At 45.4% G+C, this 144,179-nt stretch overlaps 3 protein-coding genes and 1 long non-coding RNA gene across 7 annotated transcripts; 2 read left to right on the forward strand and 2 right to left on the reverse strand.

Annotated features, from left to right (window-relative positions):
- Positions 1 to 2,199: 2,199 nt before the first annotated feature.
- On the reverse strand, positions 2,200 to 8,691 carry MRPS2 (mitochondrial ribosomal protein S2). 2 transcript variants are annotated; one of them, XM_030206029.1, is made up of 4 exons: positions 8,569 to 8,691; positions 8,129 to 8,245; positions 6,566 to 6,695; positions 2,200 to 2,852 (listed from the first exon to the last, which is right to left on the reverse strand). In XM_030206029.1, exons 1-4 carry the CDS (start codon positions 8,645 to 8,647, stop codon positions 2,321 to 2,323), a joined length of 858 nt encoding a protein of 285 aa, XP_030061889.1. In that variant the 5' UTR covers positions 8,648 to 8,691; the 3' UTR covers positions 2,200 to 2,320. The 2 variants fall into 2 exon arrangements, with proteins under 2 accessions (XP_030061889.1, XP_030061890.1); XM_030206030.1 differs by lacking the exon at positions 8,569 to 8,691 and adding an exon at positions 8,483 to 8,551.
- Positions 8,692 to 9,433: 742 nt separating this feature from the next.
- Positions 9,434 to 30,558, forward strand: C6H9orf116 (chromosome 6 C9orf116 homolog). The gene is made up of 3 exons (XM_030206174.1): positions 9,434 to 9,654; positions 19,386 to 19,464; positions 30,226 to 30,558. The coding sequence occupies exons 1-3, from the start codon at positions 9,515 to 9,517 to the stop codon at positions 30,412 to 30,414; spliced, it is 408 nt and encodes a 135-aa protein (XP_030062034.1). The 5' UTR covers positions 9,434 to 9,514; the 3' UTR covers positions 30,415 to 30,558.
- Positions 30,559 to 33,713: 3,155 nt separating this feature from the next.
- PPP1R26 (protein phosphatase 1 regulatory subunit 26) lies at positions 33,714 to 70,236 on the reverse strand. 3 transcript variants are annotated; one of them, XM_030207654.1, is made up of 4 exons: positions 70,149 to 70,236; positions 65,127 to 68,788; positions 36,395 to 36,515; positions 33,714 to 33,955 (listed from the first exon to the last, which is right to left on the reverse strand). In XM_030207654.1, the coding sequence occupies exons 2-4, from the start codon at positions 68,735 to 68,737 to the stop codon at positions 33,929 to 33,931; spliced, it is 3,759 nt and encodes a 1,252-aa protein (XP_030063514.1). In that variant the 5' UTR covers positions 68,738 to 68,788; positions 70,149 to 70,236; the 3' UTR covers positions 33,714 to 33,928. The 3 variants fall into 3 exon arrangements, with proteins under 3 accessions (XP_030063514.1, XP_030063513.1, XP_030063515.1); XM_030207653.1 differs by lacking the exon at positions 70,149 to 70,236 and adding an exon at positions 69,829 to 70,142; XM_030207655.1 differs by lacking the exons at positions 33,714 to 33,955; positions 36,395 to 36,515; positions 70,149 to 70,236 and adding exons at positions 62,524 to 63,000; positions 69,829 to 70,142.
- Positions 70,237 to 70,399: 163 nt separating this feature from the next.
- LOC115472176 lies at positions 70,400 to 118,797 on the forward strand. Its single transcript, XR_003942474.1, has 2 exons — positions 70,400 to 70,520; positions 117,893 to 118,797. It is a non-coding gene; the product is annotated as an uncharacterized LOC115472176 (long non-coding RNA).
- The last annotated feature ends 25,382 nt before the right edge of the window (positions 118,798 to 144,179 follow it).

Here is a 144,179-nt window from a genome sequence, read left to right on the forward strand (position 1 = left end):
GCTGTCTCAAGACCTCTTTTTCATAGTCCGTTCTGTCCTGTATGACCACTGACCCTCCTTTGTCTGCTCTCCTTATCACAATTTCATCATTGTTCTTCAGAGATTCAATGGCCATTCTTTCCTCTCGTGCAATTAAGGTGTTTCCTTTGTACATTATCTTCCATCTGTTCCAACTCTTTAATTACTAGTTGCCTAAAAATCATTATCGCAGGTTCTGGGGGAGTAGGGGCACCCATTTAGATTTTAATTTTACTCTAGAAACATCCTCTCTCCTTTCAATATTGTTGGAGAAGTATGATTTCATGTGAATAGTTCTTAAAAATCTCTCTAAATCTACCCTACTCTGGAATGCATTGTGCGTCACTGTGGGTATAAATGTTAATCCTTTGGCTAACACCTCGTGTTCCACTGCTGACAAGGGATGTCTTGACAAATTTTGAATCTTTGAAATGCGTGGTATTACAACAACTAAAGTGGAGCATCAGAGGTGGTGATAGAAAACTCCTCTTACTGCAGCAAGAACAAAGGTGGATTTATCATCTGCGGACGATTCAGCCAAACGGGCTTAATACCAAGATTGAATGGAATCAATTCTTTTGAAAATATCTTTTTGAAAATCCGGTTGTTTTTCCTCCGGTTTTTTTTGTAAGTCTCCACAAAAAGAGAGAGGAGGGGTGGGCTTCTAGTAGATTGAATTTGCTTACAACCAATGGGAGCGGCTGTGTTAAAGGCGTGTGACGTCAAGGGTTTATAAGGCATAAGCCATATTGACTGTAACGCTACAAGAAAGAAAAGATCCAGCAATGAAAGTGAGATGTTTGTGTGAGCAGGGGGACAGGTTGTGTGTAAAGAACTGTGTTATGTAATGAATATGCTCTCTTGCAGATATGTCGGTAGACACCACGGATCCTGATGCAGGAGTCGAAACCTTGGCCAAAGTCGGCCGTGGACAGTGGAAAGAGACTGAGCAGCTGGAGAGATGTTTTTTGATTATAGCATAAGCTGAATTAAGCGTTACTAGAAAGAATTGCTTTAAAATAAAAAACAGGTTTTTCAGCCGGTGATGAATGAACAGGGCTCCCTAAGGTAGATTAACTGATCGACAAAGGAGTACCTTATCATTGTTTGAGGCTTTTCCTCCTTCAGTAGTGATATCATCATAACACAAATGGATAAGCAGAGATCAATATAATTTGATGACACATTTTCTATTGCCATTGGGTGGGAACAAGGAGGTTTTATTACAGGAGATGGCATGATGTCAAAAAGTTGAAGCCATCTCCATTGCATAGCTGCCATATTGAAAACAATAGCAAACTTGTGAGGTTTATGACTGCTAATGTGTTCGTGTTTTTTTTTTTTTTTTAACTTGACAGCTTTTTTATTTGAAAGCCTCCCATATGTAACCTGAGGTTTTTTTTTAAACTTGGGTGGGGGGGGGGGGGGGTCCCCACAACTCAACTCCAAGGCTCAGGCAGAGCTGGAGCCTTTCGTAAAGCTACCCCGTACAAAAATCGAGCCTCCCGCAGCTCCAAAAACAAGTCTGCCGCTCTGGAGCGCTTGCACCCGTGGCTCATTCCCCAAGACCCCCCCCCCCCCCCCCAGGTTAAAAAGACAAAAAAACTTTTGGTTACATATGGGAAGCTTTCAAATTAAAAAAACAAACCCACACATAGGCAGTCAAACTTCACAAGTTTGGTATTGTTTTCAGTAGTGTCTGCGAATGTTTGGGGTCACACAATATGGCAGCAATCTCCGCCCACTGCCTTGAGCCCATAGAATGGGTGAGATAGGAGAAGGAATAAGCTGGTCATAAAAGCTCCTTGGGTAGGACCCAACAGAAACTTACAGAACACTTTGGTGCTAAGGCTCAAGGCACCCCACTCTTCTCTCTTTACTGTTGGCACTAGCATGGCATGACATGGATAGTGGTTTGAGTGAAGGTGGGTGGATCACTGGGGTGGGGGGTGACTTTGGAATGTAGTATAAAGGCAAGGTTCCTGGTCATGTACCCATGAGGATCTGCTGGCAAATTGCTATCATGCTTTCCAGCATAGTTAAAGGGATATGTGGGGGAGATGACTTTAAAAAATGGTCAAAATCTGGAAACATGGACAAAACAAAGGAAAGCAAGCAAGCACAGTTGCTAACATTCATACTTGAATGTAGGGTTAGATTACAAGAACAGCACACCTCCAGTTAAAGAAAAACATTTTGTTTTTTATTAGGAGTAAAGAATCTTTGCAAGAGCTACCTAAATGACTATATAATTTCCAAGTCATGCAAGCTGATCTGAATAATGTACAAGACTACTGTTCATTCATTTTACTTTCAGTCCATACAGGATCTCCATCTGCCGCCTCTTGTCCTTCGCTCTGTTGATAGTCATTTTAAAGAGTCTGCAATAGAGTTCCATTGAGGATGGTGTGTCATCGTTGGCAGGGACAGGGTATGAAATCAAGCTGGGGTTGCAGTTTGTATCCACTATTCCCACTGTGGGAATGTTCATCTTGGCAGCATCCCGAATGGCGATGTGCTGTTCAAATACGTTGTTGAGAGTGCTGAGGAAGATGATCAGGTCGGGCAGTCGAACTCCTGTGCCATAAAGGATGTTTGCGTTGGTGAGCAGGCCCCCCTGCCAGTAACGGGTATGGGCATATTCCCCAGAGTCTTTGGCAGTGTTCTCAACCAAGTGTACAAACTGACGATTTCGACTCATGAAAAGGATCACCCCTTTGCGATAGGCAATGTGGGCTGTGATGTTTAATGCCAGGTGTAGATGTTCTACTGTTTGGTTCAAATCTAAAATATCTTGCTCAAGACGGCACCCAAAAATGTATGGCTCCATCAGTCTGAAAAACAAGACGTTTGCAGAAGGACAATGAGTTTGCTTGTTTTGTCAAGCAAATTATTGCAGGCACAATGATAAAAAGCCAACAGAGGTACAGAATAAAGAAATATAAGATGAACCCCCCCTCCCCCCAACACACAGAAAGGGCCTAAAAATGAATGTTTTACTTTTAAGTGGAATAATCAGGCTTTGGATTCTGTTTCCAGAAGATGTGGTCAAGGATGCAAATCTCTCTCATGAATATTCATTGTGGGTATCCTGAAAACCTGACTGGCTGGGATGCCTCCAGGACCAAGTTTGGGAACCACTGATCTAGAATAACTGTGTTCAAGGGGTTTGGACAAGTTCTCAAAAGACAAGTCTATAAAACTATTACTAGTCATGCAGACTGAGGACAGCCACTGGCAGTGGGCAATAAGGAAAGCAGGAAGAAATGGATCAACTTTGGGATCTGCCAGGTACTTTATAGTAATCCAGACTGGGCACTGTCAAATATCTTTGGTCTGACCAAGATTGGCACATCATACATTCATCATAGCTTCTCCTTAAATGTTGTAATCTATGATGTACGGTAACAATACTTTATCATTCAATTTACAACAAATATTACTACTACAAAAAAATTGAATTATCAGAAGGGGACAGTTTATGAGTTATGAGCAATGCTGAAATCAATTTTGAAGACCACAGCTATGGCCCAGGATGAATATACAAGATATCACCTGATTTCTACACTGCCATTATTGGGAAAGTTAATTGAGCAATCTGTTCGGGTTCAACTAGACAAATATATTTTGGAAAACAGGGTAGTAGATGACTGGTAACATGGATTTTGTCAAGGACATGGTACTGAATCCTCGATGGTTTCATTACTGATACTGATGCTTGAAATACTGATGCTTGGAATAAAACTATGGTTTTATTTTTGTTTCTTTTTATTGATTACAGCTGCATTTGATATAGCTGATTATCAAATATCAACATGTTTCACCGATATTGGAACTGGAGATACGGCTTTAAATTTGCTTATGTTCCATAAGAAAGGATACAAACTGTCTACACACATTTTAACATTCACATGATTCCAAGAGAGAGAGAGAGAGAGAGAGAGAAGGATAGGGATGAAAGATAGATAATGGACAGAGAGAAGAAGAAATATCAAAATGATTGTATACTCTGGAAAGATTTGAGAAAAAAAAACCAAAACAAAAAAAAGAAAAATGTAGAAGAAAATGTATTAATTGTAATATGTCAACTTTAAGAAATGTGATACCTTGGCATTTCAGTTTCTATTACTGACAGGTTTTCTATATAGGTCTGGAATGGGTTTGCTTTTTGCAGGGTTTGTTTACTGGCGCTTTGAAGGGGTTTCTCCTCCTCCACTCTATCTCCCCCCACCCAACCTGGTTCCCACTATCTTGGGAGACATTACTTTTTTGGGAGGGAGAGGAAGAAAAGTTTTCTACCCAGTGCCCATTCAGTCCTAGCTATGCCACTGTATAGGGGCTTGCCAGTTTTATTGGCAAAATCTTTGCAGTTTGTGCAAAATGCAGCAGCCCTTATAGTAAGTGGAAATCAACATACAGATCATATTTCACCATTGTTGATAAAGTTTCATTGGTTGCCTATTTAATTTCTTGTGATATTTGACTATTTGTGGTTCATATTTAAAATTTATGTAAAACTGTCCATTTCTGATATCAATTTAGTTGTCAGGTACTATTCCAATGGGCCATTTTGATTGGCTCAAAAGAATCATCAGTAAGATTGAGCATGCATGAGTTGTTGCATTAGCAGCTAGAGGCACTACACCGACCTCCGAGTTACTGCAGCAGCACCAAGAAGGGAGTGGATTGGCAGGGAACATCTTTGGCTGGCGGGGTTTTGGCATCTCCACTAGCCATTTAACAGGTGCAGTGCAGGTTTGGATGGAGCCTAGGCCCAAATTGGGGGGAGGGGGGGGGGGGGAGCATGTGTGCTCTAGTCCGTGGACTATTTCCAGAGTAGCCACCATTAATTTACTGTGCACATTGTTTTTTTTGTTGTTTTTATGTATTTTATTATGTACTAGTAAAAAAGGCCCGTTTCTCACACAAATGAAATGGGTGCTAGCAAGGTTATCATGTAATAGCGATTATGTTTTTAAGGGAACCGTTAGGAGAAATGTTCTGTCATGATAAGTAATAATTGGGAAGGGTGTATAATGAGTAATATGCTCCAGGGGTATGAGATACGGATTGTTTTATCTATGTTTTTTTTTTTTTGTTTTAATTTTTCTTTTTTTGTGATTTTTATTTATAGTATTTTTTTTTTTTAAAGATAAAGAGTACGCAGACTCCATGTCCAGCATTTCTCCTCTCTTCCCTCCCCTCCATCCATGTGCATCTCCTTTCTGACTTCCCTCTTCTCCATCCATCCATGTCCAGCAACTCTCCATTCTCCCCTGCCCTCTCCTCCATCCACCCATATCCAGCAAATTTCCTTCTCTTCTCTGCCCCCTCCATTCATCCATCCAATTTCAGCAATTCTCCTCTCCCCTGCCCTCCCCTCCATCCATGTCCAGGAACTCTCCATTCTTCCCTGCCCTCTCTTCCATCCACCCAAATCCAGCAAATTTCCTCTCTCCCCTGCCCCATTCATCCATCCATGTCCAGCAATTCTCCTCTCTCCCCTGCCCTCCCCTCCATCCATCCATGTCCAGCAACTCTCCATTCTCCACTGCCCTCTCCTCCATCCATCCATGTCCAGCAATTCTCCTCTCTCCCCTGAACTCCCCTCCTGTCCAGCGATCCCTTCTCTCCTGTCCAGCGATCTCTTCTCCAATTCCAGCCATCTCTTCTCTCCCCCTGCCCTCCCATCCATGTCCAGCGATTCTCCCTGCCCTCCATCAGCTCCCTGACAGCACTCCTCTCCTCTCCGTTCCTTCCTCCCCCCCCCGCGCGTTTAACCCTTTTACTTTCAGGCGCAGCGATGGCAGTGAAGAGGACAACACAGCTTCTCCCTTCCCTCACACAGTGTCCCATCCTTGCGGAAACAGGAAATGTATCATCGCAGAAGGCGGGACACTGTGTGAGGGAAGGGAGCAGCGGGAGGCGAGCCCGCTGTGTTGTCCTCTTCACTGCTGTCACTGCACCTGAAAGTAAAAGGGTTAAACATGCGCGCGCGGGGGGGGGGGGGGGGGGAGAGGAGCAACAGAGAGGTGGGCTGTCGATCGGGGAGCTGAGGGCGGGAAGGAGCGGAGGGGCCGTCCAAGAGCTGCTTGGCTGCAGTGCTGCTGCACCAGGCAGCCCTATGTTTGGGGGGGGGGGGGGCAGCAGCCAGAGGAAGGTCACGGTTGGGCTGGGGAGGCTTAGCCTCCCCAAGCCTCTTATACGGGGCGCCTAACACTGTCCTCCCATCCCATCCATGACCATCAATTCTCCTCTGCACTGCCCTCCCCTTCCTCCCCTCGATGCCCGCGATTCTCTCTTCCTGACATCATCTCGCCTCCAGCATTCCCTTTCCCCTCATTGTTCTGCCCTCTGACGTCATTACGTTTTGACGCAAGGGCGGGTCAATGAGTGGGAATGGATGTTACGAACCCAGGCATCCAGACATAGAATGTTGGAGGTGCAAATTATTATATAGGATGTTGCTTTGTAAACAGCCCAGGAGAGCAATATATGGGCGGGCATAAATTTAAGAAATAATAATAAATAATTATAAACAACATACCTGTGGCGACAACCTTTTTTGTGTCCCAAGTGCACTTTGGCATCAAACAGATCTTTGAGAGAGAACAGCTCTTTCAAATTGAAAAAGTCTGGGTATTTAAGAGGTTCAGTTATAATCTTATCAGACAGACCTGGAAGGAAAACAAAAATCAAAGCAAGTTCTGCAAAAACATAACACCCGATAAACAAAGGCTTTAGACATTGCTTACAAAATGAAATGTATTACACAAATAGCAGTAGTATAATAAATTTGGAAACTTAATGGAGTACTACAACATAGCTGACTCACACAGTTGAATAGTTATGCCCTGCATTTTTTTTACACCCCCCCCCCCCCCCCCCCATCAGTATTCATTCAAGGCAGGTTACAATATAAAAATATATACAACTATCAGGTAGAACAGATAAAATTAAAACAAAACAAAAAACCCTAGAGAAACCTCTTACGATACCAAATTAAATTGAATCCCACTACATACACATAACTAAAAGGGAGATGCACTGATTTTTGTTTAGCAACAAATCCTCAACACTAACAGCATGCAAATTATATGCACACTGTTAGTGTTGAGCATTGGTTGGTAAAGAGCTCAGAACTTCCTGGTGCATGCCCACAAGTGCTGTGTGGTAGACACATATCCAGTAAACCGAAGAGGGGGAAGCAAAAAAACTTTTTGGCGGTTGCTGGAAATAGGAAGCGACAGGGTAAGTGTGCAGAGGAGAGAAAAGGCTGCTGCTGCTATCTGAGAAATTAGGAAGCAAGCATGACTGTTAAGAGTCACCTGCCCTAATAACTGAAACCTACCGACAGCTCAGGAACCATCAGAAGGTTTTAGTCATTAGGGTAAGGAGTTTTGTTCGCCTTGTTCTGAGCATTGCACAGAATTGCTAATGAGCTTATTTTAATAAAAGGAAGCTCATTAGCATAAGACTTTCAGTCACTGCTTCTGTGCACACAGCAGTAGCGGAAAGCTTCTGTGCATTAGCAAAAAAACTTTTCATTTAAACAGGCTAAAACCAGTCTAAATTAAATGGTGCAAAGCTCAATTTTCTTTGAGCATCGGGCCCTAAAGCTATACTTCTAGGCCCAAGCACCAAACGTTCAAAAAGATGGTTTTTACTTTCTTTCTGAAGATAAGTTACCTTCAAACATAAAGAAATAGAATTTCAAGTCTAAGCCTACTAAAATACAGCAGCCAAAATAATTTAAAAGGTGGTTATTTTTTCAGAAATCTTGGGACTTTTTTCTTTTTTAATATATAAAAAAATGCTATAGTATATACAAATGCTATAGTAGAGCTGCCTGTCAGACCCCATTTTTCCACTTTTTGAGCTAGCCACAGAACACAGCTCTGCAGGGCTTTGGGAGGGGGCTGAAATGGTAACAAGCCCCCAGTTGCCCAGACTACGGGTAGGGATGACTGACTTTATTTACAAAATACCCCTGCCTCTGATAGGTTGCGTGTAGTCCCACCCAATTCCGCTACCTATGGTAAACATTGCTCCATAAATTGGAAATAATAAAATGTTACCGGGTAGTCATAAGAAAACAAGTCGTTCTTACCGCTCGGGTCTGTCTGCTGGTTTTCTTGCATCGAAACAGCAATAGAGCCATAAAGCCTTGGGTTGGGCTTGGAAGAGGCGCCCCTCAGGAAAAGAGTGCAGCCGAGCCTGGGCATTACTGCAATGAGGAAAAAGAGAGAAGGGCCACAGTCTCATTATTTTTCTCGATCACTATTAGTTTTTATCTTTTATTTCCAAGCATTATAAAGCTACTACTACTATAAATCACTTCTATAGCGCTACCAGTCGTAGGCAGCGCTTTACAATTGAACATGAATGGAGTGCACTGTTCTGCGAAAACAGCAAAAACTTTCTAAGTTACACTGATGCCGACAAACACTTCCCCGTTACTAACTGCGAAAGCAACGGCTCCCAAAGACGTTCAGATCCACCTTAAGGCGACTCCCTCACGACGCATGCAAACCAGACGTGTAAACTCACCGGCCCGTGCTAGTGTTGGGGCTGCAGCCATCATAGCCATGCCCACTACTGTCTCCGGAACTTCCGGAAGGTGAATCATCGCCGTCGCGCGACTTAGCGCAGTGCAGAAAACAAGAGAGGGGTGCTCCTACCGGGGCGGTCGGTTCCCCTTACACCATAGTGCCATCTGCTGCAGCTCCAACTTCATTGCAGCTCGCTTTCTTTCATTTCTTTCTTTTTTTTTTGGGGGGGGGGGGGGGGGTGCGTTTTGCCATACACTGTGTAGCAAAACGGAAAGTGTGAGGGCTAACTAGCAGTACACATTCATTCCAGAACCACGCCAACTGTACTGCCCTAAACTCCAAATCCTGAATAAGTTAAATAGACAAGTAAAACAAATAGTAGTCCCGCATTGCTAGCAAGACTTGTTTACACCAACAGTTTAGCCCTGTTAGTAACGCATCTAAGGAAAAACTTCTTATGCCGCTTTTATGTCAGCAGCTGCTTTAGGAGACATTAGCAATTCACACTAATCGGCAGCGTGAGGACGTAGTGTTCGGGTCCACAAGTGCCCGGTGTTTAATGACACTCATATCATCAGAAACTACAGCTGGTGCCTGCAAGCAAGCAGATCGGCTGCAAACATATAGAAGAAACACTAAAACCTGGCCCAGTGTTTGCCAGCTGCTTCACAGAACCGTTTTTTGCAAAAGAACGGCTCGTTTCTAATTCTATTAGCGCAAAAGAAGTGCTGGAAGCACGGGGACCCTTGATAGGGGGAAAGCTGGTGATTTGTCGGTTGCTTAGAAACGATACTGGTCTTTAAGTCGCACTAATACTTTGTAGCCGTTCTGCTGTCGCCTAGCAACAGTTGCCGCGTTTCTCTCTTTGTGTGCCGGTGCACCGTGTGCAACAAGCTGCTGTCGGCAAGGGACAAAGATCCGACAGTTCTCTCATCTACAGAAAGATGGCTCAAACTCCCTCTCAGGAGCCTCAGTCTAACTCAGAGCCAGATCCTCAGCGTCAAAAGACAAGCGACTACTACCGAGTGAAAGACGACTTGCCCCCCAAGTTCAATGACCCTGAATCCTGGTATGGTGGTTACAGGTGATGTGAACAGACCTTGCTGCCCTGTTTCAGATCACTTTGTTTATTTATTTATTTAATTTGTTACATTTGTATCCCGCATTTCCCCACCTATTTGCAGGCTCAATGTGACTTGCATAGTTTATGTATGGATCATGATATAATAGCAATTCCATTTGATATACTGATTTATTTATTGGGATTTATTAACCGCCTTTATGAAGAGATGCACCCAAAGCGATGTACAGCAGGTATGGTTTAATATAAAACTTACAATTTTGTTAACAGCATAACAGTAGTAAAAATAGCCAAATATAAACTTGAATACAATAAATGAGGTCAGCCTGTACACATTTAATATCACTGAAATTCAAATAACAGAGATATAATATGATGTCAGCATAATACTAATAAAACACCTAATAAGCATACATTAGAGCATTCAAATAACATCGTATGTTAATACTTTTCTACAACACAGCTTACCATGCATAGGAGCCAACTTTTCAAAATGATTGGGGGTGCATTCCCCCCTCCCCTCCTCTCCCCCTCCCTCTCCGAGTTTCTGCCCCCTCTCCTCCGAGTTTCTGCCCCCCCTCCTACGAGTGCCAGTCCGATCCCAGCCTGACCTTTTCTCCCCCAACAGTCCTTCGCCCTCACCTTCCTGCGTGCTGCCCAGAATTTAAAAGTCATCTTACCTCGGGGTCCCGGCGGCAGCAGTGAAAGGTGAGCAGGCTCAGCGCTTCAGCCTTCCCTTCTCTCTCAGCTCTGGTCCCACCCTCATTTCCTGTTTCTGCAAGGGCAGGACCAGAGCTGAGAGAGAAGAGAAGGCTGAAGTGTCGAGCCTACTCGCCTTTCAATGCTGCCGCCGGGACCCCGAAGTAAGATGAGTTTTAAAATTCTGGGTGGCACGCAGGAAGGCGAGGGCGGAGAACTGTTGAGGGAGAAGAGGGCAGGCACCGGGCAGCTCGGGAAGGGAACTTCCGACTTCCGGTGGGTAAAAATATTGGGGGTGCTCGAGCACCCACAGCGTTGGCGCCTATGTTACCATGTAGCCAAGGGGCCAAGTGCAGATATATAGGACAGGATGGGAGATATAGAGGGGCATTTTTGACCGGGGACGCCCATCTCTAAGGGTGCCCATCTCTGAGGACGGCGCCACGAAGTGGCAGGGCTGACCGTATTATCGAACGAGATGGGCGTCCATCTTTCATTTCGATAATATGGTTGGGGGCTCCCAAATCTCAACATTTAGGTCAACATTAAAGATGGTCACCTAACTGCTGAGATCGCCGGATTTAGAGATGGGTGCCCTCGGTTTTCGCCGATAATGGAAACCGATGGCGCCCATCTTAAAAACAAACAAATCTAAGGCATTTGGTCATGGGAGGGGCCAGGATTCGTAGTGCACTGGTCCCCCTCACATGTCAGGGCACCAACCGGGCACCCTAGGGGGCACTACAGTGGACCGCAAATTGGTCCCAGGCGCATAGCTCCCTTACCTTAGGTGCTGAGCCCCCCAAAATCCACTCCCCACAACTATACACCACTACCATAGCCCTAAGGGGTGAAGGGGGGCACCTACATGTGGGAACAGTGGGTTTCAGGTGGGTTTTGAAGGGCTCCCATTTTCCACCACAAGTGTAACAGGTAGTGGGGGATGCCTACCTGAAGTCCACTGCACCCACTAAAACTGCTCCAGGGACCTGTATACTGCTGTGATGGACCTGAGTATGACATTTGAGGCTGGCATAGAGGCTGGCAAAAAAAGTTTTTAAATTTTTTTTTTGAGGGTGGGAGGGGGTTGGTGACCACTGGGGGAGTCAGGGGAGGTGATCCCCGATTCCCTCCGGTGGTCATCTGGTCAGTTCGGGCACTTTTTTGGGACTTGGACCTGAAAAAAAGGGACCAAGTAAAGTCGGCCAAATGCTTGTCAGGGCCGGCTTTCTTTTTTCCATTATCGGGCGAAGCCAGCCATCTCTTAAGCACGCCCCCGTCCCACCTTCTGTACCCTGCCGACACACCACCTTGAAGTTTGGCCAGCTCCGCAATGGACTGCAGTTGAGGCCGGCCAAAATCGGCTTTCGATTATGCCGATTTTGCCGGCCTTGAGAGATGGCCAGCCATCTCCCGATTTGTGTCGGAAGATGGCTGGCCTTCTCTTTTGAAAGTAAGCTGGATAGAATCCCAGTTGGGATAAGTAGATATGTGGCTAAACAAGAGGTAAATTCTTTGTACAGTTAAGCAAGATATAAGGGGCTGGTCTAAGTTATAGGTATGTAGCAAGCTAGTCCAGGTGCAGAGTGGTGTATAATCAGTCACCCTATGTATTAAAAGCTTGGGAGACGAGCCAGGCTTTCACCTGCTTCCTGAAGTAGAGGTAGTCTTGAGTTAGACATAGCCTCTCTTGGGAATAAGTTCCAGAGCTTGGGGGCTACTTCTGAGAAGGATTATAAGAACATAAGAATAGCCTTACTGGGTCAGACCAGTAGGTCATCTAGCCCAGTATCCTGCTTGCGAAAGTGGCCAATCCAGGTCAAACGTACCTGGCAGAATCCCAATTAGTAGCAACATTCTATGCTACCAATCCCAGGGCAAGCAGTGGCTTCCTCAATGTCCATCTCAATAACAGATTATGGACTTTTCTTCCAGGAACTTGTCCAAACGTTTTTAAAACACAGATATGCTAACCACTGTTACCACATCCTCTGGTAGTGAGTTCCAGAGCTTAACTATTCTTTAAATGAAAAAATATTTCCTCCTATTTGTTTTAAAAGTATGTTATTGTAATTTCATCAAGTGACTCCTGGTCTTTGTACTTTTTGAAAGCGTGAAAAAATCGATTCACTTCTACCCATTCTACACCACTTCAATCATATCCCTCCCTCAGCCATCTCTTTTCCAAGCTGAAGTGCCCTAAGTTCTTCCTGCAATTTTTCACAATCCGCATGTTTTTTTGACAACTCTGAATAGTTTTGTGTCATATGCAGATTTAGCCACCTCACTCATTCCATTTTCCAGATCATTTATAAATATGTTAAATAGCACCGGTCCCAATACAGATCCCTACTATTCACCCTCCTCCACTAAGAAAAATAGCCCATTTAACCCTACTCTCTTGTTTTCTGTTCAATAACCAATTCTTAATCCACAGAAGGGCATTGCCTCCTATCCCATGACTTTTTAATTTTTCTCAGGAGTCTCTCATGAGGAACTTTGTCAAAAGCTTTCTGAAAATCCAAATACACTACATCAACCGGCTCTTCTTTATCCACATGTTTATTTATACCTTCAAAGAAATTAAGCAAATTTACTGAACCCATGCTGATTCTGTCCCATTAAACCATGTTTGTCTATGTGTTCTGTAATTTTATTCTATATAATAGTTTCCACTATTTTCCCTGGCACTAAACTTAGACTTACTGGTCTGTAATATCCCGGATCACCCCTGGAACCCTTTTAAAAAATTGACATTACTTTGGCCACCCTTGAATCTTCAGGTAATACGAATGATTTTAACAACAGGTTACAGATCACTAATAACAGATCAGCAATTTCATGTTTAAGTTCTTTCAGTACCCTGGGGTGTATACTATCCAGTCCAGGTGATTTATCACTCTTTAACTTGTCAATTTGGCTCAGTACATCTTCCAGATTCACCAAGATTTCTTTCAGTTCCTCCGCATCATCGTCCTTGAAAACCTTGAAGCAATAAGATTCAAAAGCATGCCAATTGATTTCTTACTCATTACTACATCCAAATATAGCACATATAATAGGCACAAAATATAACAGCTCCAATATACAGTGCATTCTTGCTATTCTCGTGTTCTTTCTTCGCAATTTCACTTATCCACAGCGACCACTATGCTATTCACACTGTGTTGTTCACATATTTGCAGATAAACAGCCTTCTTTGCTTTCACTTTTGTTTTTCTCATTTTGGCATTTGCTTCTGGGAATGGCCACTAAGCGTCCAGGGAGTGAGTTGCAAGCTACCAATCCTATATGGTTTTCCAGAGCAGGAACCTAACCCCTAACTCCCATACAGTCTATTATTGCTATCTGCAGTTTTTATTTAGAAACATAGGTAAACCTGGAATCAAACCCCTATTTTCCCATAGGGGCAATCGTTCAGTATTCTTAGCTTTGCGGTTCGTGAAGTTCTCCAAGAACCATATCATTGTGAATAGCGAGAACTGCTACTACTTATCATTCTATATCGCTATTAGATGTACACAGCACTGTACACTGGATATAAAGAGACAGTCTCTGCTCAACAAAGCTTACAATCTAATTAGGACAGACAAACATGATAAAACATGGGTATTGAACAAGTGAGTAAGGGTTAAGAGTTAAAAGCAGCATCAAAAAGGTGGGCTGTTAGCCTAGATTTGAAGACAACCTGAGATGGAACTTGACGTACTGGCTCAGGAAGTCTATTCCAGGCATATGGTGCAGCAAGATAAAAAGGAATGGAGTCTGGAGTTAGCGGTGGAGGAGAAGGGTGCAGATAAGAGAGATTTACCCAGTGAACTGAGTTCCCAGGGAGGAGTTTAGGGAGAGATAAGAGTGGAGAGGTACTGAGGAGCTGCAGAGTCAATGCACTTGTAAGTCAATAAGAGGAGTTTGAACTGTATTCGGAAACGGATAGGGAGCCAGTGAACTGTATATTAAAATCTTAACCCAATTTAAAAGCAGTGAGGATGTTTGTGAAAAACTCCACTGGCTCCTTATCAAGGAACAAATATACTTCAAAGCCCACACAATGATCCACAAGATCCTCCATGGTGAATCTCCAAGCTACATGACCAACTTGATAGATCTTCCAGCCAGAAACGGTTCCAAATCTTCTCGAACATATCTCAATCTTCATCTTCCTAATTGCAAAGGCCTCAAATACAAAACCTACTACGCATCCAACTTCTCCGTTATAGGCAGCCAACTTTGGAACGCCATACCTCGACACATCTGAACAACCAGTGAACACCTACCCTTCTGAAAACTGCTGAAAACTTACCTCTTCAAACAAGCCTACCCAAATGACCCAAATTAATTCTCGAACCTAATCCATACCACTAGCACTACCCATACTCCAATCCTGTCCCCCACATCTCTTCCTACTGTCCTACTCTATATAACTGTGTTATCTCTGTGATACTTTGTACCATATTTTGTATTACCTCTGTGATACTTTGTACCATACTTTGTAAGCCGTACTGAACCTGCTATCGAGTGGGAAAGAGCGGGGTATAAATGCTATAAAAAATAATAATAATAATTGTGGGGACTAAGCCAACTGCTCACATTGCCCCATTTATATTCAGGTTGCATTGGCTACCAGAGAATGGAGGGTCTGATTCTGTATAGTGGTTTTCACTGAAGTTCGCCACAGGCGCATCACCACTACAAAGGTCTTTTTAAAGACTAGTTTTATAATCATAGAAGCAATTCCCTAGTGTTATATTCAGACACTGCTTTGGATACATCAGCAATTCATGACCCCTGAGCCAAGCACTTCATGCCGAAACACGGTGCCATGTTGGGCTTTGCATGTTTTTGCAAATACAAGAAATAAAGTGTTTTTGTCATTTGATGATCATCTTGTGTCCCTGGTTTTTCTGAAGCCTTCTCCACCTTCCCATTGTTGTTTGCTGACTATGCTGTACGTGGGATTCTTTTGATTTTTTTTTTCATTTCCTTTAATTCTTGTTTTCAAGGGTCTTCATCAGTGGCGCTCCGACCCTAGCTGACACCCGGGGCGGATCGCTGATGCGCCACCCCCCCGGGAGCAGCGCGACCCCCCCCCCCCCCGGCGAAATGACACCTCTTCCCCCCCCTGGTGAAATGACACCACCCCGGGTGCACGCTGCTGGGGGGGGGGGGGGTGCCGCGGTGCGTGGCTGTTGCCCTGTTTCAGTCCGATTTCGCAATTCGCATGTGTGAAATCGGACTGAAACAGGGCAACAGGCGCACGCTGCGGCACCCCCCAGTGATGTGCACCTGGGGCGGACCGCCCCCCCTTGGTACGCCACTGGTCTTAATCAGTTGGCGCCATCATACTTATGCAGCGTGGTCCAGGGCACATATTGGGTTCCTCATGACTGACTGTTAGAACTACCAATAGCTGTCTCTGTTAGATTAGTGTCTACCTCTACTACTTCTGCTCTGTGGAAGGCGTCCTGTGGGGTTCCACAGGGCTCCCCCCTTTCACCTACCTTATTTAATATTATGATGATGCCTTTAGCCTCAGCTCTTGCAAAATTGGACCTCAACCCTTTCTTCTATGCTGATGATATTACAGTCTACATCCCCTTTCGCACCACCGTATCAGAAATTGCTAACCTTATTGATGCCTGCTTCTCCGCCATAGAGCATTGGGCTAAGGTATTCCGTTTCAAACTAAACAAGGATAAAACGCAGTGTCTCGTACTCTCATCCAACCACACCCAAGTACTTGACACCATGCTTCCAGTAAGGGGTTTTGCTCTTCTGATTGCCAACAGCCTGTGGCTTTTAGGAGTGCACCTGGACACACACCTCTAGTTGGTCAATCAAGTGCACTTGGTCTCCAAAAAATGTTTCACGCCATGTGGAGGCTCCGGCGCATACGATACTTCCTCACTAGAGATTTGCTCTGTACTCTTGTCCACTGGCTTGTCCTCTCCCACTTGGATTATTGTAGCGGAATTTATGTGGGCTGCCAGGTCTCGCTGATGAAAACGTTCCAAACAGTTCAGAACACTGCTGCGAGACTCATCCTAGGAGAACGACGCTTTGTGCATGCTGAACCCTTGCTCTTCAAACTTCATTGGCTGCCTGTACAGGAGCGCATTGCCTTTAAGCTCTGCTCCTTAACCCATAAAATCATCTATGGGGTTGCTCCGGATTACATGCGCCCCTTGATCGACCTCCCGCCCAGGAATGCCAATCCCTCTGCCCGATCCTATCTCCAACTGCACTTTCCGAACTGTAAGGGAGTCCAGTACAAGAAGATTTTTGCCTTGTCCTTCCGCTACTGTAGTCCTAAACATTGGAATGCTCTCCCGCAACACCTTAAAACTCAAGCGGATCACACCCTCTTCAAGAAGTTGTTGAAGACCTACTTCTTTGCCAGGACTTACTCCCCACTTGTCACTGCTGATTGATACACCCTCCTGACCCTTGCCCTATTTAGTTTCAAACTGTTAGATCCTGTTGCCCTGCCTCCTCCTTGTATACTTCTCTAAGTTGCCTACTTTGTAATTTTACTTAACTTTCTGTAAGCCACATTGTGCCTGCATGAGTGGGAAAATGTGGGATATAAGCGTACAATAAATAAATAAATAAATATATGGTTCTGACCCTTTGGAATATGCTGCCTCACCATTTGCAGGGAGAAACAGATTTTTTTTTCCGCAAGCATCTTAAGATCCGGATGTTCATTCAGGCATTTCCAAGGATGTTTTAAAACTGAATATGCATATCAGTTTTTATTTACAGTTTTGAGAGCGGCGGGAGTGGCGGGGGGGGGGGGGAGTTGGGTGGGAGGACAGCGGCACCGAGCGAAGGAGAAGGAGGAGGCGGGGGACAGACAGAGAGAGAGAGAGAGAGAGGGAGGGAGGGAGGGAGGGAGGGAGGGAGAAGTGGTGGCGGCATGGCCGAGAGCATGGTGAGCAGCGCGGGGCCCGGTGGGGGTGGGGATGAGACAGCACTTTTTTTTCACCGGTGACAGCTCGGTTCGCGCTGCCTCCGGCCCTGTCCTGGAGCAGATGAATGGGTCGGTGAAATTGGGGAGGGGGGAGGGAAGAGGGAGGACTGGCCTGGGAAGGGACTGCCGGCTCGCCCCACCTCATCCTGACAGGCAGATCCCGGGCTTGGCCCGCTGAATGCAGAGATTTGTAGTTCTGTTTGTTTGGGGACATGGAGGCAGTTAATTAACAGCGGTCCTCACTTTGCAATAGGAAGGCTACATCTTTCTGTCTGTTTGCATTCTTTTTTCTTTATGTTTCCTGTCACATTAATTGTATTTTCTACCCTGGAATGGCTATGCTATAACAGGTCTTTGTAAGCCACATTGAGCCTGCAAACAGGTGGGAAAATGTGGGATACAAGTGCAATAAATAATACGGCTTTTATCTTTTGCTTTGTTTTTATTATTTTTTTTATCACCCTACACTGTCAATTAAAATGTTCTATTACGTATTGTGTTGACATTGTAAGTAGTATACTATGCCATACTTTGAGGCATATTTTCAAAGCACTTAGCTTCCCAAAGTTCCATAGAAACCTATGGAACTTAGCCTCCCAAAGTGCTTTGAAAATATGCCTCTTTGTATTGTTATTTGAATATTTTTACTGTTGGAATTTGATTTTTGCTCATGACTGATTTATTCTTACTGTACACCACCTTGAGTGAATTCCTTTTAAAAGGTGTTTTTAAAGTACTAGTCTTTGTATCATCTCCCCAAATTAGTACTCACCAACCACCTGCAATTTAGAGAGATAAAAGACTAGGAAGGCCATGTTTTATGAGAAAAGCAATTCTTTAATTTCTTACCAAGAGAAATTTACAATTACAAATGCTAGTTTCTCATGTGTAGAGCAGGGGACACAAACATGTGGTCTGCCTCTCCAACGTAATGCTCTGATTCAATTGTTTATATACCTTTTGTGTTAAGCAAGGCTTCACATTACTTCAGCACTTATCTTCCTGAGAGATCATTCTGTTCTCTGTTCTCACAATATATTTTTCCCTTGTTGCTAAATCACATTCTTCTGTCCATCCATAATTGCACCTTTCCCAGGCCAGCCAGCGTGCCCGTAAATAGATCATAAATTCCTGAGTTTACACAGGTTCATGTTCTTTAATAAATTACAGGCTTCTCAATCTCTAATAGATTCCAGAGTTGCACTGGCTTGTCAGCCTCTGCCCTTTTTGACCTGTGCTGGGGTGCTGACCTGTGCTCATGATTCTACAAAGGCGCTAAATAAATCCTAATAAATAAAATATGCATGATACACACCATGCTAATGCAGTTTAGTATGCTGATCCTCTAGCACAGGTGGGAGAAAAAGAAGCAGAGGAAAACAAAGGGCAAACTGGAGCACTGCGCAATAACATAAAAATAGTTAAGCTCTAGAAAGTTGGAAGAAACAAAGAGGAAAGATAAGCAGAGATGGTTGCCAACCCTTATATAAAATATATCACCTTCATGATGTAAACAATTCGTTTAGCATTTATTGGGCTACAAAGTCCAGAAGCATAGAGGTTTTGATGTCAGGGGGAGCAGACCTTTTGTAAAATAGGTGCCAGTGCGAAGCTGCAGGCCCAATTCACTTAAGTGCCATTTCATTCAAAATCAATTTAAGGGAGCAGTTGCTCCCCTTGTACCCCACTAATGCCTCTGCTACAAACCTTAGGGGCTCTCTTTGAAAGAGTTTTGCTCTTTGCACAGAATTTCAGAAACAAGTTTGCAAATAGAGAAGCTGCTGAATTCATTAGAACTTGATAGCACAAAGCAAGCCAATCCAGTGCTTTTGGGGGGGGGGGGGGGGGGGGGGGGGGGGGGGAATTATCAACATGGTCTACTACTAAGAATTGTTATTTTATTGTTAACCTCAGTTTTTGGAACTAGGTTTTGTTGCAATAAAATAAAATTGAATGGGTTAGTGCTAAAATAGTACACCTTAACAGTAGACCACATTGACAACTACACCTTTTAGTCTTTTATTCTCTTCATTGACTCATTCCTTGTTTTCAATAATTCCAGATATGTAAAAACTAACCCATTGTTCCGGACAACTAACCAGACCTATGGAAGCAGAATGCCTACAGTCCATGAAATGCCCGTAAGTATGTACATCATAGCTTGAATAGTTTGTGCGGGAATGGCATCTCACTTCTTCAGTTTATTAGGCTAGCACTATTCTCTGCCTTTTCTTAGGGGAGCTCTGTGTGCAATTCCCCTCCCCCTGCCCCCATTATCACCTTCCACTCAGAAGTTGGTTCATTGGGGGGGGGGGGGGGGGGGGGGGAGGGGAAGGTGCCATATGCTACATTTTGGGTACAAGAGCTCTTCTACATTGTGTTTCTCCAGTCAGCTGGGGCAAAAAAAAAACAACAACCCAAAACATTAAAGAGATGTGGGATTCTAGGTATTTCCTTGTATTCCAATTTATCTAGCCTGGGAGCTGTAATTTCTGCATAAATGCTCCTTCATTTAGAGCTTAACTTTCCTATTCTATGAAGAGGTAAACAGAACCAATAATCTCCTATGTTGCATGTCTTCATAGCAGCATTTAATATTAGTTTTCCGTTTGTCTTCTGCAGCAAATAGCTATCTGTAGAAAACTTCTACTATGACAGGTTCTTGTCACACTTCAGCTAGTAACAGAAAGTTCCTGTTTTTTTTCAGACTAGAGACATTTAGTTAATTGTTTCTCAGCTACTACTGTCTCCCCCACCCTCATTTCTTTTTTGATGGGAAGAGCTTCCTATCTCATTTAGGAGCCCTTTCACAAAGGTACATCAAATTGGCACTACCACCCAGCTACCACATGCCCAAAACACACAGCAGAAAATATTTTCTCCCGCGGGGCCCTTACCCGGTGGTAATTGGCAGTATGCATGCCCGATTAGCACATGAGATCTTACCATTAAGTCAATGGATGGCGTTAAGGTCTCAGGCTGAAAATGGACGCGCACTGGTTTTCATTTTGCTGCACGTCCATTTTCTGGCACATTAAAAAATCCCTTTTCCAGGCGTGCTCAGGAAATGGACCAGTGTGCATCCAAAACACGCATGTACACCAGTGCAGCTACTTTTGGATAAGCCTTAGTAAAAGGGCCCCAAAGAAAATCCTGGGCTGTCCAGCTGTTCCTAGAAGGTTCTTGCCACTCAGGTTATTACTAGTAAAGTATCTTGCATTCTCTTTCTGTTCATTTGCTCCCATGAAATGTTGACATTTTGTTCTTATAGTCCATCTTCCTCACCTTAATAGTGTGATTCCATTCTCTTTTCCTCAGTCTCAGGTCAGGTAAACAAGGCTTTATTCCCTTGAGTACATTCACAGTTCCTTCCCTTACAGTAGAAGCTCCTGCCATGGGAGGTTATGGAGTTATTTTGGGATTGAAGTGGCATGAGAAGGTGCAATCCCCAGTCACTCCTACACATGCCATTTCCAATCTCAAAAGGGCGACTGCAAGACTGCCATGGGAAGTTTCAGCTGCCATTTTTACAATGCAGCCAGTAGACCTGCCTACGTCCACATTTTATCTTTTTATCGATCTTCAGATGTTCTTCTGTGCCAATTTTTTCTATACTGGTGATTGTTAGGGTCTTAGAGCTCTAAGGATTTGAAAGTCTTAAGTCATCTTCATATTCCTTTCTTGGGAAAAACTTCTCCGGAGATTCTGTTTGCGCAGTTTATTCTCCCTTTTGAAAGCTGTTTTGGCACATACTTCTGGTGTTGCCCAAAACAAGGCCAACAGGCAGTTTCTATTGGGCTTATTTTGGGCAACGGTAGATGTAGTTTGCCATTTCCCGACCTCAATTTCCTAGTTAGATAATAGTTTTGATTGCCTCTTTTTTCTTCTGGTCAGGTTTCCAAGCAGGTTCTGCCCTGTTAGCCTAGTAGGGCTAGTGCTCTGTTAGAATTTTCTGTCCTAACGTTCCATTTTGCCTTTCCTACTGCCTAGACTTAGAAACACTCTCCCCTGGATTCTTTAAAGGGTGCCCAAAATTGGGCACGAATCCCTGATTGGTGCGCAAAATAGTTAATGGGAGTCAATGATTTACTTATTGGAGTTAACAAGCACTTAATTGGCACTAATTATGATTTGGGCATCAATCTGGATGTGCACTATCCTGTAACAATGGATGCCTACATTGGATGGGAAAATTAGGTTCTTACCTTGGTAATTTTCTTTCCTTTAGTCATAGCAAATGAATCCATTACGAATGGGTTGTGTCCATCAACCAGCAGGGGGAGATAGAGAGCACTGAAAAACCATAGTGCCTCATGGCCAGCTAGCTCCATCTGCTTCTTCAGTATTTGAAGCTTCCAAAGCAGTGTTACACCGCAATGTAGAATAACATGAACTTTCCTCACAGCGAACGAAAGCCCCAGAACAGGAGCAGTAATTCAAAGGAGGGACGAACAGAACAGAAATCCTGAAGACTGTTTTCCAACTTCTCCCACTGAGGGAACATATCTACAAGAAAAACTGAACATAAAACAACATCAATCACACAATGAATCACTGAGGGAGGGCTCATGGATTCATCTGCTATGACTAAAGGAAAGAAAATTACCAAGGTAAGAACCTAATTTTCCCTTCCTTGTCATCAAGCAGATGAATCCATTATGAATGGGATGTATCAAAGCAATCCCTAGATAGGGTGGGAACAGGCCACACCACGTGCCAGCACTTGTGCTCCAAAATGCGCGTCTCTTCTGGCAGCCACATCCAGCCTGTAATGTCGGGCAAATGAGAGCTTAGAAGCCCATGTCGCTGCACTGCATATCTCATGAAGAGAGAGTGCTCCAGTTTCAGCCCAAGAAGAGGAAATCACTCTTGTGGAATGTACCTTAAAGGCTTCAGGCGGAGGCCAGCCAGACAGCACATGTGCTGAAAAAATAGCTTCTTTCAGACAACGAGCCAGAGTAGCTTTAGACGCTGGAGACCCTCTGCGAGGACCGGACAACAAAACAAAAAGGTGATCAGAGGTCCTGAACACATTTGACATGCGCAGATACTGCAACAGAGCCCTTCGCACATCTAGGAGGTGCAATTGCCCAAAGGCTTCCAGAAACTCCTCTCTGGAAAAGGAAGGCAGGTTTAGGTGAAATGCTGAAACCACCTTAGGCAGGAAGGAAGGCACCGTACGTACCATAACTCCGGACTCTGAGAATTGCAGAAAAGGGTCTCAACAGGACAGCGCCTGACACCCATCTCGCCGAAGTAATGGCCACCAAAAAGACCGTCTTTAGGGTCACATCCTTCTCTGAAGCTCGCCTTAGCGGCTCGAAGGGTGAATACTGAAGGGCCTTTAAAACTAACCCCAGGTTCCAGGCCGGACCCGGAGCCCGCACGGGAGGACGGAGCCGAAGCACCTCTCTAAGAAACCGTGCCACATCCGGATAAGCAGCCAGAGAGAGGCTAGCGACCTTCCCTAGAAAACATGCTAAGGCTGCCACTTGAAACGCAGGGAATTATAGGCAAGGCCTTTTTGTAAACCATCCTGCAAAAAGTCAAGTATCGGCGAGAGAGAAGCCCGCATGGGTGTGATCACTTGCGGGCCTGTAGGAGAGTGGAAATGACTTTACTGGAATAACCCTTTCTCTCAAATGCGCCCTCTCAATAGCCATGCCATAAGATCAAAGCGGCAGGCATCCTCCATGGTCACATGGTCTGTGACAGAGAAAAACCACACGGAGTGTGGAGGTGCACTTGATCCCCACAGGACAAAAAAGCGAAAAACAAAAAAAGGGGTGGGGAAAATAGGCTCTATTCAAACAATGGGGCAGACGTATAAATTAGTTAAAACAATGATTTTTATTGTGAATAGGTGACTCAACACAGCCGTGTTTCGGCGCCGTAGTGCCTTCCTCAGGAGTATATTTCTCTCGTCCCTTCAATAAAATTTTGTATTTTTGCAAGCGCTGTGAAACCACAGTTTTCAGTCGTACAAAACCTCACACCTCATCACTGAAGCAGATATTCCTGCAGGTTGTTTAATGGCTAGATCTGGGCTTGGAGCTGTAGACCTTCGCTTGTGCACTGTGTCTGCAAGCAGTTTCAGAGTCTCGGCTAGTTCTGTGGTATCGGAGGATCGCTTTCTATCAACTGCATTCAAAACAATCACTGGTTGTCTTGAGGGGAGCATCGTCTTCCTCGTGATTGGCTAGGCAGGTGCCTACCTGCAGGAATATCTGCTTCAGTGATGAGGTGTGAGGTTTTGTACGACTGAAAACTGTGGTTTCACAGTGCTTGCAAAAATACAAAGTTTTATTGAAGGGACGAGAGAAATATACTCCTGAGGAGGAGGTTAGCTTGACGGAGTTTAAAAAGGGGTTAGATAGATTCCTAAAGGACAAGTCCATAGACCGCTATTAAATGGACTGGAAAAATTCCTCATTTTTAGGTATAACTTGTCTGGAATGTTTTTACGTTTGGGGAGCGTGCCAGGTGCCCTTGACCTGGATTGGCCACTGTCGGTGACAGGATGCTGGGCTAGATGGACCTTTGGTCTTTCCCAGTATGGCACTACTTATGTACTTATGTACTTATGTACTTATGTACTTATGACGAGAGAAATATACTCCTGAGGAAGGCGCTACGGCGCCGAAACACGGCTGTGTTGAGTCACCTATTCACAATAAAAATCATCGTTTTAACTAATTTATATGTCTGCCCCATTGTTTGAATAGAGCCTATTTTGCCCACCCCTTTTTTTGTTTTTCACATGGTCTATGACAACAGATTCGGTACCAGAGGCAAAGGAAGGGGAGCCTCTACCAGCATCCGCCGGAGGTCCGCATACCACGTCCTCCTGGGCCAATCCGGGGCAATGAGAACCACCTCTCCTTGATGTAACCGAATCCGCAGGAGTACTCGCCCTATCAAGGGCAACGGAGGGAACACATACAGGAGGTCCTGAGGCCAGGGTTGAGCCAAGGCATCCAACCCCGCCGAGCGAGGATCTCTCCGTCTGCTGTAAAAGCACGGGACTTTGGCATTTGTGCTTGAGGCCATAAGATCCGCTATGGGCGTCCCCCACTTGGCACAGATCTGAAGAAACACTTCGTCTGCCAGTTCCCACTCCACTGGGTCGATTTGATACCTGCTTAGATAATCGGCTTGCACGTTGCTCTGACCTGCAATGTGAGCTCCTGACAGAAACTGCAGATGTAGCTCAGCCTAGTGGCAAATCTGCGCGGCCAGAGCTCTGCACTGAGTGCCGCCTTGTCGATTTATGTAGGCCACTGCTGCCGTGTTGTCCGACAGAACTCTGACAGCCAATCCTTCCAGGGTCGAGTGAAAAGCCAGAAGAGCCTGGAAAATCGCTTTCAACTCCAAGCGATTGATGGACCACTCCGACTCCTCAGGTGTCCAGAGACCCTTGGCATGCCTTCCCCGGCAATGTGCACCCCAGCCCTTCAGGCTGGCATCTGTTACCACCAGGCACCAATCGGGGAGTGCTAGCGGCATTCCTCGCCGCAGCATGCTGTCTGAGAGCCACCACTCCATACTGAGCCGGACCGCAGGGAGCCACGTGAGTCTGCACTGATAATCCTGAGAAATTGGAGACCATCGTTGAAGCAGGGAGCATTGCAGAGGTCTCAGGTGCACTCTCGCCCAGGGCACCACTTCCAAGGTGGCCGTCATCGACCCTAACAGCTGGCCAATGTCCCAAGCATGGGGGCGAGGCATCCTCAGGAGCAGACGGACCTGGTTCTGAAGCTTGCACTGCCTTTGCTCGGGTAGAAAGACAAACCCCGAGGCTGTGTCGAACCGGACCCCCCAAATATTCTAGAGATTGAGAAGGGGTCAGGTGACCTTTGGGTATATTGACGACCCAGCCCAGAGATTGAAGTACTGAGACCACTCTGGCTGTTACCTGATGACTCTCCTCTGTCGAGTCCGCTCTGATGAGCCAATCATCTAGGTACGGGTGAACCCGAATACCTTCTCGCCTGAGAAAAGCAGCTACTACCACCATTACCTTGGAAAAGGTTCGGGGAGCTGTGGCGAGGCCAAAAGGCAAGGCCCGAAACTGGAAATGTTTTCCCATCACCGCAAACAGCAGAAACCTTTGGAACGGGGGTAAAATAGGAATGTGCAAGTAAGCTTCTTTCAGGTCCAGAGATGTGAGAAACTCTCCTGGCTGTACCGCCGCAACGACGGAGTGCAGGGTTTCCATGTGAAAATGCTGCATTCTTAGAGACTTGTTGAATTCTTTTAAGTCGAGGATGGGCCGAAAAGACCCGCCTTTTCGTGGCACTACAAAGTAAATGTAGTAACGGCCGGAGTCGTGTTCGGCGGAAGGCACCGGGGACACCGCCCCTAGGTGAATCAAGCCTTGCAAGATCTCCTCTACTGCCGCCCGTTTGACAGCAGAACCGCATCGGGACTCCACAAACACGTCTCTCACCGGGGCATTGAATTCTATTCTGTAGCCATCTCTGATCAGGTCCAAAACCCACTGATCTGAGGAAATCTTGACCCACTCCTCGAGAAAGAGGGAAAGCCGTCCTCCTATTGCAGGAATCGAGGAGAGGGCCGGTGCACCATCATTGAGAGGGTCACCCATGCACTCCAGGCATTGAGCCGGCCGCTGCGGAACGTTTGTCCGAGCGAAAGGAGTTCCTCTGCTGAAAGCGGGCATGAGAAGTGAACCCAGCAGAACGCCCCAGGCGGTACCTTCTAGCTTCACGGAAGCAAGGTCTGTAAGAGGAGGGAACCGCCTGACCCTTGGAGAGAGGCCTCGGCCTATCCTCGGGTAAGCGCTGGGGTTTAGCATCCCCCAGGCCTCTAAGAATTTTCTCCAACTCCTCACCAAATAGGAGAAGGCCTTGGAAGGGCAACTTCACCAACATTTGCTTAGAGGCCATGTCAGCCGCCCAATACCATAGCCATAGAAGGCGGCGAGCCGCCACTGCCACAGCCATCTGTTTAGCCGAAGCTCTGACCAGATCATAAAGGGCATCAGCCAAGAAAGACAAGGCCGACTCCATCCGCTGTGCCACCTCAGTAAGGGGCTCCGCTCCATCCCCTGGCTGTTCCACTGCCTGATGCAACCAAGCGAGGCAGGCTCTGGCAGCATAGCAGCTGCATGCAGACACCCGTAAGGATAGGCCTGAAATTTCAAAGGACCATTTCATAGCTGATTCCAGGTGTCGGTCCTGCATGTCCTTCAGGGCGACTCCTCCTTCAACTGGGAGGGTAGTTCTCTTTGTCACGGCCGTGACTAGGGCATCCACTTTAGGCATTGCTAGGCGCGTCAAATGCACCTCACTTAGAGGGTATAATTGCCCCATAGTCCTGGCGACTTTCAAAGGCCCCTCAGGGTCAGCCCATTGAGCCGAAATAAGCTCTTGGATGGAGTCATGCAAAGGAAAGGCTAGAGCACGCTTCTTTGTACTTGCCATCCTCGGATTACCAGAGGAGGTTTTGCCACACCCAGGATCTTCAATAGAGAGGACCTGCAAGGCATCAGAAATAAGCGCTGGCAGCTCGTCGTGGTGGAAAATCCTCACCGTGGAAGGATCATCTGGATCCAGTGGCAATCCTGCACCTTCCTCTGGCTCTTCAGACCACGAGGGCCTGCCAGACCCCTCAGAATCCTCACATCCTGACCATGGGGGGGGGGGGGGGGGGAGAAGGGGGGTGCGCCACTCTCTGAAGGGGAATTAACCCTTCTGCGCTTGTCTTGCAGCCAGCTGTCAGGGGAAAACGTGCCTGACGGCAATCCGAGGCCGGGCTCCACTGGAGGGGGAACAGTTAGCAGGGCCGAATGAGACCCCTGCGGGAAAGCTCTTTTTAACATGAATGCTTTATGCAGCAGCAACACAAACTCAGGGGAGAAGGGCTCACCCTGGCCTCCCGGTTCCAGTCCGGGGATAGAAGCTCCCCTGTTAACCTCCACACGAGACTCTCCTCCAGGTTCAAACCCCTCCACTTCTGCAGGGGTCGCGCCATGCGGCGCGTCCAAAATGGCGCCCGCTGCCAGCTCCACTGAGCGGGAAGAAACATCGCTCGCCATGCTCATGCTGGCCCTGACGTCTGAAGAGCACGATTTACAGAGCCGTGCTGATTTGCACTTGCCACAACGGGAACAGCGCTTAACAACCTCCGCAGCCATTGCCAAAAAAATGGTGGAAAATTCAAAATGACGGATTCGCGCCAAAAACGTCCCGATAGCGGGCCCTCCCTGGAGGATCTACAAAACGCTTTTACCTCACCAGACCAAGTCCCAGAGCTCCGGTCACGCTGCACAATCGGAAGAAAATTCTGGAATCGCAGCGCCAAAGCGCGACGTGACTTTTTTTTTTTTTTTTCTTATGCTGTGAGGAACGTTAGAGGCAACAGCAATAGAGGCAAATTTCCAACTCCTGAGGCTCAGTAGAGTGGGAAAGGCAGGGAAAGGACAAACCAATGTGCCTGCATCCACAAAGGAGAGTGTGGGAAAAGACAGGGACAGGGCAAACCTATGTGTCTACATCCACATCGGGGGCCGGGTAAGGCAGGGAAAGGGCGAACCTATGTGCCTTTAAAGTGGGCACCACCAGCCACAACACCCCTGCTACAACTGACCAAAGCACAGGAGCCACCCCAGGCAGATTTTTGAAGGAGCTGAATAAGCTGCGTCCACCCTGCTGGGGAAATACAGAATATTGAAGAGGCAGATGGAGCTAGCTGGCCATGAGGCACTATGGTTTTCCAGTGCTCTCTATCTCCCCCTGCTGTTTGATGGACACAACCCATTCGTAATGGATTCATCTGCTTGATGACAAGGAACATGCGCATAAATTGTGGGAACGTTTTGATCCACCCATGGCCACGTTCTGCTTTTGAACAAGTGTAAAATTTATGTGCATAAATTTTAATTAAATCCAGTTAGCACCAATTGCTTAAGAAGCCAATTATCAGTGCTAACTGGCTTGTTATTCGTTTAAATTGCAAATGTAAATTGGGCACATGCTCAAATTTGCACACACAATTTTTAGTGACTTTTATAGAATTTGAGGGTTTACATGTGCAGAAATAGGTGCTTATAAGATTGCCCAAGGAGATATATATATATATATATATATATATATATATATATATATTGCTAATGCATAGCATATACTTTTATACAGTATCCTCCTAATTCAAAAAAGTTGCATTCACAAATTAAGGAATAAGGTCAGTTATGTAACTTAATTTAATAACTAGTGGAACCATGCCCATTTCCTCAACAATGAAATGGGCCCTAGGAAGGCTGTCATGTAAGCTTTTTTTTTTTCTCTCCCCCCTGCCCTCCCCTCAATGTCCAGCAATTCTTCCCTCCCCTCCATGTCCAGTGATTCTCCTCTTCCCTGCCTCCCATCCGTGTCCCTGATTCTCTCCTCTACTGTCCTCCCATCCATGTCCATCAATTCTCCTCTGCCCTGCCCTCCCATTCCTCTCCTCCTTGTCCAGCGATTCTCTCCTCCCCTCGATTTGTACCTGAACGTTTTCTGGCTGGCTGGCGCTGGTTTCTGTTCCGTTTGTAACATTGCTCCTGACGTCAGCTCGCCTCCAGCGTTCCCTTCCCTCTCACTGCTCTGGCCTCTGACGTCATTACGTCTTGTCACGAGGGCGGGACAGTGAGGGGGAATGGAACACAGGAAGCTGGCTGATGTCAGGAGATGATACGAACCCAGGCAGCCAGACATGGAACGTCTGAGGTGCAAATTATTATATAGGATTAGATGCTAATTGGCCTTAACTACCAATTATCGGTTATAATTGTAATTGGTGGTTAATTGACACTAATTCCAGAGCAAACAACTCCAAGTTGGGTGTGGATCTGGGAGGGGCATGGGCATTTATCCACACAAGTTAAAGAATACTAGTGTTTATGCACCTGCCTATAGTTAGGTGCAAGAATTTATGCCAGCGATTGAGCTTTTGTTAGTGGGTTAGGGGCAGAGAAAAAGGGTGAATGTGCCATGGGAGGGTTTTCCTTCTTGCTAAGCATGATAATGGAAGGGCAGTGACATTCTGGGTGCGCCCAGAATTTTTTTTTTTTTTTTAGAGAGCCTGTTGTTAAACATTTACCAGCACATCACTGCATATAGGTTTTGTAAAAGTGCTCATTTTTGGCAGCGCTGAACAGAAGGGATTAAGGGAGTTCTACCCCTTAATCACTCACTGTAGTTTGGCTTCTAAACTTAATTAGGGGTATTTAGATGAGTAGGTTTCTAAAATGGCAGACATAGTAACATGGTGAGGCAGATTAAGACCTATTTGGTCCATCTAGTCTTCTCAACAATTTGGCCACTGCATAGCTTAATCATACATATAAAAAAATGTGCCACTATATCCATCCCTATAGTATGCCTAAATACAAGGTGGGCTAGCCTCAATCACACATTTACAGTACCTGGAAGTTGCTAACTTTCAGATTATTTTCCAGAATTCAGTTCTAAATTTCAGACACGGACTAACCCTTCAGGAAACTGGGCAGTGCCTGAGGGCCCAGAGGCTCTGCGTGGTTGCCCGCTGCCACCAAAGCACATTGCAGACCTCCCCGGTCCTACCTTGAAGAACTTGGTGGTCTAGTGGCCTCTGAGAGGGCAGGAAATAATCCCACTCTTTCCTGCCTGTCTACCAAGGGTGTTCAACACAAAACCTTTTATAGCCACAATATTATTAATGTAAAATCAAGGAAAAAGTAAAATCAAAAACTTTCATTTGATTCTTCAATCACATTTGAAGTTATATATATATATATATATATATATATATATATATATATATATATATATATATAAAGGTACACATAAGTTTAATATCAAGCTAAGAGTAAAGAAACATGGCCTAAGCTCTCTTTTTGCTTTTGTCTTTTTTTTTTACAGACATGTTTCAATGCTGTATGCAACAAATTTTCCACCCATCTGCGGAATACTGGAATGTACAGGAACCATGGCTTTAACACCTCCACGGAGAAAAGTTATGTGACTGGCCCTGACAACTTTATCACCTTCTATGACCGACTCAACTTTCACAGAAGTTATAATAGAAAGGGCCCTTCATTTTCAGACTAGTGCAAGAGGGTCTTGTACACATAGGAAACTAATCATTATCATGAAAACTGTTCGTAGAAAATAATACACGGATTAGGAGATATTTCCATCTTGAGATGAATGTAAAGCATTATAGCTACAGCTGTACATTTCATTTAAAAAAAAGCTATTAATTTAAATATTGGATAAACAAAGAAGGGAAACGTCTAGCTTAGTTAGAAAAGTGCACATTTGTTTTAGCAATTTGGGCCATCTATTAGCTCCCGTGAAATAGCTGCAAATGAATAGGAAGTGTTCATATATAAACTGACTGAAATAAGAACTACACATTTAAGGAACAGTGGTCAAAATAAAAACCTGATTCGCATGCTTTGCAGTAGACTGGCAGTTATGAGCTAATTAATACCCACTTGGTGGGGTGTAAGTCATGATCATCACACTCCAAATTGAATGGTACTTCCTGCTCATCATGCACTGTCCAATGCTATCCTCCATAAAGCACCCTAACACAGGATTATACACTTCTTGTCTACTGTTCCTGCACACGTATGTCTTAAAGAGTTCCAAATAAACTGCTGGGGTATTATTTTCTTTGTCTGTGACTGGATCTGTACAGGTGATAAATTATGCAACAAAAGTAAATTCAATCCAAGTTAACGAACTTTATTGAAATACAACATAACTTGTAATTTAATGTACCAGTTCCCAAATATACTTCATTTCAGCATCTCTTTAAGTGTAACACAGCCAAGTATCACAGTGTATAGTGTAGGTAATTTGTTCCCATTGTCACAAGTGACATAATTTGGACCCACATGTTATAATACTAAAGAATGAATATGTTTCTGAAGATAACAGAAAACACTTCTGTCTTCTTCCTGTGGATCCTTGTATCATAGACCGTGATGCATAGTGAAGGATACTTTGAAGTGCTCTTACATAAGAGCATTCTAAAGAAAAGAGAAATATAAAACAAATTGTTCCTGCCACCTAAGAGCCCAAATAAGTTACTCAAGTCAGTAAACAGTACATGCTACAAAAATAACATTATAAACCTAGCCCTATTGTCATTTTCTCTGCATTTATGTGCATAACAACAATATTTCCATAGTCCTTTCATTAGACTGTGTCCGTGAGTTACATTTGCAACAGTACCTCATACACTGAGTAATATAATTGAGTGCATAAATGATAGCTCAGGTCAGAATTGATCATGCCCACTGCCATCACTTTTAATCTGAACACTCCATAATGCTGCAGCTTCAGCTGTTCTTATTTATATACCTTCCACAGTGTGTTTCTATCAAGCTACTCTGACAACTGCAGCCCCTGGGATTCCGTCTTGCTGAGTTACAAAGCAGTGATCAAGGGAGAAAGCCCAGCCATAGCAGGGTGCATATAGGCACCTCTCAGTAATAAGAAGGGACCATAAACAATATCAGAAAAATAAACAATGATTTAATCGGTGGAAAATGGGCACAGCCTGTATATAAATGCCCACTGCTCCAGCCAAAGACATGGAAATAACAGTTTAGCAATATATATTGCTCCCTTAATTTTAGAATTTTTAAAATCTAAAATCACACTTTAAAACAGCAGGAGCTATATATCACAGTCTCACAATAAGCCCAATGCTGTTAACAATGAAATAACTAGAGCGGTAACTACTTCTACTAAATGATCCAAACCTCAGCGGCGACTTATTTCACACAAACACCATAGGCTCATGACTCACCTGAATCGTCACTGGTTTGGCAATCATTACTGTCCACTATTTATTTACTCAAAATATAATATTTATACAAAAAATGTGTGTTGTGAACTTTTTTTCTTTTCTTTGTTGTATATGTAACATTCTTAAAACTTTAAAAATTTGAAACTGGTATAAATGCACTTATCTTGACTCAGTAGTTAATGGATATACAGGGGACCCTGCAGCTGACATAGGCCATGTTTCTCAACGAGCTGTGTCAAGGCAGGTCCTGCACGCATAATGATGTTACTCTTCCATTCATTGCATATTCACTGAGGTTTGGATCACTTAGTAAAAGTAGTTACTGTTCTACTTATTTGACTGTTATCAGCGTTGGGCTTATTATGAGATCTACAGATTAGAACAGTGCATACATTGTGATGATAATGTGTACTAGTTTGTAAACAAGGCCATCAAACTCTAAAAACAATAATACTAATTAAGGAAACATTATCCTTAGCGGTAGTTTTATTACACTACCACGAAAAGTGCCACTTTGTTTGAAGGTGCCAGCAAGAGCAGGAGTGACCGGGGACTGCTCCTGTCTAGGGACCTTGTGGTAGGATTATGGAGGTCATTGAGTAGGTGGAGGAGGGATAGCATTGCAGCCTAGGAGCATCAGGCCACGCTCTGAGGCCTGATACTCCCAGGATGGTGAAATAATCTTAGCTCTTAGCTGGGGTTATTTTTCCAGCTATAGCATGACTTGCAGTGTTCACTGCAAGTTATGTTATACAATTTGCATAGCAATGAGCTGCTTTATATGCATTTATATGTTTTGCATCTCATTACTATGTACCCTGCGGTGACTTACATTCTCATATTGCAGGGATAATTACATCGTGTTAATGCCCTTTAACACATTAAGGGGCATATAATGTGACTTATAGGCAGATGATCAAAAGCCCTGCACTGTTCCAAACAGCGCTCTAAAAATAGCGTTGGAACAGTGCAGGGCTTTTCCAGACCTATGATCGGTGATAATTGCATGCAAATTTAAGCACGCAATTCTCTCTGATAATGGGGTAGAAGTGCGGGAGGATTTGCTCAGGTACAATCGTCCCGCACTTATGGGACAACCAGACCCCAACTACCCCCACCCGAGCCAAGCGAAACGGGGGCTGGAGGTCCGGTGGACCTACGGTCCCTCCGACCCGACCCCCACCCGACACAGGTTCAGCAGCCCTAGCAGGAATCCTGAGCTGACCCTCCCCCCAGCAACAGGGGGCTAGAGGTCCGGCGGACCTCCGGTCCCCCTGACCCAGGTTCAGGGAGGGCTGGAGATTCAGGGGGCCAAAGATTGGCTCACTGGCCGCAGCAAACCCTAAGCTAGCTCGCAGCTGGCGTTAGGGTTTGCAGGTCACTGGGGAGGAATGGTGAGACCTGTCCAGCATGCATTTTTATGCTAACAAGTCCCCATTCCCCCCAATGCAGCTGCCCCCACAGGAACCCCCTCCCCCAGGGGACTGCAGGTCCAGCGGCCCTCCGGTCCCCTGACCCCTCTCCCGACACAGGTTTAGGGAGGGCTGGAGATCCAGGGGGTCTCCAGCCCCCCTAACCCCCCCAAGCGATCTAGTGAGAATTACCCCCTATGCATTTAGTATGGGAACAGGAATCAAAATGGAGAGGTCAAACATGCCGAATTATGACTTCAAACTATATTAGCAAAATTCAAATCCAGAGAAACCAATTTTTGAAAAAATTTTAAACAGGTTTGTAACAGGAACAGAATGTTCTTTTTTTGTTTGTAAATGAAGCTGCTCTCCTTCCCTTTACTCCAGTTCACATCTTCGTTTTGCCTTCTTCTTGCTGATATGTAAAAAAAAAAAAAACAAAAAATCATCCACAACTGCTACAATGGCAAACCTTCAAAATTTTCTATTTATCATCCCTGTGATGTGCAAGGACGGTCACTCAAGTATTAAATAAATTTTAAATACATGACAAGGAATGACTGTCAGTGACTGTTAAGGGTTTTGTTTTACTCTGTGATATGTTTTCCTGCACCTCTAGGATAATCATGGATGGAGAAGTCAGAAATGGCATCACACACGGCTCCCACTGGCTCACAAATCATTTTACACACTGTGAAACAGATACCTAAAGGACAAGTCCATAGACCGCTATTAAATGGACTTGGAAAAATTCCGCATTTTTAGGTATAACTTGTCTGGAATGTTTTTACGTTTGGGGAGCGTGCCAGGTGCCCTTGACCTGGATTGGCCACTGTCGGTGACAGGATGCTGGGCTAGATGGACCTTTGGTCTTTCCCAGTATGGCACTACTTATGTACTTATGTACCTGTATTCACCATCTGATCTGTGACATTTTTCCAAGCAAGGGGAAAATTGTAACAGACTGCCCTTTACAACACAACAATGCAGAGCTGACAATTACGATCATCTAAAAATTCAGAACACTGGTTAAAAAATTAATATATATATATATATCCCCTGTACAACACACAATACATTTTCTCTTTTCTAAAAATGTGAATTTTCTCTAAAATAAGAAAAAAAGATAAGTCAGAGTTTAATGTAAAAATATTTAAAAGTTTAAATGAAAAACCTGTGCTCAGATCTTCCATTATGCTACTGGTTTATTAGAAATTTAAAGACAGGAGTAGCTCTTGGTGCTTAGCTTCCACAGGACATGCCAGTGGTCTCCTGTGCATCATGTGGTCAGAGGGAAGATCCTCAAGTACCATGAAATGCAGTCAGAGACCAGGAAAATGTGGTAGAAAGATACAGAGTATTCTCCATTGTGCTGGGTGCCACAGGTTTGATTAAGAACAATTTCCAAGCACATCCTGGTAAGTTGCCTATACATATTACATCCTATGAAATTCAGAGGAAGTTCTCTGGCATACAGTGCAAGTATTACAATAATCATTGGCAGTTTATTTTTAAGGGATTGCGATCATAGTTCACATACCCTGATTTAGAAGTGAGGTACATTACTGTCATGTGCAAATCTAACCCATTTGGAGGTACTGCCCCTATAAAAGGCATATGTCACTAAGCCTATATTTGATTCCATGGGCAAATTAATAGATGCACATGCCTGGATTCTATTTAAGTTCTTTTATCTTCACTGCCGTTCTAGAAACATATTGCACAATACACAACTTGAGACATGGCAGAACAGCAAACACTATAGCTATGCAGAAAAAAAAATGTTGCATACAAACCTAGGGGCTGCACTAAAACTCAGTCACTATATTACCATATACTAATAACCAATTTTAATACTGTTTATATTACTAAACTATATTACCACAGTTTATTAAATCAGACCTTTAAAGTAGCAGATAAACCTGTAACTAAAATGATAATTTAATTCTCAAGTATAATTTCCTTCAATTCCAACCCCCACCCACAAAAACCCCTTTCTATAAATGTATACTAAGATCAGAAATTGAATCAATTTATTGGTTGGGCTTTGAAGAAAATTTATAGAATCACGCTCATCACTAAGCTGCACCTAAGCACATGTGGTTGCAATTCGGCTTGCTATAAACAGACAAATACTATCACCTAGTTAGATGCACTTAAGCATGTTTCTGTATCAACATGCATACGAATGCCCCTAATCACACTCCTAAATTGTTAAGCGTGATAGGATTTAGGCGCATTCCGTTACACAATTGGATAGGTATGTAAATCCTAATTATTGCCAACTAGTGCTGATAACTGATTAATTGCCAATTATTAGCACCAAATGGCTTGTTCAATTAAGTTATGCATACAATTTGGTCAAGCAGCCAAGTTAGCACGCACAAATTTAGGATCCATATATAAGTAGAGAGGTGTGGTAGCCGTGTTAGTCCACTCTTATTTCTGATCTGACGAAGAAGGGCAACCTTCGAAAGCTAATCAAGAAATGTATTAAGTTATGTCCAATAAAAAAGGTATCATCTTATTTTCTTTTCCATGTTTTATTTTGTTTGATTTCTATTGGACCCATATATAGAATTTGGGGCAGTTGTCTGCAGTACTACTACTATTTACTACTACTATTTAGCATTTCTATAGCGCTACAAGGCGTACGCAGCGCTGCACAAACATAGTCTGTAGTCTTCTATGATATCCACAGAAATGGCTTTTTAATTAAAAGACATAACTGTAAATAAAACAGGTTATTCTTTAAAGTACAAAACATTTATAGGCAATAGCTTTTTTTTTTCGGGAACATGTATGCTTTCTTCCTGATAAAGATGCAGGTAAAATATTTTAGCTGATACATTACCTGATGCAGGTTTATGCTATTCTGAGTTCTGAAGCCAAACTTTCTACACAGTTGTTCAGGAGACAGAACAACATAAGGATGGATCACCAATCCAGGATCAATGACGGAACTAAATGTAAAGCTGCAAAATCCAGAGAAGAACCATCAGTAGGTAAGGCAAAAATACAAACACACAAAAACACCCCTCTGAAAACAGATGCAAAGGAAAACGCAATCAATCTTCCTGTCAAAAGTCTTTATGTGTGTGGTTTGACACAGTTATTAATGAGGGAAAAACACACATCTTTTATATTATTAAACTTATAGTCTGCTGTATCCAATGATCCAGGCAGATTACAATTTAGCATATATAGGGGCTCATTTTCAAAGCACTTAGACTTACAAAGTTCCATAGGTTACTATGGGGCTTATTTTCAAAAGACCATTTGGATGGATTTCTTCTCAAAACTTCCAAATTGGTATTTTCAAAACCTGTTTTACAGACGTCTATCTATGCATTACAAGGGGGCACGTTGGAGGTGTTTCGAAGGCGGGATTAGGGCAGGCTTAGGGTGTCCCTAACACTTGGAAGTTTTACAGCCATAATGGAACAAAACAAAAACATCTAGGGCAAAAACTGTCACGTCTGTGGCCGAGACCACCCTCTCAGACTTACCTCATTTCTGGGGGCCAGCGGCTGTGCTGGCTTCTCTCTGTGTTTGTGTTAGTCTTGTCTCTGTCCTGGTGTGCTGGCTGCTTCCAGCATGAACCTGATTGCTTCACTAGACCTCACCTGTGTGGGCTTTGCCTCTCTAGGGAGCCAGCATCTAAGATGGCTGCCACCAGCTCTGTGCCAGCTTCCAAGATGGCTCCTGCTTGTCTCCTGTGGGCTCACTTCCTATGTGTGTCAAGCCTCTCTTTGGGGTCAGTGTATTTCCTGCTTCTATCCTGTTGCTGGTGACTCATCAGCGAGAGCCTTCATAAGGAAGTGCTGTGCTTCCAGTCAGGGCCTTTGCATAAGTGTTATGCTCTTAGGCCAGGTCAGGTTAGTAAGTGTCTGCTGCACTACTGCTTAGCCTCTCTCTGGGTTCCTGCCCAGCTTCGCTCTGTGTCTGTTGTCTTCCTGTGGGGGTTTCTTCCCTGCCACTGTCTGTCTGTGGACTGCGGGTCCTTCCTGGCTTACCCTGTGGTTGGGGTGAAGCCTCTGTTCCTGGCTTACCCTGTGTTTGGGATGAAGCCTCTGTTCCGGGCTTACCCTGTGTTTGGGGGTGAAGCTTCTGTTCCTGGCTTACCCTGTGTTTGGGGGTGAAGCCTCTGTTCCTGGCTTACCCTGTGTTTGGGGTGAAGCCTCTGTCCGTGTTTGTTCTCTGTCTGCACTTGAAGCCTCAGCCTTTGTGAGTTCCCCAGTCAGTGTGAGGAACGGCTGTGGCTTCAGACCCTTGGCCTGTATTCCTGGGTTACTCTGTTGCCTGCCCAAGACCCTTGGCCTGTTCCTCCTGGTTACTCTGTTTGCTGTGCTGCCTGCCCAAGACCCTTGGCCTGTTATTCCTGGTTTGCTCTCTTTACCCTGAATCCTGCCTTGCCTAGTCTGTGTGCCTACCCTGCTTGTATATCCTGAATCCTGTCTCTGTCTAGCTAGTGTGTATTTCCAGGGCGTGGTCCCTGTTTCCTGCTGCTACCTAGCTAGTGGGTTTACCTGCTGGGTATTCCTGGATCCCCAGTCTGCCTTGCTTGCATGTTGCCCTAGTCTTTGCTCCTGCTAGCTTTCGTATGTCTTGTCTCCTTGGTCTGTCTTCTGGTTCTTGCTAGTGGCGGTGCAGCAGCTCCCTGTCTGAGTTAGTTCCTAGTCTTGTCTCCCTTGTGTATCCCAGACCCGGGGTGGGTCCTCAGGATCTTCAGTTCCTGTGTATCCTGCAAGTCCTGCCGGCCACCTGCACTTCGGAGCTCAACTCCGGAGGAACGGTGGCTAAGTGCAGGTGAAGCTGTTCCTGTTTCGTCTGTTCCAGTTGCCTGCCTTGTACTACTCCAGTTCAGAGTTCCAGTACTGCTCTTCCGTGTATCCCGTCCCGGGGTGGTCTTGCCAAGGTCCTCGAGAACGCGACAAAAACTTTGTTTTGGTACAGACCTCTTTTCAGAATGAAGGCACAAACAGGTGCCCTAAATGACCAATGACCACTGGAGGGAATGAGGGATGCCCTCCCCCTCACTCCCCCAAGTGGTCACTGACCCCCTCCCACCCCTCAAAAATGTGAATACAAATAATACCAGCATCTATGACAGCCTCAGATGTTATAGCCAGGTCCATTAGAGAGGCATGCACATCCCTGGAGTAGTGTAGTGCTGGGTGTAGTGCACTGTAGACAGGTGGACCCAGGCCCATACATCCCACTACCTATTACGCTTGTGGTAGAAACTGTGAGCCCTCGGAAACTCACCCATAAGGACTACTGTAGTGGTGTACAGTTGGGGTAGCGGGTTTTGGAGGGCTCAGCAGAAAAGGGAGCAACGCTGAGATGTGTACCTGGGAGCATTTATATTAAATCAACAGTAGTGTCTCCTAGGGTGCCCCATTGCTCTCTTGAGATGGCTGGGGGAACCAGCCTGCTAAAAATGCTAGCCCCTCCTACATCCCAATGGCTTGGTTTTCTACAGTTTTAACTTGTATGGTTTTTTTGTTACAAACTGTATTTCTGGAAAAAAAAAGATGTTTTGCAGTGAAAATGTTTTCCATTTGGATTTTGGACATTTAGCGTAAAAAGTCCAAAGTCAACTTTGATGGCATAACTTTGTAAGTCTAAGTGCTTTGAAAATACGCTTCATAAATCTATTAAAAGAAAATATCGCAAAACTAATGAATACAACATTTAACAAAAATCAAATAGCAACAATAAAAATGACAAGTTTAATAAATTCATCAGAACGCATCACTGCTTCTTATCACTATTCATTTTGTTGCTAATTCAGTGGCCATAATTTTCATAAGCAATTCGAAATAAATGTCTTAAGACACTTTCTAAACTCTGACAACTTGGTACTTTTTCATGAATTCATTTGGCAATGCATGCAACAATTTAAGAGCTGCTATCGAAAATGTCTGGTCCCAACTTTTGGACAATTGTGCATGATGATAGTTTGGAATATCCAACAAACACTGTTTTTCAGATCTAAGAGCTTTAGGTGGTCCATAGATCCTTAATAACATGGCCACAACTTCAGCAATTAATGATTTCAACCTTTATGTACTAACAACAGAATTTTAAATTTAACACAGAAAACAACAGGTAACCCATGTAAATTAAAGTGTTGTTACAGGCTCTGATCCATTGTCCCCCCCCCCCCCCCCCCAACAGAACTCTAGCTGCAGGTTTTTTCTGGGCAACTTAGTTGTACAAAATGTGAAGGAGCAGTCACTCTAAGGTCTTCGAACTATGTACAGGAAGAACAGTTTACTGCCTAAGAACACAACATATATTCTTGTAACCAGGGCCGTCAAGCGACTGAGCCGCCCCCCCCCCCCCCCCCCAGGCTCGTCGCTGCCACTGCCAACCCCACTCAAGGATTGTCGCTGCGCCCCGTCCACTGCAACTGTAATTCCTTGGCTGGTGGGGATTCCGAGGCCCACCAGCAGAAGAATCTTCCTCCAACGCTGTTCTTCTTCTCTCAGGTCGAGCATGCTAGGTTTTGAAACTGAGCATGCGTGGCCTGAGGGGTAATCAGCTGCTTGGAAGGCAATGCAGCAGACTGTGAAGAAGAGCAGTGCTGGAGGAAGATCTCTTCTGCTGGCAGCCCCCCCCCCCCCCCCACCATCCTGTTGTGTCTGCTCTTCTGAGTCCTCCCCAGCCTCCAGGGGGGCCTGGCGCTGGAGTTTTCTCTTTCGTACTCCTGTCGGGACAAGATCACCCGGGTCCCATCAGGGGCAGGAGAGACAGACCCTGGTGCAGGACCCCCTTTGGAGGCCCAGGCTCGGAGAATTTTGCCCCCCCCCCTGCACTTCCCCCGGTAACAGAGATCTCAGTCCAAGTAGTGTTCCTTTCTACTCTTCTGTTATTGTAATCTCACCACTTTTTTTAAACATAGTCTTTCTACTGAGTTTCTGAGGAGATAAGACTCTGAGAGGTCCTTGTAGTAGGCTGTGGGAAAAAAGGGCCCTGCGGGAGCCATTTTCCCCACATACCAGGGCCCATTTTCACGCAGCCAGTAAAAACCCCCAAAAAGAAAAATGGCCATGCGGTGAGATAACTCTCAGCATGTGGCCATGCGGTGGGGAGCCCTTACCACCACCCACTAAGGTGGTAAGGGCTCCAGCGCTAACCCGGCAGTAAGCAGCTGTCCTGTTTCGGTTATTGGTGAGCCCTTAGGTTCCCGGAGGCCCGCAAGATCTCCGAGGACCGCCGTGCACCCCGAATCTTCACCCGCGGCGACCGCCGTTCACCGAGGGTTGAGCCCCCAGCTGCAGGCGGCCAGCAGGACTGCTGGAACCGCGGGGTGACGGCCGGCCTGGCGGGTAGTCAGCAACACAGTCTCGGAAGGGCAGCTAGCAAGGACGGCTAGCACAGAAAAGGAATGCAGTCACTGAGGATGGCTAGCAAGGACGGCTAGCGGGAAGTGAAACGCAGTCTCTGAGGGTGGCTAGCAAGGACGGCTAGCTGGAAGAGGAACACAGTCTCTGAAGGGGACTAGCAAGGACGGCTAGCTTGAAGAGGAACACAGTCTCTGAAGGTGGCTAGCAGGGACGGCTAGCGGGAAGTGGAACACAGTCTCTGAAGGTGGCTAGCAAGGACGGCTAGCTGGAAGAGGAACACAGTCTCTGAAGGTGGCTAGCAAGGACGGCTAGCTTGAAGAGGAACACCGTCTCTGAAGGTGGCTAGCAAGGACGGCTAGCTGGAAGAGGAACACAGTCTCTGAAGGTGGCTAGCAAGGACGGCTAGCTGGAAGAAGAACACAGTCTCTGAAGGTGGCTAGCAAGGACGGCTAGCTGGAAGAAGAACACAGTCTCTGAAGGGCAACGCTCCGCACTCCACTGTGTCGGCTCCTGACAATAGAAACGGAAGCGCTGGGCCCTTCTTGTTCCGAGGTTTAAATCCCCCGCCAGTCCATCCCCTCCCTGGAGAGGAGCCAATTCCTCCAGCCCTGACAGGCAAGGAGGGCCCGGATTGGCGGACCTGCCTCGCAGGCGGAGTCTCTCCTTCCAGGCGCCAATCCGGCGCGAGTGGGCGGGACTTGCTCGCTGGTTAGCTCTGGCCGAGGAGACGACGCCGGCGCCGCCATCTTGGCCGGCGCCTTCCCTTCCCTGAGGCCGGCGTTTGCTCCCGCGGGTCGCCAGCCTCTGGCCGACCCGCGGAAGCGCTGGCCCCGTTGGCGGCTTGTCTCTGCCGCACTGGAGCCCGCGGCTCCCGTCGGTCATCGCTCCCCGCCGCGGGAGCACAGGTGAGGACCCGGGACGGGACAGTAGCGATGCCCGATTACCGCTGAGTTAGTGCCGGACTAGCCATTTCCTGAGGTTTTATTTTTCCCTGGAAATGGTGCGTGTTTGGGACGGGACGCCGGTGGCCACTCTGGGCCGGCAGTAGTCCTGAAAGAGTGAACGATAAGCCCGTGTTCGGCTTACTGCCATTCTGTAAAAGGGCCCCTAAATTTGTAAAACATTAATAGTATCAATGTCAACAATATCAGAAACAAAGTATGTTTTACCCTTCAGGGCTAACAATTGTATAACAATGTTTTTTTTTTTTCCCTTCTTGCAAGCCTTACCACAATCCACCAAATTCTACAGATGGTTTCCAAACTTAGGTGCACAGTAAATAGAATACAGCCAGTTACATATGGCATAATTAATTGGCAAATAGTTGGTGATAAACACCAATAATTCATGTTAACCAGCACTAATTGAGGGAAAGGGGATGAGACTTGGTTATAATCAAAGTATTTTAATATAAGTTTTGAACACTTAAAGGCTTTGAGAAATCAAGTGGTTAACACAATTGGGCTGGTACATAGGTAATCATGTTATACTCTAACCCTTCCTTTTATACTTGTAGGACTAACGCTATGGAATTAAACCGACTCACTATGGCTCATCTTAAAGCCACACATGTGAAATGAAAGGACAGCACCCTGGGAAATTGTCTTCTGCTGGATTCCTTAGGAGCGGCTTCCTGGATCAGAATGTATTGGTCTTCCTTGAATGGCATCTTCCTGAGCTGACATTTAAAGTATTAGGGAAGAATCCAGAATGATCCCTATCTTTTGAATTCAATAACCTATATGTTTTTACAGATTGGAAAATTAGGTTCTTACCTTGGTCATTTTCTTTCCTTTAGTCACAGCAGATGAATCCATTACGAATGGGTTGTGTCCACCTACCAGCAGGGGGAGATAGAGAACACTGAAAACCATAGTGCCTCCTGGATGGCCAGCTCCATCTGCCTCTCAGTATTTGAAGCTTCCAAAGCAGTGTTAAACTGCAAAGTAGCATAACATGAACTTTCCTCACAGCGAACTAACGCCCCAGAACAGGAGCAATAACACAAGGGAGGGACAAACTCAACCTCCTGTAGTAGAACAGAAATCCTGAAGACTGTTTTCCAACTTCTCCCAATGAGGGAACGTCAGAGTCAATCAGGGAGGGATCATGGATTCATCTGCTGTGACTAAAGGAAAGAAAATTACCAAGGTAAGAACCTAATTTTTCCTTCCTTGTCATCAACAGCAGATGAATCCATTACGAATGGGATGTATCAAAGCAATCCCTAGATAGGGCGGGAACAAGCCACACCACGCGCAAGCACTTGTGCTCCAAAAAGCGCGTCCCTCCTGGCAGTCACATCCAGCCTGTAATGACGGGCAAAACAGAGCTCAGAAGCCCAAGTAGCTGCAGTACATATCTCCTGTCTCAGCCCAAGAGGAAGAAATCGCTCTTGTGGAATGTGCCTTAAAGGCGTCAAGCGGAGGCCGGCCAGATAGCAGAGATGCAGAAAAAATGGCTTCCTTAAGCCAACGGGCTATAGTGGCTTTAGACGCCGGAGACCCTCTGCGAGGACCTGACAACAATACAAAAAGGTGATCAGAGGTCCTGAAAACATTAGTCATTCGCAGGTACTGCAACAGAGTCCTGCGCACATCCAAAAGGTGCAACTGCCCAAAGGATTCTGGAAACTCCTCCCTAGAAAAGGAGGGCAGAAAAATAGGCAGGTTTAGGTGAAACGCTGAAACCACCTTAGGCAGGAAGGAAGGCACAGTAAGTACTGTTACTCTGGACTCCGAAAATTGCAGAAATGGGTCTCGACAGGACAGCGCCTGGAGCTCAAACACCCATCTCGCTGTATGATGGCCACCAAGAAGACTGCCTTTAAAGTCATATCCTTCTCCGAAGCTCGCCACAGCGGCTCGAAGGGCGAACCCTGCCTTCAATACCATCTCCAGGTTCCAAGCCGGAAAAGGTGCCCGCACGGGAGGACAGATGTCACGTCTGTGGCCGTGACCCCTCTCAGACTCACCTTATTTCCTGTGGTAAGCTTCTGAGCTGGCTTCTGTCTGTTCTTTGTGAGTTAGTTCTGTCTCTGTGTGCTGGCTGTATTAGATTGTCGGTGTGCTGTCACCCGTTCCAGATTTCAGCTCAGTCCAGTCCGGATCTTCCAGGCTGCCCGACCCTTAGTTGCCTGGTGATTGTTGCACCTGAGTCTCAGCTGCCTGCTGGGCTTATTAGCCATTTGGAACCTCTCTGCCTTTGCATTGCGTCTAAGGCCCTGGTATGTTGGTGCTTTTGCACTTCTGCTAGTCCAGTTGTTTGCCTGAGATTCTTGCCTGTTTCTAGTTAGTCTGTGTTTAGTTTAGTTTAGGTTTTACTTGCTGTCCTTGCCTGGTTTCTTGTTGTAATTCTGTGTTTAGTTTCTGTTTGTCTGTGTTCTGGCTTTGGGGCTGCTTGCAGCTCTTAGTTCTGTGTCTTGTTAGTCAGTGTTTGTTCCCTGTTTAGTGGCTGTTCTGCAGCTTTCTGTTCTGCCCTTTAGCTTTCCCTTCCTTGCCCAGTCTCCTGTCTTGCTGCCCATGTTCCTCCCTTTCCCCTCTGACCCTCAGTCCCTGTGCTGCCTTGCTGTTATCCAGTCCTGCCCTGTCCAGCAAGTCCTGCCGGCCACTTGAAGCCCAGAGCTCAACTCTGGGTGACAAGTGGCCAAGTGCAGGTGAAGTTTAAGGGTGCCTGCTCTGCTTAAGTCCTGCCTGTTTGCCCCTGCTGCAACTCCAGTCCGGAGTTCCAGTCCTGTTCTGCCTAGTCTCTGGTGTGGGGTGGTTTTGCCTGCCACTGCCGCTCCTCGACAGTGGCCCAAGGGCTCACAACCCAGTTCCTGCTGTGAATATGTGACAGAATGCAAAGGCCATGAGCTTGGCAGGATCACCCTATCTGCTAGGCCTCCGGCCTAGAACTTCTGCCCTTGTTTCCCTGGCGAAGTTCGGTTCTGGCTCTATTATTGTTCCTGATATTTTCATGACTCTGAAGGAATATCGTGGGAAGCTTTTGGCTGATCCACTCATGAAGAAACTGCCTGAAGCTTCAGCAGAGAGGAAGCATATCAGGCAGCTTGGGCTCGTGGAAAACCCTGTTTCGGCCATTGATCCTAGGACCCCGCTTTGGAAATATCGTCACCTGCTTCTCTTCGACCCCGCTCTGCGGGAGACTCGGGAAGCTGCCATTGAAAGAAAGCGTCTTGCGAATCCCGAGGTCCAGGCGTACAATCAGTCCTTCCTGAGGGACGCTCTCAGCCGAATTGCTCCGGAGTTCAAGCCAAGTTCCAGCCCCAGCCAAGCCGCTGAGCCCATGCTAAGTTCCAGTTCCAGCCAAGTTCTGATTCCTGTCCAAGAAGCGCTTCTAACCGGCCCTCCAATCCCAGGTCAAGTGGCACTCCCACTTAAGCCTCTGATTCCAGTCCAAGTGAAGCTTTTGACCGAGCCTTCAATTCCAGTCCAAGTAGTGCTGCCACGCAAGCCTCTGATTCTAGCCCGAGCAAAGCTTCTGACTGCGTCTCCAGTTCCAGTCCAGGAAACACTTCCACTTGAGCCCCTGAGTCCAGTCCAAGGGACGCTTCTGACCGAGCCTCCGATGCCAGTTCGAGTGGCCCTGCTAGCCAGGCCGCTGCTGAGTTCTAGTGCCAGCCAAGATGATGCTGAGTCCACTCCGAGTTTGAGTCCCAGCCAAGAGGATGCTGAGTCCACTCGAGTATGAGTCCCAGCCAAGAGGATGCTGAGTCCACTCCGAGTATGAGTCCCAGCCAAGAGGATGCTGAGTCCACTCCGAGTATGAGTCCCAGCCAAGAGGATGCTGAGTCCACGCTGAGGTCCAGTTCCAGCCAAGCTGCTGAGTCCAAGTCAAGTTTTAGTTCCAGCCAAGTTGCTCAGTCCCAGCCGAGGTCAAGTTCCAGTCCAGCTAACTATGGTCCTGTGTTGAAGCTCCTCCGCAGGTTTCGCCATTGTTACCCATGGAAACCTAAAAGCTCCCGTGGGGACACGGGAGCCTTGAGGGGGAGGTACTGTCACGTCTGTGGCCGTGACCCCTCTCAGACTCACCTTATTTCCTGTGGTCAGCTTCTGAGCTGGCTTTTGTCTGTTCTTTGTGAGTTAGTTCTGTCTCTGTGTGCTGGCTGTATTAGATTGTCGGTGTGCTGTCACCCGTTCCAGATTTCAGCTCAGTTCAGTCCGGATCTTCCAGGCTACCCAACCCTTAGTTGCCTGGTGATTGTTGCACCTGAGTCTCAGCTGCCTGCTGGGCTTATTAGCCATTTGGAACCTCTCTGCCTTTGCCTTTACATTGCGTCTAAGGCCCTGGTATGTTGGTGTTTGTTGCACTTCTGCTAGTCCGGTTGTTTGCCCGAGATTCTTGCCTGTTTCTAGTTAGTCTGTGTTTAGTTTAGTTTAGGTCTTACTTGCTGTCCTTGCCTGGTTTCTTGTTGTAATTCTGTGTTTAGTTTCTGTTTGTCTGTGTTCTGGCTTTGGGGCTGCTTGCAGCTCTTAGTTCTGTGTCTTGTTAGTCAGTGTTTGTTCCCTGTTTAGTGGCTGTTGTGCAGCTTTCTGTTCTGCCCTTTAGCTTTCCCTTCCTTGCCCAGTCTCCTGCCTTGCTGCCCATGTTCCTCCCTCTCCCCTCTGACCCTCAGTCCCTGTGCTGCCTTGCTGTTACCCAGTCCTGCCCTGTCCAGCAAGTCCTGCCGGCCACCTGAAGCCCAGAGCTCAACTCTGGGTGAAAAGTGGCCAAGTGCAGGTGAAGCCTAACTGCTTGCCTGAGATTTGCCCTGTCTCTAGCGTGGGGTGGTTTTGCCTGCCACTGCCGTTCCTCGGCAGTGGCCCAAGGGCTCACAACCTAGCTTCCAGTTTTGTGAAAACGTGACAACGGAGCAGAAGTACTCCTCTAAGAAACCGTGCAATGTCTGGATGCGCAGCTAAAAGGGCCAGCAACCCTCCTTCGAAAGCATGCCAATGCTGCCACTTGCACCCGCAGGGAATTATAGGCCAAGCCTTTTTGTACACCATCCTGCAAAAAGTCAAGAATCAGCGAGACAGAAGCCCGCATGAATGTGATCTCCTTTGGAAAACACCAGACCTCAAACTGGCGCCAAATCCGAGCATATGCAATAGAAGTGGATCGCTTGCGGGCCTGCAAGAGTGGAGATGACCTTGTTAGAATAGCCCTTGTCTCTCAATTGCGCCTTCTCAATAGCCATGCCGTAAGACCAAAGCGGCAGGGATCCTCCATGGTTACCGGGTCCTGTGTCCCCATGCATACCCCCACCCTCCCACTCTGTCAGACTGTCAAAGTAATGCTTTGATGTTTCTCATATATACACTATCTGCTACCACATTTGCTTATTTCCGATCTGACGAAGAAGGGCAACCTTCGAAAGCTAATCAAGAAATGTATTAAGTTATGTCCAATAAAAAAGGTATCATCTTATTTTCTTTTCCATATTTTATTTTGTTTGTTTTCTATTGATAACCTCGGGTGTCCATAGACCCTGGGCATAGCTTCCCTGGCAATGTGCTCCCCAGCCCTTCAGGTTGGCATCCGTTACCACCAGGCACCAATCGGGAAGCGCTAGCGGCATTCCTCGCCGCAGCATGCTGTCTGAGAGCCACCACTCCATACTGAGTCGGGCCGCAGGGAGCCACGTGAGTCTGCGTTGATAATCCTGGGACATCGGAGACCATCGTTGAAGCAGGGCAATCTGCAGAGGTCTCATATGCGCTCTCGCCCATGGCACCACTTCTAAGGTGGCCGTCATCGACCCCAACAGCTGGACAATGTCCCAAGCTCGCGGGCGAGGCATCCTCAGGAGCAGACGGACCTGATTCTGAAGCTTGCACCGCTTTTGGTCGGGTAGATAAACAAACCCCGAGGCCGTGTCGAACCGGATCCCCAAATATTCTAGAGATTGAGAGGGGGTCAGGTGACTTTTGGGTATATTGACGACCCAGCCCAGAGATTGCAGTACTGAGACCACTCTGGCTGTGACATGATGACTCTCTTTTGCAGAGTCCGCTCTGATGAGCCAGTCGTCTAGGTATGGGTGAACCCAGATACCCTCTCACCTGAGAAAGGCAGCTATTACCACCATTACCTTTGAAAAGGTTCGGGGAGCTGTGGCGAGACCAAACGGCAAGGCCCGAAACTGGAAATGTCTTCCCAACACCGCAAATCGGAGGAACCGTTGATGCGGGGGCCAAATAGGTATGTGCAAGTAAGCTTCTTTTAGGTCCAGAGACGTGAGAAACTCTCCTGGCTGTACCGCCGCAATGACGGAGCGCAGGGTTTCCATGTGAAAATGCCGCACTCTCAGAGACTTGTTGACTTTCTTTAAGTCAAGAATGGGCCGAAAAGACCCGCCTTTTCGCGGCACCACAAAATAAATGGAGTAACGACCGCAGCCGTGTTTGGCGGGAGGCACAGGGCTCACCGCCCCAAGGTGCAACAAGACTTGTAGGGTCTCCTCTACCGCTGCCCGTTTGACGGCAGCACCGCATCGGGACTCCAAAAACACGTCTCTCACCAGGGCATTGAATTCCAATCGGTAACCTTCTCTGATCAGGTCCAGGACCCACTGATCCGAGGTAATCTTGGTCCACTCCTCTAGAAAGAGGGAAAGGTTTCCTCCTACAGCTGTAAAGGAGGAGTGGACCGGCGCAACATCATTGAGAGAGTTGCCCTTGAACTCCAGGCCTAGCACCGGCCGCTGCGGATCGCTTGTCCGAGTGAAAGGAGTTCCTCTGCTGAAAACGGGCACGTTGAGTAAACCCAGCAGAGCGCCCCGGGCGATACCTTCGAGCTTCACGGAAGTGAGGTCTGGAAGAGGAGGGAATCACCTGACCCTTGGAAGAAGGCCTCAGCCTATCCTCGGGTAACCGCTGGGGTTTAGCATCCCCAGGTCTTTAACAATCTTCTCCAACTCCTCTCCGAAAGGGCAACTTCACCAGCCATGTCAGCCGCCCAATGCCGTAGCCATAAAAGGCGGCAGGCGGACACCGCCACAGACATCTGTTTAGTCGAGGCTCTGACCAGATCATAGAGGGCGTCAGCTAGAAATGACAAGGCCGACTCCATCCGTGGTGCAACCTCAGCGAGGGACTCCGCACCATCCACGGGCTGTTCCACTGCCTGTTGTAACCAAGAGAGGCAGGCTCGAGCAACATAAGAACTGCAAACAGACGCCCTTAAGGCTAGGCCCGAAATCTCAAAGGACTGTTTTAGCGCTGATTCCAGTAGCCGGTCCTGAATGTCCTTCAGGGCGACCCCTCCCTCTACTGGGAGGGTGGTCTTTCTTGTCACCGCCGTGACTAAGGCATCTACTTTAGGCATCCCAAAGTGGGCCAAGTGCTCCTCACTCAGAGGGTAAAGATGCCACTTTCAAGGGCCCCTCGGGGTCAGCCCATTGAGCAGAAATAAGCTCCTGGATGGAGTTATGCAAAGGAAAGGCTCGAGCAGGCTTCTTAGTACTCGCCATCCTCAGATTACTAGAGGAGGCCTCGCCTTGAACAGGATCATCGATAGAGAGGGCATGTAAGGCATCAGAGATAAGTGCTGGCAGCTCATCGCGGTAAAAAATCCGAACCGCAGTGGGATCATCCAGATCCAGTGGCAAACTGGCACCTTCCTCTGGCTCCTCAGACCACGAAGGCCTGCCAGATACGTCAGAGTCTCCACAGCCCGACCACGAGGGGGGGGGGAAGGGAGGTGCGCCATTCTCCGACGGAGAATTTACCCGTCTATCCTTAGCATGCATCCAACGCTCAGGGGAAGCCACTGTCATCAGCCCCGGGCCATCATCAATCGGAAGGGAACCAGGTAGCAATGCAGTCTCAGACACCTGCGGCAGAGCTCTTTTCAGCATGAAGGCTTTGTGTAAAACAAGCACAAATTGGGGGAGAAAAACTCACCCTGACCTCCCGTCTCCGAATTAGGAGCCACAGGGAACGGCGCTCCTCTGGTAGCCTCGGCCAGAGGCGCCCCTCTGCTCTCAGACTCCTCCACAACCGCGGGGGTCGAGCCATGCAGCGCTTCCAAGATGGCGCCCGCTGCCAGTTCCATCGAGCGGGAAGAATCCTCGCTCGCCATGCTCGTGCCGGCTCTACCGTCTAAACAGCACGTTTTACAGAGCCCCACTGCAGATCTGCGCTTGCCACAACGGGAACAGCGCTTAAGTCCTTCAGCAGCCATCACCGGAAAACGGCGGTATAAAATTCAAAATGGCATCTTCGCGCCCAAATTCACCCCGATTGGAACGCCGTCCGCGGGCCCTCCCTGGAGGAGCTGAGTACCGCTCTTACCTCAAAGGACCGAGTCTACGATCTCCGGTCACGTTGCACAATCAGGAAAAGCCTCAGAAATGAAAGCGCTAAAAGCGTGACTTTTTTTTTTAATGCTGTGAGGAAAGTTAGAGGCAAACAGCTACAGAGGTACTCCGGAGGCAGAAGAGGGTGGGAAAGGCAGGGGACAGGGTGAACCTATATGCCTGCATCCACAAGGGGGAAGTGGGAAAGGCAGGAAAGGGCGAACCTATATGCCTGCATCCACAATGGGTAAGACAGGGAAAGGGTGAACCTATGTGCCTTTAAAGTGGGCACCATCAGCCACAACACCCCAGCTCAACTGGCCAAGCACAGGAGCCTCCCCAGGCAGAACTTTCAAGGAGCTGAACAAGCTGCGTCCTACCCTGCTGGGAGATACAGAAATACTGAGAGGCAGATGGAGCTAGCCGTCCTGGAGGCCCTATGGTTTTCAGTGTTCTCTATCTCCCCCTGCTGGTAGGTGGACACAACCCATTCATAATGGATTCATCTGCTGCTGGTGACAAGGAATTGGACGTTGGTGTAGACCTCCAAAACATGAATACAGCTTCTAAAATAAGGTCCTAAAGCAAAAACTGTTCCCCACCATGGGGCTATTTACTAATTATACACTTAAAATTAATATGCAATAATGATTTAAGTTAGTAAATAAAGCCCTTGGATTATAAACCATCTGAGGCTGAGGACTATCTAAATGTAATTTGCCTTGAACTTAGGTTTTTGAAGGGTGAGTACATCTAGTAGCGCTAGCTCTCATTTCCCTTATCTGCCCTTTCTTTTATCCATATTACATCTCACTCACGCTAAAATCCAACACCTCTCCTCCCAGAATGATCTTGAAAAACCAGCATTTCCACATTATCCCCTGGATTCCATATATGGCATCCAGATTTGGACGCTGAAATTTGTGTGCGATCCTGAGATATGCATGCAAATTAACTGGCTAATGAGCCATTAATGAACAATAATTGTCCGCTAACAACCAATTAGTGACATTAATTAGCAACAAGATTTGCACACGCATCTAGCCGAACGCTATTTATAATGCATGGCATCCAAATCCCAATGCACACAATTCAAAAGGGGGCAGGGGAGCGTCGGAAGCATCATACTGGATCTCCATGCCCAACTTGGGCACCAGTATTCACACCAGGTTTCAGCAGGCATAAGTCTGGTGCTCAAAGTTAGGGTGCGGAAATTGGCGCTAAGTCAGATGTACAGATTCTTTGGTCACATTTGAGACAATCTCTTGAAACATATTAAGTAAACATTTATTATGATTCTGAATTGATATTATTTGTATCTCATACTGTAATGTTTTGGATATTTTGATGATCCTAACAGTTTGTATTGTAGTGACGTATTTTGTATTGATTCTGCCGTGCTTATATGTATCTCATACTCTGCATCTTCTTGTTCTAAAACTACACATTTCCCCCAAAGGCTCCTCTTCAGATGCTGTCTTCTGTCATGGAGGTTACCTTTTCTCCCATAACCTCACCCACTTGTCCACAGTGGTGTCCTCAATCTCTTCATGTACTTCAGTCTTACCCCTTTTCTTCCCTTGAAGTCTACTCCATCCATCTATTCACTCTACTATCTCTCCAGGTAGCTTCCATTTATCAACCCCCTAATATGTCCCTCTCTTCCTTTCTCACAGACTTCTGGCTTTCTTAAACTATCCTCCCTGGCCCCTGTGGATTTAACATTCATGCCCTCCAACTCTTTCCTCATTAATCTCCAGCTATTCTCCATGACCCCTACGCCCCAACATGGTCACTGCTTTGATCCTGTCTTCTCCAACTGCTCACTCTCAAGTTTCTCAGAGGATCATCTGATAACTTTCAAACTTAATCACTCTCCCCCTAAGTCCTTTCCAACTGCCACCAACACATCTAGGAATCTTCAGGCTAGTGAATGTTGCACTCTCTCTACAATCACCTCTCATCTCATTCACCATTATTCGAGTCTGTTAAAGAGGCCATCTCGTCCTATAATACTATATGCTCCTCTGCTTTGTATTATTTTGCTCCTTCCATTTCCCTTTCTGTAAGGCACACCAAAACCCTGCCTTCTCTGACCTCCAGAATCCGTTACCTATGTTTTTATACCCGCTGTGCTGAATGTCTGGCTAAAATCCCATGCCGACTTCATACATTTTGAATTCTTACTGACCTCCTTTCAATTTGCACTCACACTTGCCAACAAGACTACTATATCCATTTGACAAACTCTCTTGCCTCCAACCCTCGCCATCTCTTTGCCATACTAAACTCCCTCCTCAAAGTGCCTCCACTTCCAAAACCCCTTTACTTTCTGCCCAGCCTATAGCCAAATATTTCTATAACAAGGTTCACAAAGTTAATCTTGAGTTATCCGCCAGATCACCTCCATTCAAACCCTGTCTCCCTTTCTTCCTTTTCTAAAATCACAGATGAGGAACTGTACATCACCCCTCTTCCTCCAAACTTGCTACCAGTTCCCTCAGATCTCATTGCCATGCAGCACTATCTCCCTATCATCATCCTTTCTACCTGTCATATTCTGTCTTCACTTTCTACTGCAACTGTTCCTGATGCCTTCCAACATGCTGTGGATACACCACTCTAAAAAGAACCCTTCAGTGGACCTTACCTGCCTTTCTAACTATCATGCCATCTCCCTCCTCCCTTTCACATCTAAGCTACTTGAATGTCACTGTCTTGACTATTTCATCTCATGATATTCTTGATCCACTACAACCTGGCTTTTGCTCTCTACATTCTACATAAAAAGCCCTGGTCAAATTCTCCAGTTTCCTGTTCCTGGCCAGATCTAAAGGCCTTTATTCAATCCTCATACTATCGTCATCCCTTCTGTCATATTCTGTGTCTTCACATTCTACTGCAACTGTTCCCAATGCCTTCAAACAAGCTGTGGATTAGAGAGCTGCACAGGAACGGGGTTCGTGGGATTCCCGCGGGGACGGAGGCAGTTCTGCGGGCTTCCCATGGAAGTGTAAGCTGTACCTACACCAGCCTCTCATCTACCGAATACCAATTTCTTTGAGTACTGTCTCCTCCTCCTCTTCTTCCTTGCTTTAACAGCATAAATGTGGAAAGTCTTCCATTAAGGAGGTGGTAGAGTCACAAATGATGATGGAATTCAAAAAGGCGTGGGATGAACACAGAGGATCTCTAATTAGAAAATGGAAGTTATATAAAAGCTAACCTTAAATGGCTGCATGTGTGTGGATGTGTCAAGTGATGCTTAGATGGCGACTCTGGCTGTGATGAACTAGGGCTGATACCTGGCAGACTTGTATGGTCTGTGTCTCATGCTTGGCAATCCAGTGTAGGATGGGTTGGAAAGGGCTTAGACAGCAACTTCAGTGGCTGGATCATCAGGACAGTGCTGGACAGACTTTTATGGTCTGTGTCCCACAAATGAGAACATGAATAGGCTGGAGTGGGCTTCGATGGCAACTCCAGCAGTTGGAACATAAGGATGGGACCAGATAGACTTCTGTGGTCTTTGTTCCAGAAACACGAAAGAAAGACCATAATCAAGTATATAATATCACACTCGTTGATTTAATGATGAATTGATCATGAGTGTGACTATTGGGCAGAGTGGATGGACCGTTCAGGTCTATTTGCTGTCACTTACTATGTTACTATTAATCCTCTTTGCTCCCAGTCTGGTGCACAGACCTCAGCTCTGACACAGGCACGAGAATCAGATGTCACCTGACCTACCGGCACGTGCATGTGGCGACCTCTCAGCACACACTGCCAGTGAATCAGAGACAAATCTTACATGTGTGCACCAGAGTGTTCCAAGTTCCAACTTCCGTTCCTTCCTTGCCTACAGTGCTGTGGCTCAAATCCAGAGAGAGACTGAGGGAGCTGACTGGAATTTTCTTTTATGTACCATTAAATTCTTACAGAGATGGGTGGGGATGGGTTAAATTCTTACGGGGATGGGTTGGGATGGTTTAAATTTTTGCGGGGATGGGTAAGATTCCAGCAGGGACAGGCGGGGATGGGTACGATTTCTGTCCCCGTGCAACTCTCTACTGTGGATACACCATTCTTAAAACAAAAAAACTTCACTGGACCTTACCTGCCTTTCCAACTATCATGTCATCTCCCTCCTCCCTGTCACATCTAAGCTACTTGAGTGTGCTAGTTACTGTCTTGACCATTTCATCACGGAATAGAAAAAAGATGCAAATCGCAAATGGCATTCCATATCATAGGCTTCAGTCTTAAGAGACCAAGGAGAGAGGCACCGATTGTGGAACATTGTGAAGAATATGGTCACACATTTGCTTCACTTCAAGTCTGCATTATAGATCATATATACCGGAAGGTGTGCCCAATAGATTGAAAAAAGTTCTGCAAAGGGAACAATATTGGATCTTTACTTTGAAAACTGAAGAACCGTTAGGATTGAACCTTAAGATCGATGTAGAGAAGTTTTCTCTGAGTCTTTATTGCTCATCTTTTGAGGTACGTTTTTATGAGATCCTGTCAATACTGGAAGTGAGGTATGATGTTGACATCAGCTGTTTAAGTTATTTAGTTAAGACGCTGTGGCCATGTTTGTTGGGATCCTGGTGGATTGAAGACAAATTGTGCTCAGCGTTACTGACAAGTACTTTTTTTTTTTAACTATATTGTTTCATAGTAAATTTTCTTAATTTTTTGGATCTTGTTTTGCACATTTTCACTAGAATTGTTTTGTTTTTCTAAAAGAAAGTGCTTTAACTATTTTCAGATTGGTCATGCATTGGTTTCTCCCTTATATGGTGTATAGCCCTGCCAAGCGCATCCCAGGATAAACTGAGCAGGGCACCGCCATTTTGTGGCATCACAGGAAGAGGAAGCTACCCTCCCTCCTACAACACACAAGGTAGGGGGGACTAGTGGTGCTGCAGACACACCAGATCTCCAGCCCTCCCTGAGCCTGGGGGGGGGGGGGGGGGTTGGTTGGTTGCCCACCTGGAGGGGGGAATCGTCAGGGGGACCAGAGGTCAGCTGGACCTCCATCCCTGTTTTTGACAGGTTTGGGCTTTTGACAGCCCAGACCTGTCAACAAGTGTGGGAGGATTGTGCTAAGCGCATGCTCAGGCGCAATTCTCCCGCACTTCTACCCCATGATCAGAGATAAATGCGTGCTTAAATTTGCATGCAATTATCTCTGATCATCAGTGTGGTAAAGCCATGCGCTGTTCCAGCGCTATTTTAGAGCACTTACCATGGTTCATAGTTAATGGCTGTGCTCATAATATACACTTCACTGTCCATCAGCTCTGCAGATGATTAAAGTTTGTTTTAATGAACAAATGCCACTATAGCCAGAAGAGAACAGGCTGCTCTTGATTTATTCTGACACTGCAAACTTGAAGTCATTGTACGGACTAGCCATGTCTCTGTATTTTGAACATAAAACTTTTGACCTCTTCAATTCCAAAACTGAAGTCTCATTTTGCTAGTGTTGAAGTCCAGAAGTGGTCAGCTTTTATTTTGCATCATCTTCAAATCTTTCTGCCAAATGGGCACACAAGATGTTGATGAAAGATATTATAGAATTAGTATCTATTTGAATAGTTTCTTGAGAGTTCATTTGTCTGTACTGCTTATAACGAATTACAATTTGTTTCAGTTTCATATTATCTTCTATCACATGCTTGCAAGTCTTGTATACTATGTCACTGCTCACAAGTGTCAAACTTGTACTCATTTAACCATTTTCTATGAAACTATAAAATGATGTACCGTATTTCTGAAAAACCCAGTACCTTCTACTTATGTAAATAAGCCATCCTGGGTAAGCCTACCAACTTTGTCACACAATCATCAGGTTTGCTCAGATTCATCCATTTCCCTGATCAGGTTATTTCTGGACAGTGGTGGCTTTAACATTCCAGTACTAGATACACCATAAGGACAGTAGATCTTATTTTTCTTTGTTACATTTGTACACCGCACTTTCCCACTCATGGCAGGCTCAATGCGGCTTACATGGGGCAATGGAGGGTTAAGTGACTTGCCCAGAGTCACAAGGAGCTGCCTGTGCCTGAAGTGGGAATCGAACTCAGTTCCTCAGGACCAAAGTCCACCACCCTAACCACTAGGCCACTCCTCCCTTATCTATGGAAAATGTGGTAAAGGCAGTTAGCTTAGTGGGGTTTAAAAAAGGTCTGGACAGCTTCCTAAAGGAAAAGCCCATAGACCATTATTAAATTGACTTGGGGAAACTCCACTGCTTATTTCTGGATCTTGTTGCTATTGCAAAGAGAAACCCAGTGGATCTATCGTCTTGATACAACAGAGCCCAATGGCTTGAACACGTACCTCCACTGGAATTGTTTTCTCTAATCAGCCACTGCTGATAATGACGTAGTCTAAATGGGGGAGACGCTTTAAACTTTAAAATGACGCTGGCACCATTTTCTTTCGGTTCTCTGTCTGTACCGGTCAATGTTGAAGTGAGACCAGACGCCAGATATAAAATTATGTATACAGAAGTAGACTATATGGAATAGATAAGAACATTTCTCTTCATGTTTTTACAGGTATATACAAGTCTTCCCTTAACAAAGCGATGTAATGCGAAACAGGCTCCTGTCGGGACTAGACATATACCAGAGACTTATTTGAACGTTGACATGGAGATCCAGGAAGTGCAGGATGTTTGCAGCTGCAGCATGATCTCATAATAATAGAGAAGTTTGTGGCTTTCAGCACGATAAAGATAAGTTAATTTTTTCTGCACCAGATTAAGCTCTTTGTATGAGTGCTGCAGTTTGTTAGTAGCACTGGATGGAAGCGATAGTGCATTAAGCAAATATATATAAAAAAACGAAAAAAGAATATCTGTTGCACAGAGATATTCACAAGACATTTGTAGTATCAAATATATTAAAGTACACCAATATTAGGCAAGTTGGGTGCACTATCGGTGGCTGGGGGCAGTCGGTGATTATAAATAGTCACAAAAGCAGAGGTTAGTAATAAGTATGTTACAAAGTGCCTGTGTGACGGTATGAGACGTCCCTTATCAAAAAATAGATGGTTGTTTGAGCTTTAGGCGCTCTATCCACAGTTTGTTGTGTATGTTTCAAGCATTATAAGGTGGAGCGTTGCCATTTTTTGCTATTTCTGAGATAAGCAGCATAAAATGTACTGAACTTTTTCGGGATCTTGCCAGGTATTTGTGACCTGGATTGGCCACTGTTAGAAACAGGATGCTGGGCTTGATGGACCTTTGGTTTGTCCCAGTATGGCAATACTTATGGATCAGAGTTTAGTTTGGGTGCAACATTAGTGATGGTGGTGTCACATATCAGGTAAGGGTTTGTCCATAGAAAAGCAGGAGGCTTACCTTTTCAAAGAGTTTGACCCTTCTTGGAAAATAGAGAGGAAACCCTACGTTCTCTTTCTACCTCTAGCCCAAATAATAATGCTAATTCATTCAGCATGGTTCCATTCAACATGGTAAGAGGAGGAACCAGGATAATGCAAAATAAAATGTCAGAAATGTACGGTCAGGTAACAACCCTCATTCCTTTAAATAGCTTTGGGTTGTTCCTTTTTTCACAAAACATTTCTAAGTAAACCCCCTCCCCCAAAAAACAAACATGAACCCTCCCCAATCAACAAGTCTTTCATTTATTTCTTTAGCTTTTGCATACACAAACTTTTGTTTATAACCTGTCAAACAACAAGCATCTGGAAAAGAATTATGAAAGTTGGCAATGCACAGCAAAATCAGTAAATATAAACACAATAAGTTAGATTCTTTCAGGTGCACAGTTTTCAAAAGCTTAATTGTTCCAAAATGGTAGGAATAAAGTACAAAATTATTAATTTTTAACTTGTCATACAGTGTTAAGCAACAATACACACTAATGTTGGAACTTCAACTATGTAAAGGCTACAAGGAAGAAAAGGAGTTTCATGTAGTTCTAGGAAAAGAACAAAACTTTACATATGAAAAGTAAGAAGTACACTGAAAATTTCAGTGACTAGATATCTCCAAACATGAAATCATAGTGGAAGATTTTTTTTTTTTTTTAAATCTAATTTCATTTTGAGCAAGATGAAGCTGCAGCAGGTTGGTCTGGGCTGTATTGTTACAAATTCTGTTAATAAGCCAAGAGAAGGACAGCGGAGGAGGGGCCATAGTTTTACCAAGAACTAGTCACGCCAGTTGGAAGAATGAAAACCAAGGCCAAGTGCACTGTACCACCATCACCACTCGAGGGAAGCCACTGCTTGCCCTGGGACTGGTAGCATGGAATGTTGCTATTATTTGGGTTTCTGCCAGATACTTTTGACCTGGATTGGCCACTGCTGGAAACAGGATAGTGGGTTAGATGGACCATTGGTCTGACCCAGTACAGCTATTCTTATGCTCCCCTCCTCCTTCCCATAGTCTATGACACAGATGTAAACTAGAACCAGGAACCACTAGTGCTTGCTCAGGTTTCCAGCTATCATGAAAAGGTCTGCATGCTATTTTCTCATCTGAACAAAAATGAAAATAAAAATTTCAGCTGAAAAAGGCCTATGAGCATATACAGCATGAAAAAGCAGAAGTGCAGCTTTATGCCAGTTAGCAGCCCTACATCCCCCCCCCCCCCCCCCCCCCCCCCCCCCATCCATTGCAAACCTCACTGCTAATACTGTATGCCATTAAACAGAGAAAAGCCTTAGGAAGTCAAATCCTTAAGGTTTAAAAGATGTTTAAATTGTGAATATTCTAATGTTTGTTTCATCTCTCTCAGATGACACTCGCTCACTTTTGTTGCTTTTAAAACTGACAACTGCATATAAATTTAGTTTGAGAATTATCCATTATTCTAGAATGAAAGACCTGCTCAACAGAGTACAAAATCTGCTTATGATTTCTGTAATATAACTTCAAGGCTGATATTAATTCACTGACCCATCACACTATAATCTGTAGTGTCTTCAACAATCAATTCTCTGACAACATAATACAGTTTACCTTGAAAAACCCAATGTAACCCTTTAAAGCTGGTGCTTCTATTCTGTAATATAAGTGGCACCACACTAGCCAAAACCTTTCAATCTTGGTTGTTTTTCACTTATACTATTCATCATAGAACTAGGGATTCTGAAGACTGAAAATAATGAGTAAAAATACTTTTGGTGGTTTTGCATAACAGCTGGTATTTTCAACATTAAACATCAATGTATTGCACCCACTCACTGAAAAAAATCATCCTTGTAAGACTTACTAAATGCACTGATGTCATCTAGAAGGTGCATCAATGATGCATGAACTCTCCTTCAAAACTTTGTGCAAACTTAGATTTTTCTTATCTGGAAACCAGGGGGAGGGGGGGCAGTGAACCCAGTCATTTTTCCCTGCTCCTTTGGGCTACACCACTAATGGAGCTTCCATTTGCAGCTACTTCTCCCTCACTTTTAAATCATCGTCCCCATTCCTGTCCAGCACAGGGACCAAAGACCTCAGACTCTCTCTAGAACTCAAAATGCATGCACACCTTGAGCCTGGCCACTAGTCCCCTCAATCTATAACAGGACAACTGGAGTTAGGTGATAACTGCGCAAGTTACAGAATACTAGCACCTATGCACGTGATTGTTAGTTATGCACGTAAGTGCTAACTTAATGCTCAGCAATATTTTATGATATAGGTATGTAACATGCTTTGTGTATAATTGCAAGGGGGCTTACAAGTGGATGGGTCCCACATTTAACCTATTAACTTACAGACTATTGTAAGTTACAGGTTAAAATGCCTCATTTAGCTTTATTAACATGGCACAAGTGGCCACATCTAAATGCTGACTTATGCTAGTATTCTACAACAGGGCACCCTGATGACTTTACAGAATTAGCGTTTAGCATGTTGCCTCTTGTTGCTCTTTATAGAATTGCTCCCTAGATGCTGTTCTGGTTTAAGGAGCAAAAGAAACTAAACATGGGTCTCTAGCATACAGCACTATCACTAATCCAAATAATCAGTCCTATACTCAGTGTTTCACAACCTAGTATAAAAAACCCCCACAAGAAATAGATATCCACTGAAGATGCTGGTGGATCACAAAACTTAAATACATAAAGCAATTAATTTTACTTTCATAGCGAGGTTTTTTTTTGTTAACAATAAAGTCAAATCTATGGGCTGGATTCAGTAAATGGCACCTAAAGGTAGGCACCAGAAAGATCTGTGCTAAAGTAATATTCGCACCAAGCTCCCTTTGCCGAATACTAGCTTAGCACGGATTTCCAACCTAACTTTATGCACCAGCATTTACACCTGCTGAAACCTGGCATAAATGCTGGTACCCAATTTACGGCAGCTAGGTATGCATTTAATAGTATTCAATAACATTGTGTCTAACTTCTGGGAATCGCTCTTGATCCGCCCATGCTCCTCCCATAAATGCGCCCCTTTGAAGCTGCATGCTATAAAACTTAGGCTTTTATGTTATAGAATAGCACCTAGGGCAGATGCACACACAACTATATTGGTGCCAATTAACATCAATATGTTAATTACCTTAGTGCACACGTCTGCTCACAGCGCCCAAATTTGTGCAACCTATATAGAATCCGGGGGTATATGAACACAATCAGGTCAGCTAAACAGCAGATTCCATTCTGTCTCCTGGAAATTCAGGTCATATACTTATCCTTTGACTGGCTTCTGAGAAATAGCCTTTACTAATTATCTTAAAACTTGTGAAGTAGACATTCTTTAAGCTACAGAGTAAAGGCCAACTTTCAAAGAACTGGGATATGCCGAGTACTTGTAAGAGGAAATGTTAGGGCATGATGGACACTGACTTATGTCCTTTATTAAGGAAGCAAAGTAACTTAGCAAAATAAAAAATAAAATAAAATATGAAGAGGTAAGGGGCAATTCTGCAAACTAAAGTAAGACTGGAACAGCTGTAGTGTTTTGCTCCATTTTTTTTTTTTTTAATATGAAGCCAATGAAAGGGAATAAGATGCTGGATAGGGTATTAAATCCTATCCTGAAGCAAAATCAGAGGGCAGAAACCATTTCTTTCCTCATCTTCAGCTATTTGCTGCAATCTAACCTGCGGGTTGCTTCATTACCGAAAAGATAACTCATACAGATGATTGATAACTGCATCATCTTTAATCTTTGACAGAGAAACTGGACATATGGGTAAGATTCTTTGCTGAATGGGGAAAAAAAACCAAACACGAATGCGCAGCTCCTCAAATAAAAACTTGTGGTTATAGGGCATTATTGATGTTACAAACCTGCATGTGTATAACTGCAAAAATCTATATGCCAAAGAATCTCAACTGCTGTAACTTCTTTTAAATAGTTGAAAGAAGTGCAATAGATGTTTCCCACATATTACTAAGCAGATGAATTGTTGGAAGTACAGAACAATTGAGCAGAAGGAAACTTCTAGGCCAGTTAAACTAAATCCAGGCCTAGGAACCAGTGCCACAAACCTTCATTCTTAACTACTAGGAGTATTTAATCCCTACTTTCTCTCCTTCGCCACGCTCATTTAGAAAATACCATCATAGCAACAGTTCTTTGACAGCAAACACTATGTGTCAACACTGAGCAATGCTCAAGGATTCTTCCCTTACTTTCTAAACACCCAGGGGGTGGGGGCTGAGCACACTCCCTCTATAAAGTGCATTATTCTTGTTGAAATGTCATCAATAACAGTCTGAAGACTTAACATTTGCTTAGACGCAGAGTAGACGTAATGATACTGTTCGTGCATGTTAATTCAATCTCTAAGTACATTTAAAACAACAACAAATAAAATGTAAGCCAAAATTTTACATTAAATGGACTGGCCATTCAAATGTTACTCATTTGATTGAAAGTTCAATCAGCCTTTTATCCTGAATTCATGACAGAGCCTATCACACAATCAAGTTGCTTTGGAGAGGCTTCAGCTGTACCAACACTTGCCAAGTTTGCCACGCTACACAAAATGCTTCATATGTTCATTTGTTATGAAGTTTAAAATATGAATCTAAGTTGCACTGATGCACAGAAGAGTTAACTGTACAAAGAGAGCAATGTATTTATTCTTCTAGGGTCTTCTATAGAATAAATCCCAAATTGTACAGGTTAAGCTACCTGTTAAAACTCATCTTCAAACAAACTTGTTAAACTTTAGGTGAAAACTTGGTTTGTTTCTTAGTTCCTGCTCTAAACTCAGTTCCCCTGCAAATGCTGGTTGGTCTTTTTTAGGCTTCTTAATTTTTTTTTTCAATTTGGTTGTTGTCTAATTTTATATTGATTAAATATTTGTTTTTTTTTTTGTTTGTTTTTTTTTTGGGGGGGGGGGGGCTGGGACTGCAGGACATAAATTTGTAAACAAATTAATTTCATTGGGTTCCCATGATAACTGTTTAATCATACTAGTGTCACACTTGTACAAAAGAAACCAATGAGACTGTCAAGTTTAAATATATTATCATATGAAGTTATTGAAATTAGCTTTCTACAAGCTGCTTTAAATTCTTTGTAGAGGAAGGCATGAGATAACTGCCAAATGACCATATGTTCCTGGAAGGATCCTCTGCAGGCTATGATCCCTTTTACTAAACTAATCTACAAGTTATTTGAGGAACTTTTGAGATGGTAGAGAAAAAGTAGTCATAAAAAACCCCCACAACTGGTGGATAATGCTTTGGTTGCTTCAACTAAGGGCTTGAAAGACACAAAGAATTCTCTTACAGCAGATAAAGTAATTCTTCTGGAGAATTTGGGATGTCAAACAACAGCTTTTTCTGCACCTGCTTGAACTTATCCTGTAAAACAGGACCACAATGCACTTTCAAACATATGCCTGCAACCGCTATTAGAATTACAGGAATGACAGCATATTCCTAGCACATGGGGAGAAAAATGATATGATTACCCAACTGCAACAAGCTAGTAGTCAATGGGATCAGACCTTAAGTGTCATGACATCATAATGCACAATGCAGCTCTCTACATACATGGAACATGGAATTTAAAAAAACAGTAGTTTGGTTATTGTTTGATAGCAGCACAAATGATACCCAATGTAAAATGTTATGTTAATGGTCTGGTGGACAAATATACTTGAATTAGGACACTGTAGTAAGGCTTCTTTGGTATCATTTACAATAACTTAGCAGCTATACGACTCTAACATTGATATAACAAAATGGCCATTTTAAAGCTTTTGCCAATCTGAAGTCTATTTAGCAGACAGAAGCACCAAGCCAAATAGTCAGGGCCCCTTTAATTAAGGCATCTTGAAAATGGGACCAGTAATCAAGTTTGAGCAGAGTACTAGTGAAGACCTTAAATTAATACCATACAATGAAGAAGGCATTTGCTTGAAAGTTTCTATCTGAATTTGTTACATAGGACCACAGAAACTAAGAGACCCTTTTACTAAAGCTTAGTGCATGCTGCAAGTCCTATTTTACACCAATGGGCCATATGGCACCATAATGCATACTAATGCCCATTAGCTCACGCAAAGCTTCAGTAAGAGGGCCCCTGGAAACATGCCAGGAATTCAAATGCATAAACTTTGAGACCTAACAAGCTGGTACAGACAACGCTGTTAGTGAAACTGAGAGCTTCACCACTGGCACAGGACTTTTAATCCGTAAAAGTATTTACACAGTTAACCAATATCTCTGTTGCAGTACTAAAGACAAGGGTTCAACTCCTAAGCCTGACATCTGGTCTTGCTAGCCATTGCTCAGGATGCTGAAATTGGAAAGAAAAGGAATATAGCTTGTTATCCAACAACAGCAATGTCAGTGGATACATTTCCACTGGTGACTTATTCATAAAGGAAACAATCCATGACCCTCAGAGAACTGTGGCTATGATGACCATACTAGATAAAGTTTAAAAAATTAAAAAAAAGAGAAAAAAATTCTTGGGTAGCTGCACATCTAGGCTCATGGGGGGGGGATTCTATATAGATTGGCCACAGTTAGGCACTGGGATAAGCTGTGCTAAGCTAGTTTTGTGTGCCTGCCAAAGGCTGGTGTAAATGCTAATGTACAACTAATGGCATTTAGGCATGCAAATGCACATATTCTACAACGCTACGCTTAAATTCTGGAATGCCCCTCCCGTGGCCAAATCCCTCTTTTGGAGTTACACCCTATGAAAATTAGCCGAGCACAATAAATAGGGCGTAGGGTAGATCTGCGCTTTAACTCCTAAAGACTACCAATTAAGTGCGTGTTAACACTAATTATTATCGCCAATTACTTTGTGCATGGATCTAGTGCCCAGCTTTATGGAACCAATACAGAAGTCCCCTGATGGCGCTGTAATATCCTTAAAGACCTTTTTCAATTGAAATGGAAACTGCTGGGTAGATAGAGAGGAGGTAAAATCACAAATCAAAGTAAAGAAAGGAAGAAAAGATTAGGGCAGGGTTCAAGACTTATTTTAGTGCAAAGTCTCAGAGCAGTGATCAGAAGAAAATATATAAATCACTACATTCATTAAGTTTACATTGGTGCAGTGCTGTGTAGTTGGTCCAAGACTACATCATGGTATCCGATTACTTCAATATATTTTTTATATTTGCATGCGCCAAAATAACTCCTGGTAAATACATTTATCTCCTTCAACCATATTTATCTCCTTCAAATCACACACAGTAAGTACAGAATCATTAACTACATATGCCCTGTAAACTTAAAAAAAAAAAGTTTCATTAAAGCACTTTTAGTGTTTACAAAACTCTACAAAACATTTTAAGTATATTTATCCTTATCTGTTAAACAGACGAACTATTTACATTTCTCTCTATATATATGACTGAAAATTATTTCAAGGTATGTTGTGAAATTCAATCCAGAGGATTAGTGGCTCAATGAAATATTTACACATATAATCAGTCTTGAAGACCGATAGGTGAAAAAGTACTTACAAATTGGAAACCTTTCCTTTCTCTCTCCAGCTTTTCTTTTCCTCAATACAAACGCTGTTTAACATGCTATCAGCTTTATGTTCATCTTCCTGACCCTGCTCCTCTTTCTGGTCATCCCTGTCCTTGTATTCTGTTATCTCTTTTTCTGAGTATATAATTCCTCCTTCAGGTTTACTATACCTCATCTGAAAGCTGCTGTTCTTCCTTAAGTCTGTCTCAGTTGCAGTACACACAGATTTGCTATCCTGTATAATTCTGTCTCCTTTAACTACTGCTAACATTGCAGGGTGCTGTTCACTACTTTTTACCATAAAATGTGTGTCTTTATTAATCAAGGGATCTCTTCCAAAGTGCACTGGGGATGATATGACCTGCTTTAGAACAGAAAGACAACCAGTTTTTTCTTTACTTTTTTCTGTCATTACCATGTCCTCCTCCTTACTCACTATGGTACCTCTAGAAAGGAATGGTGAAATATTTATTTCTTTATCTTTTTCTAAACTGAGAATTTTACTTTGTACCACTCTGTTGTTTTTCCAGTTGTCTGTTAAAGCAGTTTGGGAAGTCAATGGGTTTATGCCTCTAGCATCTCTCTCTTCACTAGTCTGACCTTCAATAAGCACATCTGCCTCCTTTCCACAAACTTCTTTTAGACCAGCTAGAAAACTCCCTGCCAACTGTACTTGAAAGGTACATTTGCATGAACTATCAGACTCGGCATTAGGGTTGTTTTGCAAACCTCTCTTCAAGGGAGCACATTCAACCCTCTCTTTACTGTGGCCAGGATTATTGACAGTTTTATTAAATATGTGCACTCCATTCCCAAATGAGCTATCATTACTAGTCATGCTTTGATTCATGTCCCAGTTTGCTGTTGCTTCAGTAGTAATGTGGTCCAAGTGCCCTGTACAGGGCACACTCTGTTCACTTTCACTACAACTCTGTGTCACTGTACTCTGGCAAACAAGCTTGGAGCTGGTCAAGTGTTCAGCTTGTCGAGATCCAGGTTTAATTGTCAGATTTAAAATTTCATTTTGAGTTTGGTACTTTCTATCATCTTCAAGGGTTGCTTTAGAAGGGGTAAGTGTATCCTTTTGCAAAGTTGTACTGATTATTGATTCTCTGGCTTTTTCTGCCAGAAACTTCCTAATTTCTTGTTCGATGCTATCATCACTGTCCACACAGCTATCATCATCTATTTCTGAAATGACCTTAGGCAAATTTTTACTTTCAATAGCAGTTGAGCTCATCAGGTTACAACCCAAGTTAGGCTTGTCTTTTTGTAGCTGGAATGCAACCTGTATATTTGATGTTTTTTCATCTAAATTTGGTTTCAAGTTCTGAGATTTATTCAGTACATTTTCTTTCACATCCTTTTTGGGTTTTGAGAGGCAACTTTTCAGTATAATAGGGTTCTTATTTTTCCACTCTTTAGGTTTAATGTTCTCAAACTTGTCCAAAACCTGCATCTGTGTCTCGCCAAATCGGACTTTTTTCCTGTATTGATGTCTTTGGTCTTTTGACCTTTTTTTAAACTTTTTTTTTGATCTGAGGAGATCCTTAATGGCAGCATCAAGATCCTCATCACTGTCCAACGAACTGCTTTTGTCACCTGGCCAGCAAGTCCTTTCATCCTGAAGGCCTCCTCTAAGGCTTCCGATGTTACTACAAACAGGTACTAAAGTGCTTTCCGACTCCGAGACCTTGGTCTTTTTAACAGTCCCACTGAAGTCGAGAGTCAACCGCTGACTCTCACTACTCAGATTTACAGGTTCCTTAAATTGTATGCAACTGTTTAGACTGCTTGCACTTTGGCAAAGGTGATCTATAGAATCTCCACAATCAGTTTCTTGAGATGACTTGTCCTCTGACCGTTCAGAATATGTTTTCAAGTCTGCTTGTACAATATTACTTTCATCCCTCATTTTTCTTTTGTGAGTCAGTGACAGTCTTCTCCTTGAAAGAGAACTGTGGCCAACCACAGGATTGCTGTGCTTTGACGAATTATTGGGATTTGTAGGTGTCAGATTTGCAGACTGTGCCTTCAGCGCTAAGAAGGTTTGGATTTCTTGCTCTATGCCATCATCACTGTCTACTGAGCTATCGTTTTCTGAACACGGTAGTACTCCTTTGGGAGAAGAAATGGGATTTTCTAGTGATGGCTTTTCACAATTTTCAATTTGTAATGGCATTATAGTTTTAGAAATATCAAGTATAGCTTCAGCGCATAAAAGTTCAGCAGCCATTTCAGCTGTATAGGGGGCATGTAGCAGTGACTCACATTTAGAAGTTTTGTCCACTGGAAATGAAGATTGTTCAAGTTGTTTTAAATTCTGTTTAATATCACTACCAGCTTTGCTGAGCTCTGTTGACTTAGAATTAATACGCTTTCTTTTTCTACTCACTATTTTTTTAGAGGCATCTATTGTGGCATTTTTGGATGGACTAACAGCACAGTTTGAGGAAGAATCTTCAGTTGTCTTCTTTACTATAAACGGTTCTCTTTGTAAAGAATCACAGTGCATGCTAGGATTAAATTCTTTCCTGTTTTTCTCAAGCTGGTAAAGCTGAATAGCCTCTTCTATGCCATCATCACTGCTTGAATTAGATAAGCTTTCATCTACCATTTTCATTGACTGGACACATTGAGGTTTGTAATCATTTTGTAGATGGGCAACCAATGTTTTACATATCTGCTTGTCTTTACCAAAACTCTTCACTGCAACAAAGGGTTTATTCTTAAGACTCTTATGTTGGATACTGGTCTTCTGTAATTCTGTATGTTTTCCTACTAAAGTGTTTTTACATCCTTGTTTATAACTAGCAGAGTTAGTTTTGTCCATTCCTTTAAGTTTAAATTCAGGCTTCACCTTCTGATCTATTTGTCTAGACCCCATGACTTCATTTTTGATGGTTCCCTGTTGCTTCTTCTCATTAAGGAATTGTTCAATTTCAGCTCTAATGCTTTGCTCAAAAGAATCATCACTACTTATACTAGAAGGCGATGCACATCTTAGCTTTTCATGATTTTTCAAACTGTCACAAACGCTGTCATTAGAAGTAGCTTCTTCTTTAACAGAAGGCATGCTGTGTCTTTCAGTCTGCTGCAGATCTTTATTGAACACAATTCCATCTTTAGCACTATTTGAGCACTCTGCATCTGCAGGCTGCGACAGGCTAGCTTCGTTTTTGTTTTTCAAGTATTCCTGAATAGCTTCCTCAATGTCACGATCAACTGAATCATCACTATCTGAATCCAACACCAAGGGCCCAAATGCCAAGTTTTCTTCTGTATCAAATTCAGTGGAATAACGAAGCTTAGCACATTCTTTACTTTTTGCTACTTTGGCACCAGTGGTAAGTCCGTTATTTACTCGTGCCTCCCCCTTTCTATTCTTCTGCATAATACATGCATACTCATCATTCACATTAAGAGAAGATTCCTCACTCTGTAGATTGCTAATAATCATCTGAACTTGTGCAGTAATAGGTGTCCCAGAGACATCATCTTCAGATTCCGAGAAACAAACAGAAAAAAGATTCCTTGTCTGTCCGTATGATCCCCATTTTGTTTGCAGAGCAACCACAGGAGGGGCATTCATAAGAAACATTCTAGCCGACAATGTTGGGAGTCCGCAAACAACTCAAAATGGGCTCACATCCTAAAAAGAAACACAAAGTATTTGATATATGCATAGGAAACATAAAATCTCAACGTATTTCAAATAGGCGGCCTGTGTTTCTTTCCCTCCATGACTTAGTTCAGAAAATACCTCAAAACTATAAAGTAATTGAATTACAATTTTGACAAATCCTTTAGGCAATGATAACCTAACCTTTAATCAAATCCTGAAAAATTCATGTTTATTGTTCTTTGGGTTTTTTTGACTACTTAATTCCTAAGGGGCCCTTTTACTAAGCTGCGATAAACGCTAGTGCATGCTTCCTGAAGCTTAAAAGGGCTTACCATGGGACATAGGCATTCTGAAATAAGTTCCAAATCTGCACTGGCAACCATGCACTAAAAACAAAGTTTTTCCATGGAGGGGCGAGTCAGTGGGATGAACAGTGTGTGTTCCTGCGCTAATCAGTTAGTGCAGCTACATTACTGCGTGCTGATTATCACAGAATTAGCATGAGAGCCCTACCTACAAAATAAATGTCGGTAAGTGATTATATGCTAATTTATTTAAAATGGCCACATAACCATTAATAGGGAAAATTGGCTATTTTCCAGGTGTGGTGGGAATTGCCTTAACAAGAGGGAAAGACCCACAGAAGGCCACTTACACCCACAGCTTTGTAAAAGGAGCCCTGAGTTTTGAAGGCTAACAAATTTTTTAAATACATTCGCAAAACTTAACTAATCTATAACGCACAAACTTACTCATATATGATATTAATCTGGACACCAATTTAGCTTAAACTTGTATTGCTTTTGTAACTACCTACAGTACCTGAATGCAAGTCGTCCTGCCATAGGATTTACAAAAGCAGCAAGTGCATTTAAACTAGATACTAAATGACACGCATTCAGTTGCCCTCACACATTCGCACACGCCGAGAACCCCTCTTCAGACGCATTCGGGTACCGGTCTCCCCTACCCGTGCTCCGCAATCTCTTCCTCTCGCTCCCCCTCTCCTCCTTGAGCACGATCCACCATCTCTCTCTCAACCCTCCCCACTCCCATCAAACTCATACCTGAGGTCGCCCACCACCAGTCCTGCAGCTTTTCTTCTCCAGTACCCCGTCCCCTCTGACTCTGACACAACTTCTCTCCATCGGCTGCATCCCGCCTTACCGGAAACAGGAAGTTGCGTTCGAGGAAGGCAGGACATTTAGAGCATTGAAAAAAATTGCGTAAAAGAGAGAGTGGGACACCAGAGAAGGAAATCTACGGGGCCCAAGAGGCGATCTCAAAGACAAGTTGAAAGGTGCACGGGAACGGGAATCCCGTGGCGATGGAAACGGTTCCTTCGGGGTTCTCGTGGGAGTGTACAAACATCTCAGTGACCACCTACTTCCTTCAATACGTTCAAGCACTGCCTCCCTCTTCCTTCAAAGATTAAGCGCAGCCGCACTTGCTGTCTGCCCGCCCGGGCTCATGCAGCAAAGCTCACACGCCCCTTGGCACCGATATATACATGGGTCAGTAGCCTCACAGGTCACCTGATCTAGTGGCGCATGCGTGTGGCGATCTCCAGGTGCAAGGATGGCTGCACGTGGAGGTCGCCACACCCACGCGCCAGTTGATCAGGTTATGACCTCTGATGTCACACTGACCCGTGCATATGTCAGTGTGTGAGCCTTCCTTGTTCCTTTGCTGCTACAGCCAGGAAAGAGAACAAGTGCAGTTATGCAGAATTATGGAAGCGAGGACTTGCTGCAAAGCGGTAAGTGTTAAACAATGCACAAGGAGTTATAAGATCGGCACCGATGCTGATCACATAAGTCTTGTTTTTTTTTCCTTTTTGATAATTTTATTCAAACGTATGCACAGACTTGCAGGTGGAGTTAAGGGTACATGAGACGGTGTAAAAGCCAGATCTGCGGGATCCCCGGGATCTTCCGGATCTAAGTACGACTTTAAGACTGGAGCGCGTCTTTGTTTTGACGGCCGCTGCTGCTTACAGTATGCAGCAATCACCAGCCATAACTCAGCGCTGTGATTCTCTATCCCCCTCTTTCCGTGTGGTGAGTCTTCAAGGAGGTTAAACCAAGGAGGTGTAATAGACTGGAGTGGAAGTGAGCCTATCTAGTCCACTGTAAGTAAGGAAGACATTTGATTAATCTCAGTTTACACTCCCCCCCCCCCCCCCCCCCCCCCCCGCAGCCGTCATTGCCTTCAGGCAAAACACAGCAAGCAAACCTGTGAGCTTCTGCATCCACGTTTTCATCTCTCCTGATCGAAAATACACCAGGATCCTGGTGTATTCATCCCTTCTGATTGAAGATACACCAGGATCCTGGTGTATTGGGCGCTTCTGATGAGAAATAGCTGAATTGAGGTGTATGCGCCGGCCGTCAGACAATGAATACAGCTGGATCTAGGTGTAAGCAGCCCTTCCAGAAAGTTTTGGGCATATGCAAAGAGAGTTTCTACTGTGTCTAGCAGGTACAATAATTTTTAATGCTGTTTTGCTGATTTAAAACTTTATGTTATAGGGGAAGCTTTAAAATGACATTTCTGTCAATTTTTTAAAAAAATGACACACTAAGAGGCATATTTTCAAAGCACTTTGGGAGGCTAAGTTCCATAGGTTTCTATGGAACTTTGGGAGGCTAAGTGCTTTGAAAATAAGCCTCATAGGCATTAAAACTTTTTACAAGTATTTTTATAGAGAACTATGTTTATTGTCATCATGAAGAAAACAGCAGGCATCTAGCGCTCCAATGGAAACCACAATAGAACACTGGAAATAAAGCAGCTTCTGGAGTACTGACAAATATATTTTGGAAATACCCTCCCCCCTCACAGACCCTTGAAAATTCCACCAGCCCCCACAACTGCTCTTAGATCTTCCCACCCCCCTCCACCCCCTAACAAGAGAGAATGCAAATCTACTTTACTATTGTTTTTGCCAAATGGAGATGGCTGCTGCAGCGGGACTGGCTTCAACTTTATAGCCAAACCGTCTCCTGTGGACCAGATAAGCTCATCCCATGTCCCCTCATTTAACCTCAACTCTTAACTCTGTTTTCAGTTTTGGCTCAGTATAAGTCATCACAAGAACAAAATATAAGAAAACCAATGGACTGCATTAGGGGCTTCTAGCCCATGTAGTTATGTTTAAACAAAAGAGATCTGCATGAAACAAAATATTTATTTGTATTTGGACTTATAAAACCACTTGCCCCTGAAACATGTTGAAAACAGAATAATCCATTTGTATATCTAAAATGTAAACTTCTACAAAACAGATGAATATGTGATTCCATGTGCCCCAATGAAAGGAGAGTTTAATTCTACTTCCATTTAATGTCAATATATTCCATCGTCCTTATAAACACCAGACTTCCCAAAGCAGATTACTACAACAGTTAAGATGAACCTATTAGGAAACAGGATATTCTCACTGAAATCTGGCCATCTGAATTGTATACAATAACAGTGCTGTATAATTTAGACCAACTAAATAAAAGGTCTAGTTTATATGCATAAGTGGTGACAGAGTTACTGCTTATATGGATTAAGTTAACCCAATAAAAACAAAAAGTATCACTTTATTCTTTTTGTTTTTATTTATTAACGTCTGTTTCCATGCTTTAAAATAGACTACGACAGTCACACCACTCCATGTATATACTGAGTGTAGCAATTTAAATGAATGGAACCACTGAATATGAGCATAAAGATAAGAATTAGTGTTACAGAAATAATTTATAAATAATAATAGTCGCTTATTTAATGTGCTCCAGACATCTTTTTCAAATATCAAATCAGTTTATTGTAATAAACCACCCACCAACATACATACACCCCTACTTACTGAATTAGTTCAATCCTATGTAAATATGTCAGATTATCACACATTTATACATTTATAGACACATCACACCACTTTCGTACTGGCATACTAAAAATATTCTCATTCATATTTTGATCAAATGTTCCATATACCTTACCCAGAGTTCGAGTTCTGCCACCTGCTCAACAGTACCACAAGTTCTTAAAAGAGCATGACTTAAAAAGTTCCTTTGTTTTGATGAAGCAACTTTATAAACAAGGGTCAATCTCTTACAATCCCATTACATTCAGTTCTTAGATCCAACTGATGAAATCCAACTTTGTAACTATTGATGTCTTTGTGCGTTCCAACAAATCTTTGAAGCAAAACACTCCTTGATGAAAATATCTCTGTTTTACTCCTTAATTGGCTGTATGAGAATGAACTTTAAGTCCTCAATGTATTATTGCCACATGCTTTTTTTATTTATCAAGATGTGCCAACTTGTCATCAATGGTTTCAACATGTTAACTTCCAAAAACACTCGAGAGCTTTGTTCAGTACATCTGAAAAATGACAAAACACCACAACTTCCTTTGTTACACGCTCCTCTTTTTTTTTTTTTTTTTCAAATATCAAATCAGTTTATTGTAACAAACCACCCACCAACGTACATACACCCCTACTTACTGAATTAGCTCAATCCTATGTAAATATGTCAGATTATCACACATTTATACATTATAGACACATCACATCACTCTCGGATTGGCATACTAACAATATTCTCATTCACATCTTGATCAAACGTTCAATGTACGTTACCCAGAGTTCGAGTTCTACTGCCACCTGCTCAACAGTACCACAAGTTCTTAAAAGAGTATGACTTAAAAAGTTCCTTTGTTTTGATGAAGCAACTTTATATCCAAGGGTCAATCTCTTATAATCCCATTACATTCAGTTCTTAGATCCAACTGATGAAATTCAACTTTGTATCTATTGATGTCTTCTTTAAGGGTTCACGTGCGTTCCAACAAATCTTTGAAGCAAAACACTCCTTGATGAAAATATTTCTGTTTTACTCCTTAATTGGCTGTTTGAGAATGAACTTTAAGTCCTCAATGTATTATCGACACATGCTTTTTTTATTTATCAAGATGTGCCAACTTGTCATCAATGGTTTCAACATGTTAACTTCCAAAAACGCTGGAGAGCTTTGTTCAGTACATCTGAAAAATGACAAAACACCACAACTTCCTTTGTTCCATGTTCCTCTATATTGGCCGCATTTCGAAATCCTCTTCTTCAGGAGGAACTACTTTCCTTATAATCTGCAAACACCCAACAATGATACTCATCATTGCAATCATCTTTCTTAATGATTCTCAATATTAACTAACTTTTATCATATAGTATGTAAATACTACTTCTAACTGCTTATCAGCGGGACTAACGTGCGGTCCCGGTCCCGGATTACTGATCCTCAGGCTTCATGCCCTTAGATTCTACTACCGGGGTTAAATACACATACCTAAGATCCAACCCCTCCCAACCCCTAATAATAGTAACAGTAAAATGAATTTATAAAGTCAAAGGTTCTGTTGTTGGTAGATGATGGGGATGTGGGATGACTTCTCTATGAGGAAAGGCTAAAGCGGCTAGGGCTTTTCATCTTGGAGAAACACAGCTGGAAGGAGGTTTGATAGAGGCAGTGGTGTGATGGAGCAGGCTCTCACAGGCTCTCGAGAGCCGTTTGCTAAGTTCTTAAGAATTTTGGGAGCCGGTTCTCCATGGCTACTTTAACAAATGGATCCCAAAATGTGGGCTTGGCCCCCTCCTGAATTCTCTTTTACTTTGCTGGCGAGAGAGAGCCCCCTGTTAACAATTTACCAGCACACCCCTGGATAGAGGTCTATAAAATAATAAGTGGAGTGGAATGAGTAGACGTGAATACAAGGACTAGGGGGCACACAAGCTACAAAGTAGTAAATTTAAAACAAATCAGAGAAAATATTTCTTCACGCAACGTGTAATTAAAATCTGGAACTTGTTGCCAGAGAATGTGGTAAAAGCAGTTAGCTTAGTGGGGTTTAAAAAAGGTTTGAATAACTTCTTAAAAGAAAAGTCCATAAGCCATAGTCCAGGTCACAAGTATCTGTTAGAACCCAATTAGTAGCAGTATTCCATGCTACCAATCTTGGTACAAGCAGTGGCTACCCCATGTCCATCTCAATAACAGACTGTGGACTTTTCCTGCAGGAACTTGCCCAAACCTTTTATGAACTCAGATGCACTAACTGCTGTTACCATATCCTCCAGCTGCCAGCAACGAGTTCCAAAGCATAACTATTCTTTGAGTGAAAATATTTCCTCCTATTTGTTTTAAAAGTATTTCCATGTAATTTCATTGAGTGTCCCCTGGTCTTTGTACTTTTTGAAAGCGTGAAAAATTGATTCACTTTTACCTGTTGTACTCCACTCAGGATTTTGTAGACCTCAATCGTATCCTTCCTTAGCCATCTAATTTCCAAGTTGAAGAGGCCTAACCTCTTTAGCCTTTCCTTATATGGGAGGAGTTCCATCCCCTTTATCATTTTGGTTGCTCTTCTTTGCACCTTTTCTAATTCCTATCTTTTTTGTGACACGGTGACCAGAATTGGTACAGATGGTTCTCCTTCAGTAGTTGTACTATGCAGTGACTTAAAAAAATATATATATATAATAAAATTTTCTTTGCTTGCATGAAGATTTCTATATTTTGATGTAGTGAAAATTGCAAAGTGAACACAAGTTAGATTTGTAATGCAGCATTATTCTTCAAGGAGAATTAGATTCAACCCTTGCACATACAAAATACATTAGAAGTTCTGGCAGACTCATTTACAAAGTATGTATTCTTCCCAATTATTTATTTATTTGTTATATTTGTATCCCACATTTTCCCACCTATTTGCAGGCTCAATGTGACTTACATAGTACCGTAAAGGCATTCGCCAAGTACGGTAGAGGAACAAATACAATTAGATGTTAAGGTCAATAGGGTAGGTAAGATTCTGGCACATTAGGAGTTGAAGGTAGGAAGGGGTAGATAATGTCCAATACGATCGGTATTGATGTGTTGCAGAGTAGAGGTATTTATGTTGGGTCGGTAGGGTATGCCTTTCCGAACAGGTAGGTCTTTAGTGATTTTCTGAAGTTTAGATAGCCGTAGATTGTTTTCACAGCTTTTGGCAGTGCGTTCCATAGTCATGTGCTTATGTAGAAGAAGTTGGACGCATATGTTGTTTTGTATTTGAGTTTTTTGCAAATTGGGTAGTGGAGATTCATGTAAGTCCGAAACATGCTTTGTAAATGGGTCTTTGTCAGAGACTTTCATATGTTTCATTAGCATAATTAAATAAAATGACTACTTCTGGAGGTTATGGGTACAGGTGGGGATGGAGCCATGATGGAGATTACTTGTGGGGACAGGTGGGGGTAGGTTAGATTCCAGTGGGGATGGGTGAAATTTTTGTCCCAGTGTAGCTCTCTAGTTGGAAGATGGGACACAGGGGCAAGTAGTTTGAGAATGAAGAAGTACTGTATTGGGGCTGTGGATTTGGGTTTGAGACAGAGGGGGAGAGATACGAAAATGGGGACAGAGGCAGAGGGTGTTACTTTTGAGTTGTTGAGTTTTTGCTTCTTCCAGTTTGTCTCTCACATCAGTAGGAGGCCAGTGCTGAAGGTCGGGCTCTAAAGCCCACAACATAAAACCCCACAACATAAAACCCCAATGTGCTACAACAGTGCAGAAAAATAACTAAGTGATGCTCAAAATAAATCTTATGGAAATAATATGCACAGTTAATTGGTGCTAACAAACAAAGCAAGGAGAGAATTGTGCCTGGCACATGCACACAAAGGGTTTGCAGTAAGTGTGACGCTTGTGCACATGCTCAGGCAGACTCGGAAGTGCAAGAACACATCTGCGCTGTTTGTCTGCACTTTTTAAATATAAGTCTTTCAAAAATAGTTTGCACTTTATATTAAAGCGCAGAAAAACAGGTACCAATGCGTGCTTTCACTTTTGGTTTTGGTCAGACTTTTGTACATGCTTTGCTCTCATTAGCTGCACTCAAATTTGCATGGACTTCCTTCGGCTTCCAAAATAAGACAAAAATGCAGTGGATTGTGAAAAATTTGTAAGAAATCTTCTGCTGAAAACTTACACTGCCCCTGACCTAGCAGTAAATTTTCAGCACTATTGGCCATTATTTCCTTCTGTGCATTTAAGCGCTTTTGTTTGTTCATTAGGAAGGGATGCTAAATGACCTTATTTGCATCCATTTAAATGCATTTGCGACAATATTCAGTGCATACGTTAACACCCGTTCTCGAGCATTTTGAGCATTTTATTTTGATCATCAACCCATAGGAGACACTGATACCTTAGCCCGGCTTCAATTTCCATGGATCCCTGTGTTGGGGTTGTGTGGGAGCTGTCTGGAGGAAGGGGGCATGACCTGTCCTTAAATCTCTAAGAACTGAGCTCCTGTCCCTTCCCGAGCTGCAGGCCTTGTGTGTGTCCAGTAAAGGGCGTCTCCTAGACTCTTGTATTGCACTCATGCACGCATATATGGACTTGCACACGTACTGTATGCTCCTACACTATGTTGGAATATATAATTGCAAGATCTTTCTATGCCCTGTAGCTTTATGTGGTGGGGTTCTTCGGGGGGGGGGTCAAACATCTTGATCCTCTGTTGAGAGCTGCTGTTTTTCAGTGGGACCTATTTTATCCTCGGTGTCTTGGGTGGAACCCCCTCCCTCGACCCAAAATGAAGCTCTGTAAGGATCCATATTTGTCTTTCTCAGAGCACTCTATTTCGATAAGGACTATTTCATCCTTTACCCAAGGCATTCTAGTTCTGCCAGCCATCGAGAAGAACAATGGTTGCAATTCCAACAAGCTCTATAAGCTGGATGTGCGTACTGGAGCGTTAGGCTATCTGACGGTAACTAATCCCTTTCAAAAGTCTGACAAGCTATGCATCTTTCTAGTTGATCAGTTCTAAAGCATATAGGTGTTTGGTCAAGGTATGAATTTTGAAGGCAGTAATGGGTTAGTAGCAATTTCCTTATTGCCCTCTTATATAAATCAAAATATAATATCTAAAAATGGATAGAGTTGTCTGTTTTGACTATTCAGGTTTCTGTGAGGTTCTGGCAATACATACTGTGAAGTTTCCCCACTCTGGCAGACTCACCTGGATCTCTCAGGTCTTACACCTAAGCAACTTGACAATTTGATTATCTGAGATAACAAAAATAGAAAAAGCAGCTCATGAGGATGAGAAAGAGAATCAAAGGTGGTTTGAAGAAGTAATTCTTTAAAGGAATAGACAAAGAAGAAATGAAAGCTGGGGGGGGGGGGGGGGATAGTCCATGCGCTTGTACAAAGTAGTACACCCTTCTATTGTTGTTTTTAAACTTTGATATAACATAAATCTAACTTCGCCCAATCAAGGTGTGGGAGATTTTCTAGATGGCCTCCTAGGTCTTTGAGGTCTTCCATGGAATGCTGTGAAACTGGAGGATTGATGCTTTGAGTCTTCTATTTTTTTTTCCTGGCACAAGCAGTCAAATTGGACATATAAATCTTCATGGGGAATATTATTCCTGTCAGAAACGAAAGTTAGAAGTGTCAAGTGAGAGTAGGTTCTTTGAGAAGCAGGAACTGAGATTGGAGGGCCACATAGACTAAATGAAGTTAAATGCTTATTGAGGGCAGCCCATTGGAGATGTGGAGGGATGCAAGCCTTGTGCATAGACTCATTATGGGGTCTTATTTGCATAACTGATTAGAGGCTGAAATACAGGATTGAAAAGCAGGGCATATGCAGAAAAACACAGTGCTCAGTGGTAGGGCCGGCCCTGATGTCAGTTGCTAGAAAAATGTATAGGGCAGGATTATCAGGTTGGGGGCACAGGGTGACTGCTCAGAGCATAAAACCTGGGGCAAGTGTTCCATGATGCCCTATTGAGTCTGTCTGTGAATCTGTGAGCATGTAGGCCTAAAAGGGAGGGGGGTATTGAAAGCAACACTTGCCCTGGGTGAAATTTTGTTCAGTAATTGCCTTGGGAGTCGAAGCACAGTATGACAGACAACCTCCTATCGTGAGGTTTTTTGTCTTTTTTTTTTAGTCTTGAGTTCATTTATTAGAATTTTGAAGCACAAGAACAAATTACAATAACAGGGAAATTACAATAACAAGAATAGTAAACAGTAAAATACAAAATGGCAGCACAATTGAGTAAGCATCAGCAATGAAAATATTTTAAACAATCAGCCTTAATAAGACCAAAGAATACAAAACACTTATCAAGGGGGTTTAGTATTAAGATTGTGGTTTAAATAGCTTGTTAATGTAGTCCATTTTCAATTAGGTGAATTTTTTAGCAATTTATAATTCAAATTTGGAAGTGGAGTAAATTAAGCTCCACCAGTGATCATATTTCACTAAATTAAAGTGTCCTTTTACTAAGCTGCAATAAAAAGTGGCCTGCAGTAGTGTAGGCGCATGTATTGAGTGTGCGCCAGGCCAGTTTTTACTGTGCCTACAAAAAAGGGCTTTTTTTTAATGAGAAGGGAAAAGGGTCTGCGGTAAAACTGAAACCAGCACACTCCCAAACTGGCCTGAGCCCTTAACACCACCCATTGATCTAGCAGTAAGGGCTCACGTGCTACTCACATGGTGACTGGTCAGTGTGAGCCAAGTGCCAATTACTGCCAGAAACAACGCATGTGGGAGGAAATAAATAATTCATCTAGGCGGTATGGGCATGCGCTAAATCTGAAATTACTGCCAGGGGGCATGGTAGCCTGGCAGTAGTCTCGTTTTAGCGTGCACTGCACGTGCGTAGCGCCTAACACACCTTTGTAAAAGGCTCCTAAAGGATTTTGAAGATGCAAAGATTAGTTTTAAAGGAAGGCCGAGCAAAGTAGTGAGTAAATTGCAATCATTATCATTCAAAATGTTGGTAAAACAGAAGCCCGTAAGGAGTAAATGCTTGAAGGATATTGGTATTGAAAAATTAAATATTGTACAGATGGTTTTACATACATCTGAAGATATGTATGAGGTTATCTCCTTTTTAAGCAAACTGAAAATATAGAAATTAAGGAGATATCAAACCATGAGCATCAAATGCATCTGATTGTTTAAAACTTCAATGTTGTTTGTGGTACTGTCTTTCCAAGGTAGGTGCTTATTATGTGACTTGTGGAAGTTACTGCTAGAATGGTATGTTTATTTTTGTTACATTTGTACCCCGTGCTTTCCCACTCATGGCAGGCTCAATGTGGCTTACATGGGGCAATGGAGGGTTAAGTGACTTGCCCAGAGTCACAAGGAGCTGCCTGTGCCTGCAGTGGGAATTGAACTCAGCTCCTCAGTTCCCCAGGACCAAAGTCCACCACCCTAACCACTAGGCCACTCTGCTCTCTAGGTCCTGAGTGACATTTGTAGTGTTTTGTATAACTACACACTATGCCTGGTACTGGATTTTGGATTTAGACCACACCTTTCTCAGTTGTAGCTCAAAGCAAGTTACATTCAGGTACAGTAGATATTTTCATGTGCCCGGAGAGCTTACAATTTAAGTTTTTTTATATCTGAGGCAATGGGGGGTTAAGTTACTTGACCAAGATCTCCAGCAACATCAGTGGGAATTGAACCCTGGCTTCCCTGGTTCTCAGCCTGCTGCTCTAACCATGTTTGGTAGCTTATCAGCAAACTAAGGGCTCCTTTTACAAAACTGCAGTAGTGATTCCTGTGCAGCAAATGCGACTAAGCCTATATGAATTGAATGGGCTTTGTTGTGTTTGCTGCGCTGGAATTCACTACTGTGGCTTTGTAAAAATGTTTGTGTGCATGGCTGTGTATGTATCTGTAAGAAGCGCTGACAAGGTAATGTAATAGAAAATGTTTGTTCACATTGATGTTCACAAAGAAAAAGTTTTGCACACGCCAACTCAGCCTTTAAAGGGAACATTGCTCCTTTATAAACCTAACTTTACAGCTCCTTCTGATTTGTAGAATTTAGTGTTCAGAGTTAAGTGTTGACCAGCTGGGGGAGCTGTGAATTCATAGATGAATCCAGATGCTACAGGCTCAATCTTCTGTGCATCATTTACCAAATACTTATTTAATACTTGCAAGGGATTCTTTTTTTTTTTTTTATTGCTGTATCAAACCCATTCCAGTGATGAGTGCATTTACATGTAGGCCTACAATATCCTTTACTTTTCAGTTCAATTCTCATCTTCTATAAAAACAAACTTCCAAATATTTTAATAACTATTTCCCAGGTTAGCTAGCTGAAAGGTGTTTATATGCATAGGATAGTGGAACCTATCTAATTAGGAGATGTACTATGACATGCTGAAAACATCTCTTTGGTTCTGGTAATAGCTTTTGTCACTGTTTAGTATTCTTGTATTACGGATACAGTAGATACTGGTTAATATTCAGCTTGCAATTACCATGCCATTAGGGGTCGTGGTGGTTATTATGAGGCTGGACCCACAATGGGCAGAAATGAGTGGATCAGTAACATAGTAAATGACGACAGATAAAGACCTTTACAGTCCATCCAGTCTTCCCAACAAGATAAACTCATTTTATATGGTATGTGATACTTTATACCCGAGTTTGATTTGTCCTTGCCTTTCTCAGGGCGCAGACCGTAGAAGTCTACCCAGCACTGTTCTTCTACTAAGTTCTGAAGCTAACGTCGAAGCCCCTTAAAATTCCCACTCCAGCCCATTCATATCTATTCTGTCACGATCAGGGCATAGACCATAGAAATCTGCCCAGCACTGGTTTTGCTTCCCAATTACTGGTGTTGCCACCCAATCTCCGCTAAGATTCTTCTGCTCATGCAAGCACCAGGGATATTCCAGCCCTGATTTACACCGGTACCCGGTTAACTCAGTGGCTAAAGTTAGGACAGTTTTTTTTTTTTTGCTGTCCTAACTTAATCCACTTATTTTATCGGTGCTAACTGGTTAAGTACTGACTCTTCCCAAGCGCTGCCCACAGACCTCCTCTACTTTAACTGGACAGTGCAGGGGGGGTTTGTGGTGATACTCATAGAGAGTGTCCGGTTAAGGGGCACTGAATATCAGTGGTTGGATGGCTGTAAGTGATTTAACTGGGCAGTGGGCTCTCCTTCCTGGTTAAATCACTTTGAATATTGGGCAAGAGCCTGCTGCCCAGTTAAATCGCTTATAGCTACCTAACCGCTGATATTCACAGTGTTGGATAACTGTGATAAAAAAATATCCTTTTTGCTCTCTTGGCCAGATCAGGACCTCAGCACTAAGGCCTTTACCATCAATAACCAGGATACTTGTTCACCCACTGTTTTTAAAGCAGAACCTTGCACATCTAATACACAGCCTTCTTGCACAACTTTATTCAAAACACACTTTTCAAACAGGCAGTAAAGTTTTCCTCCTGTCAGTTTGTCACACTCGCTTGTACAGGCTGCAGTTTAGGGCTTTAAACAGTCTACTTCAGTTAAAACCTACTGCTGCTTGTACAATTAATCCAAAGAGAATTTACAAGTCAGCCTTACAACTTCCCCAGTTAGTGCTATGACTATTTGTACTCCTGGTTTTTCTGTCTTTTTGCCAAAAACAGACTTCAGTTTTCAATATTAATTTAATCATACAGTCACCTGGAAAACCCTGGCTGTATCTCTAGTAGCACTATAGTTAACTTGTTTCTGCCTTAAAACTAGGTGGCTTCTTAGAAACTTAACCCCCCCCCCCCCAAGTCCCTCTCAATTGCTTTAAAAATTTAACATATATATGTCTATGTTTATTAAAACATTTAATATACTGCTTAGCCAAACAAAAGATCAAAGCGGTTTACAATAAAAACGTAATATCACAGGACAAAAGTTTAGAAAGGAACTCCAATTTAGGATAGTAAAGTTAATCATTCAACCAAAGAAACTTAACATGGGGTCCAGTTTACTAATGTGCATTAACCAGTTAAAGCATCTAATATAATAAAACGCACCATGAACGTTCTGAAGACAACGTTCTGAAGCCACTCAAACACTCCCTGTAGGGTTCGTGGATTCGTGGTGTGAAGCCTGCCAGCCGTCTCTGCCCCGCCCTCGCGTTCAACGTCATGACATCGAGGGCGGAAAAAAAAAAACCCCAAACAATTCCGGCAGCGCAGCGTCAGTGAAGGAGGCGGCGCTCCCGACGTCTCTAGCCTTCCCTTCGCAGTGTTCCGCTTTCTTCTGTCGTCAAGGATGATGTCAGAAGAAGGCGGAACACAGCGAAGGGAAGGCTAGACGTCGGGAGCGCCGCCTCCTTCCCTGACGCTGCGCTGCCGGAACCACCACGGAGGTAAATTAAAAAAAAAAAAAAAAAAAAGGGATGTTGGGGGGAGAGAAGAGGGTGGGCAGTAAAGTTGAACAATGGGAGCGGGAGGGCAGGGGAGAAACGACAGCATGGATGCGAAGGGGGGGGGGCATGGATGCGAAGGGGGGGGGGAGAAGAGGGCGGGCCAGGCTGGGACATGGGAGAGAGAGGAGCATGGATGCGAGGGGGGGGTCATGGAAGGGAGAGAGGGGAATTGCTGGAAAAGGATGAATGGAGGGGGCAGGGGACAGAGGAGCATGGATGGGCATGGATTGGGAGGGCAGAGCTCAGGGAGAGAGGGGAATTGCTGGAAAGGGATGAATGGAGGGGGCAGGGGACAGAGGAGCATGGATGGGCATGGATTGGGAGGGCATGGCTCAGGGAGAGAGGGGAATTGCTGGATAGGGATGAATGGAGGGGACAGATGGGCATGGATGGATATGGATTGCAAGGCAGGGCTCAGGGAGAGAGGGGAATTGCTGGATAGGGATGAATGGAGGGGGCAGGTGACAGAGGAGCATGGATGGGTATGGATTGGGAGGGCAGGGCTCAGGGAGAGAGTGGAATTGCTGGATAGGGATGAATGGAGGGGACAGATGGGCATGGATGGATATGGATTGCAGGGCAGGGCTCAGGGAGAGAGGGGGATTGCTGGATAGGGATGAATGGAGGGGCAGGTGACAGAGGAGCATGGATGGGCATGGATTGGGAGGGCAGGGCTCAGGGAGAGAGGGGAATTGCTGGAAAAGGATGAATGGAGGGGGCAGGGGACAGATGGGTATGGATTGGGAGGGCAGGGCTCACACTCTCTCTCTCATATACAATGTCTTTCTGACTCACACTCTCACACACTCTGTCTCACACTGTATCACATTCACTCTCTATGTGCCACACAGTCACTCACACACTCGCTTGGTCTCATACACTCACTCTCACAGAGAATCTGTGTCACACACACACTCTCTCTCTCGCCCACACACACACACTCTCTCTCACACTGTGTCTCACATACACACTTGCACACACTCTCATTCTTACACACACACTCTCTCACAAACACACTCATACCCAGACTCACTCTCTCTCTCACACACACACACTCACACTTTCACTCTGACTCTCAAACAGCATATTCTGTAACGCAGTGCGCCTAATTTCTAATATGCGCAGGTAAAAAGGGGCATGGTTATGGGCGGGGAAATGGGCATTTTGTGGGCGGTTCCAAATTTACGCCCGTAGTTATAGAGTATGGTCCAGTTCAAGTAAATCTACATGCCGGGATTTACACCAAGTTTTAGTTGGTGTAAATGGATGTGCTTAGATTTAGGTGCTGAAATATCAACTAAGGAATTCTATATACTGTGCCTAAATATAGCATCGTTTATAGAACATGGTTAGTTGGCACTGATTTTTTTTTTATATTGAATCTTCCCTTACATGCTGTGGCAGATAGCATGAGTGCACCCCTGCTATCTGCCACTGCTGCGTTGGCCACGTGTTGAATATGTGCCTTAGGTGCCAAATGCTGGGCACACGTCCCCTGTATTTACCTCACAGGCTTTGCATCTAATGCACGATAAGTGCAAAATCTTACCAAACTTTAGTAAAAGAGCCCTTATGGACTAGATTCTATATATCACGCCTAAAAATTTGGCGCCAAAATGAAATTCGCCTAATTGTACTCTATAAAGTGCGCCTTAATTTTGGCGTACTTTATAGAATAAGCCTAAATTTCCACACAGTTTATAGAATACTCTGAGCGCCCGTCTTGATGACTAAATTTAGTCGTGAGCACTTACTCCAAGTAAAACCTGATGTAAATGCCAATGCCTACATTATGTACAGACCGGGTGTATTCTATAACAACGTGCATAGAATTTAGAAACGCCCACAACCTGCCCATTCCACACCCCTGGCCACGCCCCCGTTTCAACTATGCAACTTAGAATTTATGTACAGCATGTTAGAGAATATGCTTAGAAAGTTCTATGCGTGAATTCTAATGCCAATTGGTGTTATTTAATTAACAATTATCAGCACTGATTGGCTTGTTAACCAATTAGGTAATGCGCATTGTTCTTGAATATGCTTCGATTTCCACGAAGAAATCTTGGCGTGATATGTAGAATCCGGGGGTATGTGCTTAACTTGAATAAATGCTCATTAACTGGTTAACATGCATTAGTAAATGTATAAGCCCAAAATTTACTAGAGGTCTTTCTCACTGTGCAGTTTTGCACTGCTATACTCAAAGCCAACGGTGAGTGCTTGAAAATGTACCCTAAGAAATTTTTCATGGTTTGTTCCTACAGGAAATAAATCTTCATTCAGTAGGGATCTGATAGATATTAGGATCCACATCAGCAAGCAACAGAGTCTAGCAAAAAGGTTGTACAATTTAATGCAGGTACTTTAAAATGTGATTCATCAAAAGACGCACAGTCAGACATCCAGCTTTATCAAATCAAAGCAATATATTATGTTTTAGCCAAATGCTGTATCTTTCAAAAAGCCATTTTCCTACTCTATCTTTTAACTGAATTCACAGAGAAAGCTTTTCTGTACGACAGGAAGAAATTAATTTTACTCCAGAGCTGTCGGTGTCTCATTATTTTTGGACGCTCTCTTTCTGCCACCAAGTCATAACTTGCCTCTAGTGTGCTGGCCTTTTCTTCTAAAGTTCAGCCTTGTTCTCTGGCTCCGATTGTTTAGCTGCATCCACTGAAAAGCAATCAGTCTTTGGCAAATATGCTGCAGTAAAACCTGTCTTAGGATTTTCTTTATAAAAGGCAACGTTTGGTTTATTTATAGAATTTTTGATCTTCATTGTCTATAAAAGCAAGTCCTACTGTGAGCATTTTGCAAGGTTGGCTTTCATTACAGGGAAAACTGGGGCATTTAGCACACACAGCAGTTGTACAAAGTTGCATGTTTTTCGCATGTGGTGTTTTGTTTTGAGTATTGTTTTTATTTTTTTCACACTGCAGTGTTTGTTAAGACTGACAGTGAGCATACATTAAGTGGTGCTCACAGCGACACTCTGCAGATTTGGGGCAGAGAGAGATAGTGCGGATAGCAACTTTGGATTACTTAATGTGTACCCACGCTGTTTGTAGGCAGCTTTTTGTGTTTTAAGATTTGACATTTTCCACTGACTGGTTGACACAATTGCATTTCGTTGCTACTGCTACACCCCCTGACGCAGGTGGTTTCACCAAAACATGGACCATGTCTGGTCTGATCAATAAAATATTGAGCTGATGCCCCCATTTGTGATTTTCCACTCTCCTGGATTAGTTTTAACTTTCACCTGCCAGAAACTTTAGCCCCCCCCCTTCCCCCTTCTTTCTTTTGAGTGGATAAGATAAAGAACAGCAAAGCAAGCTATAGGTGAGAGAACATGTAATTGGAGTACAGTACAGTCTTGATTATCCGACCTTTGCTAATCCGACCATCCAGCATATCCGACAGACACCTCCCCCTGCTGACATAATTGCATTTATTTCTGTTCTGTGTGTGTGTGTTTGTGGTGTGGGCGGGGGTCATCCAGGGCGTCTTCATCAGGAGCAATGCCTAATCCTGTACTGGCTTCAAAATGGTGCTAGTGGTCATATTTCCATATAAGGAAATATGACATCTAGTAGTAGTTGCACCATTTTGAAGGTGGCGTGGGACTGGGCATTGCTTCTGCTGAATTCCCCTCTTTGCAGCCTGATGCTCCTGGACAGTAAAATAATCCCAGCAAAAAGCTGGGGTTATTTTACCATGATTTTTGGGCATCACCGCATGTTGTGTTAGGGTATTTGCACAGTAATGAGATGCACAATTTGCATTTGCATATTTTGCATCTCATTACTGTGTAACCTGCAGCAATTTATGTTTGAATCATTTTTATTAGAAAGTACAGCAACACATATTTCAAAAATATCTGAGACAACATTTCTAAAACAAAGTCGTGTATAACAATCATTGAACATTAGTAGATGTTTTATAATGAATCCCCTCCCCCCCGATTCCCCCCCCCCCTTTGCCCCTGTTCCTCAGATTCATTGCCTAACTTACTAGAGTCCTATAAACCTTACACCTATTCCCTCTCCCTTTCCCCTCTTTCTTCCCATAATCCCATTTCCCTCCCCTCTTCCCCCCTACCCCATTTCTAAACATTTCACATGGAAGAACAAGTCAGCTCACAAAGAGGAAGAAGGCTCCAAATGTTGTTGTATTCTGGTTAACTTGTTTAGTATCTGTAGTTTTATGTTGGGTTGTAGTGTAGTCCAATATCTTTGCCACACTTTTCGAAATGCAAGTACATCACTATTTCTGCGTGCCGAGGCGACCAACCCACAAAGCTCTAAGTTTAGAAGTTCTGTCATTTTTGTCCTCCACAACTCTCTTGTGGGGGCAAGGGCCTCCCTCCAGTGAAGCAGAATCACTTTTTTTCCGACTACTGTTACTCGCTGAAGAAACCCCACTAGTCCTGCAGGGATGGGTTTTTTCAAAGCAAAGTTCTCAAACAAGATCAGTGGGTGCGCGTCCACTTTCCGCCTCCAGTAAAGGCCCACCTCTGTCAAGACCCGGGCCCAAAACTGGAGGATGAACGGGCAGAGCCAGAACATATGTCCCAATGTCGCCACAGCTACTCCGCATTTGAGGCAAGTTCCTGTTCCAAAACCCGCTTTCAGCGCTCTGGCCGGTGCCATGTAAAATCGCAATGCAAATTTATACTGTTGCTCCCATTGTCTAATGAAAGGGGTTCTATGCTGGATAGCTAATAGAAACCTCTGTAACATTTCAGCCGTAAATGTTATTCCCAGATCTTGCGCCCAGGCTGCTGCAGTTTTTATGTAGTCAATGTCCTCTGTTGTATCCAGGAGGGATCTGTGATGAAACCGCAACGGCACAACCCCTTGTGCTCCCAACGTAAGCACCGCAGACAGAATATCCTGTACATCTTCGCTGAGGTTTAATGCTCCTAATGCATGGGCATAATGTTTCACCTGGGTGTATGCATAAAAATCACAGTTGGAAATTCCATATTCCCGTTGTAGATCTTCAAAGGCTTTAATCTGTCCTTCTTCATCGAGCAGCTGATAGAGGTAATGTAGTCCCCTCCGTCTCCAGCGGACAAACGCTGCGGCAGAGGTACCATCCGGGAAATCAGGGTTCAAATTCAAAGAGAGAAATGGGGTTGTAGCCGCAGAAAACCCATGCCTGCGACACAACCATCTCCACGCTGCTCTTGCCGAGAGCACAAAACAGCTGAATAGTGGTGTGTCCACTGGTCTCTTTCTTGTGGTATGAAGCAGGCAACTCAAGTGCGTCTCCGGTGTCAGTGAGGCCTCTAGGCTCGTATTCGTGAAATGCTGAGTCCCTGTGAGCCAGTCTCTAACATGTCGCATGGTGCAAGAGATAGTTAAGTAACGAACATTAAGTAGCCCCATACCCCCATGATCTTTGGGTTTATATAACACATCTAATGTTATTCGAGGTCTCCTATTATTCCACAAAAATTTCCTTAATGCTCCCTTCAATTTCTTCTCCTCTCTCCCCCGCAGGTACAACGGCAACATCTGAAACTTATACAGCCACTTAGGGACTATCATCATATTATATAACGCAATCCGCCCCGCCAAGGAGAGAGGACAAGAACCCCAAATCCCCAGCAGTCGTTCAGTCTCCGCTAGCAAAGGCAACACATTCTCCTTGTATAACTCATGCATCTGGACTGGGACCTTCACCCCTAGGTACTTCAACTGCCCCTCTGCCCAGCTGAAAGGAAAAGGGCCCACCCACTTCTGTTTAGTTGTGTGTGATATGGGAAGTGCTAGAGATTTTGAAAGATTTAAACTAAACCCCGACAGGTCCCCATATTTTTTAATCTCCGCTAACAGGCCTGGTACCGAGGCATGCGGATCATCCACCAAAAGCAGCAGGTCATCCGCGTATGCCAAGAGCTTCACTATATCTTTGCCCACCTTCATCCCCTTAATTTGTGGGTTGGCCCTGATAGAGCACAGCAATGGCTCCAGTGAGATAAGAAAGAGCAACGGCGACAGGGGGCAACCCTGCCTTGTGCCCTTCTCTATCGAGAAATCCGCGGTTTTCACCCCATTTACCAGAAGTCTCGCCCGCGGGTCCATATACAGTGTTAAAACTGCCTGCAAGAACCACCCCTGGATTCCGACCCACTTTAGGGCCTCAAACATGAATGGCCATAACACCCTGTCAAAGGCACGTTCTGCGTCTAAACTAATCACCAGACCCCCGGGAGCTCTCTCCGGCGCCTCTATCATGGCTGCAATTAGCTTTCTCACATTGAGTACTGAGTGGCGGCCCCTGACAAAGCCTACTTGATCCCCCCCAATTACGGAGGGGAGCACCTGTGCTAATCTCTCTGCCAAGATCCGTGACAAGATCTTAATGTCCACATTTATGAGAGAGATGGGCCTGTATGCTGCTGGGTCCGCTAGATCCCTTCCCGGCTTGGGGAGTAGACTAATCAGTGCTTCATTGGCATATTTGGGGAAATGGCCCCTCTCAATCGCCTCTTCATACAGTCCCAGCAGGGGTCCCACTAATTGTAGTTTAAGGATCTTGAAAAATTCCCCCGAAAACCCGTCTGGGCCAGGCGCCGAATATTGTTTCAGCGCCTGTATCACCACCAGAATTTCCTTTGCCCGCAGGGGAGAGCTCAGGGAATCTACCTGACCCATCTGTAACTGTGGCATCTGAACCTGTTTCAGATATTCTCGGATCCGCGCGCTCAGATCTGTTTCTACTCTTTCTCCTTTATATAGGGCTTTAAAGTGCGCTTTAAAAATTTTTGCTATGTGTTCTGGGTTCGAGGTACTGACTCCCGCTGTATTTCGGAGCTGCATTACCACATGCGGTTTACGGGCCCCTTTAATGAGCCGCGCCAGCATTCCCCCTGGTCTATCTCCAAACCTACTCAGATTATATTTGCGTACCACCGTCGCCGGCCCCTGTCTTTCATGCAATAAACTATTTAACTCCGTCCGTGTAGCTATCAAGGCCTCTAACAGGACCTGAGTGGGGTTCTCCGCGTACCTCCTTCTAGCTTTCCTCACCCTCCGCTCCAGCTCTACCACCTTCTGTGCTATTTGGCGATTCCTCCTGCTGACATATGCTATCACCTCTCCCCTGATGACAGCCTTAGCAGTGGACCAATAAAGTCCCGGGTGATCTGCATGTTGCACATTTGTCGTCGCAAAATCTTCCCACTTTTGGGTGAGGTATTTGGTGAATTCCGGTGAGGAGTAAAGGTACGCTGGGAACCTCCAGCCCCCCGCCCCTTGATAATAGGGCTGAGGCTCAAGGTCTACCCAGATCATAGCATGGTCCGAGATCTCCTCCGGACCAATCACCGCCTCCATAACTTGAGGAAACAACCCCTGCGACACTAAGATATAATCCAACCTTGATTGGGTCCCGTGGGCCCTCGAGGTATGCGTATAATCTCGCTCCTCTTCATGTAACAGTCTCCAGGGGTCCACGATCCCCAGTCCTCCACAGAAGGTCTCCAGAACTCTACGCCATATCCCCCCTCTTCTGCAAGTCGCCCAGTTCTATCTAGCCGCGGATCCAGTACCTGATTCATATCCCCCGCCACTATTATTGGATCTGACCCATATTGTTGGCATTGTGCAAACAAATCTGCGAAGAATTTTTTCACTCCAGTTTGCGGGGCATACACTGCCACCAGCAGTCTAGTCTAACCCTATAAGTTCAGCCGCACTCCTATATAATGCCCTTCTTTGTCTGCGAACAGCAACCTCGCCCCCACCGCAACAGCTTTATTAAGTAATATGGCTACCCCTCCACGTCTCCCTGCGGCTGGGGAACATAATACCTCTCCCACCCAGTGTCTCTTCAGTTTTTTACTCTCTTCTAACGATAGTCTGGTTTCCTGGATGCATGCAATTCCCGCCCCATGTCTCTTCAACGCGCCCAGTATCTTTGCCCACTTAACCGGCGATGTGATGCCGCCTACATTCCAGGAGATTAATCTGACATTTTTCCCCGGCCGGTTAACCATCATAATCTATCCCATCATACTCAAAGGTCTCCATCCATTTTGTCTTCCCCGAGGGTCCCAGCCTCCCCCCCGGGAATTGTATCAAGTGCAATACTTCCTCTAACCCATTGGTCTCCCTGAACTAGTGTCAAGTTCGCCAGGGGCCCTTGTCTTCCCTTCCTGCTCTTCCATTCTTGTGTTCCGCTTAAGAGTCCTACCCCCCCCTCCCACCTCCTCCCCTCCCAATCATCCTCCCTCCAAACTGCCCATCCCGTCCCCCCTGAGAATCTTCCCGGTTATCCCTGCCCATTATGCTATAATGGGTATGAGGGGCTTCCCGCACCTCCCGGTTCCCGCTCCAGCCCAAATTAACTGTATATTGAATACCAAGAAAATCACACACTGTTTTATCTCCCAAGGCATACCTTTGCACATGTATTAACACATATTACATTTAAGGCTCTTAATTGCAGCTCAGTTGGCCTCTGCGTCTCCAGAATGTGCATTTTCCTTCAGTTCATTCACAAATTTTCCCGCCTTCTGGGCATCGTCAAACTGTTTCCATCGTCCCTCATGCCGGATCTTTAAGATTGCAGGGTAGATTAACATGAAAGTCATTTGTTTCTCATGCAACGCTTTGCAGATCGGGGTGAATTTCTTTCTCTTCTCCTGCAACGCCGCCGAGTAATCTTGAAATATGCGTATCATGTGTCCATCGTATCGGAGCTCATTTCTTTTTTGGCGGGACCCTCTCAGGATTTCCTCCTTGTGCACATAATTGTGCACTTTGATGATCACTGTTCGTGGAGACTGTCGTCCATCTTGTTTTTGGCCTATGCGGTGTGCCCGTTCGAGACAAAGCTTTCCCGCGCTATCCGACAGGGCAAACTCGTCCGCCAGCCACTTTTCAAGGACCGACGAGAGGACCCTGTCCGTCACAGTTTCTGGCAGCCCCACCAGCCGTAGATTCCCTCGTCGGGATCTGTTCTCAAGGTCATCTAGTTTTGTCGACATCGCTTGTAGTGTGCTAGCCATAGATTTCGCTTGTTGTGCAATAGGGCCCGCCAGGTCTTCCACCTCCAATACCCGTCTTTCGAGCTCTCCTGTTCTCTGGGTGGTCTCCGTTATGAGCGCCTCTAGGCTTGACACCTTGGCATACAGTTTTTCTAATTTAGGATCCAGAGCAGCACTCATCGCTTCGGTAAGTTGCTGTATTTGCTCCGTTGTGAACGAGGTGTTCCCGCCCCGACGTCGGGCTTTCTGCCATGCTGCCCGGCGCCTTCAGCTTGTCTTTATCTTTTTTCCCCCCTCTGCTCGTCATTGTTCTCGCTGGCGAGTTTAAGTATTTGTCCATGGGGTATTTAGCTTTTTGTTGGTATGTCTCTTGGGTCTCAATCTTAAGAAATTCGGTATTTAGTCCAATTTAAAGGGAGCTTGGGCCCGGGAGAGCGCGAGACCACGTCTTCTCTCTTCAGAGCATCACGTGACCCCCCACCTGCAGCAATTTAAATATTGCCACGGTATTTTTATTCAAGTGGCATTAGGGCTGTTTAAGTCATGTTAAGGGCTAATTAACGTGACCTAAAGCCCTAACGCTATTTGATGAATTCCTCCCTAAAAACTTTCTAAACAGCACTTTTTCGTATCCCAGTCTATATAGGTCTTAGTAAACAGTGCTGGTGGGGGTCACATAACTAGGCATTCTTTGTCATTCTTAGACTATTCCAGAAAAGTGCTGTTATGATCATTGACCAGCAGGTGGAGATAGAGAATACAGAACTGTGGTGTGCTCTGTAAGTTTGGTGTTTACCTGCCACTCTTCAATATTTTGCAAAACAAGCAGAGGATAGAAGAATCCAAATGAGTAGAACAAGAAACATCATCCTATAACTTGTTCAACAGGTAACAACGTAGAATGCCTATAAATTTAACTATTCAAAGACAAAACCTCAGCCAGAGGGATCCAAACAGAAAGAAACAGGACTCCCTTCTGCATATGGGTAGAATTCTGGAATAGTCTGAAGGACTAAAGGAAATAAGTTTATCGGGTAATACATAATTTCTCCTTCCTTGCCCTTAGACTATTCCAAAAAAGTGGGATATAAAAAAGTAATCCTTATGAAAGGTGGGTAGCAGCTACTGCTGCCCAGTATCCTGCTTCCAGCAGTGTCCAACCTAGGTCACAAGTATCTAACAGATTCCCAAATAGTGGCAAGATTCATGCTACTGATCCCAGGGACAGCAGTGGCTTCCCCATTTCTATCTCAATAGCAGACTATGGACTTTTCCTCTAAGAACTTGTCCAAACCTTTTTTAAACCCAGACATGTTAACCACTGTTACCACTTCCTCTGGCAGTGAGTTCCAGAGCTTAACTGGTCACTGTGTGAAAAAATATTTCCTGCTATTTGTTTTAAAAGTATTACCATGCAACTTCATTGAGTGTCCCCTAGTCTTAATACTTTTTGAAAAAATAATTGATTCATATTTAAGCTTCAAGTTTATTAAAGACTGTCTATTCTTCTCAACAGAACAAGTCACCTGGGCGGCGTACAATCTAAAAAAGAAAAGAGGAGAAACGGACATACATGCAGGGGTTTTTTTTGAGGGGGTACTTGGGGGTGCTGAGTACCGGCACCTTTTCCATTGTGTTCTAAAATTGACCCATGGTCCCCAAGTTTTAATGAAACAGCTCAGGCTCTACACACCAATTCTGCCTTGTCATAGATTCTGTGACTGGTTGCAGGGGGCTTTTCTATTGTGGGGTGGGTCCCTCAGTGATTACCCCACCCCTGAAGGGTGGCCAGGCATCTGAGTACCGGCACCTTTTTTGCTAGGAGAAATGCACTGCTAACATGAAACAAAAAGAACTGGGGTAGAGCTACAATATAAACAGGAAAGAGGGAAGAGAAGGGAAAAAGCAATATGGTAAGAGAATGTGTCAGTCAGGTAAGAGTAACCTCATGTGGAAAAAAAACTAAGAATAAGCATCTTGAAAGAAGAAAGTCTTGAGCTCTTCTTTAAGGAGGGGTAGAGAGGTGATTTGTCTGAAGTGAGATAGTAAGGAGTTCCATAACCTTGGACCTTGAAATGAAAACATAGTCCCCCGGATTCTGTATAGTGCGCATAGAGATCTGTGCCGAAATCCAAGCGTATTCTATGACAACGTGCGTAACTTAATTGGCTTAACTAGCAAATCATTGACAACAGCTCTTAACAAGCAATAATGAGCACCAATTGGCAATAATTAGAATTTACGTGCATAACTCGCTAAGCGCATTCTCTAATGAACTGCGCCTTAATTCTAGTGCACGCAGTTCAAAAGAGGTGTGGTTATGGGCAGGGAAATGGGCATTCTGAAATTTATGCGTGTAGTTATAGACTATGGCCCAGTGCGCCTAAATCTACATGCCAGGATTTATGTCACATTTTCTTTGCTGTAGTTTTAAGTGTTGAGATATCAACTAAGCATATTCTATATACCGCGCCTAAATCTAGGTGCCGCTTATAGAATAGTCGGCATTGATTTCTGCACCTTTTTTTTTAGTCACCATACCTAGAATCTCCTCTAGTATGTCCACTATGTGTATGAAAAAGTTCTCTATGTGACGGAATGGACAGAAGGTTGAGTTGCAGTGACCTCAGTGCTCGTGTTGAGTATAAGGGGTGAGATATCTCAAAAGATAGAGGGTTTCCGAAGCAGAAAGAGTTTGAGGAATTAACAGAAGGATTTTATAAGTAATTCACCCGTGGCTCCTTTGAATGGAACAGTCTGCCACTGCGGCTCAAACATGAGACCTGCGAGCCAATATTTCGGAAGTACCTAAGAGACTTTCTTTTGTTTAAGGTTTTTTTTTTGTTCTGTTTAGGTGATTTATATTTGATATGTCTTGACCTTGATCTTGCTGATTTTGTATTTTTGTTTATTGTATATTTTATGAATGTTTTTATTGTAATGACTAAAAATTAATAAATCTAATCTAATACAATGGGAAATTGGAAGCCAGTGAGAGGACTGAAGATAAGAAGTAATGTGATCAGATTTCTTAAGGATTTTGTAGACCTCTTATCACATCCCCCTCAGCCTTCTCTTTTCCAAGCTGAGAAGCCCTAACCTCTATTACCGTTCCTCAAATGAGAGGCGTTCCATTCCCGTTATCATTTGGTTCCTTTCTTTGAACCTTTTCTAATTGTGCTATATCTTTTTTGAGATACGGTGACAAGATTTGCACACAATACTCATGGTGAGGTTGCACCATGGAGTGATACAGAAGCATTATAGTATTACTAGTAAAAAAGACCCGTTTCTGTGAGCAATGAAACAGGCGCTAGCAAGGTTTATCTGCGGCAGCGTCGGGAGGGCGCAGGACGGCAGCGTCGGGAGGGTGCAGGTGGGTATGTTTTTTTTGGAGGGCGGCAGCTTCGGGGTCCCGGCGGATCAGGTGTTCAGAGGACACTCCTCCCCCTGTGTAGCTCGGTGTTTGTCGCTGTGCGTGGGGGGGGGGGGGGGAGGCCCTGCGCAGACCGCTGTTTCTCGCAGTGCGTCGGGGGGGGGTAGCGTTGGAGGGTGGTGGAACTGGCAATTGGCTGAGTGTCATAGCCCCGCCCTCCACGTCATCACGTTGTGACGCGAGGGCGGGGCAGACACTCATGGGCTCTTGCAACTACAAATTTACATTTAGAATGTTGGGGTTGTGAATTATGTGTGGATGGGGTGTGGCTGAGGGCGGGTCTATGAGTGAGAGTGAGTGGTGCTGACAGCCTAGAAGACTACAGGGCTTCAGTGTTTCCCTGCCATACAGTGAGGTTCAGAACGTTGGAGGTGAGATTTGTCTTACTTTCTATCCCTTTCCTAATTAGTGGCCTAGTGGTTAGGGTGATGGACTTTGGTCCTGGAGAACTGAGTTCAATTCCCACTTCAGGCACAAGGCAGCTCCTTGTGAATCTGGGCAAGTCACTTAACCCTCCATTGCCCCAGGTACAAATAAGTATCTGTAAGCCGCATTGAGCCTGCCATGAGTAGGAAAGTGCGGGGTACAAATGTAACAAAAATAAAAAAAAATGTTTACTCTTTTGGCTTCTGTCACACACTGTGGAAAATTTCAGTGGTCTACCTTCAGTGGTGTGCTGGTAAATTTTTTAACAGGCTCTCTCCCCGGTCCATCTCTGCCCCCACCCCTCTGTGCCCCCCCCCCCCAAATTGCAGAGCTGGCTATACCTGGGGAGAGAGCCTGGGGGGGGGGGGGGGGGGGAGCAATGCATTACTCTCTCCGGGAAAGAAAATGGTTTTTTTTAAATGCTCCCAGCTTCCAATCTAATTCATGTTTAATGTGGGATAAAATGCCATAAATAAGTAAATAAATACATAGAAACTCTGAACATTGAGCACCTGATTCCCATAACATGATGTCTGTTTTAGAAGCCCTTTACCAGGAGAAAAAAAAATCTCTGCACCAATAACAGGGTTAGGTGTCCCTATAACCAGCCCTTCCAAATGACACACTGATAACAATTTATAACAAATTACTACTCTACCTATGAAAAGTTATTCCCTTATTATACTTCCTTTGTGTACATCCCTATGTTCAAGATGTCCCGCCTTCTTCTGATGTATTTCCTGTTTCCACGAGGGCGGGACCCTGAGAGGGAAGGGAAGGCTAGAGGTGAGCCTAGCCTGCTGCTTTCACTGCCGCTGCGGCTTGAAGTAAAAATAAAAGATTTAAATGCAGGGCAGCGGCAGGAAGGAAAGGAGGGCTATCGTGGAGCTGAGGGCAGGCAGGTGCTGGGAGTCTGTGACCCTGCAGCTCAGGAGGGGGGGGGGGGGGGGGGGGTCCCAGAAGAACCGGCTCGCAAGATGCCAAAAATTTAACCGGCTCTTGCGAGCCAGCTCCAGCATACTACTGTCTACCTTCCTGCAGCTTCACATTATGACCCCTAGTTCAATAGAACTCATTCTCAGGGGAGGTAACTCTGCATCTGTTCAACTGTTTATCCCCCTTCAGGCAGGCAGTTTTATCCGCACATACACTGGAGCTGGGGATTGCCATGGCTGATACAATGTCAATCCATTGACCAGAACTGTTGTATTAGAACCATATGCCAAAAGAAGGAGATTTACCCGTCACAGTTTTTGTGGTTATGCAAAGTTAAGATGCTGACTGAAATCACTTTATTATCCTTGATAAGAAATGGGTAGCAAGGGGAGCCTTTTTCATTTTATTCAGTTTTGGGGGACTTTTTTTAAAGATGGATTTTGTTTCTCTTTGGAAATAACGTGTACTTGCCAATAGTGTTTGTGATTTTTAAAGTGAAAATAAACTCCAAGGGATTTGGATCTTTTCATGAAACATTTTTTTTCCTTTTTTATTTTGTTTGAAAACATATGCACATCCTTATTTGATACCGTCGTGGATAATGATGGGATTCCCTTGATAAGACATTGAGGGCACACTAGTTTGTATCAATTTCTACCTCATGGAGTACATGTGAGATCAGAGATTATGCCAGAAGGTAATGGTATTTGAACTGAGGCAAACATAGTGCTTAGCTCCAGTAAATATTATGGGCTTTATGAGTCAAGCATATGATCGATTTCTGGAGTAAACATTTTTCACCAGAATAGCAATAAGATGAATTATTTAGTATTAATACATCTCAGGCTCTTCAATTTTTGACGCTGTATTTCATGCTTTATTTTTACTTCCACAAGACTATCATTTTGTTTTCTTGATGCATACATTTTTAATGGCAGAAGGCTTGGATATTTTTTTTTTGAAATCATGTCACTGATTAAACTGAACTGTGTAGGTCAAAGAAAAGTCAATAAAAGAACGTTTCCACTTCCATTAGTGTGTCTCAGTTTTAGAAGAATGCAGTTCAGCCTATGGAAAAATATTTGCAGGCAAGAGAACCTCTACATCGATGAGCAAGTTTGTATTTTATTGCAACATAGTCCAGTCTTGCAGCACTTGGGATTTTACTTCTGTTATCCCAGACTTTATCTAATAAACATTAACATGTAATCTCAGAGATTAAGTTTACATTTACTGTAGGATTATTAAAAAAAAAGTTCTTGGGACCCTGGAACAGGCCTAGTGTTCAGGATAACTAAAAAAAAATATATAATAACCTGGCTTATAGCCCAAACCTAGGTTAGTAAGGTTCATGAACAGAGTGTAACATGGAACTGGTTGCTAGTCCTGAGGACTGAATTTGTGATTTCTTGCTTTACTCATGAGAATGCCTGGAATAATCTCTACTGGCAGAGGTTAAAGCAAGCAAAAGTGTGACAGACTTCAAGCATTCTTAGGGCAGATACAAATCTGCCAAGTTACTCAGTTCTGGAAGGGAGATTTGTGGCCAGTTCCGGATTTTTGATAACTCCATCTTAAATTTGTGATTCTTTGCTTTTATTCATGGAAATGCCTGGAACGATGTCTACTTGTAGAGGCAACAGAAAGCGAAAGTGTCACAGGATTCAAGTATAGTTAGGGCCTACATAGTGCTGTCAAATTATTCAGTTTCAGGATAGAATTTTGAACCAGTTTTGATTTTAATACATAGAGGGCCTATTTTACAAAGCTACGCTACCAATTCCAGGTGCGGCAAATTAGAGGGAGTCCATTCAATTCCTATGGGCTTCCTCTCATTTGCTGTTCAGGAATCGCTATGCGACTGTGTAAAAGAAGCCCAGAATTAGGAGTACAACTGCTACACTGCTCTGAGGTGTAAGTTCAAAACCAGGACAGGTGAAAAAAGACTCCTTCCTGGAAGTGGTAGGGTTACCATATATTCTCTTTTAAGAGAATATGTCCTCCTTTTGGACTTCTTCATATATGTCCTCCATCCCTGGCCTATTAGTCAGTCTGTACACATGGGGGTGCTAAAGAGAGAGAAAGGCATTTCTGATCTCTCTGGTTCCCTGCTGGTTGAATCTGTCAAAGGAATTTTGTTCGTGAAGCACAACTTAAGCATATGTCGTGCAAAGACTTTTACATGTATCTCAGAAGCCAGCCAAAGTTGTTGAAGGTTATTCGCTCTTCTAATAAGTATGCTTGGGCTCAGATTTGGTCAAACTCAAATCTGGAAGTTTTTGAAACGTAGATTGTTGTCTACAGCTGTACTAAGTCACTGTTTGATGTGTGTTCGTTAACTAAAAGCCATTTACACATTTGTTACAATTCAATATTTCTTTAGCAAAGGTAGTAACCATTTTTATTTTTTGTGTCCTCTTTTTTTTTTTTTGTCTCCAGAAATATGGTAATCCTACTGGAAGTGGGTACCTTGGTAACTCTGCAGATATGGAGACAGAGGAGTAGGAAAAGTGAGGGAGAGAGAGAACCTGAGATTAAAGCAATTATCATTAGGCAAAAAGGCAGAGAGGTACCAGGGCAGGGGGCCCAATAGTCCTTACCTGACCCCAAGTACTGTTACTATGACTTGGGCTAAAAAGAAGAGAAGAAATAAAAATGAAGTGATTGCTCATATGAATGAAACCAAGATCTAGACTAGGACAGTTATGAGGGATCCACCCTTTCTGCATTCTAATTCTTGAATCAGGGATTTGTGCTTGCATATTTCCTCTAACCAAACAGTAGCAACAGCTAGATTCTTTAAACTGTTATCTAGATTGGGGGAGGGGGGGGTCCAAACCTGGCCTGGGGGAACCCAACCAGTCAGGTTTTCAGGATATCCACAATGAATATGTATGGCATAGATTTGCATACCGAGGAGGCAGTATATTCAAGTTGGTCTCATGAATATTCATTGTGGATATCCTGAAAACCAGACTGACTGGGGTTTCCCCAGGACAGGTTTGGGAGTTACTGATCTAGACTTTTTTTTTAATTTAACTGGAATGTTGTAATTTATTTAATGCAGAAGTCATTTATGAAGCTAAAAAAGAAAATGCGAATCTTATAAAGTCACAAATAGGAGTGGCAAAAACCAAATACTGCCTTATGATTTTTCCCAGCTATTTTGTAGTCCAAAATGTGCTTTGGAATTCCAGCTGTTACCTTTAGGGGGCAGTCTTGCACCATATCCTTATCTGAGGCTTAAGGAGAGGCCAAGGCCAAAAAAAAAAAAAAAAAATCCCACAATGAACTATTACTATAACTAGTTGTGGCATGCCAGCAAGGAACGCCAAACAGCATGAGCTGTGCAATGTTGGGTACATTTTATTTCTGACATATTGCAGCTTAATTTGTAAAGATGCTAAGTTCTCATTAAGCTTTTTTGACACTTTCGGCAGGAAAAGAAATGTTGTATATTATAGCAGCCCAGGAAGCGAGAGGAAGTTGAGATTTTTTCTTCTTGTTTTGGCTTTCTAGGCTCTGACAGGATTATTCATTTCACGGTGTAGGTAATTTAGGAGGTGGGAGGAATACTGAGGAGCACAAATGGTTGTGCTGCCTTCTGATAGGGAAGTGACACTGTGCCTATGCATCTCCGATGTCACTTCCAAAGCCAGTTTATTAAAAAGTAGAGTAATTTTGTTTCAGTCTGACTACAGCGCCAAATTTTAATTTGTTGAAATAAGATATTGGATTCTTTACTGACATTAAACTGTCGGAAGCATTAAGATTTAATAAGAGGTTTTATTTTTGGCCCAGCATCTTCCTCCTGATCCTTAGGTGGCAAACTCAACAGCAACTGAAACTAAACACCCCTAGTAATGTGGTAATCAGTTGGAGGCACTACCATCCAGGGTGACACCAGTTTTCCCTAACCCCCCCCCCCCCCCCCCCCACCACCACTACTAACTTGTGGTAACAGAAGTTAATGAGGATCTGACACATCACATGTCTTCCTTCATGTGGTTGTACAAAAAAAATGTACTGCTACTAATGCCCCAATTAAAAATAGATGACATTTGTTGTTCGGACATTAGTATTATAATGTTTTTGCACTACCACATGAAGGAAGACCTGTGATGGTGTCAGATCCTCATTAAACTGGGGTCATCCTTTCTGGTAGTGTCTCTATTGACTACCCCATTACTAGGGGTGTTTACTAATGGTCTTTCCTTCACACAACATTTTTATAGATTATATGTAATGCGTTTTAATTATTTAATATTTAATTTGACACTATAGTTCCAGCAGTAGAGAGGTTTATTTTCGTTTCATTAGTTGTACAGACATTAGTTCCTAGTATTTGATGCCAATCACAAATTAATAAAATGTGGCTGCCCTGGGGAAATTTCAGCAAGGACACTGCAGGTGATATATCTATTCTGTTGTATTTATTAAGGAGGATCACAAAATATTACCCCCCCCCCCCCCCCAATAACTCAGGACCAGCTGAGCAACTCAATGGCACAAGCCAAGTACTGTCAAGCAATAGAACGGAGTTGATTCCTGGGCCTAGCTTCTGCCCCCTCCTCCTATTTCTGGACTGGCTAGAGTTGGTGTATGCTGTGGAGTTGGATGAGGGACTCCCGGTCATAGTACAATGGCAACAACTAGTAGTTAGAGAGCAGGAGCGGACTGAGATTGGTCTGGGCCCCCGGGCAATGAAGACCATTGGGCCTCCCTTCAGTCCTGCTGCTCCCTCTCCTCCCTGCCACTGACCTTCCTGCAGCTAAATCAGCCATCTCTCGCTGTCACTGGAACTTCCCTCTGCTGCAACCCACGCTTGTGGAAGAAGGAAGTGATGTCAGAATGGGGTGGGCCGCAGCAGAGGGAAGTTCTGGCATCAGGAGCTGATGGCTGATTTAGCTGACGGTGCCCTCTCCTACGAAAGGGGGATTCAGGGACAGGAGCGAAGGAGGGGGAGGAGACGGGGGCATCCCTGTTTTGGTTTCCGGAGGAGAGAGAAGGACGTCGCACGAAAGCACTGGGCCCCCCCCCCCCCCCATACACACACAGCCCTGGGCCCTCAGGCACTATCCAGTTGCCTGTATGGTCAGTCCACCCCTGAGTTAGAGTTAGGAGCTATGATTGCAGGGTTCTGGAGGAAGCCTGTATGTGTGGCCCCTGATTGATGACTGTCACTCCATTGAATGGGCTGAAGCAGGTTGAGAAGGTGTATCAAGTAAAGGACAAATTCCATGTGTACTTGCGAATGTAGGCTCAAGGCATCATGATCTCAACCTAACAGGTCAGAAAAAAAATCAAGTTACTTAACACAGATTGTTTTAGCTTTGCTACATTTTCTGGGAACATTGGTTTCATTTCCTTAAGACAGAGTGGGAAGGAGAAGGTACCCCCCCAGCTCCTGAGGTATCTTTTTTTTTTTTTAATGGTTATCCTTGGTTGCATCCTGAATGTACTTAATGTGTCAGCAGATAATGGCTGCCACACTGTATCCTTTCAAGGTTCAAGGGCATTCAAATCCCTGCAGAGCTTTTCAAACTGACTGAATCAGAGCTTCATGACAACGTCGCATGGGGATGATAGCATTAGACTGGAAACCCAGAAAACCAAAGCGCATAAGAACATAAGAGCTTCCGTACTGGGTCAGATCAAGGTTCCATCTGTCCAAGTATCCTCAGGGCCGTGCCAAGGGTCTGGCGCCCCCCTGCAGATGATCAGTTGGCGCCCCCCCCCCCCCCGCAGACGAAGAGTTGCGCGCCCCCCCGCCCTGTGAAGGTGTCGCTGCCCTCCCGCTTCCTGGGCCATGTCCCAACTGCCCGCCCTCTTCCCCCCCCCCCAAGATCCCTTTTAAATTTACCTCCGGCAGCGAACGAAGGCGCAGCGTCAGTGAAGGAGGCGGCGCTCCCGACGTCTCTACTAGTCTTCCCTTCGCTCAATGTCCTGCCTTCTTCTGATGTCATTTCCTTGACGTCAGAAGAAGGCGGAACACTGAGCGAAGGGAAGACTAGTAGAAACGTCGGGAGCGCCGCCTCCTTCACTGACACTGCGCCTTCGTTCGCTGCCGGAGGTAAATTTAAAAGGGATCTTGGGGGGGGAGAAGAGGGTGGGCAGTTGGGACATGGGAGAGGGCGAGGTAAGCATGGCGCGGCGGGGCGCCCCCCCAGAGGATGGCACCCTCCTGCCGTGCTTACCTCGCTTATCGTGTTGGCACGGCCCTGAGTATCCTGTTTATAACAGTTGCCAATCCAGGTCACAAGTACCTGGCAGAATCCCAATAAGTTGCAAGATCCTATATAATAAAAAGCACCTCCAAGGTTCTGAAGCTGACTCCATGGCACTGTGGCAGTGTAGGGTTCGGAAGTCTGTAACTCAGCGTTTCATTGGCTCTCACTGTCCCCGCAGCATCACAAGAACGAGGAACCAATTTAGCGGTCTGTAAAAAACGCCCAACCCGCCTGCCCGGTCCATCATTGCCACCCAGCAATTCTCCTCTCTTCCCTGCCCCCCCCCCCCCTCCAGGCACCCACTGAGTCTCCGTCACTCCTTTGAAAGCCCTGCCCGTCTGTAACCTTCCCTTCCAGTTTGTTCCCTCAGAGTCCTGCCCTCGCGGAAAGAGGAAATGACGTCAGAAGGCAGGACTCAGAGGGAACAAACTCAAAGGGAAGGCTACAGGCGGGCAGGGCTTTCAAAGGAGTGACGGAGACTCGGTGGGTGCCTGGAGGGGGGGCAGGGGAGAGAGGAGAATCGCTGGGTGGCTGGAGAGGGGGGGCAGGGGAGAGAGGAGTATCACTGTGTGGCTGGATAGGGGGGGCAGGGGAGAGAAGAGAATCGTTGGGTGGCTACAGGGGCGGCAGGGGACAGAGGAGAATCGCTGGGTGCCTGGAGGGGGAGCAGGGGAGAGAGAAGAATCGCTGAGTGGCTGGAGGAGGGGGCAGGGGACAGAGGAGACAGTCTCACTCTCTGTCACTCACACACACTCGCACATTCACTCTCTTACTCTCACACACAGTCATTGTCAAACACACTCTGTCAAACATACACACTCTGAGGAAAACCTTGCACCCTTTTCATTTCTGTAAGAAACGGGCCTTTTTTTACTAGTTCTATAATAAGTGGTTTTCCCCAGCTACACCTTAATGATAGTTTATGGACTGTGCCTCCAAGAATTTGTCCAATCCGTTTTAAAATAAAGCTACATTACCTGCTTTTACCACATCCACTGTCAACGAGTTCCAAAGCTTAACTATATGTTGAGTGAAAAAATATTTTCTCTTCTTTGTTTTAAATGTGCTACTATCCAGCTCATTTTCGAAAGTGATCGCCGGCCATTTCCCGACATAAATTGGGAGATGGCCGGCGATTTCTTAAAAGCGGCAAAATCAGTATAATCGAAAGTGGCATTTTTGACAGCATCACCACTTTCCCGACGCTTCGCCGGCGAAAGTTCAAGGGGGCATGTCAGTAGCTTAGCGAAGGCGGGACATGGGCGGGCATGGGCTTGGCTACCAGATGGCCGGCTTTCGCCGATATTGGAAAAAAAAAGCGGCGTTCAGCAGTATTTCGCCAGGTTTACTTGGTCCTTTTTTTTTCACGACCGAGCCTCAAAAAGGTGCCCCAACTGACCAGATGGCCACCGGAAGGAATCGGGGATGACCTCCCCGTACTCCCCCAGTGGTCACCAACCCCCTCCCACACTAAAACAATAAAACTAAAAACCTTTTTTGCCAGCCTGTATGCCAGCCTCAAATGCCGTACCCACCTCCATGACAACAGAATGTGTTCTATCCTCTGACAGCCTTTCCCTGGTTGTGATGTGGCTCTCGGGTGAGTGTGACATCTTTTCTGTTAGGTGCACTGCAGAGTCACATCAGCAATGCATTGTGGTGGGTTTAGGGTAGTGGGCTGTACTCCCATGGTGCTCTTCCCCCTGCTAACTGGGTCAGAGTGTGTCCAGTTTTGTTTCTGGTAGTCCATGAGGTAGTGGCCATTTTTGTCAGCCAGTTTTAGATCCCTTTCATGTGTTACCCATGTTAGAGAACTTAGTTATTACCTTGAATGTTGCTGAAAGAGGGCATTGTACACCATTCTGCCAGCTCTGACCTACTGCTAATCTCAGTACCAGGGAGACTCTTTGCCAGTGGGGCACAACCTCTAATCTGCAGTTAACTGTGAGTAAATGTGTTTATTCAAATAAAGGACTTTTTCAAAGAGATTAGTCTTCAGGTGTCAACTGGTGTGCCAATGTTATACAGCAGCAACAAGTCCTAGAGGCCTGTGTGTATGCAGGTCCCTGGAGCACTTTTAGTGGGTACCGCAGTGCACTTAAGGCAAGCGGACCCAGGCCCATCCCCCCCATCTGTAACACTTGTGCTGGTAAATGGGAGCCCTCCAAAACCCACTGTACCCACATGTAGTTGCCCCCTTCACCCCTAAGAGCTACGGTAGTGTTGTACATTTGTGGTTAGTGGGTTTTGGGGGGGGGGGGGTTGGGGGGCTCAGCACCCAAAGTAAGGGAGCTATGCATGTGGGAGCTTTTTCTAAAGTCCACCGCACTGACCCCTAGGGTGCCCAGTTGGTGTCCTGGCAGTGCACTACGAATGCTGGCTCCTCCCATGACCAAATGCCTTGCATTTCACCGGGTTTGAGATGGCCGGCAGTTTTTTCCATTATCGCTGAAAAACAAAACCGGCGATCTCAACCCCGGCGAACTCTGGCATTTGGCCGGGCTAAACCGTATTATCGAAAAAAAAGATGGCCGGCCATCTTTTTCGAAAATACGGTTCCGGCCAGCTGTAGCGCCGCTGCCAAAATAGATTGCCGGCGTATTTCACCGGCGACGTTTGATTATGCCCCTCCACGTAACTTCATGGTGTGAGTAAACAATTGATTCCTGTTTACCCATTATATTCCACTCAGGATTATGTAGACTTCTATCATATTCTCTTTCTCTTCTCTAATCTCTAAAGCCTTTTCTCATATGAGAGTTGTTCCATTCCCTTAATCATTTTATTTATTTATTTGATGCATTTGTATCCCACATTATCCCACCTTTTTGCAGGCTCAATGTGGCTTACAATATACCGTAATGGCGATCGTCATTTCCGGAATGAGACATACAAAGTAGTGTTACATTAAAGTTTATAAATGTTAAAGTAAATTATAAAGTAGATTGGATAAACAGTTCATTACAGGCATACGAGATAAGGGGGTAATGTGTTAGTGTTCATTGGTGACAAATTGATTGATGCAATCAGGTGTAGAGAATACGGTTTCATCTGGTTCTAATAGAGTTTTGATGTTAGGTCATTTATGATGGCTCAATGTGATATGTCTTCTTGAACAGTAACATAGTAACATAGTAGATGACGGCAGAAAAAGACCTGCACGGTCCATCCAGTCTGCCCAACAAGATAACTCATATGTGCTACTTTTTGTGTATACCCTACTTTGATTTGTACCTGTGCTCTTCAGGGCACAGACCGTATAAGTCTGCCCAGCACTATCCCCGCCTCCCAACCACCAGCCCCGCCTCCCACCGCCAGCTCTGGGACAGACCGTATAAGTCTGCCCAGCACTATCCCCGCCTCCCAACCACCAGCCCCGGCTCCCACCACCGGCTCTGGCACAGACCATAAAAGTCTGCCCAGCACTATCCCTGCCTCCCAACCACCAGTCCCGCTTCCCACCACCGGCTCTGGCACAGACTGTATAAGTCTGCCCAGCTCTATCCCCGCCTCCCAACCACCAGCCCCGCCTCCCGATCTTGACTAAGCTCCTGAGGATCCATTCCTTCTGCACAGGATTCCTTTATGCTTATCCCACGCATGTTTGAATTCCATTACCGTTTTCATTTCCACCACCTCCCGCGGGACGGCATTCCAAGCATCCACTACTCTCTCCGTGAAAAAATACTTCCTGACATTTTTCTTGAGTCTGCCCCCCTTCAATCTCATTTCATGCCCTCTAGTTCTACCGCCTTCCCATCTCCGGAAAAGGTTCGTTTGCGGATTAATACCTTTCAAATATTTGAACGTCTGTATCATATCACCCCTGTTTCGCCTTTCCTCCAGAGTATACATGTTTAGTTCAGCAAGTCTCTCCTCATACGTCTTGTAACGCAAATCCCGTACCATTCTCATAGCTTTTCTTTGCACCGCTTCAATTCTTTTTACATCCTTAACAAGATACGGCCTCCAAAACTGAACACAATACTCCAGGTGGGGCCTCACCAACGACTTATACAGGGGCATCAATATCCCCTTTCTTCTGCTGGTCACACCTCTCTCTATACAGCCTAACAACCTTCTAGCTACGGCCACCGCCTTGTCACACTGTTTTGTCGCCTTCAAATCCTCAGATACTATCACCTCAAGATCCCTCTCTCCATCTGTACCTATCAGTCTCTCCCTGCCTAACACATACGTCTCCTGTGGATTTCTATTCCCTAAGTGCATCACTTTGCATTTCTTCGCATTGAATTTTAATTGCCAAACCTTAGACCATTCTTCTAGCTTCCTCAGATCCTTTTTCATGTTTTCCACTCCCTCCCGGGTGTCCACTCTGTTACAGATCTTAGTATCATCCGCAAATAGGCAAACTTTACCTTCTAACTCTTTGGCAATGTCACTCACAAATATATTGAACAGAATCGGCCCCAGCACCGATCCCTGAGGCACTCCACTACTCACCTTTTCCTCCTCCGAGCGAATTCCATTCACCACCACCCTCTGGCGTCTGTCTGTCAACCAGTTCCTAATCCAGTTCACCACTTCGGGTCCTATCTTCAGCCCATCCAGTTTATTTAAGAGCCTCCTGTGGGGAACCGTGTCAAAAGTTTTGCTGAAATCTAAGTAGATTATGTCCATAGCTCGTCTCTGATTCAATTCTCCTGTCACCCAATCAAAGAACTCAATGAGATTCGTTTGGCACGATTTTGGTAAAACCATGTTGTTTCGGATCTTGCAACTTATTGGCTTCCAGGAAATTCACTATCCTTTCCTTCAGCATCGCTTCCATTACTTTTCCAATAACCGAAGTTGGTCTTTAGTAACTTCCGGAAGGCTGTTAAGTCATGCATTGTTTTTAAGGCCTTTGGTAGTGCATTCCACAGTTGCGAGCTGACGTAGGAAAAGCTAGATGCATATATTGATTTATATTTAAGTCCTTTGCAACTGGGGTAGTGGAGGTTCAAGAATGTGCGTGCTGATCTTTTTGTGTTCCTGGTTGGTAAGTCTATGAGGTCCGACATATATGTCGGAGCTTTGCCATGAATGATTTTATGAACCAAGGTACAGATTTTGAACGCAATTCGTTCTTTCAGTGGGAGCCAGTGTAGTTTTTCTCTTAGGGGTTTGGCACTTTCGTATTTTGGTTGCCCTTCTCTGTACCTGTTCTAAAATTTCATGATATCTCTATTGAGTTGCAGCAATCGGCATTGCACACAATACTCAAGGTGTGGACATACCATGGAGTAATATAGATGCATTATGATGTCCTTTGTTTTGTTCACTATATCTTTTCTAATAACATTCTGTTTGCTTTTTTGGCTGCCACCATACACTGAGCAGATGATTTTAACATACTGTCCACGATGATACCTTTATCCTTTGCCTTGGTGACTTCTGATGTGGAACATAGCATTTTGTAGCTATAACTTGGGTTGTTTTTCACCAATGTGTATCACTTTCTATTTGTCCACATTAGGCATTGAGGTAGCAGATGAAATTTAATCTTCCAAGATCCTTCTGCAATTTCTCACAATTTGCCTGCAATTCAAAAACTTTGAATAATTTTCTGTCATCTGCGAATTTGATCATTTAATTCACTATTCACATTTCTAAATTCTTTATAAACATGTTAAAAAGCACCGATCCCAGTGTAGATTCTTGCAACACTATTCACTCTCCTTCATTGAGAAAACTTGCCATTTAACCCTATCCTTCCCCCCCCCCACCCCCGACTTTTAACCAGTTCCCTATTCACAACAGAACATTGCCTACTTGACCCATGGCTTTTTAATGGTGATTGTGGACTGTGACTAATGTTACTTTGGCACTGTATTATCATGATTCCTTTTTCTGTAATTTGTTATTTTTTTTTCTCCTTGTATGCATAGAGATAGTTCTCATGCATCGTTTCAGAAGGAGGGGTGCATTTGACTCCCTTTCTGAAATTCTTCAACACAGAAAAAGGTTTCTTAGGGACAGAGCAGAAAAATAGGAAGGGCAGAGAGGTGTTGTTTATCTGAAATACAACTGGAACTTTTAATTCCTGAACAGCAGAGTTGCCAATCCGTGGTATTTTTTAAAAGATGTGGGTTGCGGGAGATTTGGTGGTTTTTCCCCGCTGCGCTCGCGGGTTGGGCGGTTTTTCCGCGGGGCTTCTCTATTGGTCTAATTGGACCAATTGAAGCCCCGCAGAGGCAGGCTGCAGACTTCTTTTAAATGCCTGAAGCGCACTCTGCGGCGTCGACAGTGTCAGGTTTGCAATTATTTGCTCTTGTTCATACACAGCACAATGATGATGCTTAGAAAACAGGACTGGCTCAAAGTGTCCTGAAGCATTGAAGGGTTCCCATTTGGTTCTATGTTGCCAGGGCCAGTTATCCAAGCATAGCTTTACATGCACAGACTTTTAGCTCTGATTTCCCAACCCATGTATGCATTAGCAGGTAAAATCAAGACCAGATCAGTCTGTTCCAAAAAAGAGGCGCCAGATGCCCTTTCTGTTTATGGTGGGGGGACCCTTGGCTTCTCTGTTTCATATAGTTCTTAACTGAAGAGCACAAAGCAGACAAAAGTGGTGAGAAAATCAGATGCGGAGTAGACTCCCTAGGTGGCCCGGAGTTAGTCCTGTGAGCAGTGTGGCTGCTTTCTGCCACTTGGCTCTGGATGTTGAAAGCCAGATGGCAACAAGTCCTGGGAGATCCAGACTCAGCAAAGCTTCTGATGCCAACTTCCCTAGCTTTGCCACTAGAGAATGGCCTTTGTTTCATGGTGCGTTCAATAAAAAAAAGAACAAAGAAAACCCATCCCTCCTGATCGAGCAAGTGTGGTATGCCAACAGAAACAGCTGTGTTTCCCACGCACACATGCATCTTCATTCTCTGTGGCTTCCAGTGACTTCGCTGACTTTAACCCTTTGCATCCTGCTAAATGAAGTCATGAATGAACCTTGGCACATATTTCTCATGCTGTTTTTTAAAATGCCTTCTTGAAAGCAATTTGTTCCTGTTACCACCGCCTCATATCATTTCTGTAGTACTGTTAGATGTACACAGCACTGTACCGATAATTTAGTTTTGTGCTCCATGGAGCTGGTAATCTAGTCATAACACCTTGACAAATGCCTTCATTGTTTCAAGGCTCTTTAGACTGTTATTGCTGCCCTGTTGGCTTCTGGAAGATAGGACTTGGCTTTTGGTTTTCGGGTTGCTGTCTTTGCTCCTCAGGAACCCACCTCCAGCTTAGTGCCTGAGATAGGGACCAGGCTTGAATATCCATAGAGCAGCCCTTAATATACTGATCGATGTGACTTCTTGTCTTGTGCTTTACCTAGGAGATGCCTCTTTCCCCAACCCATTGAAGAGCGTCAACTGAAATTCCTCTGAAAGTAGGACCTAAGTAGTCTAGACAACTCCTGTTGCACACATCCTTTATGTTGGTCTTTTATCAGAATGGTTCCACTTTTCCCCAGATCTGATATCGTTACCAGAACTCTCCAGAGCAGTGGATCCCAAACATGGTCCTTGAGGCACCCTAGCCGGCCAGGTTTTCAGCATATCCACAATGAATATTCATGAGATAGATTTGCGTGCAGTGGAGGCAGTTTATGCAAATCACTCTCATGAATATTCATTATGGGTATCCTGAAAACCTGACCGGCTGGGGTGCTTCCAGGACCAGGTTTGGGAACCACTGCTCCAGAGAGACCAGTCCAGCATTAGATTTAAATTTTTCGTTGGAAAGGTAGCTCCTCTTTATTGTTTGTATCTGCCTTCCCATTCCCCGTGGTCCTTCCATAGGAGTCAAAATATCTTTAAACTGGACAGTCTTTCCTTACATCCCAGATGAGCTAGATCTGTTTTACCCTTTCCCTGTCATCTTCTTGGCCTTTCCTTTCACCACATCCATTGGAAAGCAATACACCACTCTTGCTTAGGATTTCTGCCCCTGTTCTTTGGAACAGTTTATCTCTTTACCCTCCCTCTCCACTTTTAAGTCTCACTTTAAGGCTCTCTGTTTTTCATCGACATATCCATCCTCATCCGACTGATTTACTCTGGTCTTGCCTGTAGGGCACTGCTGCACTAGTGTGAGTTCACTGGCATCCCCAGGTGATATTCTTTCCACTGCAGCCTCCACCCTGTGTACTACTGTATTCTTTCCTGCCCTTCTTCTCCTCCTCCTGTCTCCTATTGCTGTTTCCCTTTATTTTAATTTTCCATATCATCATGCTGATCAATCCATAGACTGGTGGGTTGTGTCCATCTACCAGCAGGTGGAGATAGAGAGCAAACTTTTGCCTCCCTATATGTGGTCATGTGCTGCCGGAAACTCCCCAGTATGTTCTCTATCTCAGCAGGTGGTGGTCACACACAGCAGCAGCTCTGGCTAGGCCTCCAAGCCTAATTTTTAGGTTTTGTTGAGTGCCTGGGGTTGAGGGCTCTTCTTGAGCAAGTGCAAACCTGGTGGCGCCAGGTCCCTCCTTTTCTCCCCCCTCCCGCTGGCTCCGTTAAAAAAAAAAAAAAAAAAAATTTTGAACGTCCTTAAAGGCGTTTATTTCGACGTTTATTTAAACGTTTATTGCAGCTACTCACTGGGACACCAGGTCGTTACAGCTCGGAGCGGAAAGCAGGTAGTTTTTACCTTTTTATAGCGAGCAGGGGGTTCCCCGATTGATCTCCACGTGGCATATGGCGTCGGAGCGCGAGGGCGCAAAGAGTCGCTCCCCGGATCGCTTGGGCGCTTCTAGAGGGGATGCGGGGGTCTTAAAGTCTGATTCGCCCTTGTTGGGTGACAGTTTCGTGACCGATGAGTGTCCCGGTCCTTCCTCCGGTGTGGCGGTTTTTCCCGCCATAAACGCCCATCCCCCGCTGCTCGCCTCCGCCATCTTGGCCGGCCATGCGGCTCAGACGGCTTCTTCTTGGGCCGCCCTTGAGGTAGGAGACATTAATGCCATGAACGCCCTTAATTTGGGCGACGGCACAAAAGCGGCTAAAGTTAAGCGCCGTTCTTCCCACGCGGCTCCTTCGCGGAGTGTCGCGCCGGACGCCATCTTGGATGCGCAGCATGTCTCTCCCCCGCTCTTGCGAGCGCCGGTTGAGGGGGCGTCTAGGGCTGTAGCCCAGGCTGCGGAAGTGCACAGTCTGGGGGGTTTCTCCCCCGAGTTTGTTTTGCTGCTGCATCAGGCCTTCCTTATGCAAAACGCTGCCCCGGCTCCCTCGTCTGGTAAAGAGGTTGAGGCCCCCGGAGGTAAACGTCCTCGGGTTGATTCCCAGGCCTTGGAGGACTTTGTCTCCTCCGATGTAGATGAGGGCAGCGTATCTGAGTTCTCCCAACAGTCCTTTGCGGATTCCTTGGAGGAGACGGATCCCCGCTCGGATGGAGCGGATGACCCCTCTGCAGTGCGGCTTTTTAGCTCAGAGGATTTGCCCAACCTGTTGGTGCAGGCCATGGGCATTTTGAAGATTTCCTCTCCGGAGGACGTCTCTCCCTCAGCCCCTGTTGGCTCTGCCATTATGCTGGGGACGAAGCGCCCGCCTAGAACCTTCCACGTGCATGATGCCATGCACACCTTAATTTCGGCTCAATGGGATGTCCCGGAAGCGAGCCTTAAAGTGGCTAGGGCTATGTCCCGCCTCTATCCTTTGCCTGAAAGTGAACGTGAGGCCTATCTGTGGCCTACTGTGGATTCTTTAATCACTGCGGTGACTAAGAAAACGGCGTTGCCGGTGGAAGGTGGCACGGCCCTAAAGGACGCCCAAGACAGAAGATTGGAGGCGGCCTTAAGGTCGTCCTTTGAGGCGGCTGCTTTAAGTTTGCAGGCCTCAGTTTGCGGCTCCTATGTGGCCAGGGCGTGCCTGACTATGGTGCAGCAGGCTTCCCCCTCGGATCATTCCTTGAGGGCTGATTGGCCGGCCCTGGAATCGGGCTTAGCCTATTTGGCAGACTTGCTGTATGATGTCTTGAGGGCCTCAGCTAAAGGCATGGCTCAGACAATCTCTGCGCGGCGGTGGCTTTGGCTGAAGCATTGGTCTGCTGACCACGCCTCTAAATCCCGCCTGGCTAGGTTGCCTTTTAAAGGCAAGCTGCTCTTTGGGGTCGAGCTGGACAAAATCGTGACCGATCTCGGCACGTCTAAGGGCAAGAAGTTACCAGAGGTCAGGGCTCGGGCTAGTCCTCGCCCCGGTACCTCCAGAGGACGGTTTCAGGAAGCCCGTCGGTACCGCCCGGGCAGGTCGGGCTCCTCTGCCCCCTCTTCCTTCAAGAGGAACTTCTCCCCCAAGCAGCATTCCTTTCTCAGAGACCGCCGTCCCGGAGGTGCTCCCTCCGGTCCTCCCCCAGGGTCTCGTACCCAATGACGGGGCCTTGGTCCACGCCCCAGTGCAGATTGGAGGACGGCTGTCCTCGTTTCTGGGCGAGTGGACCACAATAACTTCAGACGCTTGGGTGCTGGAAGTCATCAGAGACGGCTACAAGCTAGAGTTCTGCCGACCCTTAAGAGACGGGTTTGTACACTCTCCCTGCAAGTCTCCGGTCAAAGCTGTGGCAGTGCAGCAGACCTTGGACAACCTGATCCGCCTGGGTGCGGTCGTTCCGGTGCCAGAAAATCAGATTGGCAAGGGACGTTACTCCATTTACTTTGTGGTACCAAAGAAAGGAGGTTCTGTCCGGCCTATCCTCGACCTCAAAGGGGTCAATCGGGCCTTGAAAGTGCGGCACTTTCGCATGGAGACTCTCCGCTCTGTTATAGCGGCAGTGAAAGCAGGAGAGTTCTTGGCTTCCTTGGACATCAAGGAAGCGTACCTGCATATTCCCATCTGGCCTCCTCATCAACGCTTTCTGCGTTTTGCAGTCCTGGGACGACACTTCCAGTTCAGAGCCCTCCCTTTCGGGTTGGCTACTGCTCCGCGGACCTTTTCCAAAGTAATGGTGGTCATCGCGGCCTTCCTGCGAAAGGAAGGAGTACAAGTCCATCCTTATCTGGACGACTGGTTGATCCGAGCCCCCTCTTATGCAGAGTGCGGCAAAGCTGTGGACCGGGTAGTTGCTCTTTTGAGCTCCCTGGGATGGATCATCAACTGGGAGAAGAGCCAGCTGCGCCCGACTCAGTCCCTGGAGTATCTGGGAGTTCGTTTCGACACCCAAGTGGGCAGAGTGTTCCTGCCAGACAATCGGATTGTCAAACTTCAGGCTCAGGTGGACCAGTTCCTAGTAGCCTCTCCTCTTCGGGCTTGGGACTATGTGCAGCTGTTGGGCTCTATGACGGCCACGATGGAAGTAGTGCCCTGGGCCAGGGCTCATATGAGACCACTACAACACTCTCTGCTGCAGCGCTGGACTCCGATGTTGGAGGATTATGCTGTGCGCCTTCCCTTGGACCCAGCAGTGCACAAGGCGCTGAGCTGGTGGACGCAGACAGACAAGTTGTCTGCAGGAATGCCTCTGGTGACCCCGGAGTGGATTGTCGTCACGACGGACGCCTCTTTGTCGGGCTGGGGAGCCCACTGCTTGGGAAGGACAGCGCAGGGGCTCTGGTCTCCTGCAGAGGCAAAGTGGTCTATCAACCTCCTGGAACTCAGAGCCATTCGGTTGGCGCTTTTGGAGTTCATCCCGGTACTGGCGTTGAAGCCAGTACGGGTCCTGTCGGACAATGCCACGGCTGTGGCCTATGTCAACCGCCAGGGAGGTACCAAGAGCGCCCCTCTAGCCAAGGAGGCCATGAATCTATGCCAGTGGGCAGAAGCGAACCTGGAACAGCTGTCAGCGGCTCACATTGCCGGAGTCATGAATGTCAAGGCGGACTTTCTCAGTCGCCATACTTTGGAGCCCGGAGAGTGGCAGCTATCTGCTCAGGCGTTCTTGGACATCACGAAGCGCTGGGGCCAGCCGAGCCTAGATCTGATGGCGTCATCGGCCAATTGCCAAGTGCCGCGCTTTTTCAGCAGAGGACGGGACCCTCGATCCCTGGGAGTAGATGCTCTTCTCCAACAGTGGCCGACACAAGAGCTTCTCTATGTGTTCCCGCCCTGGCCCATGTTGGGCAGGGTGCTAGACCAGGTGGCAAAGCATCCGGGCCGGATAATCCTGGTGGGTCCGGATTGGCCCAGACGTCCCTGGTATGCGGACTTGATCAGGCTCGCAGTCGACGATCCTCTGCGGCTGCCAGTGGAGCAGGGCCTGTTACATCAGGGTCCCGTGGTGATGGAGGATCCCTCCCCCTTTGGTCTTACGGCCTGGCTATTGAGCGGCAGCGTCTGAGAAAGAAGGGCTTCTCAGACAAGGTCATCGCCACTATGCTGAGAGCGAGGAAGCGCTCTACTTCTACTGCTTACGCCAGGGTTTGGCGTATCTTTGCAGCGTGGTGTGAAGCAGGCTCACTTTCTCCCTTCACTGCTCCAATTTCTTCAGTGTTGGCGTTCCTGCAAGAAGGTCTGGAGAAAGGCCTGTCGCTCAGTTCCCTTAAAGTCCAGGTAGTGGCTCTGGCTTGCTTCAGGGGCCGCCTGAAGGGGGTTTCCCTGGCTTCGTAGCCAGATGTGGTGCGCTTTCTCAAGGGAGTTAATCACCTGCACCCTCCTCTGCACTCAGTGGTGCCTGCGTGGAATCTCAACCTGGTGCTAAGAGCATTGCAGAAGCCGCCTTTTGAGCCCTTGTCGAGGGCATCTCTGAAAGATCTGACGTTGAAAGCCGTCTTTTTGGTGGCTATCACTTCAGCCAGAAGAGTTTCCGAGCTCCAGGCACTCTCATGTCGAGAGCCTTTTCTGCAGTTCACTGAGGCAGGAGTGACTATTCGCACAGTGCCTTCCTTCCTGCCCAAGATTGTTTCTCGCTTCCATGTGAATCAGCAGCTCTGTCTCCCTTCCTTTCGTAGGGAGGACTACCCAGAGGAATGCTCTCAAATATCTGGATGTGAGACGTGTCATCATCAGATACTTGGAAGTGACCAATGATTTCCGGAAATCGGATCATCTGTTTGTCCTGTTTGCAGGTCCTCGTAAGGGTCTGCAGGCTGCTAAGCCTACAGTGGCAAGATGGGTCAAGGAAGCCATTGCAGCGGCTTATGTGGCCGCGGGGAAGGTGCCGCCTATCCAGCTGAAGGCTCACTCCACTAGAGCTCAGGCGGCCTCGATGGCAGAGGCCGGGTCCGTCTCCTTGGAAGAGATTTTCAAGGCGGCAACTTGGGCTTCGGCCCATACCTTCTCCAGGCATTACCGCTTGACTGTGGCTGCTCGGGCGGAGGCCCGGTTTGGAGCTTCAGTGTTGCGGTCAGGGATTTCAATGTCCCACCCTGGGTGAGTACTGCTTCGGTACATCCCACCAGTCTATGGATTGATCAGCATGATGATATGGAAGGTAAAATTATGTATCATACCTGATAATTTTCTTTCCATTAATCATAGCTGATCAATCCATAGCCCCTCCCAGATATCTGTACTGTTTATATTCTGGTTGACTTTTTGGTTCAAGTTTAGGCTTCAGTTACTTCAGGAGGACTTCGTGTTCAAGTTTTTTCACTTGGATTCTTCAGGAGTTGAGACGAGTTTGTGTTACAGTGAGCTGCTGCATTCCTCTCCCCTCCGTTTTACGGGGCTGGATTGAGACTTAAATTCTGCCGGCACTCCCTCCCGCTTCGTGCGGCTGTAGGGCAGCTTTGTACCCCTCCCACTTCGGCGGTGTTAGGGTCAGTCAGCTCCTCCCGCGGTTGCGGTTGCAGGATAAGCCAGATCCCCCCGCATCGGCGGGTGTGGTGTCCCTCCCCCGCTCCGCGGGGATGAGCTGGACGGATTCCCCTCCCCCACTTGTGTGGGGATGAGCTGGGTTAATTCCCCTCCCCCGTTTCGGCGGTGGTGAGCTGGGCAGAGTGTCCCTTCGTGGGTGTAATTCTCTAAGTGCTGAGTCCTGCGGATGGAGCTTTGATATCGACATACTGAGGAGTTTCCGGCAGCACATGACCACATATAGGGAGGCAAAAGTTTGCTCTCTATCTCCACCTGCTGGTAGATGGACACAACCCACCAGTCTATGGATTGATCAGCTATGATTAATGGAAAGAAAATTATCAGGTATGATACATAATTTTACCTTTTCCATGTCCTCCCCTTTCCCCATATTATTTTGTAAACTGCTTAGATTTCTATTGATAGGTGTTATGTTAATTAAACTTGAATGTGAACTTGAATTAACTTCTGGGAGCACCATCTTGTCCTTGCAGGCTCTTTGTTACAGAAGCAGGATTTTGTAGGTGGATGGTGGCTTTAATAGTAAGGGAAATAGGTCAACAGCAAATATTCTGTTTAATCAAGATAATGTCTGAAAAGCAGTTTGAAAGAATGGTGTCCATAGAGTATTGATTAGTGTATAAAAATTGTCTCATATCTTCTGTCATCTTAGAAATGGCTGCCTCTCATTCTTTGCTGACAGATCTGAAAAGCTGAGAAATCTGAGGTATCTCTCTTGATAGGACACCCCAGAAACGTAGAGCACTTGCAAAAGGGTCTAATCATACCATAGCCGGAGGCCATAAACTGAGCTAAACATCTGGAATTCTAATAAACTCAACATTATTCCTTATTATAACGAGTGAATTCTCCTAAGACCCCCAAGGAAATCTTGATTGTAAATGCTAATTTAAACAATAAGCACCAACTGGTTCTGATTATTATCAAATCCATCATTTTCACATATCTGTCTCTACCTAAACCTGTGTCAGTTCTATTTGTATGTGGCCCTAGTCTGCAGTGTTTAGCTTACAGTGGTGTAGGGGAAGCACGTAGAAAGTCTCACATCATTAAAAAGTCATCCCTTTTGTGAATTCCTTAGGTTCTTTGATTTTGAGGATTCCATGGAGGCTGCATTCAGAACCCACCACTGCCTGGACTCGGTGCCTGAGAAGGAGCTGTGATCTGTAGCCCTTGGCTGATGTTGTGACTGCAGTGGATGAAGAAGATTAGAGGGTGGAAAGGGTTGAAGAGAACAAATCCACCGGAGTGGATAAAGAACAGCAGTGTCCCACGGATAATCTCAGGAGCAAAAAAGGAGTAGGAACGGAACCAGGCTGTTCAATGAACAACCCGGAGACATTCAAAGGTAGAAGTATAATTTAATGAATAGAGACTCTACAAGGTACTGCATTGCACTCTAAAGGTCTTTTTTTAAGACCAGCAAGTCACTCACCAGCGACTCTATTCTGTATGCCTTGTCTACAAAATATTCAGACTCCTGAAGAATGCACTTGTAGTGCCGAAACAGGGTACCTTGTAGAGTCTCTATTCATTAAATTATACTTCTACCTTGAACGTCTCCGGTTGATTGAAGAGCCTGGTTCCATTCCCACTCCTTTTTGCTCCAGGGTGGAAAGGGTTAAATTTTGGGAAAAGGTACCCCCTTCTCCAGATAGTTACAAATGAAGGCTCATTATGCCATGAAATGATACTCTCCCAAAAGTCCCATCCTCACAACCAGTATGATGGAGCACCTAGTTTTGCTTCCAAGCTCAGGAGCCAAAGATTGAAAAGCCATGAAGCCTAAATCCTTCCCCTTTCCTTGGGCAGGGTTGTCCCACAGAAAACCTGGGAAGGTTCTGGCATTCAGCAACTGACCTGTGCATAAACAGAAACTTTCACTGCAGTGACAGAAATGTACCTCTTTCTGTTGGGATAGCAGAACATTTTTGAGCAGGCTCTGGTCCTACTTCCCTTTACAAATAAAGCATAATATAAAGCACACTCCTTGAGAATTCATTCTTTGTCCTCCATCTGATGCTAGCTGATTTAAATCCCTCCAGCCTTGTTGTGTTTTGGTCACATAGGAGGCTTTATAAAATTCTTATTTTATAGGGATCCCATGAATTATTCTTTTCTTCCCTGACATTTCAGTGCTTCCTGATATTTGTCTTCCATACCAATGAGGGTAGGGACAATCATTCATAGCCTCTAAAATTTAGCTCCCCCTGGGAAGAGCTTGGAGATAGGAAGAGTGATACAAGAACCACCAGTACACATTCTGTGCATATAAAAACGGAAAAGCGATAATGGAGGAGAATCATTCTTTAATTATTATTTCAACTGTTTGTTGGTTCCATTTCATGAAGCTGCTTTATTATACAGGGTAACTAAAGAGGCTGCTGGTTGTACACAACATCTACCTAGTGGATTTCCATCACCTGCACTTTTTCCATTCTAGTGACTTTTTTTTTTTTGGTAGGACCTGCCAAGTCGCTTGGGGATCCTTTTACTAAGCTGCTGTAAGTGCTAGGATGTGGTTACTGGAGCTTAAAAGAGCTTCACTTGGGACATGCTCAGGCATGCTGTGGTGATTTCTTGATCTGCACGTGCAAAGCATAGGCTAAAAAATATGTTTTATTTTATCCTGGAGAGGGCATGTGTGTGTTAATCAGTTAGCACAGGTACATTACTGCACGCTAATTAGCATAGGATAAGCGCACGAGTCCTTACCACCTACCAAATAGAAGTCAGTAAGTGCACATGTGCTAATATTATTTAAATGGCAACATTAGCACATGTCTTCCAAAAAGCTAAAATGGAAAGTAACACAACTCTTCGCTCTACGATTCCCTAATTTGTCTGTTCCACATGAACCTTATCTTACCACAACATCACTTTGTTCAAACCGGAGTCAGCGAACGCCTCTCCGGTACTATGTAAGCCACATTGAGCCCGCAAATAGGTGGGAAAATGTGGGATGTAAATGTAACAAATAAATAATAACCAAGTACTAAGCAGCACTAAGTGTGCATTAGCGTTTTTAGCCCACGTTAATAAAGAGGATATGCTAAACACTAAGGGCCCTGTTTACTAAGGTGCTCTAATGGTTTTAGCTTGCACTACCTCCACTGTATGCAAATCTATCTCATTCATATTCATTGTGGGTATCCTGAAAATCTGACTGGCTAGACATGTCGTGAGAAGTAGGTTGAGAACCCATGGCCAAAAGCAGGGGATCTCAATCCAGTCCTGATGACATACCTACCAGCTTATTCTCGAAAAAGAAGGCCAGCCATCTTCCAACACAAATCGGGAGATGGCAGGCGAAATCGGCATAATCGAAAGCCGATTTTGGCAGGCCTCAAATGCAGTCTGTTGCGTAGCCGGCAAAACTTCAAGGGGGCGTGTCGGGAGAGTATAGAAGGCGGGACGGGGGCGTGCTTAAGAGATGGCCAGCTTCACCCGATAATGGAAAAAAGAAAGCTGGCCCTGATGAGCATTTGGCCGACTTTACTTGGTCCTTTTTTTTTCACGACGAAGCCTCGAAAAGATGCCCCAACTGACCAGATGACCACCGGAATTGGGAATTGGGGATGACCTCCTCTTACTTCCCCAGTGGTCAGCAACCCCCTCCCACCCAAAAAATAAAAACATTTTTTTGCCAGCCTCAAATGTCATACCCAGCTCCCCGACAGCAGTATGCAGGTCCCTGGAGCAGTTTTTAGTGGGTGCAGTGCACTTCAGGCATGTGGACCCAAGCACACCCCCCACCCCCACCTGTTACACTTGTGGTAAATGGGAGCCCTCCAAACCCCCCCAAAACTTGCTGTACCCACATGTAGGTGCCCCCCTTCACCCATAAGGGCTATGGTAATGGTGTATAGTTGTGGGGAGTGGGTTTTGGGGGGGATTTGGGGGGGCTCAGCACCCAAGGTAAGAAAGCTATGCACCTGGGATTTATTTTAAATTTTTTTTTAATTTTTAGAAGTGCCCCCTAGGGTGCCCGGTTGGTGTCCTGGAATGTCAGGGGGACCAGTGCACTTCAAATGCTGGCTCCTCCCATGACCAAATGCCTTGGATTTGGCTGGGTTTGAGATGACCCGCCTTGGTTTCCATTATCGGTGAAAACCGAGGCCGGCCATCTCTGACATTTGGCCGGCCCCAACCGTATTATCGAAACGAAAGATGGCCGGCCATCTCGTTTGAAAATACGGTCGGCCCCGCCCCTTCACGGTGCCGTCCTCGAAGATGGGCGCAGGTCGAAAATGCCCCTCCTAGCCAGTCAGGTTTTCCAGATACCCACAATGAATGTGCATGAGATAGGTTTGCGGTCAATGGAGGTAGTGCATACAAATTTATCTCATGCATATTCATTGTGGGTATTCTGAAAACCTGACTGGCTAGATGTGTCCTGAGGACTGGTTGAGAACCCCTGGCCTAAAGGAAGGCTTTGGACCCCTGCATATCTAATACTAGCCTTGGTTTATTTATGTAGATTTTGCTCACACCTCTTTCAGTAGTAGCTTGAGGTGAGTTACATTCAGGTACACTGGGGATTTCTCTGTCCCTGGAGGCTCACAATCTAATTTTGTACCTGAGGCAATGGAGGGTTAAGTGTCTTGCCCAGGATCACAAGGAGCAGAAGTGGGATTTGAACTGGCCACCTCTGGATATCAAGACTGGTTCTCAAGCCACTAGGTTAGTCTTCCAATGATATCAACAACTGGCAGGACTGAAAGCAGAGTTGTTAGTGGGCAACATTCAGTGCAAGCTGCAGAATGGGGGGGGGGGGGGGGGAGCACCAATGGGGTCAAGATCAGTATTTCACTTATACTGGCCTATATCTTAAATTGGAGTTTCTTTTCCACATTGTTTTTAAATTGTAAACTGCTCTGACAGTTAATCTTGAAGGGCAGTAGATCAAAGTAAATAATCACTAGAGAGCTTGGAGGAGAAGACAGAGATTGGTTTGGACCTGCCAACCAAAAAGCTGTCCCAGTGCCACACAAGAGAATACAACTAGTATTTATAGCCTGCCTTTTGTCAGCAGAAAACTGAAAGGTTCACAACATAATAAAATCAGAGCTGATACGTTACCCAGTTCCGGAAGGGAGCCTTTTTGAACTGACAGGGAAGCAATTGAAATCAATGCTGCTGGTCCCATAATGCATCAGGATGGGAATGTCAGAAAACCAGGATAGGGTCGAACGTACCTTCTTGGAACGGAGTAATTTGGTAGGTTTGTAAAATGCAATAAAATAGTAACATATCAAGATATTGCGTCATCATTCTTCTTCAGGAATTCACTCGTCTCCAACAGTAAAAGAGTAAACAACATGAAAAATGAACTATTTTTTCCAGGGAACCTAAGAATTTACAGTGTACAAAGCTGGGCTGCCTAAGGCTCAGACCTCTGCAATTAATCTGTTTGCCCGGTAGAGGACAGCACTAATACATAGAACAGGACCTTAAACCCCATTTGAAATAACATTTTTTCTTCTTTTGCTAGCTGATAAATTCCTGCAAATTCTTTTGTGATTTCTCTTTCCCTTTTTTTGGAGTACTTTTCCTTCCGTCTCTTTCACCTGCTCAGTTTCTGTCAGTCTCAGAATTTCCCATCGCTGATCATTCTGCATAGGAATAACATCTCTCCTAGTCTCACAGTTCAGGAGGTATTGAAGGTGACTATGCTGACAGTTTGCCATAAATGACTCATCTGCAGCTGTCAAAGTTTAATCTGCAAAATATTTCAAATGAGACTATTAGAAAGAAGTGCCCACCATGTACAATTAGGCATTTGAATATGTGAAGCTCATCTAGATATAGAAACCGTGAATCCAAAGGGAATTATGAAGGAAACCATGCCAGAATAATACAACTGTTGTTTGCCTTCTCTTCACCTCTGGCAAGGGAATAAATCTGTCTATCCATCCACTCCCAAACATAAAACCAGGCACACCATATAGCATGCATGCAAGACTTAGGAGGGGGAAGAGAAGGAAGGAATTCAAGGGTGTGAGACAGTAGGGCAGACAGACAGACAGATAGACAGACAGACAAGAGAGCGATAAAGAGTGACAGAATGAGGAAGAGGGATGAGAAATCTTTATTAAGAGGGCAATTTTCAAAAATATTCACTGGTAAATTGTAATGTCTGAAAATTGCACGCGCTCTGTCCAACTAATTCAGGCTTCTGTAGTGCATGTGTTTTGATTACAGAGTGTGTGTATAGATTGGGGAGGGAATGCTCCTTTAACCTCCGATCAGTCACCTGCACAGGCAGCAAGTGCATGGTTGCATAGGCACTTTTAGAGTGTGGGTTTTGCAGCTGCTAATTTTCAAAAGGGATAAATGTGAGCTGCTTCCCTTTGAAAACTGGCTGTGCAGGTTAAAGGAGCCCCATATGATGCAAACAATGCAAGCTCAAGATCACTCCTTATGCCTGTTTTACACATGAAAAAGGGCTTTTATAAAATTTGTGTGATATCAGTTCATACAAGCATGTCTGCTGAAAAGATTGTTCCTGAAAGGTTACAAGAGGTTTCCATGCACAAGGTCTAATTGCAATCTTTACTTTCATAGAAATTCTGACCTGGATCACTAATTAGACAACCAGGGTGGGAGATAAGCTTGGCAAAATCTATTAATATAACAGTAACAGTGAATTTCATACAAGGATTCAGGATTGTAAGTCCAAGAATTCAGTTATGTTTCTGTTGCTTTTGATGCATCCTCCCTTGGGGATTAATGGTGACTGTGTTTCTGGTTTTTATGTTTTTATGAACTAGGCGGTTTTTTTGTGAAAATGAGTATAATTATTTGGATCTTTTTATCTAGATGTATAACTCTTGTATATATACTTTTAGGCTATCCTGTTAATATTTTGACATTCTTTTCTTTCTTTTTTATTATGATTTCGTTGTACACTGCTGAGACCTTGGTAAGCTAGGCGGTATAACAAATTTTAATAACCTATAAACCCTATGTGTGCCTCAAGTAGGCATTCCTGGAAGCATAGTTTGGGTGGAAAAGGAGCAGAGCTGAGAGGTTTGCACACATTTTGTAAAACAGACATGCTGTAGAGCACCGTTTCTCAATTCCGGTCCTACAGTACTCCTTAGCAGTCAGGTTTTCAGGATATCTACAATGAATATGCATGAAAGAGATTTGAAATTCAAGTTCATGCATATTCATTGTGGATATCCTGAAAACCTGACTGGCAAGGGGTACTCCAGGACTGGATTAGGGAAACACTGCTGTAGAGCATATGCACATGGTTGCTATGTTTTTGGAGGTGTAAGCTTTTGCATGGGCACTTGTAACTGAGCAGTTATTTTATAAAGGAGCTTAAGTAGCTATGTTGCCTATATAAAGTAAAAGAGTGCCTTTTGGTTCCATTGACACATGTGCCCAAGTATAAATTTAACCCCTTGGGGGTAACCTTATAAAGGCCTTTTCACAACTGTGATATAGGCATGTTTGAGGTGGATTTTGGGCGGAGCACAGGTCGAGTTGCTAATTATCCACATTTTTTGTAAAACACTGATCCCTGCACCTTTCTCCCTCTTGTTGCTCCCATAGTTGCCAGATGGGCGGTTTTCCTGCCCAATTAGGCGGTTTTCCGCAACCCGCCGCAGGAAACTTTTGCCCGCGGCGGGTTGCGGTTTTTTGGGCTTGTTTTGTTTTTTTCTGTGCGGGTTTTGGGGCGGTTTTTCGGCTGGCGGGGGTGGGGCTAATGACGTCAGAGGCGGGGGTTTGTGATGTTTTGGGCGGGGTTTGCTGACGTATTGGGCAGGGCGATGATGGTGGGGGCGGGGCTGATGACGGCGGGGGCGGGGGTGATGACGGAAGGGGTGGGGCTGATGACGGCGGGGGCGTGGGGGTGATGATGGAAGGGGCGGGGTTTATGATGGCGGGGGTGGGGCTGATGACGGCGGGGGCGGGGTTGATGACGGCGGGGGTGTGGTGTGTGGTTTTTGGGTGGGTTTTTGACGGTTTTGTGTGGGAATTTTTTTTTTTTCTGGCAACCCTGGTTGCTCCACTCTGACCCCAGTGCTCTTTTCCTCTATTCCTGCTCCTCCCTTGCTCAGAATGGCAGGGGCAGAGTAGCACTCTAACTAGTTTTCCATCTACAGGCAGTTTCTGTTGCCATTCAGTTATTTTTTTTTTTTAATCCCAAGGCACTTTGCACCCTGGGCAGCTGCTCCCCCCACATTTTATTTTATGATACATGTTATAAAATATTTTAATGCATTTTATGATATGTAGTATTTTCAAATGTATTATACGAAATGGATTGTTAAAAAATTTGTTTTACAGTTTCTAAGCTGCTTAGAGCAATCCTTATAGAATAATTTGGTAAGGTATATATTTATTAGAATATAGAACCTTACTAATGGCACTGGATCACACATGTGGAGACGTATTTTCAAAGCACTTAGACTTACAAAGTTACACTATGGTACATTGTGTGTCCTAGCTGCTTTGAAAATGAGTCCCATAGTAGCCTATTGATCTTTGTAAGTCTAAGTGCTTTGAAAATGAACCCTACAATAAGTTAACAGCAGTAAGGGGTCCTTCTAGTAAGCTGCGGTCAGCACTACAACGCGCTGACCACAGCTTAAAAATGGCGTACCGTGGGACGTGCTCAGTTATCCTGTGACAATTTTTTAATTTGCATGTACTAACCGCGAGCTGAAAAATATTTAAAAAACTTTTTCTGGGTTAACAGCACATCTACATTACCACACACTCACTGATTAGCGCAGGATTACCACGTGAGCCCTTACCACCTAAAATAGGTGGCAGTAAGTGTCACACAGTAATTTTTTTTTTATTGGCTGCATGCACACTAATGACAACATTAGCACATGGCCATTAATGTAAAAAAATGGAAAATTGGCCATTATACTGCTGTGGTACAAATGGCCTTAGTGCACAGGAAAAACCCTCGCAAAGGCGTGCAAAGGCCACTTTTTGCCACAGCATAGTAAAAGGACCCCTATGTAAATAAAATGGAAGTTACTTTATTGAGGGGTCCTTTTACTAAGCTGCAGTAGAAAGGGGCCTGCACAAGCGTGAGCATGTGTTTTTGATGCGTGCTGAGACCCCTTTTACCGCAGCGGGTAAAAGGCAGTACATTTTTGGGAAAAAGAAAGGGCCATGTGGTAAGTGAACCACTTACCACATGGCCATTTCGGTAGGGAGTGCCCTTACCACCATCCATTGAGCCGGTGGTAGGAGGCGGGGCTAGTGGTTGGGAGGCAGGGCTAGTGCTGGGCAGACTTCTACGGTCTGTGCCCTGAAAATGGCAAATAATGGCAGACACAAATCAAAGTCAGGTATACACATAAAGCAGCACATATGAGTTTATCTTGTTGGGCAGACTGGAAAACTCTTTTTATTGGAAAAAACTAAAAACAAATAACATACAAATCAAAACCAAGCCCCTAGCTATACACGGTCCTCCTATCTATGTACACCCCCTTCCCCTCCTCAATAGTACAGTGGAAACTGTTTATTAGAAAGACCAAAGAAAAAAACCGGACATGCAAATCAAACCCCAGGCTCCTAGCTAGACATGGTCTGCCTATCTATGTACACCCCCTCCTCAATAATACAATGGATCAACCCCCCCCCCCGACCCCCCACAACCCCTTCAGACAACTGGCACACAATCCCCTGGGAAGCATGTCCCCTCATGGCGGCTTAAGCCTCACGTGTCTCCACCACCTCGAAGCCACCCCCACCCCTTTTTCCACCCTTTCCCACTTCGCCGCTTCCTGCACCGCCCTTACCACATCCCAGCTGACTACCTCCGCCGGCCGGACCTCCTGGTACAGGGACACCCTGCAGCGCGCCATCCAGAGGCAGTACCGCAATATCACCGAAATCAGAAAGCGTGTTACCGGATCCCCGCGTCCCTCTCCACCCTCTGGGCCATACACCCAGTCCGCATAGCTGTAGTTGCGGAAACTGGGGATCTGCAGCAACGAGGAAACCCGGTCAGAGACCTGGACTGTAAATGGGCACCTCACCAGGAAATGCTCCATCGTCTCTTCAGTTCCAGCACATTCCTCCCGTGGGCACCCTCTATCCCGCACATTGCGATATTTCAAATTTCCTCGGACGTACAGTCTACCGTGAAAGGACAGCCACGCCAGGTCTTTATACTTCACCGGGATGCGGTTCAAAGCAATCAACCGTAACCCCTGCTGCATCCGTGGGGCCGGCGCGTCCCTCAGCGCCAGAGGAGCTGAGAACACCTGCGCCCGTACTCTGTCCATCCAGACCCCCCGTTGTCCTGCCTTCACCTCCCCCACCGTCAGCCCCCACACCCTCACCAATTTCACTAGGGTCTTGCAATAACTCACCCCCCCCGGAGCCCCCCTTCGCAGTGCCACTACCCTCCCCCCCTCCCGCCATAGGTCCCAATATCTCGGCCACCACTGCAGGACACTCCTAGCCCACCCCGGTGGCTCCCGCCCTACCGCCCTCCCCAGATTGAACTGCAGGAACAAAGCGCTGAAAAACAGGACTGGGTTTATCATGCCCACCCCCCCCCCTCCCTCCTAGGCAGATAGGTAACATTCCGTTTTACCGGATTCGTCCTGTTGCCCCAGAGCAGCCGGAAGAACACCCCATACAAGGCCGTGTACCGGCTCTCCGGCAGCAGGCAGATGTAACTGACGAACAGAAACAAAGGAACTAAGTGTGCCTTGATGAGCTGTACCCGCTCCCCCATGGTCATTTCCACCCCTTCCATCTATCCACCCTCCCCTTCACTTCTTGGAGACACCTATCCCAGTTGTAGAGCCTATAATCCCCCTTCTCGAAGTATATTCCCAAGACCCGTATACGTTCCACAGCTGTAGGAAACCTACCTCCCAACTCAAATTGCAGCCCCTGATCCCCAACCCACAGGCTATTGGACTTTTGAAAATTGACCTGCGACGCTGTTGCCTGCGAGTATTCCTGGATCAGGTTCTGCAATCTACCTCCCTCCCTCTGGTCCGCTACCCACACTGTAACGTCATCTGCATACGCCACGACCCTTAACTGGTTATTGTCCCCCACCTCCACCCCTTCCAGCCCCTCCGCCCCCCCCTTCTCCAGCCGTCTTATAAAAGGGTCGATGGCGTATGCATACAACAGCGGGCTGAGTGGGCACCCCTGTCGGACCCCTGCCCCTACCTCAAACCCCTGCCCTCTCCACCCGTTAACCAGGGGAAAACACCCCGCATGCCGATAGAGTAGCTGTAATTGCTCTATCCAACCCTTCGGAAACCCATAGCGCTCCAGAATGCTCCATAGGACACCCCACTGCACTCTATCAAACGCTTTTTCCTGGTCGAGTGTTACCAACAGCCTACCATGCCCTCCCACTCTACTGCGTTCTACCCCCTCCCGCACCCACGCTGCAGCTTCCAAGACCCCTCTCCCTTTAACCCCACATGCTTGCGAGGCTGCTAGCAAATCCCCAGACACCTGCCTCATTCTCTGGAATAGCATTCGCGCAAAGATTTTTCGATCCGTATTAAGCAGTGCTATAGGCCGCCAGTTGGCCAGCATCGCCGGGTCCTTCCCCTTACTTAGTAGGATAAGAGCCGCCTCTGTCAAGGAACTAGGCAAGGAACCCTCCAACTGGGCTGCCCCCCATACCCTCACCAGGATCGGCACCAGCTGCTCCTTAAAGGCCTGGTAGAACTCAGTTGTTAGCCCATCCGGCCCCGGCGAGGTCTTCCTGTGGAGCGCCCCGATGGCTTCCTCCACCTCCTGTTCTGTCCACGGGTTCAAGAGGGCCTGAAGCTGGGGTCCCCTGTGACCTATCCCCGGGGTTCCTTCCACATAACACTCCATCTGCTCCATATCAATCTGCTGGGCTGAAAGGAACGCCGCAAAGTGGTCCCTCACTGCCCCCAGAATCCCCTCCTTGGTGTCCTGCAGGACCCCCTGTGCATCCCGCACCCCCTCCATCACCCTGCGCGCCCTCCGCTCCCGGCAGCATGCGAAGGGGTCCGGGCTACACATTTTCCCGAAGTCCCGCTCATACACCAAGGAGGTGTAGCGGTTGTACTGTACCTGCTCCAGGAGTGCTTGGAGATCATGTATTTCTTCCTCCCTCCCCCCTTGTGAAATCAATGTGTCCCTCTTTTTCTTTATTGCCATGCCCAACTTTGTCCTTTCCCTCCCCTCCCTTCTCGCCTGTCTGAGAAAGAATCCCCGCGTTCGTCTTTTCACTGTATCCCACCACTCCCCCAATGACTGAAATGCCCCCTGCACTGACACCTGATCTTCCAAAAACCGGCGGTACTCCTCCCGCACCTGCTCGCTACCTAACCACTTTAAATTTAGTCGCCATAACCCCCTCCCTGGCCTCTGCGCTGCCGCCCCCCCCCACCTGAAGGAGGACCATGTGGTGGTCTGAAAAGTCCACGTCCACGGTTCGTGGACCCCCCAGACAAACCCCCTTCTTTACCAGGAATCTATCGATTCTACTTTTACACTGCCCTCGAAAGAACGTGAACCCCTCCTGTTCCTCACAGAAGGCCACATGCGCGTCTACCAGCTCCGCCTCCCGCATGATCCCTGCCAGCCTCACCCCGTCATAGCCCACCTGTACCGATCGTCCCCCACTATCCTTTTTCCGCAATATGGTGTTAAAATCTCCCCCCCAGACTACTTGGCGCGAAGTGTATAGGTAGGGCTTGATCTTCCCAAGAGGAGCACCCTTTCCTTCTTGCTTTGGGGCCCGTACACATTCACCACCCTCAGTGCTCTATCCTCCCAAATCGCATCCACAACAAGACATCTCCCCACCCCCAGCTCCACCACTCGCTGAATATTCACCCGGTGGGACTTAAATAAGATCCCCACCCCACCATACCTCTCCCCCGCCAACCCCCACACCGAGGGACCCCACTTCCAGGCCCGCCTTGCCCGCCTGATCACCTCAATGGACCGCAGCCGAGTCTCCTGGAGCAGGAAGCAATCTGCTTGGACCCTCGCGAACCAGTCATACGCTAAACCCTGCTTCTTCGGAGAGGCGATGCTGGCCACATTCAGCGTGGCAAATGTCAACACTAAGCCTGCCATCCTCATTGCGAGTCACGGGTCTGCTCACTCCCAACTTCTTTCCTTATCTCCTGGGATACCCCCTTCTTACCCTGAAGCAGGTCCTCTGCTATGCGGTCTACATCATCCCCTGCCAGATCCCCCTCCCCCCCCCCGCAGCCGTCCTGTCTGCACCTTCCCCCCCCCTCCCCCTTTCTTCCTTCCTTTCTTCTTTGCTCTATCCGGACCCACCCCCTGATCCCTCCCTCTCCCCTCTTCACCCCCGCCCCCTACCTCCTCCTCCGAGTCCTCCACCTCCCCCAAGTCCTCCAAGTCCTCCAGATCCTCCTCTAGCTCCACTCTGTCCCCCCAAGCCTGCACTTGGGCCTTCACCACCTGCCCGGCCCCCTCAGCTTTCCTCTTACTCCCCTTTCCCCTCCCTCCCTCCCTTCCCTCTTCCTCCTCCCTCACCCCTCCCCCTCCCCCCAGAGCCTTCCCGCCCTTCTTCCTACCACCAGTACCCTCCTCCAGTGCTTCCTCATATTTCCGTTTGCCCTCTCCAATCCCCCCTGCCGCCCCCTCTTCCTCCATTAACTCCACCTCTTCTCCTTCCCCCTGTTCTTCCTCCTCCCTCCCAACCTCCCTATCCTCCTCCTCCTCCTCCAACACCTGAAATCTGTTCCTCCCCCTCTTCCCCTGCAGCGACCCCTCCCTGCCCACCCCTACTTTCCCCCCCCTCCGAAACTTCCCTTTCCTCTGTGGCACTTGTACCCACTCCCCCTCTCCCCCCTGCTCCACTCCTGACCCAGCCCCCTGCCGCCCCCCCTCCTGCATCCCCTCCTTCTCCCCCCCTTGCCCCTCCCTGCCTATCACCCCCTGCCCTATCCCCTCCTCCATTACCCCCCCTCCCCGTCCCTTCCCCCACATATCCCACTCGTTATGGGCCGCCCTAGGGCAGTTCCGATATGCATGGCCTAACCCGCCGCAGAGGTTGCACCTGATCGCGGTGCAGTCCTCTGTGGCATGCTGATCCCCGCATCTTCCACACTTTACCACTGGGCATGACATGCTGAAGTGCCTAAACGAACCACATCTGAAGCACTGCCGCGGCTGCCCCTTGTAAAAGCACAGTATCCTGTCACGACCGATAAAGGCAGCCGAAGGAATGTGCTGGACCACATGGCTCTCCTGTCTCAATTTGACCAGGGCTCCCCAACCTCCTGCCCAAACCCTGCTTGGATCCGGTAACTTTGTAAGTGGGGATCTCAGCTCCGCGTACCTCTGTAGCCAGTAGGCTAAATCTGCCCCAGAGATAGACTCATTTCTCACGAGCAGGGTGATCTGCACCAGGTCCGGCTTGCTGACTGGAATGGCCCTGAGGTCCCGCCACTCCCCCTTTCCCCTCACCCCCTCGTACCTTTCCCAGAATATTTCCATCCCCCTCTGGGTCATGAAGCTCAAGTCATATTCTGGGATGTTGATGGGGTGTATACACGCGTAAAGTCCTCGGGTATAAACCCCATCCCCATCACCAGCCTCAAGACCCGATCCCTGGAGGGCATTGCCCCCTCCCCTATCCATTTGAGCTGTACCACATTTCGCCGCTTAGGCAGCTGTCCACCCCCTGTCCCCGCTCCCCCCCAACCCCTCCCTGGGCCCTCAAAACCACCCGATCTCCCCCCCTCCCTCCTTCCCCCTCCCTGGACTACTGCCGCAAAGGACTTGGACCCCAGCCCCCACCGCCCCCCCTCCACACTTGTTCCAGCCCTTCCCTCTGCCTCCCCCCCCTTCTGTCCCTCTGCCCCTCCCCTCATCCCTCTCCCTTCCTCAATATCCACCGCCCCCTCCCCCTCCCGTTGTCCCCCGTCCCCTTCCCTCTCAGACAAACATCCAGCAACGTCCATAGTCAGTTCTGCGGCTTGGGCTGCCTCCAACTGATTGTCCTGCCCATCACCACTTCCTGGAACGTCCCTGCTCGTCCCTGCCACTGCAGGCTCCAGCCTCTGGGCTAATCGCCTCCTCTCCTCTGTCTCCTGGCGATACTCTGGCACCTGCCCAGTCAGGTCTGCAGCTGGCGATACCAGACTCCCTGCTCGCTCTGCCCCCGAACTCCCTCCAACCTCCGGCACCAGGGGCGAAGCCTCCGGAACTCCGCCGCTCCCCTTGGCTCCTCGCTCCCAGCCGTCCTGCTGGCAGGTCTGCTCCACCACCCGCTGCACATCTGTTAGACTTGCCATGTCCACTTCTGTAGTCAACGAAAGTCTCTCAACAATCGGGTTACTTCCCTCTTGCTTCTGGTGCAGTCCCTCCTGCGTTCTCCCAATGGCTGGCGCTTCCCGGGGGCATGGCTTGTCTGTTCCTGATTCCGCCACAGGCTGGCTGTTAGCACCCCCCGATTTCACCTCTTGTAATGGACAGCTGGTCAAATGAGCTCCCAGCTGCTGCCCGCTCCTATTCCTCTCTCTCCGACCCCTCTCCTGTAAACCGCCAGCTACTCCATGCTCAGGGAAGACATCCCCTGCTCCCGGACTTCGTGGGCGGGGCTTCTCCAGATGCCATGCTGCTTCGGTTTCCACTTCAGTCATTGCAGACCCGGCCAAAAATACCGGAGTCTGCCTCTGCTGACCCTTTTCCAACAGGGCCTCCTTCACGGCAACTGTCTCTGCTGTTTGCACAACTGCAGGTAAGCCCTCTGAGACTTCGACCACCACCTCTGTAGAAAACAGGCTGCTACCTGCGTCTCCCTCTGCTGCCTCCATTATCTGGAGTTTTGAAAAGTTACTGAGTTCTGTCCTCCCCTCCACAGGTAGGATCTCTACTCCAGCCCCCACCTCAGAGCCATGTCCTGCCGCTGCCTCCTTATCCTCTGGCTGCTGGGTAAGTGCTCTAGACTGTGTTGCCAAATGTCTCATGTATTTTAAAGTGGGGTCACCTCTGAACCCAGACAACTCTTTTGAGTCTAATGCTGCTGAAGACACTGAAGCTTGCTGCAACTGTAGTGTTCCTGAACCCCCAGACTGTGGTATTGAAGCCATCCTTTCTCGGTTAACATAGAGCTCCCTCAAAGGATTCACAGAGCCCTTTTTTAAACAGTTCAACAAGTGTTCTTTTTTCCCCAACAACTTTGATATCCGGGCTTCCTCTTTAACATACATTTGTCTGTGCTCCGCTGGGGCAAATTTACACATAGTTCTTGCCATTTTCAGACGTTTTCCTAGCTCCACTACTTCTTTTTCCACCAGCTTAATTCGTCTTACAATATTTACCACACTACTTGCTGGATCATCAGGGTCATAGCTCACTTCAAGGAGCTCCTCATCTGACGATCCACTCTCCTCACTCTCACTCTCAGCTGCCTCCAGCAAAGGCTTCTGGCAAACTTCCATCGCCTCTTCCTTCTCCCTTCCTTGGAAGCGCCCTTCTGGGGCCTGTACTATCTTCCTCCCCCCTCCACTGTCTTCTCGCTTACCTTCCGCAAGCTGGGCCATGGAGGGGGAAATGCTCTGGTGGCCTCCACTGGGCTGCTTCTCCCTTCGGTCCACTGGACTCCTTTCCCTTCTCCCGGTAGTCAAACCAGGGAGAGAGCCACTCCTTTCGGCCTTCTGGTCCCGGGCCCCAGGAGGCCCCATAGCCTGGGACTTTCCTGAGGCCTTCTCCCCAGGGACCCTCCTCATCTTTGGGGAGGGAGCTAGGTCTCACTCCCTTTCCACTGGAAGTCAGCAGAGCTCTCTAAAACACCTCCTTCCTCCTCAGCAGACTGGATGGACCGTACAGGTCTTTCTCTGCCGTCATCTACTATGTTACTATGCGATGGCAGTAAGGGCTCCTGCGCTAACCAGGCAGCATTCCGGCACTACTAAAATAGGACAAATTTTTGTAGTGCCAGAAATGGCGCACACTAAGTGTGGGAACTACTGTTGGGCTCCTGCGATAGTTGCAGATTGGCGCTCGGCAAGCCCGCAGCGGGCTTACCGCTGCTTAATAAAAGGGCCCCTGAGTTCTTAGGAGATCACAGGTCTGTCTGCTGCATGAACATGTGCCCAAGACCTTGAAAATGCAGAGCAGATATATATAGTGTAATCACTAAGGAACCAACATCAGTATTTATGGATCTCCCAATCTTACTTGTTACATGAAACTGTGAAATTATCAGTTTCTTTTGTCACTGTTAACTAGTCTAGTCTACAAAGTCAGATATTCACTACTGCAGCCTTGGAAGGAAACAGAATGTAAATTGTTTGTTCAATCAAGATACAGTCTCTAGTGCCCTTTCAATATTGCATCCCCCTCCTCCATGGAAGACCTTGTGGTCTTCTTTGGTTTGAATTTTTTAGGAGGCCCAAAAGAAATTAGTTCCTACTTCTAAAAATTACCCTTCCCCGTACCCTGAAGGTGCTAAAAAATGTGATTTAATCCAGCACTGGGTAAATTAACAGGATAGAACGATGTGCTGAAAACTTTCCTGCAGCTGTTGAATATCACAGTAACACACTCTTTGCAGTGCTGTAAAGTGATTCAAAGCGAGATCATCATCTCACAAAACCCAGAATAAGCTGAATGTGCTGAAATATATTCAGATGACTAGTCGTTGAGCAGCCCAAATTTTATCTTCTTCTGGGTCTCAGCAGCCAGTGACAAAAACTGGTTCTCTACAGAGTGCACAGCTTTCACAAAATTTCATTTCTGTTTCCTCCATAATTCAGAGGAGTGGCCTAGTGGTTAGAGCACCAGTCTTGTAATCCAGAGATGGCCAGTTCAAATCCCACTGCTGCTCCTTGTGATCTTGGGCAAGTCACTTAACTTTCCATTGCTTCAGGTACAAACTTAGATTGTAAGTCCACCTAGGACAGAGAAATATCCAGAGTACCTGACTGTAACTCACCTTGAGCTACTACTGAAAAAGGTGTGAGCAAAATCTAAATAAATAACATGTTTCTCCTTTTTCTTCTCTCCGAGTCTCTCACAAGTGGTGAAAGTCACCAGGGGCCTTCGGCACCTAACCACCATACCTCTATTCAGGAAATCTGGACTGCCCCTACTTGACATTTCGCCCATTAGATTGTAAGCTCCTTGGAGCAGAGACTGTCCTTTTCTTAATCTGTACAGCGCTGCGTAACCCTAGTAGTGCTCTAGAAATGTTAAGTAGTAGTAGTATTAGTAGGGCGTAGCCAGACTTCCGTGGGAGGGGGGTCCAAAGCCCGAGGGGAGGGGGCACATTTTAGCCCTCCCCCCGGCGCCGCCCCCCCCCCCCGCCGCCATTGCCACCCCCACGTCTTTTCCGACCCCCCTCCCGCCGCGAACCCTCCCCCGTCGCCTACCTTCACTTTTGCTGGCGGGGGACCCCACTCCCCGCCAGCCGACGTCCTCTCCGTCCTGCTCCTGCTCTTGTTGCATGCATTGCTGACGTCAGACTCAGAGAACAGAGTTCTGTTCTCTGAGTCTGACGTCGCACGTACAACGTGCAGGACGTCAGCAATGCATGCAACAGCAGGAGCAGAACGGAGAGGACATCGGCTGGCGGGGAGTGGGGTCCCCCGCCAGCAAAAGTGAGGGTAGGCGGGGGCGGGTTGGCCGGGAGGGGGGTCCAGGCTGGAATCTACGGGGCCCAGGCCCCCTCAGGCCCCACATAGCTATGCCACTGAAGTCACTATATAAAAATAAGACCTTTAGTTTGACCTTGTGCTTATTCTGCTCTGCCTGGTCTGTGTCTCCTCAGCTAGTCAATGACAAACTCTTACATCTTCTCACAGACACCCTCTTTGTGGGTGACATCATTTGACATTGAATGTGGCACTAGTTCTGAAATCTGGTAATCTGTTTTCACTTTGAGTTTGCAAAGAAGTGCTTTTTACCAGCAAACTGAGGGCCCTGTTTACTCAGCCACGCTGTAGGCATGCAAACGTTTTAGCGTTAGCACACACTAAAAGGTGTGTGCGCCTACAGCGTGGCTTAGTAAACAGGGCCCTGAGTGCATATGACCTGTAAGCAGTTGAAAAGTGTACACACTGCATGGATAACACTGAAAGGGTGCAGAGCTACCAGCTATTACAATATGCTTTATCCATGTATCATTTCATAGCCTGGTGTATATAGATTGAACAAGAAAGCAGCAAAAGTGTAACAATACTGTTACAAGTGCTTGAACAAATTGTCTGCAAAGGAGTGGAGTAGTTGAGTGGTTAGAGCACCTGTCTTGACATGCAGAGATGGTTGGTTCAAATCCCACTGCTGCTGCTTGTGATCTTGGGCAAGTTACTTAACTCTCCATAGCCTCAGGAACAAAATTAGATTGTGAGCCTGACAGGGAAATACCTCAGTGTACCTGAATGTTACTCACCTTGAGGTACTACTGAAAAAGGTGTGAGGAAAATCTACTAAAAATGAACTGTTAGCCCTGAACAGGTGATTTAACTGGCCAGGAGCCATTTGTGACAAGTTAAATCATGTTGAATATTGACCCCTAGGTGTTTATGCCCATAGAATAACCCAGGAAATATATGCATATCATATGATTATAGGTGGTATAATCATATCTATTTCTGTGGATGGTACTCTCATTCTCCCTGTCTCTTCAGCTCGTAACCTTGGGGTCATCTTCGACTCCTCTCTCTCCTTCTCTGTTCACATTCAGCAGATTGCCAAAACCGGTCGTTTCTTTCTCTATAACATCAGCAAAATCCGTCCCTTCCTCTCTGAGCACTCTACCAGAACCCTTATCCACACTCTTATCACCTCTCACCTAGATTATTGCAACCTGCTTCTCACCAGCCTCCCACTTAGCCATCTCTCTCCTCTTCAATCAGTCCAAAACTCTGCTGTGGGACTCATTTTCCGCCAAAGTCGCTATGCTCACATTAGCCCTCTCAAGTCACTTCACTGGCTCCCTATCCGTTTCCGCATTCAATTCAAACTTTTCTTACTGACCTATAAGTGCATTCACTCTACCGCTCCCCAGTACCTCTCCACTCTTGTCTCTCCCTACGCCCCCCCCCCCCTCGGGTACTCCATTCTGTAGATAAATCTCTCTTGTCTGTCTGTCCCCTTCTCCTCTACTGCTAATTCTAGACTCCGTTCCTTTTATCTCGCTGCACCTCACGCCTGGAATAGACTTCCCGAGCCTGTACGTCTGGCCCCGTCTTTGGCCGTTTTCAAATCCAGGCTAAAAACCCACCTCTTTAACGCTGCTTTTGACTCCTAACCACTGCTCACTTGCCCTGTACCCTTTTATCCCCACCTCTTTAATTCCCTTACCTCTTAGTTGTTCTGTCTGTCCTATTTAGATTGTAAGCTCTTTGAGCAGAGACTGTCTTTTCATGTATGGTGTACAGCGCTGCGTATGCCTTGTAGCGCTATAGAAGTGATAAGTAGTAGTTAGTAGTAGTAGTATATGTGTGAATGCACTTCCCATAGGATAACTTAAAGTGGAAAATATGCACATACACTACCTTCCCTTAGAACATGGCTGTAATATATGCCGATACATACCACAGAAGTTGAGCAATGTGTTATAAATGTATGCTCTGTATTATATTTACCCTTTATTGTATACTTATACAGGGACAATACCTGACGTGGCCACGTTTCGCCCTCAGGCTGCGTCAGGGGTATAAACTATTGTTAATATGTATGGTTATACATGTTTTTATACTTGTGTTTTGTTTGTTTTTAATAGTTTATACCCCTGACGCAGCCTGAGGGCGAAACGTGGCCACGTCGGGTATTGTTCCAATAAATACATTTGATTCCACTGCTTTGTTGTTTTTCATCTACTGTTTTGTAAGCAGTTGTGTGCCTTTTTTTTTTTGTTTTTTGTTTTTTACTTATACAGGGATACATAACTGTAGCACAGAGCAGCATTCCCTCGCTATGCAAATGGAAATATGCTATGTAGAATTTTGCTTTGATTCAATTTTGATATTTGGATCTGGATTCAATATAGGCAATATGGAAACTGAGAGGGTCTTTTACTAAACCGCGGTAGTGTTTTTAGCTCACGGTAGAAATTAGCTGGCGGTAAACACCTGAGATGCCCAGCATCTTGGCGTTTACCGCCAGCTGATTTCTATCGTGAGCTAAAAATACTACCGTAGCTTAGTAAAAGACCCCCCCCCCCCCCTTACTGTAATAAAAATGTGTCCTGGACAGTGTGCTTCCCCTTAGTGGCACAGCTAGGAGTGAATGGCACCCCCTCCCCTCTCTGCTCGTCTTCTATTATCAGAGCGCCACAGCAGAGAAAGCAGGTGGTTCCCGTTGCAGGTGCCACTGAGCAATTTTCAGGGCTCGCTCTTGTGTTTTGTTTTTTTGTTTTACTTTTTGTTTATAAGATTTTGTCATACAAATTCCAAGATATTCTACCTTGTAACAGAAAAAGACAGATGTAAAGAATAAAGAAAATTCAAAGAACCTACTTCCTCTCAATTAAATCTGTCTTTAAGTTCACAATTAAGGCAGGGGACAAGGAAAATACCAAGAAATCAAATTTTACAGGAAATATAGGGGCCCTTTTACTAAGGCACATACAACGTGCGTCAAATTAGAACTACATAAGTACATAAGTATTGCCATACTGGGAAAGACCAAAGGTCCATCAAGCCCAGCATCCTGTTTCCAACAGTGGCCAATCCAGATCACAAATACCTGGCAAGATCCCCCAAAAGTACAAAACATTTTATACTGCTTATCCCAGAAATAGTGGATTTTTCCCAAGTCCATTTAATAATGGTCTATGGACTTTTCCTTTAGGAAGCCGTCCAAACCTTTTTAAAACTCCGCTAAGCTAACTGCCTTTACCACATTCTCTGGCAACGAATTTCAGAGAATGTGGTAAAGGCGGTTAGCTTACTGCCTGGCTACAGCGTACCCTGGGCGGTAATTCTAATTTTGATGCGCGTCCAAAACGTACGGCAGAAAATAATTTCTATTTTCTACCGCATGGTGCACGTGCACTCATGATTACCACACGGTTAACGCGTGAGACCTTACTGCTAAGTCAGTGGGTGGCGGGAAGGTCTTAGGCCCAAAATGGACGCGCACCAATTATTTTTTTGCCGCACGTTCATTTTCAACCCCCCTCTGGTATTTCTTGGGTTGGATTCTCCTCCAAGTGTGGTCTAGTATAGCTGATTATGTTTAGTTTAGATTACTGAGTGGTGTATTGTTGAAGTTTTTCTGTAATCATGCTTGATGTGTTTTAGGATTTTTCTTGATGTAAAATATTTAAATGATAAAAAATAACCCAAAACAAAAAAATCCTTAATTTCCTTTATACTGTACATTGATGAACCAGCAGACTTGCACCATGCTATGCATACAAACACACTCATGTGCGCAAACAAGCAGAAGCTTCAGGTGATATGGACCTTCTCCCATGTGAAAGCACTGCATGCATAGCTGAAGGATAGGGACGTCTGAGTTCAGTTCCTAGGAGCAGAAACTGCAGCACTGCACAGTTATATTTTCTGAGCTCAGAGGGCGATGAAGTTTACATATTGGTGCTGTCCTCATTCCCACCACGAGAGACGAGGCAAAGAAATGGCAGTGCTCATACCATGCCGGGAGCCCAGAGGTGAAGCCAGATGGAAGGAGAAGGACTCAAAGCTTGCAGAAGGTGTCTGAGCTTGAAAATTAATTAGTGAGCAACAGCGATAGCAGTGAATGCAGGAAGCACAGCTCTTAGACTCATTAAATTACAACCCTTGGGCATCTCATTCAGAGAACTATACAAGGCTTTTGATGAGGGTCCATGCAATGACAAGCCCCAGGAGAACCATTTGTTTGGTTTTTAAATTTAACGTGAACAGATGAGATGGCTCAATGAATCAGCTCAAGACCATGAAGCTTTTGTTTCTTGTCGAGAGCTATCTCATGGGATGGATACAGGGATATACAGCCTGTCACTTCAAAGTCTGAAGGGATCACAGAATGGGTGGGGGATAGAGAGCCTGTCACCTCAAGATCTGAAGAGCTGAGGGGATGGGTGGGAGATATAGAGCCTGTCACCTCGGGGTCTGAAAGGTTCATGGGATGTGAGATAGAACCTGGCTCCTATAAGACTGGAGGGCTCACAGAGTTACAGAGCCTAACACTTTTAGGACTAGAGGATGGGCACAGGGATACAGAGCCTGTTGACTGTAGGACTGGAAGCCTTAGAGGATGGGCACAGTGACACAAATATTATGACCTCTAGGACTTGGAGGTCTCATGGCATAGGCACAGTGATACAGAACCTTTCATTAGGAAGCTACTGAGGTAAGTTAACTGCTATTACTGAGTTGGGTTTAACTTACCTTTTCCCCCTCCTCTTCTATCCTTTGCTTAATTTTTAAACTTAATTATTATTATTTTTAGTTTAAAATGGATTCTTTATTGTATTTTACTCATAATGTGCTCCTGTGATGTCTTGTATTTGTTTGAGGTTCTTTCCCTCCTTTTTTATGGCATTGTAACCACTATGATTTGTAGTAGAATATGCGGTATATGAAATAAAGCTGAACCTTGAGTGTCACTTGTGTCCCAAGTAGTATGCCCTGGTGTTTTCAGAGCAGTTCAAAGTGGATATGTGCCTACATTGTGACAAATGTGATGACATTCTGAAGGCCCCAGTGTGTTTTTATAAATCTACCAGCTGCATCACACCAGTCAAGTTGGTAAAAGTTGGTAAAAGTGTGGACTGCTGTGGCCTCCTGTCAGAAGAGACTCTTGGCTCATCATCGACCATTTCTGTTGTGATTTTGGATAACTTACTAGAGGGTGATGGTGGTGCTTATAGATGTTCTCATCCAGAGATCAATTCCAGCTGTTGGCTTAAGTGACACCAGGAAGGAATTTCTAGGTAACCAATGAAAATGTTTCAAATGTTTAATACTTTCCTCTGCATCACCAATTAATCCAATCAAAGGTGGGAATTTTGAAGAGAAGAAAAATAATGTTTTCAAATTATGGACCTTGTCATCTGATCCCAGATCTCTGTCCAGCCCTAACTTTGCCCAGTTAGTTAAATGGATACCAGTACTGAATATCATCCAGCACCCACGTAAATCCAGGTACTGGCCTGAAGTGTTGTAATCACCCCTCCCACACTTCCCGCACCCTGAAGAACATTGGCATCCCCTCTCCCACTGCCCTGGAAGAGCATCTGACCCTCCTAATGATCCTCCTCTCTCCCTCCCTCTCACCCACCCACCCCCCAGAATAGCAGTATATTTAAACTGAATGGCATTCATTTACTAGAGATGTTGTGTTGATGCACATGTGTTAACATACTTCTGTAAATTTCTGGAAAACTATACATTATGGACAATTTTTGATGTCATTTCTGTGGCAACACTCAATCTCATAATGGAAACAAAAATATTATTGTCCAGTGAATATCACATTCATGGGTTAAGTGACCTGCTCAAGATTACAAGGAGTGATGGTGAGGTTTAACTGTGGCTTCCCGTTGCTCTAACCAAAGCCTCCAGGAGAGCTGCATCCATATGCACTAGCAGACCATTTCATATAGAGGTGGAGGCTCAAACGGTAATAGAAGTCAAGAAAGCCTGGATAAGCACAGATGATCCTTACTTGTGAAGGACTGGATGGAAGCCAGAGATGAACTGGGTCTTCAGAGATGCCAAGTTACCCAGTTCCAGGCTAGAGGCTTTTGGCTAGTCCTGGTTTTGAACTTACATCTCAAAGCAGCATGGGATTTATAGTGCCTTATCCTGCCCATTGAATCAGTTCTGCAAGTCCCATAATGCCCCAGGCTGGGCTGGTCAGAAATCCAGGACTGTCTGAAAATCTCCAGCCTAGAACTAGGTAAAATGGCATTCTTGGGTCTATACAATGCATTCAATACAGAAATTTTCCTTACACCTAGCATAATAGGATGTTTCAAAGCATTGAAATTGGTTATTAAATCAAAAGATTTAATCCTCCATGGAAAGACTTGTTTTCCACCACTGGTTCTGGTAACTGTGCTTGAAAAGCTTGATTTGCTATTGGCCTATAAGAGTGGAGTAGAAATTGGACTTCCAAAGGCACTTCATTAAGCTGCATGCCCATGAATACAATAAGGAAGATTTCTCTAGGGTGGGGGATGGCATAGGGTCAATCAAACAGAGAAAGACAATACAACACTTATGTACAGAATAATCAAAGCAGTTAGCACTGCCTCTCATCAGGGAAAGATTTTGTGCCTGTGAGCAGAGTGCTTCTGTTTACATTACAGAGCTTTAGTGAGACTGCTGGCCCATGCATTCTTTCCAGAAAACAGGATTTGTAAGGAGTCATTTTATTGTTATCCCCATTTATTGCCTCTGAGAAAGCTTAGGACCACATTGTCACTGTTCTCCCTCCTCCATCTGGACAAAGAATATGAAAACAAAACTTTATACAATTATTCTGCTATCAAGATCCGTGACTCCCTTAATAAACTGGGACCCTGGATGGTTTGTTCAATTTCTCTGCAATTAAAGTCCACCTTATAAAATAGAGAAACTCAGCATCTGCTTGATTGATTTCCGTTGCTGTCATTCAATGCCGAAATGAAATTTTAAGTGTGAAACCAAGCTCCGGCATGACAAAAATGTCACGCATCCTGCTATGCAAAGCACAAACGGGAATGATTTCACTAGCCCACAGGTTTAACCAGCTCTCTGAGGATGCTGATGCCGTAGAAATGAAAAGTCTAATATTTTATGAAAAGATTCTAAATTGCATTTTCTAGAGGTCTCAGAGAGAACAAGCAATCTTGTTCCTTAAGTAATTGTAGAATCAGACAAATGTTTCACCTTAAATCAGCATCATCGCCAGACAGTGTACCCTTTTGTATTGCCTGCCACAGCTGGTTTGTGAGCCTTCTGAAAGGGTGCTGGATTTATGCTCGCAGTTTCTGAATGGGGTCAACTCAAGAAAGTGTGCCTAAAGTTGGACACCCCGATAGAACGTGCTAAGTTCAAATTCTATAATGGTAAGTAGGTGCATAATTACCGTTGTGGGGAGCATTTTTGATATAATGTCTAAGCCCAAATTGAAACATTTTGCGGAAGACGTCTCAAAAAAAACCCGTCTAGCTCACAGGTATAATTGAACCAGAAAAATGTCTAAATTTCTGGTTTTATTATGGCTTTGAACTAGATGTTTTCATGCTCAACATATCCATCTATAAGTTCCATTTTTTTGAAAAAGGAAAAAAAAAGTCCAAGGGAAAAATGAAGAAGAACAAGCCATGGGCCATCTGTGTGGCAGCATTCCTAGTAAACTGGTAGCAGTGCAGAAGGGCAACCTAGTGGTCAGTGCAATGGACTTCATATAAAGGGACCCAGGTACCTAAACTCCTTCATATTGTATGGTGAGCCCTCCAGGAAAAAAGAAAATCTATTGTACCTAAAGGCCCACCACTACAGCAGCCCTCAGACATGCAGGTCACGTGGAGGGGCATAATCGAACGGGGGCACCCATCTATAAGGGCGCCCATCTCTAATGACGGCCCTGTAAAGCGGCGTACCTGACTGTATTATTGAAACAAGATGGGCGGCCATCTTTCTTTTCAATAATACGGTCGGGGCTGGCCAAATCTCAACATTTGGGCCGCCCTTAGAGATGGCCGCCATTGGTTTTCGCCAATAATGGAAACTAATGGCGGCCATCTCAAAACTGGCCAAATCCAAGCCATTTGGTCATGGGAGGAGCCAGCATTTGTAATGCACTGGTCCCACTCACATGCCAGGACACCAATCGGGCACCCTAGGGGGCACTGCAGTGGACTTCACAAATTGATCCCAGGTGCATAGCTTGTGTGCTGAGCCCCCCCAAAATCACTACCCATAACTGTACAACACTACCATAGCCCTTAAAGGGTAACGGGGGGCACCTAGATGTGGGTACAGTGGGTTTTGGAGGGCTCCCATTTACCACTACAAGTGTAACAGGTAGGGGGGATGGGCCTGGGTCCGCCTGCCTGAAGTGCACTGCAGTACCCACAAAAAACTGCTCCAGGGACCTGCATACTGCCGTGATGGAGCTGGGTATGACATTTGAGGGTGGCATAGAGGCTGGAAAAATGTTTTTTAATTTCTTTTTTTGGGTGGGAGGGGGTTGGTGACCACTGGGGGAGTAAAGGGAAGTGATCCCCGATTCCCTCTGGTGGTCATCTGGTCAGTTCGGGCACCTTTTCGAGGCTTGGTCGTGAACAAAAAGGGACCAAGTAAAGACGTCCAAATGCTCGTCAGGGACGCCCTTCTTTTTTCCATTATTGGCCAAGGATGCCCATCTCTTAATCACGCCCCGTCCCGCCTTTGCTACACTGCCGACACGCCCCCTTAAACTGTGGTCATCCTTGTGACGGA

Source organism: Microcaecilia unicolor, chromosome 6 (assembly GCF_901765095.1).
Source record: "Microcaecilia unicolor chromosome 6, aMicUni1.1, whole genome shotgun sequence".
NCBI lineage: Eukaryota > Metazoa > Chordata > Amphibia > Gymnophiona > Siphonopidae > Microcaecilia > Microcaecilia unicolor.

Excerpts from the sequence above, each read along its gene's own strand:
- MRPS2 (XM_030206029.1), bottom strand. The coding sequence starts at position 8,647 with ATGATTCACCTTCCGGAAGTTCCGGAGACAGTAGTGGGCATGGCTATG. Across the intron at positions 6,696-8,128 it reads CCAGCAGACAGACCCGAGCG|GTCTGTCTGATAAGATTATA; the intron begins GTAAGAACGACT and ends TTTTCCTTCCAG. Across the intron at positions 2,853-6,565 it reads AAAAAAGGTTGTCGCCACAG|ACTGATGGAGCCATACATTT; the intron begins GTATGTTGTTTA and ends CTTGTTTTTCAG.
- C6H9orf116 (XM_030206174.1), top strand. The coding sequence starts at position 9,515 with ATGGCTCAAACTCCCTCTCAGGAGCCTCAGTCTAACTCAGAGCCAGAT. Across the intron at positions 9,655-19,385 it reads TCCTGGTATGGTGGTTACAG|ATATGTAAAAACTAACCCAT; the intron begins GTGATGTGAACA and ends CAATAATTCCAG. Across the intron at positions 19,465-30,225 it reads CTACAGTCCATGAAATGCCC|ACATGTTTCAATGCTGTATG; the intron begins GTAAGTATGTAC and ends TTTTTTTTACAG.
- PPP1R26 (XM_030207654.1), bottom strand. The coding sequence starts at position 68,737 with ATGTTTCTTATGAATGCCCCTCCTGTGGTTGCTCTGCAAACAAAATGG. Across the intron at positions 36,516-65,126 it reads AAAGGAAAGGTTTCCAATTT|CTTTACATTTAGTTCCGTCA; the intron begins GTAAGTACTTTT and ends TGGATTTTGCAG. Across the intron at positions 33,956-36,394 it reads ATAGCATAAACCTGCATCAG|CAAGAAGAAGGCAAAACGAA; the intron begins GTAATGTATCAG and ends TTTACATATCAG.